General features: G+C 36.3%; 18 protein-coding genes across 31 annotated transcripts; 9 read left to right on the plus strand and 9 right to left on the minus strand.

Moving 5' to 3' along the window:
• Positions 1-3,188: 3,188 nt before the first annotated feature.
• On the minus strand, positions 3,189-6,457 carry LOC110769239 (UDP-galactose/UDP-glucose transporter 2). Its single transcript, XM_021973175.2, has 7 exons — positions 5,940-6,457; positions 5,325-5,353; positions 5,037-5,238; positions 4,421-4,663; positions 4,200-4,301; positions 3,981-4,088; positions 3,189-3,715 (listed from the first exon to the last, which is right to left on the minus strand). The coding sequence occupies exons 1-7, from the start codon at positions 6,063-6,065 to the stop codon at positions 3,458-3,460; spliced, it is 1,068 nt and encodes a 355-aa protein (XP_021828867.1). The 5' UTR covers positions 6,066-6,457; the 3' UTR covers positions 3,189-3,457.
• Positions 6,458-14,374: 7,917 nt separating this feature from the next.
• On the minus strand, positions 14,375-17,228 carry LOC110769242 (uncharacterized). 2 transcript variants are annotated; one of them, XM_021973179.2, is made up of 2 exons: positions 15,980-17,228; positions 14,375-15,299 (listed from the first exon to the last, which is right to left on the minus strand). In XM_021973179.2, the coding sequence occupies exons 1-2, from the start codon at positions 16,745-16,747 to the stop codon at positions 14,808-14,810; spliced, it is 1,260 nt and encodes a 419-aa protein (XP_021828871.2). In that variant the 5' UTR covers positions 16,748-17,228; the 3' UTR covers positions 14,375-14,807. The 2 variants fall into 2 exon arrangements, with proteins under 2 accessions (XP_021828871.2, XP_021828870.2); XM_021973178.2 differs by having other exon boundaries at positions 14,375-15,302; positions 15,980-17,227.
• Positions 17,229-20,872: 3,644 nt separating this feature from the next.
• LOC110769248 (5'-3' exonuclease family protein) lies at positions 20,873-24,815 on the plus strand. 2 transcript variants are annotated; one of them, XM_021973184.2, is made up of 8 exons: positions 20,873-21,190; positions 21,581-21,757; positions 22,351-22,521; positions 22,681-22,862; positions 22,993-23,239; positions 23,399-23,534; positions 23,722-24,197; positions 24,327-24,815. In XM_021973184.2, exons 1-8 carry the CDS (start codon positions 20,996-20,998, stop codon positions 24,576-24,578), a joined length of 1,836 nt encoding a protein of 611 aa, XP_021828876.1. In that variant the 5' UTR covers positions 20,873-20,995; the 3' UTR covers positions 24,579-24,815. The 2 variants fall into 2 exon arrangements, with proteins under 2 accessions (XP_021828876.1, XP_088103920.1); XM_088247794.1 differs by lacking the exons at positions 20,873-21,190; positions 21,581-21,757 and adding an exon at positions 21,764-21,923.
• Positions 24,816-25,406: 591 nt separating this feature from the next.
• LOC110769253 (uncharacterized) lies at positions 25,407-27,946 on the plus strand. The gene is made up of 5 exons (XM_021973189.2): positions 25,407-25,548; positions 25,864-26,016; positions 26,143-26,535; positions 26,629-26,705; positions 26,894-27,946. Exons 1-5 carry the CDS (start codon positions 25,407-25,409, stop codon positions 27,863-27,865), a joined length of 1,737 nt encoding a protein of 578 aa, XP_021828881.1. The 3' UTR covers positions 27,866-27,946.
• Positions 27,947-31,441: 3,495 nt separating this feature from the next.
• On the plus strand, positions 31,442-35,010 carry LOC110769257 (ribosomal RNA small subunit methyltransferase, chloroplastic). The gene is made up of 10 exons (XM_021973194.2): positions 31,442-31,813; positions 32,124-32,273; positions 32,422-32,478; positions 32,712-32,810; positions 32,965-33,060; positions 33,351-33,435; positions 33,662-33,714; positions 33,877-33,960; positions 34,356-34,466; positions 34,577-35,010. Exons 1-10 carry the CDS (start codon positions 31,523-31,525, stop codon positions 34,640-34,642), a joined length of 1,092 nt encoding a protein of 363 aa, XP_021828886.1. The 5' UTR covers positions 31,442-31,522; the 3' UTR covers positions 34,643-35,010.
• A 271-nt stretch (positions 35,011-35,281) lies between these two features.
• On the minus strand, positions 35,282-40,248 carry LOC110769271 (uncharacterized). 5 transcript variants are annotated; one of them, XR_015834038.1, is made up of 5 exons: positions 39,377-40,248; positions 37,993-38,086; positions 37,754-37,822; positions 37,494-37,615; positions 36,770-36,976 (listed from the first exon to the last, which is right to left on the minus strand). XR_015834038.1 is itself a non-coding variant. In XM_088249459.1 (4 exons), the coding sequence occupies exons 1-4, from the start codon at positions 39,398-39,400 to the stop codon at positions 36,028-36,030; spliced, it is 288 nt and encodes a 95-aa protein (XP_088105585.1). In that variant the 5' UTR covers positions 39,401-39,474; the 3' UTR covers positions 35,282-36,027. The 5 variants fall into 5 exon arrangements, 1 of the variants encoding a protein (XP_088105585.1); XR_015834039.1 differs by having other exon boundaries at positions 37,993-38,146; XM_088249459.1 differs by lacking the exons at positions 36,770-36,976; positions 37,754-37,822 and adding an exon at positions 35,282-36,075 and having other exon boundaries at positions 39,377-39,474.
• LOC110769251 (putative protein phosphatase 2C 62) lies at positions 35,290-35,868 on the minus strand. The gene has a single exon (XM_021973187.1). The coding sequence runs from the start codon at positions 35,866-35,868 to the stop codon at positions 35,290-35,292; it is 579 nt and encodes a 192-aa protein (XP_021828879.1).
• A 1,517-nt stretch (positions 40,249-41,765) lies between the features above and the next one.
• Positions 41,766-45,046, minus strand: LOC110769247 (Protein kinase superfamily protein). Its single transcript, XM_021973183.2, has 9 exons — positions 44,852-45,046; positions 44,238-44,391; positions 44,019-44,109; positions 43,838-43,912; positions 43,668-43,756; positions 43,449-43,567; positions 42,710-42,850; positions 42,282-42,358; positions 41,766-42,024 (listed from the first exon to the last, which is right to left on the minus strand). Exons 1-9 carry the CDS (start codon positions 44,949-44,951, stop codon positions 41,878-41,880), a joined length of 993 nt encoding a protein of 330 aa, XP_021828875.1. The 5' UTR covers positions 44,952-45,046; the 3' UTR covers positions 41,766-41,877.
• A 1,226-nt stretch (positions 45,047-46,272) lies between these two features.
• LOC110769249 (RING-H2 finger protein ATL5-like) lies at positions 46,273-48,737 on the minus strand. Its single transcript, XM_021973185.2, has 3 exons — positions 47,867-48,737; positions 47,168-47,265; positions 46,273-46,946 (listed from the first exon to the last, which is right to left on the minus strand). Exons 1-3 carry the CDS (start codon positions 48,020-48,022, stop codon positions 46,589-46,591), a joined length of 612 nt encoding a protein of 203 aa, XP_021828877.1. The 5' UTR covers positions 48,023-48,737; the 3' UTR covers positions 46,273-46,588.
• Positions 48,738-53,977: 5,240 nt separating this feature from the next.
• On the minus strand, positions 53,978-55,029 carry LOC110769258 (putative xyloglucan endotransglucosylase/hydrolase protein 27). Its single transcript, XM_021973195.2, has one exon. The coding sequence runs from the start codon at positions 54,946-54,948 to the stop codon at positions 54,301-54,303; it is 648 nt and encodes a 215-aa protein (XP_021828887.1). The 5' UTR covers positions 54,949-55,029; the 3' UTR covers positions 53,978-54,300.
• A 2,775-nt stretch (positions 55,030-57,804) lies between these two features.
• Positions 57,805-62,153, plus strand: LOC110769262 (serine/arginine-rich splicing factor RS40-like). Of its 2 annotated transcripts, none has more exons than XM_088249195.1 (6): positions 57,805-57,973; positions 58,330-58,462; positions 59,931-60,043; positions 60,445-60,680; positions 61,164-61,652; positions 61,917-62,153. In XM_088249195.1, exons 2-6 carry the CDS (start codon positions 58,357-58,359, stop codon positions 61,951-61,953), a joined length of 981 nt encoding a protein of 326 aa, XP_088105321.1. In that variant the 5' UTR covers positions 57,805-57,973; positions 58,330-58,356; the 3' UTR covers positions 61,954-62,153. The 2 variants fall into 2 exon arrangements, with proteins under 2 accessions (XP_088105321.1, XP_088105322.1); XM_088249196.1 differs by lacking the exon at positions 57,805-57,973 and adding an exon at positions 59,457-59,698 and having other exon boundaries at positions 58,325-58,462.
• A 3,751-nt stretch (positions 62,154-65,904) lies between these two features.
• On the plus strand, positions 65,905-69,418 carry LOC110769264 (uncharacterized). Of its 3 annotated transcripts, XM_021973200.2 has the most exons (3): positions 65,905-66,450; positions 66,636-66,751; positions 67,544-69,418. In XM_021973200.2, the coding sequence occupies exon 3, from the start codon at positions 67,591-67,593 to the stop codon at positions 69,271-69,273; it is 1,683 nt and encodes a 560-aa protein (XP_021828892.2). In that variant the 5' UTR covers positions 65,905-66,450; positions 66,636-66,751; positions 67,544-67,590; the 3' UTR covers positions 69,274-69,418. The 3 variants fall into 3 exon arrangements, with proteins under 3 accessions (XP_021828892.2, XP_088105540.1, XP_021828893.2); XM_088249414.1 differs by lacking the exons at positions 65,905-66,450; positions 66,636-66,751 and adding an exon at positions 66,871-67,024; XM_021973201.2 differs by lacking the exons at positions 65,905-66,450; positions 66,636-66,751 and adding an exon at positions 67,130-67,286.
• Positions 69,419-70,080: 662 nt separating this feature from the next.
• Positions 70,081-71,372, minus strand: LOC110769250 (uncharacterized). The gene has a single exon (XM_021973186.2). It carries the CDS (start codon positions 71,315-71,317, stop codon positions 70,151-70,153), a length of 1,167 nt encoding a protein of 388 aa, XP_021828878.2. The 5' UTR covers positions 71,318-71,372; the 3' UTR covers positions 70,081-70,150.
• A 2,022-nt stretch (positions 71,373-73,394) lies between these two features.
• LOC110769265 (receptor-like protein EIX2) lies at positions 73,395-76,760 on the plus strand. Its single transcript, XM_021973202.2, has 2 exons — positions 73,395-76,349; positions 76,510-76,760. The coding sequence occupies exon 1, from the start codon at positions 73,474-73,476 to the stop codon at positions 76,234-76,236; it is 2,763 nt and encodes a 920-aa protein (XP_021828894.2). The 5' UTR covers positions 73,395-73,473; the 3' UTR covers positions 76,237-76,349; positions 76,510-76,760.
• Positions 76,761-101,157: 24,397 nt separating this feature from the next.
• On the plus strand, positions 101,158-103,710 carry LOC110772130 (receptor-like protein EIX2). The gene is made up of 2 exons (XM_021976537.2): positions 101,158-101,754; positions 102,058-103,710. Exons 1-2 carry the CDS (start codon positions 101,158-101,160, stop codon positions 103,708-103,710), a joined length of 2,250 nt encoding a protein of 749 aa, XP_021832229.2.
• Positions 103,711-116,239: 12,529 nt separating this feature from the next.
• LOC110772131 (uncharacterized) lies at positions 116,240-118,494 on the plus strand. The gene has a single exon (XM_021976538.2). The coding sequence runs from the start codon at positions 116,354-116,356 to the stop codon at positions 118,157-118,159; it is 1,806 nt and encodes a 601-aa protein (XP_021832230.1). The 5' UTR covers positions 116,240-116,353; the 3' UTR covers positions 118,160-118,494.
• Positions 118,495-118,768: 274 nt separating this feature from the next.
• LOC110772133 (uncharacterized) lies at positions 118,769-125,641 on the minus strand. Of its 5 annotated transcripts, XR_002529003.2 has the most exons (10): positions 125,212-125,641; positions 125,028-125,121; positions 124,040-124,406; positions 123,153-123,179; positions 121,835-122,675; positions 121,583-121,683; positions 120,525-120,611; positions 120,318-120,421; positions 119,860-120,228; positions 118,769-118,943 (listed from the first exon to the last, which is right to left on the minus strand). XR_002529003.2 is itself a non-coding variant. In XM_088247728.1 (9 exons), exons 3-7 carry the CDS (start codon positions 124,363-124,365, stop codon positions 120,545-120,547), a joined length of 441 nt encoding a protein of 146 aa, XP_088103854.1. In that variant the 5' UTR covers positions 124,366-124,406; positions 125,028-125,121; positions 125,212-125,641; the 3' UTR covers positions 120,006-120,228; positions 120,318-120,426; positions 120,525-120,544. The 5 variants fall into 5 exon arrangements, 4 of the variants coding, with proteins under 4 accessions (XP_088103854.1, XP_088103855.1, XP_088103856.1 ...); XM_088247728.1 differs by lacking the exons at positions 118,769-118,943; positions 123,153-123,179 and having other exon boundaries at positions 120,006-120,228; positions 120,318-120,426; positions 121,619-121,683; ... (1 more) ...; positions 124,040-124,145; positions 124,292-124,406; XM_088247729.1 differs by lacking the exons at positions 118,769-118,943; positions 123,153-123,179 and having other exon boundaries at positions 120,006-120,228; positions 120,318-120,426; positions 121,619-121,683; ... (1 more) ...; positions 124,040-124,145; positions 124,228-124,406.
• A 5,902-nt stretch (positions 125,642-131,543) lies between these two features.
• Positions 131,544-134,234, plus strand: LOC110772132 (receptor-like protein EIX2). The gene is made up of 2 exons (XM_088247727.1): positions 131,544-132,942; positions 133,006-134,234. The coding sequence occupies exons 1-2, from the start codon at positions 131,544-131,546 to the stop codon at positions 134,232-134,234; spliced, it is 2,628 nt and encodes an 875-aa protein (XP_088103853.1).
• The last annotated feature ends 5,554 nt before the right edge of the window (positions 134,235-139,788 follow it).

A 139,788-nucleotide genomic window follows, 5' to 3' on the forward strand; every position in this document is an offset into this window, starting at 1 on the left:
GAGTTTTATTTAATGGTCACCTATTGATTTGTATAACGATGTTCTTAATGCGTTAGCAGAAGGGGAAGGTGAAATCGTGATCATTAATTCCTCCCTGAGCATCACATTCCCATTAGATTCAAAATTCCACAACTGTTTTTTTTTCCCTCTATTGCATAGGCTTTTCAAAATTTGTTCAAACATTTCTTTAAGTTCTAGAGGAAGATCTAGTGTACCGTCATAGTCGCGTCGTTAACATCCATCCCAAGTGCTTGATATCACCGAAGCAACTCCACCAGCTCCTCAGGGCCACTGTGAGGCGACATCCCATTCGGTCACCGCCCGTTCTTTGGCGGTGACATCCTTTGCCACCAGGTTTGCAAATCCAAGCACCAATACATCCACTACACAAGGTTGTAGATGCTAATTATTATAGTCACCTTGGGTGTCTACATTCATAACAGCTCTACCACACTAAAAATATGTTGATTATTTTCACCTGGGTTTGTTTTCTGTGTCCTTCTTTTGGGTTGTAAGACTTACATATAGAACCAATACAACTTCAAAGTTTATTCACCAAAAAAATTCCCAAATGACTTGGATCTCAACTAACATGTTAGCTGGTGGTGTTCTGTTTATGCATTATTTACTTTGTACCAGTTTCTTGCTTCAATAAATTACATTGAGCCATAATATGCAAATGTGCTAACATTAATTGCCCTTTCAGCACAAATGTGGATTATGCCAGTTGATCAGGGCACACTGCTCGCCCCCTTGCACCTAAGTTCTAGTCCCCATCTAGGTAGATTAGATTAATTTAGAGTAATTTTGATTATCGCTTCTATTTTTAAAATAAAATAAAATTGCTCTCAGCATTATCAAACACAATGACAATTCAAACCGATCAAGATCAATGGCAATACAAAAAGCAAATTCTTCAGGTCATGAGAAATACATAAACCCAATACACATTTTCATTTTCAAGAAAACTTTTAAGACAAAGAGGAAACAAAGAAAACTATGATTTCTTACCAGAGGAAATACGACTAGCAGAGATAGAGGAAATGAGAGAGAAGCAAGTGACAATGGCATCAAGACCGGCATACAAAATGCTCTTAGCATACTCTCCTTTCCATGGCTCTTTTGGTCTCTCACTCTTCCTGCTAATATAACCTCCATTAATATTGTTGCTAATTTCTTCAGCTCCTATAATAATCTCCTCTCCTTCGACTAGCCTGCTATAAGCTGCATCAGCCATTTTGTTTTTTCAAATTCTTTTTGGGAGCCAATTTTCTACTATTTTACTGTTCCAAATATTTTTCACAGTTTAATGCATCAGCAGATGAAGATGAAGTCAGCCAAAAAAACCCAAAACAAAAGAAGAAAATGAAAAAGCAAAGAGGGCGTGCCTTGTGCTTTGTCGTTGTGCATGCAATGCAAGTGGCTTGCCACTTTGCCACTTGTATTACTTGATTGGTAGAGTGCCTCATTCATGGCTAGGCCTCGGCTATCTTGTCTGCCTTAAAAAAATTAAGAACAGATTATTTGGCTTTAGAGAGTGCAAAATTGGACTAGAATGGAAACTTTGGCATGTCTACTTATCAAATGGGTATTAGAAGTTTAGAATTATTCCAATTCTTTCTTTCTATGTGTTTACTAACATGTGGGTATTAGAATGATTCCAATTCCTTACTTCCTCTGCGTTTACTTACATATATGGAATACAAAATTATGGGAGTTCTGTGATAAAATTTGTAATCAAATACCCTTCAAAACTAGGAATCATATCAACTAGGGGAGTACTTGATCTGATTCCAATTCCTTATTCTCAAATTCTTAAGTACCTCGATTCATGACTTCTCTCATTCCTTATAAATAAACATGCCAATTGAAAATGGTCTTAGAGATTTTAAATTTTGAAAGTTAAATAAATTAATATTTAATGCAAAATCTAAAAAGGCAAATAATTGAACTGGAATCGTAAAATATCTGAGATTTCTATAAGTTGATTCAATCGTTAAAGAAGAAGAAAACGAGTTTGATATTTTAATTTTAATTTTCAACAAACGTTTCATTGGATTATAAAGAAAAATAAAATACTATGGAAGAGGCAGAAAAAGAGACCAATTCTCTTCTCTTCCTCTTCTTCACCACGCAACCCAAACTGGGACCTGATGATGACCCAATTGACGGGGCAGCGAACTTGCAGTCAATACAATACAACAAGAAGAAAAAAAACAAATATTATTTACTTTATTTTATTTTATTAATTTCCTTATTTGTCGTTTCAGTCACATGCTGAGCAATAGTAACAGCTAATTTGTCGAGTTGGATACTTATGTATAACAATCTAAACTAAATCAATGGGATTATCTCAATTTACAACTATTTTCTCTATCAATAATTATCTTCATTAACATCATCAGCATCAGCCTAAATTAAATATGTATTCATTTCTTAGACATGAACTTTTATTTCCTTGCATTTAATAATTTATTGTTTCATGTATTTGTCTTCTAGAAATTAAGTAGTTGTGTTTTCAAAAAAAAATAAAAATGAAAGTAATTCTGAATTATTTAAAAATTTAATCATAAGATATTTATGATGATATTAATCATAAGAAATACGCAAATACGGGTTAGGCCAGTTTGTTAAAGCAATGTGCCCGTCCCTTGCACCGAGCTCAAACTCCCTTCCCATACATTAGAATAGTTTAGAATATGATAAGACATGCTAATATGCTATGCTTCAACCTACATATTGGCAGCGACGTGCCGTTTAACCTATTGGTATTGGGCTCAGTCTACGTGGTCAGTTAAGTGGTCATTTTCTTAGGGGTTATTATATAACAATTTGTACTTTAAAATATTTTTAATTGTACCAGATTCATGCGAGCAAGAAATTATAAATTAGAAGAGGCAAAGGGTCAACCCATTGACCCAGATATTTTCATGAATGTCGATCAATCTAGAATGAACATCTTTTTATATATATATATATATATATATATATATATATATATATATATATATCTGATATTCCAATTGGGTTTTGCCCTTTTTAGACTTTATCCCTTCCTTTACCATTGAGCAAGCTACAGTTAGATTTTCTTTTACTAACAAAATACACTTTTTGGGTTCATTAGCCTTTTGTGTGTGTAATTATAAGATTAAGCATCATTAAGGATATCTAAAACTGAAACCAGGATCTGAATAATGGTAATTTCTTGTCAGAATTGTGAAATACAGCTTCATAGTTCAAAACATTCACAAGAAGATTATAAAAATAAGGGACGGAGGGGGTAATTGTTGGGTTACTAACACTGGACAAAAATACAAAGAATTAGAAAGAAGGGACGAAAGGTAAAAGAATCAAAATGGAGGTAAAAAAAACAAAATCCTAGAGTTGTTATTTAGCATAATTAACATTTACTGAACAGCTAATGATAAATATGGAACCAATTGAAGAAGCTTATTTCTTAGACCAATTGACTCTTTTCTTCATCTTCTCCACCATTTTCGAGTCGAATCCTTTCATGTTCAGTTGAAGCTGGTTTTGAAATCTTGGGCTGGGCAGATGAGTTTGAAACCCTCTGGTTTGCTTTGTTTTCGGGCAAGAGCTTCAATGTGATCCCCATACCTATGAGCAGAAGTCCAGTCCCGTGCTCTTCAGTTAATGGCTTTGTGAATATCAAGTATGATAGAAGTAATGTGACTGCCTTTCTAGCCGTTGTGATCTGTGATTTAAAAAATAAAATAAAGTTCAATGAAAATAAGTAAAAGAATTTATATAACTCACATTGTACAATATGCTTGTTCATCAATGTGCATGATATTTAATGTTACCTAGAACCAAGAAACAGGGCTCTTGCTTTCAGAAAATGCCAGTTGAAAATAAAGACTACATCTATACCATTAAATGTGATTTCAAGATATTTAATAACAGGTTTTGGTACCACATTGACATATCTAGGCCAAAATAGACCGGTGAGAAGAATGTACCATGGCTGTGGTGGCAGCACCAAAAAGCGCAATGAGGGAAAGGACGGAGACTTGGCCAATGAATGTGGCCATGGCTTCGAAGATTAACACGCCGTAGACATATGGATGCTGCATAATACCAAAAGATTTTGTTAGAAAGTGTAAGGCTTGCGAGGCATGTGAGGCATGTGAGGCATGTAACATGGTGGAATATTAAGGAGGTTTCCAATTGTAAGTTACCAGCCAACATGAATTCCATGCTTTGAATAATTCTCCTGTCAAAAGCATGGGTGGAATCAAGAAAGGCAGGCCAACTACTGTAGAGCAAAACAGCATCTCCATCTGTGGATGATGATAATAGAAAGCACAAAATTGTATGTGAAGTCACAATTTTCCATGAACAATTTTCGAATTCACGTTTAAAAACACACACAAAAGAGAATTTGGGAAATGGTTATCACCTGAGTGGTTTCAGGATTCATGGTAAATATTGCTTCTTGCAAGTTACCCAAAAAGGAATCCATGACTAGAGCACCCGATACCATCAAAACACCAATCACACTGAAGTTGGGAGATGTTTGTGCATCCGCTAAGGTGAATAGGATCAAACCCACCACCAACAGGACTGCAGAAACGTACTCGTGAGGCGGATACTTCCGTCTCAGACCTGGTATGAAGGCTCCCATTACCATTACAGGCAGAACCTGAGATACCAAATCATGAAGCTAACATCAGAAGAGCAGAGAAACTGTAAATGGCACTAGGAAATGCAGTCAATTCCGGTTTACAGTTTTAAGCAACAAATACAGAGCAAGTTCAATATTGTGTTACTCGAAAACAGTCAACTAGCTTTAAAGATGGCATTATTTACTTAGTTACTGAGATAGAAACTCAAATCAAACTCTTTAACTCTGCATATCTCATTCCCCCAAAAAGAAGAAGAAACTCAAACTGGTCACTCTAAACAAGCAAGTACTTGTTGAAGCCTCTTTATGTACACTCAATTTGTATTCTAAAATGGCTGCTTGAGCTGTAAAAAAGAATTACCATATTACTTTCAAGGGATTTGCTGTTTACCTTTGTTGATTTGAACATGAGCTGTGCAGGATAGTTGAGAAAAGCCAGGGAGCCTTTGGTAAGACCATGGGAACCCATAAGCACAGCAGATAGCTTCACATAAGTCTTCCATGGGTTCACCATTTGCTTGGTGGTGAAGCCTTGGAGGTAAATCAGAAAAAGATACACAAATCCTTGTACAAATGTGAAGTACCAACCATAGCTGGAACAAGGAATTTACAAAACAAATAAACAAACAGGTACCAATCGAATGCCAAAATAAAAACAATACCAATATAATTCCCTTACCTGAATTGTAGCCTATTATACACATATTCCTGAAAATAAGGCAAAAATTAAGATCACTTAGCAATCTTAAAAATAAAATTTCCAATTATCGATTGCTTTTGAGATACATTGTTTCAAAATTTAATTCATTCCTGAACGTGCAATGAACTGTTCACATTTTTTTTTTAAACGCGGACTAAAACTAATTCCAAAATGATACTTTTGATTCCTCAAAAAGTAAACGCATAAAAAAATAAAACCCATTGGTCCCATAACCCAACAGAGGATTAAAGTTTCATTAGATATTTATTTGCTAAACTTTCTCAGCAACCAAACAGAGTTTAAAACAGAGGAAATATTATCAAACCAAAATCATGAATCTGCTAAGGAAAATAAAAAAGTTTCTTTGCTCAAGAGATAACGCTTGAAACTTTGCTTGGTAGCTACGACACTATACAGAAAAGGGGATAACCAAAGACAAAGAAATGACTCATTCAATCAATTTTCCCAAGAACCAAACAGAACAAAGCTTTAAACCGCCGATTTTCCTTCATTTTCCAGGCGTCAATTTGCTCGGCAACCAAACAGGCGCGGATTGCAAAAAACAATAAACAAAAAGCAGAGTGAAATAAATACCTCGCAGACACCATTAACAAGGTAGCCAAAGAAGAACCCAGAAGAGCAAAAGAGAAATTGTTGCCATTTGGGTCTGTCAGAGAGCGAAATCCCAAAAAGAAACCGAGCTTGCTCTTCGTTCTTCATCGCTTTCAATCGTTTTCTCAGAGACCCAACTGAGAACTGGGTTTATTGGGTATTGGGTACCCAACACAGAAACTCAAAATCAATGAGAAGGGGCCTTGAAAAATGGTGTATTTTGATCAAAAACCAATGCGAGAAGAATATATGAAATTCATTACAGTTGGTGAACTTGCATGTTGACCTTCCCAACACAGAGAAAACGATGATTTTGTGTGTGTATATATATAAGGAAAATGGTATCGGGTTGATCACGGTGACTATTTATTTTTTACTTATAAAGCATGATGCCATATAAGGAAAAATCTAGAGAGAGAGAGAGGGAGAGAAGAGGGAGAGTCTTTTATGGACTCAGAGTAGGAGCTCTTTTATCAATTTATCGCACTCATTTTACCTCTTTGAGTTGGCAACTTGCCAGAATAAAGAGAGAGGTTTTACCCTGCTGCATATTACAGAGCTTTATTAGAGGAAGGCTGGTTGGGCTGTAATCTGCTGCGGATGAGCTCATTGGTTCTTTCTGTGTGCCTTTTTTTTAATTAATCAAAAATCAAAATGCATTTACTTTTAGTTTTATTTGAAATAGATTCTCATAATATTATAGCTTTAATGGTAAAGCACTTAGCATTAAATTTCAATTGTATACGAACTTTATATTAGATTGGATTTTACATTCCTTAATTGACTAATGCCCTCTTAATTACTAATAATTAATGTTTTTTTTTAAGAGAACCTTGACGGAACAAGCGAAATTTTATTTATAAAACGAAGGGGTACAACACGTCTGACCCCAACTATGTTTATTATATGTTCAAATATTGCATTTCACGTGTCTTTCTTTTATGAAGTTACATTTTCCTATAGACATATTCATCCAGATTATGTTGCATCATGATTATGTACATGATTTACTTTTAAAACAAACATTAATGATCCTCTCCATTCTTCATGTAGATACTACTATAGTGAAACACATTTTTTTGGCTCATCTTTCTTATCAGATGATAATAAAACCTTCTTGTCGCCATCATTAACTGTATAATGACTGAGTAGTTATGATTTGAAAAACAACCCTTTTTTTATCCCCAAAAAAATAAAATTATATATGTATCATATTTCTTACACGATAACTTTTTTTTTATTATTTATAGAAGCAATCATTCAAATAATTATAATTTACAAAAATGATAATTGAACTCAGATGTAAAGAAATGGTCACGCTCCCTTGATAAATTGACATAATTCATATTTACCTTACTTTGAATTCAATACTTAAAAAAGGCCAATATCATGTGTAAAATCTTGCTTTTTCGTGGCATCCCGGATTGTAATTAATCTTATAAGATGATTATAATACGCAAATCAAAATACATTGTACATAATTATTATTTTTTATCTACAATTATTGATAATTGAAGAAAGCTTATGAGCAGGCCAACTTTTGGGATTTTGAAGAAACCCTGTATAACCTAAAAGAAATTAAAAATACGAATTTATGAAGCCATCCATGTACTTGAACCATCATGTTCATGAAGATCAAAGTCAATAAGTTTCGTGATACGCACAGTTCCATGACTTAAGACTTTGAACAATTGGATCAGATCCATATATAACGTTCAGTTTTTCCAACTACATGTGAGGGGTTCAGAATTGTTGTACGTTAAATATGTGTTCAACAATCCATGTGATATACTTAGGGCAAAAGATATGCCCACAACAAAAACATGAGGCAAACAATTATGAAAATGACATATATCTATACTATCAGTCTTCTCCCATTCAGACGTTTAGACGTTATTGCCATGTGGACGCCATTATAAATATGATGACAAACAAGAAGGGATAGTACAAAATACATGACGTTTGCATGGTAATAACGTATGGACGTTCGTACAAGAGAAAATATATCTATACTATTATTATTGTTTGGTAAATGAAAATTAATTTAACTAACATAAAATAAATTCATACGTGTTCCTCTCCTTTTCCACTACTTATTTTTCCTCTTCTTTTCTCATATTTATTCCACAATAGACCACATCCATGTAATTTGGCATTGAACAATTATGAAAATGACATACGTACCTAGCCTCGATTTGACCTGTTATCATCCCTAAAAGATATACAACTATATGAGAAATTGACATTACCCCCTCATATTTGATAATGTTCGTTTTAACCAAAAAAAAAGGGGCTCAATTTAAATGGAGTAATTTCAAAATTATTAATTCAGATGACATTATAAGGTAAAAAAATTTGTATGAACTATTACAATTCATGTATGAGAAGATTTGGAAGAAATAGATTTCAAAGTATTCCTTACCTGTAGTTATTTCAATTACATACATTAAATCTCATATAATTCTAATTTTTGTAGCAAATTTAATCTTGTTGTCAAATCTAATAATGTGTTTACTAATTAGGAATTAGAATTCTCATAAGGAATTGAATTCCACCTGTGGAGGATTCCTGCGTTTACTTCATATTAAGGAATTAAAAAGTAAGTGGGGCCCACACAAAATCAGGAATTCAATTCTTGGGCAAGAGGTGATATTCTAATTTCTAGAGAACTAATCCATTAGGGATTCTTATGACCAAAAAAAAAATCCATTAGGGATTAATCTTTCTTACTCATTATATCCTCACACAGTTTTAAAAATTCCAAATTTGTCATCTACTTGAACCCAACAACGAGGACGTTTTAGTAATTAGCACCACTCATACCCCAATTCCATAAAGTTAGGTAAACAACTTCAATAGGAATTCGGAATTTAACTCTCTTCAATCCATATAGTTTAGTAAACAACTTCAATAGGAATTCGAAATCTAATTCTCCTCAATTCAACTCCAAAATTCAATTTCTCCTAATCCAATTACGAATTATTAAACATATCATAAATTCTTTCTTTCAAATTCCAAAAAAAAAAAAAAAAGGGTGCATCCTCAAATGAAAAGCTGCGTGAGGGTCACGATTATCTGAGGCTCTCTCGCTCCTCCTTCCTCTCCCAGCCAGCTCCTAAATTTTAACGTCCACTTCTCTTCTCTCACACTTCTCAAGCTTCCAATGACACGTTTTCCAGACGTAACCAGATGTCGTTTTAATATCTCCTAGATTGGATTTTATGCCACTTAGGACCTCTTCCTCCACCCATTCATTTAGCGCCACACGGCGAACTATATAACAAGCTTCAGCGTGAGCGTACGTATAACGGGACAATAAACCGGGGTCCGGGACTCATCATATACGACATACCACCGCATGTCGGTGGAGACTCGTCCACCAGACACGTCAAGTCCCTCACGTCAAATTAGCCGACTAGTCTTAAATTAATCCCCAGCTCCTAGTCCATACCATAGTCCATGGTGCACGTCACAATATGACTTAGGGGTACTTTAGTTTTTTGTTTTATTGGCTTTTTCCTTTAAGTATTTATTGGCTTTTTAGCACCAAACCTTTTTGTAATAAAGTAAACAAATAAAAATACATATCCAAATATATATATATATTGATGGGGTATATTTTTTTCTTGTAGCATCTAAATGCGAAGGCATATTTTATGGTCTTTGTTCTTCGTTAAGTTTCTTTATGTGTCTTATTTTTTTGGCTTATTATCACAAAAGGTCCCTAAGGTTTACGAAACTATCAGATTGCATCCTTAATATTTTTTTGTGTCACTTATGGTCCTCAAGGTTAATATGTGTGATCACAAATGGTCCATGCCGTTAGGTTCCGTCAAAAACTCCGTTAGTTTGCTGACGTGACATATATACATATCACAAAACATCCCTGAGGTTAACACATCTATCACAAATGGTCCCTGCAAATTTTTTTAATTTTTTAATTTAAAAATCATAAAATTTTGTTTTTGTTTTTTATAATATTTAAAAATATATATTGTATTTTAAATACATATGATACTATATTTTTGAAGATGAGGGCTCCACATATATGCCACACCAACAAACTAATGAAGTTTTTTAAAAAAAATAATCTAAAATTCAAAAAATTTAAAAATGAAAAAACCATTTATATAAGGATTTTAACCTTGAGGACCATTTATAAACCCTAAACCCTTGATTTTTTTCATTTTTAAATTTTATGAATTTTAAATTAATTTTTAAAAACTCCATTAGTTTGTTGATGTGACATATATGTGGAGCCCACATCTAAAATAATATAGTGTCATGTGTATTTAAAATACAATGTATATTTTAAAATAATTTAAAATTCATAAGATTTAAAAAAGAAAACCAAAATTTTATGAATTTTAAATGAAAAAAATTAAAAAAATTTGCAAGGACCATTTGTGATAGATGTGTAAACCTAAGGATGTTTTGTGATATATATATATGCCACATCAGCAAACTAACGGAGTTTTTGACGGAACCTAACGGCAGGGACCATTTGTGATTACACATACTAACCTTGAGGACCACCAATGACACAAAAAAACATTAAGGATGCAATCTGATAGTTTCCTAAACCTTAGGGACCTTTTGTGATAATAAGCCTATTTTTTTTGGTTTACGTCGGGCGCCCAATTTGGAGGTCAATCAACACTGTAATTATTAACGATTACAATTTAACCCAGCTACATTCCTAAAATTCAAATACAACGAACTAACATTTATATACTACACATGACGGTACGAAGGAAACTTTATTAATCATCAAATGAAAATTATGGAGTACTTAAAGCTTTACTGCTATTACAAGCATAAAAAAGAAGATAATCGTGAATAATATCCGGTGGTCTCTCGAACCATTCTACTCTTGAATCATAAGATAGTGCACTCCCTGCAAGGTGGTGTGCTACCTCATTAGCTTGACGCCTAGCGGAAAAAAAAAAGGGGAGGATATTGCTTGCCTCCTTTCTTGGGAGGAGATACTCCTCATTCCAGCAAATCACGATTTGACATATGTGCAAAAATAATTCATCAAAAGCATAAAAACAAAAACTTGTGCACACTATTATACTGTTATTGATAGAAATATAGGAGTTCCTACTTACAGGAAACGAGGGAGGTATTTTCCAAATATGAATGGTCTTCATCTGTACGTGCAATAGCTGAGATAACTTGCAGACAATCCCCTTGGAAAATCACTCTTGACAAGCCAAGAGATAGCGCAAACATCACAGCCTCTCTTGCCACATAAGCTTCAGCGATGTCAGCCACCAAAACCTGCGGAATACGGACTAAAGTAGCAGCCACAAAACTGCCCATCTATATACTACAATCTTTCACTTATTTGATTTCTTTGCTTAAAATGATAAATTAGCGACGAAGAACAAATAGAATTTGCTAAAAAAGCCGGCTAATGGGATTATAATACAATGTAATTTTCCGTTTTCTAGTTTATGCACAAGTACTCAATAATTAATTATAGTACTCTCTAAAGTTAGTTTTTTTTTTTTTTAAAAGCATAACAAAAGAAAAGAAAAGGGTATGTGCATGTTTTCTTCTAGATAAGGAGACAAATACAATTAGGAACTAGACAAAGACATAAAGGAATATAATAGTCAAAGTAGAACAATGTGCATTATTAACTTCTATGACCCCATTTTATGTGACATCTTTGTATTATTATGTGGTCGACTGTGGGGTAATTTTCTTATCATTAATAACGGGTTTTTTTTATAAATAAATAAAAAATTATAAACATCTACAATAATAATGATATTTTTTTCATTCTTTTCGTTGTATTATGTTGGTTGGTTATTGAATGAAATCCAATTGTCTCGGAAAAAAAAATGGTATTCTAGTGTTAAACACGAAAGAGGCCAAAGGCCAAATACCACACACCACTCAAAATAAGGCACAAATGTGAAGGATTCAATCAAACAAAACCTCACAATCAACAGAGCACAACTTGCAGAGCAATCTTAACATTTCCCCATTGAATGTCGAAGAATCACTTATATATGAGGCAAATTAAGGTCAGGTCATGGGGCCAAAGGGGACCTTAAGTTTTGGATCATCCACATTCCACTCCAACCATATGAAGAATGGGATATGTTAAAGCCGCCGCAAGAGCCAAAAGTGGTCCATTTGTTACATTTTTCAAATCTTACCTTGAAATGACCTATGCTTAAGGATGAGCATTTTTGGTACCCCATATAAATTGAACTGCCAAAACGAGAAGAATTGTCGGTGAGGCGGGGCATGTGAGGCCCCCTCCTTGTGTGAATGTGAGTGAAACATGAGGCTTTACTAATAGTTTTGGAGGAAGCTCAAGAAATGGGAGTTTATTTAGGGTTCTTGGTAAGACACTTTTACCTTGAGTTAGGGCAGTGTTGATTGGCTTACATTTTTCAAAAAAAAATTAGCATCTCTTTTATTTCTTCATTTTGTGATCCAAAACATAAAATAAATAACAAATCTTATTCTTTTGTATGCATAAAATCAATACATTACAAACAGAAACTTCTTGGTTAAGTCGGTCTAAAGAGATCCAAATAGAAAGGAAATGAGTAAGACATAGGCAGCTCATGCTCAATTTGGATGGATAAAGCGCGTGTCTCTCTAAACACATGTTTAAAATTCACTTCCTCACATAAGGAGCTTAACAAACTATTACGTGTTCTTCTTATTATAGGTTATATTTATAGGTAAGTCTGTGTGGTTATCTGTATTTGTACTTGCTCTTGTTGTTGACAGCCTTCATTCTCGAATTATAAATACTATCTATCATCTTTATCTATAAAAAAAAAACCAAACAATTTTAATTAGGGTCCGTGTACCGAAGTTATGCTAATTAATTGAAATGGTTAGATTAAAAAATTATTCTAATTATGCAAATACTTGAGAAGGTGTCTCTGAGGCTGAACACAAATATCTGAATTGACTACAAAATGTTGGATGAAAGCTTAGCACTAGGCGTCCTTACGTTCTTGAATCATGGGGACGTTGAATGGCACATTTACCACAAACACATGGGAAATTCATGCCCTCTCCACCACCATACATATTGGATTTTTCATTCAAATAATTTAATTTATTTTTAATTCAATAATAAGTAAATAAAACCCTTCAAATTCAGAATATCTTCCAAGTTTGACATTTATATATATATGGAGCCTTTGGTTGTACATAAAGGAGAACTAGTAGACTTTATAAACAAGCAAGATTTTTCTATCTTGCATAACTCTCGGGCATATCTTTTTGCTGCACTCATCTTTCTTCTTTTTATCAAAACCAATTGGATCTCAAATTTTCAATTTACCGCATTTGCCTTTCACTTTCTCTATTTAGGAAAAGATAAAAAGAACTCTTCTGTTTCAAGCATTTCTTATGCTTGTAGCATGATATCCCCTAACATATGCCCTTCACTATGCTTGATGATGCAGCTATAATTAAGGAACGATTAAGTCTTACGTAGTAGAGTCGAGTCGATCAAGAATGCTTAATAAACGTAAAGTTTAATTTTATTTTTTGCGGTCAAATTTAACATGTTATATTGTGAAACTTTCAATCGATGAGATGATATAAAGTTAGATTGGATTTTTGGCATGGATAAATATTTAATGAGAACTTGGGGTGGGAAGGGATGGGACCCAAGTACCTTTCACACGTCAATTTGCTTTTCTATGTGCCGAGCATACTTGGAATTGGTTTGACAAAAATGCACATGTAGATGGCTATTTTTGGATAATGACTGTTGTGGTAGGGTTTGGGCTTTATTAAATGTGATGCACTAAATAAACCACAAGGGAAAAGTAAAGTAAAATATCTAAGAAGAATTAGAATGAATGTTTCAACTATGCCATGTGCCTTTGAAAATGACCTTAATAAAAGTGTTTTGAGTCGATGACTGTGGAAATTAATATCTAAATTTGGGCTTAATTTTTGGCTCAACTTCACCATGAAGATTGTAATCCAAAGAGAAAAAAAAATACTTGTAACCCAATTTAAGTATTGCTTTGACAATTGCATTCAAATCAAGGAAGCCTATAAGTGGAAAAAATAATTTACAAAGTTAGCTCAAAATCCGGCCTGGCTCGATGTTTAGCCCCGATTGGCTCAGTCTGCTCTATAAGATTGAGTAGGACTTGAGCAAAGGGTTTGAAATCTTGAATTAAGTTAATTTTTTTAATATTGTATAAAAATTTGTTAAAAAAAGATATAAAAAAAACTTAGGAAAAAAGAAAAAAGGCCCGGCCCGTCTAGGCCTATGGGCGGCCTGGTTCGGCCCAGCCCACAAAGCCCATTTAGACCCAACGCAATAAACAGGCACGAGTTTTGACCTTTGAAACCTTGACCCGGCCTGAAAAATGAAAAAAGCCCGAAAGGCCCGGCCTCAAATTTTTGTTGTCGCTATTGTTCGTGTTGAAATTTCCTTCTTATTATATATGTTTATTTATTTTCACAAATGTTTAACATCAGACCTTACAAAAATGGGCACAAGTTATGCCTCTCACTCTCAAATTCTTGTTCATCCTATCTTTACAAGCCAAAAGATGAAATTCTCAGAGATACAAACAGATGCTCACTTTAAACCCATATATCCACATCTTTAGCCAAAGGCCACTATTAGATACTGCTCCTATCTATATATCATCATAACACATGTCTCATTCATGGCTTTATTTTGGGCCATTTCACAGACTACTTCACTAAAGCAATGTTCTGCCTTCAGAGACCCAAATTTCCACTATGCCAATGGGGACCCAAATTGAGTGAGAAGGTTGAGACTTGAGAGCCATTTGATGGGAAATATATATATATATATATATATATATATATATATATTTATCTTGATAAGAGATCAACCAGAAGCTCCTCCATCAAGAAATCTGACATGGCAGTCTCAATTTCTAAAGCCAGCTCCTCTTGCTCATACTCAAACTTGTTCCACCTCCCTCCTTTATGCATATCTCTAACACAAGCTTCCTTCTTGTGGTCTAGCCCCCACTCAAGTTCATTGTGTTCTCCACTCACCCAAGCTTTTGCTTTGCTCACCATCTCCCATTTAAATCCATCATCAGTTTGATTTCTTTGGACACTCATTTCTTCTCTAAAGAAATCCAACAGCAGTTTATCTTCCAAATGGCCTTCCTCACAGCTAGTTGCTTTGACATAATTCAACAGCTCCATGGCCATTTCTTCATCTTCATCACCCACATTTTCAAGGCTTTGATCAAAAGTACTTGAAAATGACTCTTCTTCATCTTCCCCAAATTGACAATCAAGCACTGAAACTGGACTGTGCTGTTCATCTTCATCACCCAGCAGCACCTCAACCTGCTAATGTTCACACACCAATCAAATTCAGCACAGTGTACAATTCCCATGAACAAAATTTATAAGTCAACATTTTTAAATTATGTGAACTAATTAGGCATAAAGATAATAAATAAATAAATAATAAAATCCTCTTTTATTTCAGCATTTGCCAAAGTGACAGAAATTGTTGTTACCCAAAAAAAGTGACAAAAACTGTTGCTTTGGACATACTTAAATTTGTATTTAGGTATATATTAAAATATCAGATCAAAGTACTTTGGGATCTAAACTTAAATGTCTTTTAGGTTAGTGGTAAACTTCTATTTTGTCTGACATGCATGATAAACTCTGTGATATATGCTTAGCCAAAGGTAAGATCAAAATAACCAGGAGATTTACCATGGTTCATGGTTAAAGATTTTTTTTTGGGTCAAAGTTTAGAAGGGGTAGGGGGAGGTGTCGGATTCGAACACGAGAGTGAGACCACTCATTTGCAGATAAATGCTCTTACCACTGATCTATGAACCCGTTGGCGGTTCATGATTAAAGATGACTAGTAAAAATTGTTCTCCTATGGCCCACCAAGTACCATAAAGTACAACCAAGGGCAGGTCAACCAAATTAATAGCATCAAAAGGACCCTCAACAGCAGACACACAATATAAATATAGATGCGGTGCACTAAATAATTGCTCTACCTGGGGTCCCAAAGCAATATTGCAACTTCCTGTCCCTGTTGTTGATGCCTCCATGAAATCCTTGCCGACACATGGTAAATATTTTTTACCACCCTCCTCATCAGCGTGAGGGTCAGAGTTACTACAAACCCAAGACGGTAAAAACTCTGCGGTAAAATCACTGTCACACCAGCTTGACCCATTGCTGCTGCTGCTACAAGTTGTACAAGTAGTAGTTGTGGACCTTGTTATGGTGGTGCTTGTGGTACAATGGAGAGGTGAAGAAGCATAATCCAACGGTGGAGGTGGAGGTAACATTTCATCACGGAACGATGTCCACCGCATGATGTCCTTGACTCTCACAGTAATTTGGACTTGGTTTTGACTCTGCTTCCTTGATGAGCTCTGAAATTTTGACTGCAGCAGCCTCCTTGAGAGGCTTCGAGGTAAAAAAGAGGGAGGTTTTACCGTGGTAAATGGGATGTTTTTAACTGCATTCATGAGGGACTGGAAGGCTGAGATTGTGGTGGAGGCTGCCTTTGATCTGCTTCTGAGTAATTTGCTGGTAATGGTGGGGTTATTTTTTGAATTTGAACTTGTTGGTTTTGGATCAAATTCAATGAGGTTCTTCTGGGGACTGCTGGGATTGAATGGTGATTGTTTTCTGGGAAATGATTTGAACCCACTTGAAGAACATGAGCTAGAAGAATTCTCATTGAGGAAATCTTTGAGGAGCATTGTAGGCCTGCGCTCTATTGGACAAGGCTTTCTTTGAGGCTGCTGCAACATTTTTTTGTGAGATGAAAAAGTAAAGAGATTAAGAAAATAATTATTACCCAACAAGCAATTTTTGTGGTTTGAGAGCTTCAAGCCTTCAAATTGGATGATCCATAGATTATAGCCAGACTTCAAAGGTGAAATTATCAGAAGAGAATTGTGGGAGAAAAGGGTTGGTCTGAAATTAAAGAGTGAAGTGGGAGACAGTGAGGAGATAGAGTGAAAGAGGAGAGGAAGGAGGGGCTTATATTTAAAAGGGTTTGGTGAGCATTGCAATAAGAAGATGAAGAAAGGGAGAGGTAGCTTCTAGGTGGGGATCTCCAGGTAGTTCATGAGGTTGAATTTCAGAAAGAAAAAAAGAAGCAATAAAAATGGGGAAAATGACAAACAAGTGTAGGAGGGTGGATGCTTCTATTTTGCAGTTATTTTAAGAGGGGAAGAAAGGACTGAGTGAGTGTGATTTTGTGAGATCTCTTGGTCTTTTGGACTCAGAAGCATGTTTTTTGAGAGAAAGTGAGTTGACCTTAAATCAACTTGGGCATACTTAATATCTGTACTTATTAGTTTGATCACATTGTCACATGTAGGAAAAAAAAGGATCTTGTAACGGAATCCCGATCAATAACACAATGGTACGTAGGAGGAATTGTTGTATGAGAGTTTCTCTCTACATGTAGGATTGAATTTGTATTTTGTACTAGCACATTGATTGATGGCACGCTGCCCATAGTGTCCTTAGGACTGATCTTATTGCCAAAAATAATTTTTGTAGATGATATATTGGGATGAAGCATGACAACTTCTTGTATAGAGAAACCTGTTTCTAGGGTATGAAATAACTCTATGTCTTGGTATTTTTGGCACTAGCACAAAACTCTGTCGAAAGTCATTCTTTTTTATCTATAAATTACAGTGTGATATGTTGAAGAATACACTAGTTCCACATCGGAAACTTAACAAAATAGAAAGTCTCATATAATAAATGGTTTTACTCATAATAACATCGAGGCTTTTTGTATAAAACCACGTACTTGCTAAACATGTGGTTAAGTTAGGAATAATGTCGATGTTGTTATTAGTGGGCTAAGAATCCGTCCGTCTGAAATCTTAATATGATATAGATGCATAAAAATAACTATTTAATAATATAAAAAACAAAATTCAAGTACATGTATCAAACTGTAATTTTTTGCTGTTGAAAAAATAACTCGTTACAAAATAAAATAAAGAGTTTGAGTATTTTCCATTAGTGTAACCACAAAATCATGGTGGGTTGCAAGCATGGCCCCTTTGGCCATTGACAATTACATTGTTGGTATGATCAGTCCAAATTGGTGCAAGATCTTTAAAAATTTGGAACTTGTCCACTAGCTCACCGCCAGGTCGTTTATGTGATCACATGTGGCTGATCCTTATAAGCCTATATAGCTGTGGGCCCCAACCATCAGAAGGAGGATCCGATGTTGTGTATCTGATTCCGATCACAAGTGGTGGACTCCGCGCCGGTATCGGCTCCTCTAGTCCACATCACACCCACACGCACAAAATTTTCATAGCCGGATTTGCCTAAGGTTGATACGGTAATTTCACCACTTGATCATCAATATCAAATATTGAATGCCATGAATGGGTTTTATGTTTCTCAACCAAACATTCACATTGTCTGCCTCAACTCAACTATCACATAATCAATGGAGAAATATTCCGATGGGCACGGTGATGCATCCATCTCTTACGTAACTAGGGCAAAAACAATTAACTTCTCACCGCAAGCTAAAATTCATAGACGTGACATCAGTCTTAAATTTCACACTAGAAATAAATTGACCATTTGGTTTCATGATTTTCACTTCAAATACTGGACTAGATGGAATGCGATACGGACAAAGATACATGTATAAATACATAATAAGATAAGAAGGGATATAATAATTCGATAAGTTAATAATATTATCCGTTTAATTATAGTGTACATTTCTTTGTAGCCTTTTTAAATTAGTTTAATCATGAATTGTCCATGAATTATGTTGAGTTTAACTCATGACTTTGTCATTTTCAATGCCTCATCACTCATCATCACTTTGTGTTCTTGTCTAATCCCTATTACAAGGACACAAGTCCCATTCATCCTCACCATTTTCTTTTTGGGTTTTTTCTCTAGAATTATCTCTTCATATTCATGAAAGTATTATATCCAAAACTTGACCGTACATAATATTTTATTATTCTCTCTGTTTAAGCTTATTTTTCAGGAAACCTCCTAGGCTTTAACAATTTTACAAACAAGCATATTCTGAGCAAACAGGTAACCTCTCTTCTGCCACTCCTCTATGTTTCTTTCTCTTTCTGTATACTAGCCCCTTGCCACACACTCACGCATGTGCCAATTGGTTTTCTTTTTTTAGTTTTTAGAATTAAGAAAATAAAAAATGAGTAGTTATTTTCCACAAAAATAGGATCTATTATCTGATTTTGTTTTTAATTGTGAATTTACCATATTATCCTCATTTAATTAAGAATTTCAATTCTTAATATTGGTTTTCTTTTTCTGCCACTCCTCTATGTTTCTTTCTCTTTCTGTATACTAGCCCCTTGCCACACACTCACGCATGTGCCAATTGGTTTTCTTTTTTTAGTTTTTAGAATTAAGAAAATAAAAAATGAGTAGTTATTTTCCACAAAAATAGGATCTATTATCTGATTTTGTTTTTAATTGTGAATTTACCATATTATCCTCATTTAATTAAGAATTTCAATTCTTAATATTTAAATTAACCAAGGGCATTTTCTGGTATTTTGAATATTTCACCATTCTCTGCCTTTTGCTTTATATATATAGATAATATAATATCTATTTAGTTCCATGTCATCCTGTTTTTTTGTACCTTCCATTACTATCTAAGAAGATGTCTTGTGATAATATATACTAAAAGGATCATGCACGTATACACAAAATCATGGGAGTTGTAAAAGAGAGAAATTGAGATATGTAGAATGAAAGTAATTGGTAACAAGTGCACATTTCTTTTCCCACTCATTACGATTAACCAATCTTCAACATACACGTGTCATAATTAGAACCATTGATGTTCTAAATCACAATTTAAAGATCATTCTTGTAAACCAATTAGCATTTGGTTTACTTGTATTTGTCAACAAATAATGTGTGTAGAAACATAATTTAGTAGCACTCGAGGAAAAGAGGTTGACCAAAGGCAAACATTCCCACAAAAAAAAAAATAAATTGAACTCTCAAATTGATTTACTATGAAATTTATCTCTTCAATATTTGTTTTCAAGATGTCGAAACTAGCAAATTAATATCTATAAAGTATAAACGAATGCAAATAGAAGGGTCCTTTTCTTATAAATTTTTTAAATAAATTTTATAGCCGTGCGGCTATATTGTTTTTAGACACGTAGCACTGATTCGCTTGGCAGGCGCTAGGAGGGCTTTTTTTTATTAAAAAAAATAGTACAGCCGTGCGGCTATACGTGGGAATTTTTTTTAAAAAATGAATATAGCCGATCGGCTTTATTGGGATATTTTTAATTTTTTTTTTAATAAATAGTACACGTGGCGCCGAATCGCTAGGCGGCCGCTAGGCGCTAGGCTGTCCTTTTTTAATGTATAGTGTAGCCGCGCGGCTATACTCGGGATTTTTTCAAAAAATGATTATAGCCGCGCGGCTTTACTCGGGTCATTTTTTTTTTTTTTTGTAGAGTTTTTTTAATATATAAACAGTATAGCCAAGCGGCTATATTTTTTTGACACCAAATCTAGGAGCAACATATTATGCATTATGGTAAAGTCATCCTTTAAGGGTCCTCCGTGAAAAACATCATTCGGATCGAAACAATATAATCATTAAATGGTTTTTTATTTAGCCAGATTTTTTGCATACATGATCTTTGAAAGAAAACGTAAAAACTAACAATTTCAGAGGTCCCTGTACCCGAACTCTCCTCACGTTACTATCGGAGGCCCCATTTTACAGGGATTTTTTGGCCAGCCCAAATTCATAAAATATTTTACGGGCTAGACTTTAGTTCATGTTTTCAACCCAACTGTATCCAAACCCAAATTATGTTGAACGGAGAAGCCCTACCCATTACTAACAAGAGGACAACCCAACGGCACAAAACCGAACGACACAGAACCGTCTTGTCGTCTTCTTCCTCCTTCACCTTCTCGGTTAGTACGATGAATGTGTAAGCCGTCTTTTTACTGCCAGACCCATATTTGCAAATTCCAGAGTGATGGGTGTTGGTGGTAAATTCTGGGACTTGCTTAAACCCTACGCCCGGCATGAGGGTTTTGATTTCTTGAGGAACAAGCGGGTTGCTGTCGACCTCTCCTTCTGGATCGTACAGCATGAAACCGCTATCAAGGACCGTGCACGAAGCCCCCACCTCAGGGTCACCTTCTTCCGTACCATCAATCTCTTCTCCAAGGTTCAGTTTTCTCTCTGTTTTTGTGTTTTCTGCTTGTTTTCCGAGAAAATGTGAGAAATTCAAAGAGAAAAAAAAGTTGGGTTTGTGGCTTTTCCGTTATACACATTTTGGGTTTTGGGAATATGAAAGTTGATTCAAGTTGTTTGACAGTGTGAGCTCATTTTAAATTTACTTATATAAACTTCAATGTATAAAGTATGGGGAAAAAAATGGAAATTTGATTGAGCTTTTGTGTTTTAAATTAAAAAAAATTACCTTAACTTGGCCAACTATTTCTTAAGCTCTCTAATTTTTGTTGTTTTATGTAATGCTGTTTTATTTGCTTGACTGAGATAAAGTTACAGCCCTTGAATTGAGAGTGAGCTTAACTATTGGTCAGTGTTTATGCAGTTTGGAGCATTTCCAGTCTTTGTAGTTGATGGAAGTCCGTCACCTCTAAAGTCAGAGGCGAGGATTGCAAGATTCTTTCGTTCTTCTGGTATTGATTCATCAAGTTTGCCTGTGGCTGGCGATGGTGCTTCAGTTGAGAGAAACAGCACATTTACAAAGTATATTCAAGAATGTGTTGTGAGTTGTTTCTGATGTTATGGTTTGTTATCAATTTAATAACTGCATTTTGTGTTTGTGCATTGACAAGTACTGTTTTCGAACTTTGGTGCAAACTCATCTTTCGGTTGCTTTGAAAGTTCTTTTTGTATGGCAAGAAAAAGTTTCCATATTTCCCACAAAGTTTGTAAGTTCATTCCACTTGAACCCTTATCATCCAAGATTCAAGATTTTAATTCTTCGGCTTTTCAAATTGTGGTGGTGATTATATGGAGCAGTCTTACCTTTGACATATTTTCAGCACTTGTTGGCTAAACCCTGTATGAATGAGATTGTTTGTAGCGAATTGCAGTCCTTTTATTTGCTCATGATTTAGTAGCAGACTGAGTGTTCATGCTTATCCATATGCTTCATTATTTTCCTTTGCAACATGTACATCTGGATGAAAATTTTGTGACCAGTTTTTTTCTTTTTTTCCTGGTCTGAAAAGTCTATGATCAGTTTAATTCTGTTAGAATCTGTATTATATCTTTGTGAATAATAGATATTTTCTTTTGGTTTGTTGCCGAGGCATTTGCATGCTTACCAGTTATTTACTAAAGGTGGTTTAATAGGAACTGCTTGAACTGCTTGGGATGCCTGTAGTAAAAGCAAAAGGAGAGGCTGAAGCACTGTGTGCCCAGTTAGACGCCGAAGGTCATGTAGATGCTTGCATCACATCTGACAGTGATGTGTTCCTCTTTGGGGCTAAGTGTGTGATAAAAACCTTTCAATCCAATTCCAGAGTAAGTAGTAATGTCTTTGTAAGTTTAACTATGCGCCGGTTGGGCAATTGATTCCGCTCTTTCATATTAATTTTTTATTCTGTGAACTTGTATCTCTTCTCTTGCCATTTCTGTTGCCACCATCTTTTTAGGCCATTCAGAGATTCTCATTCTGTGCAGGAACCATTTGAATGTTACTATATGTCAGATATCGAAGCTGGTCTTGGTTTGAAGAGGAAACACTTGATTGCCATCTCTCTTTTGGTCGGAAATGACTATGATTTAAATGGGGTGCAAGGCGTTGGGCTTGATACAGCTCTTCGTTTTGCCCAAACTTTTAGTGAAGATGTGATATTGAATAGGTTAGATACTAAATGGATTCATTCATATATGGCGTTTTTGGTTTTCTGTTACAAAAGTTATTTTAATTGAAATATAATTTTGTGCTCAAACTTTTAAATTAGTTAAGTTTGTATTATAAATTTCGCACAGGTTGCGTGAAATAGGAAATGGTGATGCTTCTCTCTTGCAAGGTGAAATAAGATCTGTGGATGATAGTGTACCCAGTCCAGATGAGAGCTCATTAAAAAGAAAATTCTCTCATTGTTCCTTTTGTGGGCATCCTGGCAGCAAAAGAACTCATTTCAAGTCTTCCTGTGAATATTGTAGTTCCACAATGGGTGAGGGTTGCATGAAAAAATCAGAGGGTTTCAAATGCAGTTGCTCTTCTTGTGATATGGTACATTTATTTTCCCTTCTGATACCTATCCTTTATAGTGCATTTTTTGCGTCAACATATCGGGCCCCATCATAAGTTGAATTCAAATAGTGTCTGTTACAATTCGGCAATGTGCTCCATATTGCGTCCTTAAGTATAAGCTTTTAATGGTAATGGCAGGATCGTAAAGAAAAGGAGCAGAAGAAGCAAGATAATTGGCGATTGAAAGTTCTCAGCAAGATTGCACTGGAGCCGAATTTTCCGAATGATGCAATTATTGAAATGTATTTGTGCAACAGCCATGGTTACTTCACTGGTATGTTTTAACATTCCTCCTAAAACTGGTACAACTAGTATAAATTCTTTTTCAATAGCATGGACTGAATATGACTTAAGAAAATTATGTCTTCTTCAGAAAAGGAGCTTCTTTCTGGCATATGGTGTTTTGTGAATGTATCTTGTCAATTTCAGTGCACCATAATGTTTTAAAATTTTGTGCACAGAAAATGATGGACTCCACATATCATGGGGAAGTCCAAAAACTGAAATGGTGGTTGATTTCTTGGCTTATCATCAGCTGTGGGAACCATCTTATATTCGCCAGAGGATGCTTCCGATGTTATCAACTATTTTTTTAAGGGAAATGGCTAAAGATCCTGTAAAAAGTTTGTTATATGGGCAGTATGAGTTCGATTCCATAGACCGCTTGAAAATAAGATATGGGCATCAATTTTATGTGGTCAAGTGGAAAAAATCTGCACCTTCTTTGGGTTGTGTCAGTTGCACAGTCCCTCCGGAGGAGTCAGATATGCAGCAGGATGATGTTATGGAAGTTGATGAATCCATTAATCCATTCGATGAGTCTGATGTTCCTACGATTGATATCAATAATGGTTGTTGCCTTTTGTTGACCGATGAAAATATGGACCTTGTCCATGCTGCTTTTCCGGAGGAAGTTGACAGATTTTTGCAGGAGAAGGTGTAATTTCTTTCCCTTTTCATTTCTATGTGTTTTTTGTTTCTTTCTTATTTGTGGTTTCCTTTTCCATCTTGCGTACCTGTTGAAATTAAGGAAAATCTTGTAAGCTTTTGTGCCTAAATCTTGCAGGAACTGAAAGAATTGAAAAGAAGAAAAACTGGGAAGCCAGAAACAGCAGGATCAAGAGGCGTCCAGCTAAATATCACAGAATTCTACCGTTCGGCCAAAGTGTATGAGACAGAACCTGGAGAAATTCTAACCAAGAAGACAGAACCTGGAGAAATTCTATCAAGTCAGAGAGCTGAAACTAGCAAAGAAAAGAGAAAACCATCAAGCTCAAATCTCCCCAAGTCTGTAAGACGCCGTCTTTTGTTTGACTAAGGCATTTTCAGAATTTGGGCCTCTTGCTGTGGTTTAGTAGGAAAATTAGAAGATGTAAAGTTACCCCTTACTGAGCTTAGCCTGGTGTAATTTCTGTAATTAAATTCTAGGTTTACATAGGGTAGGTGCTGAGCAAAAGTTGCAGGGTTTTGAATCTTCCTTGAGTGCTATGCAAGATTTCTGTTGCGTTTGTTGTTTGTAACATTTTGTATAAAGGTAAATTTGTCATTTTGAGAATTTTTTTTTTAATGAATTCAGCAATTTATAGACGGAATTTTAACGTAATGAGTTATGTAAAAACAATTTGAAACTTCAAAGGGCGTTAGTGTAATTTTCAAAACCTCTTAGATTTTATGAAAACATATAAAACCTCAACAGTTTTACAAATAACTCAAAGGTGGGGAGGGGGGGTGTGTAACGGAAGGTATTAAATAAACAAACATTTTACATGTGAAAGAATTTACAATCTTCTAAACATGGGAAATTCATTAGTGCCCTTGACCTTTTCATTCTATAATTGGCAGTCGTTCGTCAAGATAATTGTCATGCTATATATGCTTTTGACTTTCTCTTGTAGAAATTATTTGAAAAGCTATGGATGCTCAAAGCTATTGCCAACTTATCTGATTTGTTGATATTGTGAGCTTGTGCCTATGTAACAATTGCTCTAATATTTCTGTCATCAAAAGCCAAATTGTAAGAATAAACACAACTCTTTCTTCTGGTAAGTCACAACACATTGAGCATTTCAAAACACTACACAGATGATGGGTTATTTTTTTCTTTAAATTTTATTATTTTTGAAGCCTATAACCCCGGCGTGACGCCATGAGCTATGAGAAGGCCATCTCAATTGAATCTGTGAACAGTTCTAGTCCAAGACTGGAACCTGTCAGTGTTTTGGTTGTTGATGGTGATTCTGCATGTCTTGCAATACTATCAAGAATGCTCTGTAACTTGGGGTATAAGGGTAAACATTTTTTTCTTTTTCTTTTTGTTTGAATTATTTGGTTTCATTATGGAGTCTTAATTGTTTTTCTTTTCCTGCAAACGCAGTCAAAACCCATTTCATTTTTATATTAACATGTAATTAATTAACCATGTAATTCTAATTTCCTTCAGGATTATTATGCTTACCTTGTTTGCCAAGGTAGTTTTAACCATTTGCCACATATGCTATGAGCCTATGACTTCCAAAATTTATCTCTCTCTAACTGTGTTTATTTTTTTGCAAATACAGTTTTTTTTCTAACAGTTTATTTTCCTGCTTTACTCTTGCTAGCAGTTATGACAGCCAAAAGAGCCTATGATGCACTATCCATAGCTCAGAAGAAGGAAGATGAGCTTCATCTTGTGCTGACAGAGTCTCACTTGCCTGACATGGATAAATATGAGCTCTTAGAGAAAATGAAAGCAGTTTCCAAAGTACCAGTTGTTAGTAAGTTCTCAGTTTCAAAAACCCATTCATGTTATTACTTTGCACTCACCAGAAAACATTTTATTCATGGAGTTAGGCCTCTCTGATAGCATATGCTGCTGACTTGGTTTTTATTTATTTATGCAGTTATGTCTGATGATGACGACGAGAATGCTATGTTGGGTGGGCTGTTTAAAGGAGCTGTATTTTATTTTGTTAAACCACTCACAATCAACAGCCTAAAAAACCTATGGCAGTTTGCAATCATCAAGAACAGAAATCATGTGGTGATAGATCTCACTGAAGAGGAAAGTAGTGTTTATGGTGAATCCCAGCAGGAGAATACATCAAATGAGGGCTTGGAGAGTGAATCGTTCATGACGAGAGACCGATGGTTGAGAAGAAAAAACCCTGAAGGGACATACAAAGATGAGGAGACAGAGAATTCTGATTCAACTTCCCAAAAGAAGCCGAAGCTAGTTTGGACCAATGAGCTACATAAGAGTTTCTTGCAAGCTGTCAGATTGCTAGGAGTTGATAGTAAGAGCCCCTCTTGATATTGGTTTTGTGATGAACTTTTTATTTTAGTTGGTGCCATTGAAACTAAGACATCTAATTTATTTCTTGATTTAGGTGCTCATCCAAAGAATATACTTCAGCATATGAATGTCCCTGGACTCAGGAAAGAAAATGTTTCAAGCCATTTACAGGTTTACTTCTTTGTTGTATAGGATTCAGTACCTTTAATGCAGGATTTTCAACTTTATATAAGGATAAATAACTTCTTTTTTCGGTCAGTGATTTCTGCAACAATCTTGGTTATCCATTTTTCTTTTTTGAGAGAGAAACATCAACACATTCTTGGCTCTGCACTCCTTTATAAATGTTATTTTTGCAGAAATATCGCCTCTCGTTGAAGCGGGAACAAGAAGCAATCATGAAGGCCAGGGCCAGAGGTCCCAAAAAATCAAATTTCCCATCACACCAATCTTCATCAACATTAAATTTTCGAGGAGGCTGTTCTCAAACCCCGAACCGATACTCGACCTCAACAGCATATCAACCAAAACGCAGAAGCCATGTTCAGGACCTCAGTAGTCACATGTCTAGACCTTCCCCTGCAGGTTCTGTATGTTTTCCAAGTCAAGTTTACTCAAGTGGGCATCCAACTCTAAGCAATGAGTCAAGTTTTCCATCAATGCCATACCATTCAAATTATAAAAATGGGCAACCAACTCTAAGCAACCAGCTATATTATACTAATTATCACAATCCTAATCACATTGGAAATAGGATCACCAGCAACAAGGAATTGGCTGGCTTTAGACAGGTGGGGAGCTTTGTCAGATACAGTAATTTTGATGGGAACAAGAACTTCTCTAGTTTTGGTGATCATGGTCATTCAAATTTAGTAGATTTCCCAATATTGCTGCATAATTCTACACAACAAGAAGTGCAACAGCAGCAGCAACTTCAACCACAGGTTCTGTTTTCACCACCATTGCAAATGCCTTCTCCGCCGCCGCAGCCACAGGAGCAACAAGAAAACGACATTCTTGGGCAGGAAAGGCAACTTCAACCACAGTTTCTGCCATCATCACCATTGCAAATGCCTTCACCATCACCTCTGCCAGCAGCAGCAGAGCAGCAAGGAGAACAAGATGACATTTTTGGGCTTGAAAAGCAACTTATGCAGTCACCACAATGGCATATGCCTTCAATGCCTTCAATGCCAGCAGCACCAACAGCACATGAGCAAGAGAAAGATGACATGTTTGGGATTGAAAGTGAAGAAACTGATGACTTATTTGACATTGCCAAAGGCACCACTCAACATTTCAATGATGTTGATTTTGATGATTTATGGTGAGTGGCTGGTGATCAAGCATCTGACTTATGTTTATGCTCTTGTAAAAGTAAGCTTCAATTAAAAGGGTACATCTCCATACATTATGAGACAGAAACTATACAGTATACTCGCTTGTAAGCTCTTTCTCTCATCTCAATGATAAGGGAAGAGGATAAAAAAGGAATATTTATGAGAAATGTAAGTGGACAAGTTGGACTAGAAGTAATATACAGCTTTAGTTTTTAGATTTATTATTATGATTAACTTACAATATTATATCTTTGTTTTCTTTAATATAAAAAATTAGCGAGAATCGAACCATAAGCTTATTCTAATCCTAACCCATTACTCCACCCTCTCTCACCACTTAAGCTAAACCCAGAGACCTTTATGTCTTTTAATTGTGAATGTATTCGAACTTACTAAATAAATTTTATATGCTATATATATTTGTCAGTAATTAAATTGTCCTATATGTTACTACTCCTAAATAAAAAAATTGTTATTTGCATTAAAAATTGATTCGTTATTTGAGTATCTTCAGAATATTTTTTAATTTTATTTATTATATATTCTTCTATTTACTCGATTATAATTTAATGTCTATTTGATTGTTGGTTTAATTAATATTTCAAGGATAATCTTTAACGAGGGCACTAAATAATTGTAAGGTGCGACTAAAAAAATACTGTGGGTCATGTTTATGTTTTTTCTATAAATAAATTTCAGTTTTTGATGAATTAAAAAGAAACTCGGATAACTTGGGAAGTTTTATTCACGGTTGCCATATTATTATTGGGATGACTCCCTTTACCGTTTGAGTCCTTTGTACTCCTTATTCTTATTGATTTAATAAAATTCTATCTCATTTTTATTAAAATAAAAAAAAAAATCAAATTGTCAAAGAAAAATGGGTTTACCGCATCCAAAAAAAAATTGCCCCTACAAACTTTTTTGAAATGAGAAAGGGAAAAACAATATCAAACCCAATTTGTTGCCTGGGGGATTGGAATCAAGGACAATATTTAGAATAATCTGGGCTATGTATCGGTATATGTAACTTGCCCAAAACAAAATCGGTAAATGTTAAAATACATTCTAAAATAGGCAACTAAAAAAAAGCAAGAAATTATTGGACTTGGTCACCAATTTTTATTGGGTAGATTACTTGAGGACCAATTAAGATTTTCTCTCTCCGTGTTACATTTTCACTCATACTTTCCTAATCACATATGTCAATCTGATTTCCTTTGGTTACAGAGATTAATTTGGTTTCCTCAAACCGTTTGGATTGGAATTAAAACTTAGTTCATTCCATTATTTAGGGTTGGCATTAACTTGAAGCCCAAACTTTCCTGTTTCCAACTCACACTAGGATTAAGCAACTATATAACATTAACCATTTTCACTTGTCTCTTAATTTGTTAACGGGTTAGCGCTTTCTTCGTCGATAACATTGATGAGCAAGATTAGAGAAGAAAAGATGAATTTGGTGAGTAAGGTAGGTTTTGGTGATGGCTTGTCCCCTCTCGAGATTTTGTCGGAGACGGTTTGTAGTATATTCAAGGCGCATCAAGAGAAACAAGAGCATTCTTCAGAATCTCCAAAGAAAGGAAGCTCCTTGTACTTCAATTTCTTGAATGATACGGCCAGCCCTAGCAATACTACTCCTGTAAGTATTATTTTCTCTGATTAGCTTTCACATAATCAGTTACTTTTCATTCTTCTCTTTAGTTTTTTTTTCTAAGCTATGCAATTATTTTGTAACATTTAATTTAATTTGTCACAGAAAAAAGGCAACGGGCCAGTGATGATCATGAGAAAAGAGGCGATATTGGAGAGTCCTAGCAGCCATGACGAGGATGATGATGGCCGCCAAGTCCTACTCGTTGATCATGAAGAAGAAAAGTCAGAACTGACTTTTCAATTACAAATTCCAAAGTATGTACTCTCTCTCTCTCTCTCTCTCTCTAACTTTCCCTACCTTATTTATAAATGTTAATGATTAATTATGCACTGTGCATGCCAATTACTTAATTTGCTGCAAGTTTAATTTCTCACTATGCCTACTTTAAGTGTAGGCAAATAACAGTTGTAGCGGTTGAAACCAATCAACCAAACTAATTTGAATGGTTTTTACAGCTAAAACATGTAATCTCGACCCAAATAAAACCAAGTCGTGCACAATAAAATTTGGTTTGACCTATTTAGAAACTAAACTAAACTGCATATATTAAGCTTATTGTGTTTTTCTACACTTTACATTTTTTTTTATGGGTTAATTAACTAACTACGTGTTGTAATTTCTGTCACAGTTTAGTTAAGGAATGTTTTCCACACCCTAAGAAACGAAGGTCTTCATCACCAACTAATATTAATAGCATCATCCTATTTGGACAAAAGATAACAATGAGCACGACTGGACATGCTAGTACTAGTGGTAGTAGTATTGAATTTGATCAAATTCATCAAGAGCAGGCAATGACTGTTAAGAATGCTTCTTTGAAAAGAAAACATATTTTTGACGAGGATGATAAAGATTGGGTTGCTGCTCCTGATAAGAAGAAGAAAAAGGTCAAGTTTTCGGTCAACATGAATTCAAGCAAAGGCAAAGGCAAGGGGAAGAACAAGAGCGTACCCGAACCTATTCATGAGTTGCCTGAAGAATTCAAGCAAGTGATATTGGGCAAAATGAATGGGACAAAGCTCCAATTATTGGCACAGAAGAGTTTGTTCGAGGCTGACATAAAGTCAGGCCAAGGTAGGTTGTTGCTGCCTCGAGAGCAAACCACATCCAAGAACCCCAAGAAGTTCCTCAAACGCAAAGAGAAGGCCAGACTTGACAAATATAAAATGCAGGTTTCATTGATAGATCCCGTGCTTCAGCAAGAAGATATTACCTTGGCGTGGTGGAAGCTATCAAAGAAACCCAAAAAGCGATCCTTTGTGTTGACACATACCTGGAATCACATTGTTAATAAGCATCATCTAGATACAGATGATTTGGTTCAAGTTTGGTCATTTCGGGCTATTAACCCTAATTTTAAGCATGACGGTCTCGATTGTGATCGTGATAATAATTGTCGTGATGTTCAGGATTATGACAATGTTGATGATGATCTAAATGACGATGATGGTCAGCTTCATTTGGCTCTTGTTTTGGTTAGGAGAGGTGATCATGTTCTCAAGGAAGAAGGCAACGAAGAAAGTAGTGGAGGACGAAAAGTTGTAGGTGGCAGCATCAGTGGAAGTTGCAGCCCTGAAAATTATGAGAGCAGCAGCCCTGAAAAAATTGATAGCAGCAATCCCAAAGTTGGTGAAAAAAGACCAAGAGACTTTTAATCAAGACTCTTTTATATAATAGATTTTTGTAAATTTGTTTAGTGGCTACAACTAGCTAAATTTGGTATTTGCAATATAATTAAGAAGTTAGCTAACTAGCTTTGTATGTGACAGTGATGAGTTAATGAATGGATCCATATACTATTAGTACAATTTGTAGAATTAGCAATTGACAATGGGAAATGTTTCATTAAAAAAAGCCCCAAAGAAGGCACCAGAGAACTTACTAAAAGCCCCAGGCTCAAAAGATCTCCTACAAACTAGGAAGAAAAATAAGAATTATAAATATATAAATAATTTACAAGCAACCCCAACAGTGAACACTGAACAACAGATATGAACTCACCACCTCTTCTTCTTCTTCAGCAATCTCTCCCGCCAATATCCCCCACTGAAAATCTAATTCAACTGAAAACTCCACTCCCTGTACACAATAGCATACCCGGCACACGAACACCTGTATCATCATCATCATCATCATCATCATCACTTTCTTATATAAGAGCTTGCGCTGGTAAAACAACAAGAAGAGTAGGAGGAGGAAGAAGAGGAAACCCAGATGACTACCATGCCACTCTCACTGCTCTCAACTCCAAAGGCCGCTTCCCTAGAAAATCCCTCGGCCAGGTTTTTCACTTCCTCTCTCTCTCTCTCTCTCTCTCTCTCTCTCTCTCTCTCTCTCTCTCGTTTCCTCTCCCACTTAATAAATTTTCCCTTTTTTCTTTTTCTTTTTTTATTTTTCAAATTCTGTGTTCTTGTGTAGGTTCTTAGACAATGTGTGGAAGATAGTATGTGGGTTTGGTTCCAATTATGTTTCTTTAAAGTTTGTTTTCCAAAATTTAGTTTGTATGATAGAAATGGTAAGCAGCCTCGGGTTCATTTTCTGAATGATTTGGTTTTGAAATTTCTTAGTTTGTTTAATTTGTGTGTATTTCAGCATTATATGTTGGACTCTGAGATCAACGAACAGCTCACTGCTGCGGCTAATGTTGGAGAAGGTGATGTGGTGCTAGAAATTGGGCCAGGAACAGGTTCTTTGACTAATGTTCTTATTAGTGCCGGTGCATTTGTGCTTGCAATCGAAAAGGTTTCTGTGTGTGTTTCTTCTTGGTTATCCAATTAGAATCCTGGGTCTTTGAATTTGAAGCCCTGCAAGAAGGGTGGTATTTGTTGCAAATTTGACAAATTGCTTTTAGTATTGTACACTGATTTGTAGAATGTTTTATGTGCTTTAGGATCCACACATGGCTACTCTTGTGAGTGAAAGATTTTCAGAGACTGAACGGTTCAAGGTAAAGCACATTTTGGTCATACATTTTGCTCTGTCTTATGCTACCAAGAAATGAGCTCTTCCTTAGCATTCTGGCAAACTTGGTAGTGATATCACTGATATGTTTCTAAAAGTGCTTTGCCTTTGGAGCAACATCTTTGGATTCTGAACAGGCTGGAATTGAAGTTTTCATGCACTTTATGTTTTTATTTCTTTTTCCATTGTGATTAATTTTGCAAGTTTTTTACTCTGTAGGTTTTGAAAGAGGACTTTGTCAAATGTCACATTCACTCTCATATGTCATCATTGTTGGCAAGTATAGAGCCATCCAGCGCAGATTCAAGATATGCGAAAGTAAGTACCCTTCTTGGTTGATTAAAATGAATTTGACTTCCTAATGAGATGCATGCTAATTTCGCAACAATCCGTGCTCAATTGGAAACACTAGGTCTTTTCTCCGTGTTTACAAATATCCTAAAATATAACCTATTTGAGTTTCTGATTGCAGGTAGTCGCTAATATACCCTTTAATATAAGTACAGATGTTGTCAAACAACTTCTTCCAATGGGTGACATCTTTTCTGAAGTAGTACTCTTACTCCAGGTTGGCATTATTCTATTGATCTATGATTCTAATTGTTTCAAGTTATGTAATTACATTATGTAGCCCTGTATTAATAATCCTTTCATGATTGGTAATGTTATCTGGTTTGTCTATCTCATTCAAGCATAGCCTGAAGCTAACACCTTAATAGGATAGGGAAAGGGATAGAGAGAGTATGAATTTGAATCTTTAATGAGTAGAGCAAATCAAACTAGATCACTAGTAATTTATGGATCTGATATGATTCATAATTTGATTCCTTCATCACGATAATGGTAAAATTATTTCAGGAGGAGACAGCTTTGCGGCTGGTGGAATCATCTTTGCGAACATCTGAGTACCGGCCCATCAATATCTTCGTCAATTTCTATTCAGGTATCTCTATGTTTGGAATTAATTTGGTTTTTATCATCTAATTAAATTATTGAAGCTCTTTATACAAACCAGAACCTATGAGAAAAGGGTGATAACTTTTATACGGTGAAAGACTGAGATGAGTTGCAGTCTGATAAACTTTTATGCCAGTGAGATGCAAGTGTATATACTTCTGTTTCTTTTTTGTTTTTCTGACCTGGGTTCTGTTTTTCATTTTCCTTTTCAGATCCTCAATTCATATGTAAGGTTCCAAGGACAAAATTCTTTCCTCAGCCTAACGTAAGAATTTGTAATCCCATTTAGGAAAATATATGCCTTCTAACACTGTCAATATTACTTGTTTGAATGAGTTGAAAAAATAGCAGTACAGTTTATTGGAAGTTCAACCAAAATAGTAACTAGCCACAAATTCAGATTGACCTGATATTGTGTGTGTTGCAGGTTGATGCTGCTGTGGTTAAATTTAAGCTGAAGCAACCTGTACACTACCCCTCAGTTTCCTCCACTAAAAGCTTCTTCTCAATGGTTGTTCCAATTTCCATAATCAATATCAATCATTTTAGATTATCATTAGTATTACAGATTTTCATTGCAAAAAATATATTGTCCCTGTAAATGGAGGCAAGCAGCAGATGCTGCATTTTCAACCTGATTAATATCTGACACACGGTAGTGGGGATATTACGGCTGAATACTCATTGTATAGGGCGTGGTGTCTTTACTTGAGATAAAAAAAATTTGGTCAATCTTCTTGTTATTCTGACTCAATTCTTCCATTAGTACATCTCTCCAGACATACATAAGTTATGATTTGAGAACTCTCCAAAGTGTAGATGATTTCATTGCCAGCAAGATCAATTAGGACACTGCCTTTCCTTTGGGCCGTCATTATAAGATGCCTTGTTTGTATTTTGATACAGGTAAATTCTGCTTTTAACGGGAAACGTAAGATGTTGAGGAGATCACTTCAGCACATATGCACGCCCATGGAGATTGAAAATGCTTTGGGAAACGTTGGTCGTCCTGCCACGGTATTGATTGCTATTTCTCTGCTTACCAATTATGTTGGAAAAAGTTTTATAAGCTCCTGCCTCTGGAAATCCATTCTACTAACTTTTTTGTTCTTATTATTCTTTTGCAGTCAAGACCAGAAGAGCTATCCATGGATGATTTTGTGAAGTTGCATAATTTGATTGTGAAAGTATGACATTTGTGGTTTCTCTAGAAGGCCGATACTTTTCACACACATGCAAGCCGGTTCTACCGTACTAGTTGCAGCAAATCTCATTCAAACAGCGACCGCAACAATTTCTAGAGAAGGCTGGACAAAATTCCATAAAAGTGTTTCCTGCAAGAGCAAATTGGAATGGAAATGGATCATTGGCGGACTTGTTCTTCAAAAAATGGTTTTTAGGGCCCTTAGCAGTATGATACAAGCAGAAGCAACAGCATTTTTTGCCTACAAAACAATGGATTTGTGCCTACATTTGTATTCCATTAATATTTCGAAATTGTAACGCAGTAACGTAAGTAAAGAAAAAAGAAAATAAAAGAAAATTGAGTTGCTAGTTATTATGTGTTGAGTAATTTCTTTGTTTCCTGGTGCTTGAATTTGAGGTTGAAAGGCTAAGAAATTATTTATACTTTTCTAAGGCCTCGGAGGTCCTCGACATACCATAACACAAACGAGAGTGCAAGTTTAACTAATTTTTGACACCAATGCAAATTTTGGTAGGTGAACAAACTTTTGGCATTAGTGAACTTTGAAGGTTGAATTAAACTTTTGGCATTAGGTGAAGGAATTCTATTCGGAACTATTATATGTCCAAGGTCCAACCCAATATTGAAATAATTTCAGAGGTTTTCCTTGATCTTGTCCGTGTCAACAAACAATTCGAAATGCCTCGTTATCAGCAAATATGAAACTCTCTGTTTACGTGCTCCTCTTTCCATTTTATTAAGAAGATCATGATTTACAGATAGTTGCTTAGCCACACCATTCTTACAACATATAATAGCACGAGAATTGCCGACATTGGCTACCACCAGCATCCACTCGTCATGGTGGTTCATCAATATTGCCGTAACAGCACTTGAAGCCGATATGGACCTCAAATCAATTCTCTCCACAAGGTTATTGTTGGTTATAAGATATCCTCTCCTCACTGCATATGCAGTGGATAACCAGAATTCAGGCTCCGCTATGATATTCTTGAAGGGATAAGACTGCAAGTACGCAGGAGTTTGATAGTTCGTTATGCCATCAAATATGCCAAATAGTCCTACATCATGGTCACCATCACCAATCTGTCTAAGCTCTACAACAACATAGCTTGCTGTAGGAATATTGTTTGTTCCATTTAGCAAGCGGAAGCCATATGTCACGTTTACATTGTATGAGCTATTTGAAACCTTGTTTTTTTTCTTCTCCATAATCAGGAACATCTATTCTTGATGATGCACCATTTTCTTTGGTACGAGTATGTGATGATGAATCTTTACTTAATTCAACTTTATGTTTTGGATTGGGACCACCACCTAACCCAACTTTTTCCTTCATCTCGTGGAGAATTTTATCGACTTTCTTGAATGTTATTGTAGGGAAAATGCTGTCTTCACTAGAACAAGTGAAGAGAAAATCTGGGGAGGATGTAGAGAGAAATGAAGAGGGTCATGATCATCATCTTCCACAGATACTGATAGAGTAAGCACAATGATAGTCATAGACATTATCCATGCAAGTCTACCAATAGCAATTATTTCCATAGCTCAAATCTTAGTTCAGATTTCCAAGTAATTAGAAAAAACACAATCTATATGGTATTTAAAAGGAAAATCTGTTTTATATTTAAAAAAACAAAAGAAAAATCTTTTTGTTCAATTAATTCTTTCTCAACTAATTAGGAGGAACTTTAAGTCTTCGGTGCCAATAGCAGTACTGATTGGATAAACCAGTAAATTAAATTGAGATCATTTTCTATATAAATTGGAACTAATCTTAGCAGCTTTTAGCTAAGGCCAGCGGCTGTATGTGTATATTTTGTTGGATGTAAAGAGCCATTTTCAACAATGACATTATGGTAATAAATGTGTACTTCACACTCAAGTGACTTTTTACAAGTGTAAGAAAGAAAAAAAATGTCAAGTAACTTCTGGTTTTTCATTTTGGCTATGGTATGTTTCATTCAGATCAAGTATCCTACGGATAGGCCGGCCAAGGCCATATGATCTATATATAAACGTAAAGTAATCATTAAACATCTTCATCACCTCAAATCCTGGACCAATAATTCATACTGACAATCCAAAATCTTGAGGTTTTCCCCCTTCCAAATGTTAAAAGGTCAAATTCATACAATTATACCTCAGCAATGCGACAGTCAGCAAGAAAATACAGAGAAAATCATAAGAAAATGCAAATCACTACCATACGGAAAACCAAAGAGAATCATCATGAGCTGTTTTTCAAATTGGTGTTTTACTTTGCAACGTCCTATACAACTATGAACGAGGCACGGCCGGCCTTGACTTTTAAGTGGCCCTGCGTCAGAAATTAAAATGAGGAACTTTTCCCTTTTTCTTGTTAAATCACAATTTAACAAGAAAAAAAACTATGCACACATACTTTCCTTTTGGCTTAAATATGGTAGTTGCATTAAACTAAACAAACAATAGTACATGAATCATAAAGATAAGCCACGGTGTAGATTATATCCGACTTCATTTCAGCTGCTCGGGCCAAGGATGAGACTTCTCAATTAACAACTAGATTTTCTGTTATGAAGATAAGCAAGTGTAGCAAGAAAAAACTAAGGAAGTTGAAGTTATAATATGCAGCACATTTATCTTGTATAACTTTTGAAGCTTCTGTTATGATGAACTACTAATCATGCAACAATGAATACCAAATTCATATTTCCATATGACTAATTTACTTTAATGATCATGTAAGAACAAAGAATCGTAACACATGAAAATGCATATTCCGAAAGAATCTGATTACTGTAGCCGACTCAAGCAAGAACGATATAACACTAAGAGCCAAAAAATTTATTCACCTTCCTCAAATCGCTACGACTAGAAACCCCTTGAACCTGTAGTTCATCAACAGGTGCACCTGTTCCATGTGCTGTACTTTCAAGTCTAAAGGCTTGAATTTCATACCTTGACTGAAAGAGACCTATATATAGCAGAAGCGAAAACACAATCAGTCTTTTAACCAAACAATTTTCCTACATGATGTAATATTGGCCGCTAACTTCCTTTCTTCATTGAAAGAAAATACAAAATTAAAAGAAGCAAACTTATAAATGGTAACCTGGCTTTGCAAAAACTTTACAGCGTCCTTATTACAGGAAAACTACTCCCCTATTTATCTTGCTTGACACTGCAGCATTGAAAACAGACACTATTTTCATGTGCTACTACATGCATGAATTCAAGAGATAAATGATCAAGGAACACTAGTTTTTGTGATGTTATCGTAAAAGAGTACTGTATCTAGTCATATTAGTTCATGGAAGAAGGTCACACATATAGTAAGGTTGGGATCATTACCTTGCTCGATAATGATATCAATCACCAGGGAAAGGGGAGCATCCTTCTCAATTGTAGTGATGCCCCAGAGGGGAAGAGAGGACTTGAAACATTTCTGGAGAGGGAGAGAAAGAAGAAGAAGCATTACCTTTATCTTTATGTATGCTTTTTCTCTCTTGTAACACAAAAAGAGAGGGATCTAATTCAGTTAAAAAACAAGGGAAGAAAGTCTAACAAAATTTTTGTTTGAATTAGTTGAGAACATAACAGAACAAATTCTATCACAACTTTAACCAAATACTGGTTAACCACAAATGATTGAAATTGAGCTGATATTTCTTGTGCTGCGGGTTGATGCTGCTTAAACTAAGCTGAAGCAACCTGGACACTACCCCCAGTTTCCTCCACTAAAAGCTTATTCTCAATCAGTATTTAAATTTTGATATTCAAGATCACGCTCCTTGGAATATATTACGGAATTTCATGCATGAACCAAAAAAGAAATTCCTGTCATGAAGCAAGCAACACAACTACTGCTGTCTCAACTGCATTAACATCTAAAACACAGCAGTGGGGATTTTACCAGTCATTCTCCAACAATACATCAGTTCTGATTTCATTACTAGCGAGATCAATAAGGAAACTCCCTTTTTACCGTCAGTCATAATAGCATGCCAGGGTTGTATATTGACACAATACATACTGCTTTTAATGGGTAACATAAGATGTTGCATATGCACTCCAATGGAGAATGAAAATGGTATGGGAAATGCTGGCCAAGTATGTTCTGCTAACTTTCTTGCAATGTTTTTGCAGTGAAGGCTAGAAGAGCTATCCAGGGATGATTTTTTCAATTGCATAATTTGATTGTTAAAAGTATAACGAAATATAGAGCAAGCCTGTTCTACCACATGAGTTGTAGCATATTTCATTCAAACGCGAACTCGATAATATATAGAGCAAGCTGGAAAATTTCCATTATACTGCTCCTAGGATAAGAACTTATCATTAGTGGACTAGTTCCTGACAGGATCATTGAAGCAGAAGCAGCATATTTGAACCATAAACCATGTTTTTTAGCTCAGACAATGATTATGACTTGTGCATTGCATAATGCAGCAAACAAAGTCATCCAATTTTATCACTTGTGTCTCTCTGTGTGTCATAAGAACCCAATAAGAAAGTTACACGAATTGAAGTTTATGCACTGATATTGAAAACTAGAACAATTTGTCTCATTGAACATGATGCTAATATTTTTCTATAAATCAACAAAAGTCCATAATAATCAAATCCACAATGTATGCATCTCTGAAATACTATTCTTTTCCATGTCACACACCACAACATAAATAAAACCCTAAGCCAAACCATAAGGAAACAAACAATACCAATAAAAACTCACTGTGTCCATTTCTTGCAAACCCATCCATCATCACAGTGCAAATGCAAAACAGAACTCCTCTGTTTTCCCCTGCTTTCCCCTGTGTCACCCAACTCACCCATGAAACTGGTACACAAGCTCCAAAGCCCTCAGCTTAGACTCATGAGGGTCAAAACCCTTTACACTCCCAACAAACCCATCACCATTCAGCCGCCTCTCCTCCACCACGGCTGCGGCAGAAGGCGAAAGCCGCCTTTTCGGCCGCTTGTTCTTAATGAAGCAATCCCTCATCTGCTCCTCAACCAGGTCAATTGTTGCGGCCCTGGAATTCCCCTCTCCAATGCCATCATCAAAATCATCATCTTCCCCGTCCCCGACTTGCATCGGCTCGTTGCCGGTGGCGGAGGAGAGAGAGTTCTGCGGTTGGAGTTGGGGGAATTGGGGTGTGGAGAGAAAATTTGAGAGGTGGTGGTGGGCTTGGTGGAGAGAAGAGTAGATATGGAGAAGGTATGTGGGGTCAGAGATGGTGGGGAGCTGTTTGGCCATGTGGGTTGCTTGTTCTAGGGAGAGAATAAGGTCTGATAATGGTGGTGGTGGTGGTTGAGGCTCTGGTTCTGCCTCTACCATGGATTCCATTGAAGAAGTCTCAATCTTTTGAATGATTTAATATCAGTAGAAATCAATCTGTTGGCTTTTTTTTTTTATGAAAACAATGCAATCTGTTGGCTTTAACTGGAAGTGATGACTGCTGTTTCTGCTTCTCTCAAAAGTTGTTTGCTTTTCTGGAGCGCGTTGGCTTCTTGGCTTATTTGCTTATTGGGCTTCAGCCTTCAGAGGGGTAAGATTCTTATTAGAATCAGAGACTGCGTTTGAGTCTGTTCTTCTTCCATGACTGGTTGGTTCTGTTTTTGAGACCTTTTGTTACTTTTCACTTCGCAGTCATTGTCGTCCAGAGTTTTATTTTAGAGATTTTCTATTTAAACCTCACACTTCTCTTTGTTCACCCCAATACTTAAATTATTAAGTTGTAAGTTTTATTATTGTGTAAAAAGACAAAAAAGATTATCCAACTTAATAATTAACACTAGTACATCTATACCCACACCCCACACCCCACACACCCCCACACTTTTCATATCAAGTTTTAGAAAAATATAAACTCCTCTATATCCTATAGCCAGATTACTCTTCTCTTTTAAAGACATAGAAAATTAACGAGCCTACCTCTTTAAATATGCGTGGGAGTTGATGGAAAGGCTTGTTGAAATTCAACAATACCCAAGTGTTGGAATTCCAATTATAGTTCTTGGAGAGAGGTAAAGTTGTTCTATTTCTCTAGAAAGTATTAAATTTCGGGCTTAGGGTTCTATTTGTTTGTGTTTTTTTTGCTTGGAACAAAGAAAATTGTGGAGTTTAAATAGAAAATCTCTTTTATTTCTTATTTTTTCAGTTTGGGGTGTATTTAAGGGTAGTTTGGGAAGATAGTGGGGTTTTCTTAAAAATTGTGAAAATTTAAATTAAAAGATGGGGTAAACTTAGAACATGGGGTGAACTAAGAGAAGTGTGGGGTTTAAATAGAAAATCTTTTATTTTATTATTATTATTTTCCAATATTTTATTGGGAGTTTCACTAAAATACCTAAAATGGGGGCTGAAATTATAAAAATATCCAACACCCAAAACACTTTATAAACATACTCAAAACTCATCATTACACACACTCAAAACCCATTTATAAACATACCAAAAACCCATCATTACACACATACCCAAAACCCATTTTGGGTATGTTTCTATGTTTAAATAGTGCTTGGGTATTTTTATAAATATCTATATTTTATTTTAGTTTGAGACAACTTCTTAAACAATTTTGCTCCTAATTGCAACCAAACGTTTCTTCCTAAAAATGTATTCACTTTTCTTTTTGCGACACCAAAATTTGAACTTTATATATTAGTACAATATAGCACTTACTGTTTAGGCCAACCTTCAGCTATTTACCCTTTGATTAGAGCCCAACTAAGCTAATGTACCTGCAATTATAACCTAAGAGCCCATGAAGGTATAATTGCAATTCAATCTTCTTCCATTCTTCAATTTCAAGTTCACAAAAAACCCCAGCATAAGTTTAGGCAAGTTGGCTAGAGCAAGTGTGCTCCTCACTTTGCACCCGAATTCGAATCTCGTCCCCATTCTTTAGATTATATTAAAGTAGAATATCGCTTGTATAAAAAAAAATTAAAAAAAACCCAGCATAAGCTTATGTTTTATCCACATGACTAGTATAAAGCATGCATAAAATGTTATTCTTTTTAAAAGGCTTCAAGTTCAAATACCAAGTGTTGCTAGAGGAAAGGGGGGTGGATCTAAATCTGCACAACTCAAATAACATAATTGTTTGCGGAGGATGTTAAAAGAAGAAAAACAAAATGGTGATCATAAAAGTGGAAACAGTACTGCCAAAGACATATACGGATGAGCTTTTCTACAATGACGACTAAAAGTAATTCTTTACACAATGTCTAAGCTTTTAACATTCTAAGATAGTCATCTATTATAGACATTGCAGATGAACGATATCCCGAACCGAAGAGGTTATAGTGATTCAAGTAATGATACAACAGATAAAGATCTTTCCTCTTCTCAAACCCTGGTTGTTTGGGCATCACCTGGAGACACAATAAACCATTAATGAAGACATGGAGAATTAAAACGGCCTGAAAGGCATTAAACTTTACTTTTAAATGTGAGTTGATAATAGAAAGCAACTTCAGTTGGTTTGGTTGGATTTATCTTTTCTTTTGACAGTTAAGTGCTACTGCCACTCACTCAAACACCTTTGCATGAACATTGGGAGCCTGGGTAGGTAGACGAAAAAACAGAGCATAGATTATTTTGAGAAAGAGGAGATAAAGAAAGGACCTACCTCGAAATAGGAACTGTAGAAAGATCCTCCAAAACCAGCACACCATGACATTCCAAATTCTGCCTCACTATGTCCATCTATAAAAAATGCAAATGATAAGAACAACAGTGCACTTAGTGCTTTAAACAGCAGTTGCCACACTATATTTCACAATACAAGATATATGAAACATGTTACGTTAATCATTTTATAATCAGAGACAATCAAAATTCGTGTCTGCGTGTTTTGGAGTGATTTGAGAGCCTCAGACTTTCAACTGGTCCTCTCCCAGAAGATACCCGAGATCAAGGGTGGAAATAATGTATGTACCAGTACCATATTTTCTTGTATACTACAAACATAGGTTAGGCTTCAACAATTAGCAACACAGTTCGATTTCAAGTGATCTATCCGACAGCAAACTGATATCTGAACTAACTTTAACTTACAGTAACATGCTGGGTCAAGTATAACAGGCTCGCCATTCTTGTCAGAGCTGATATTTCCGCTCCATAAGTCCCCATGTAACAAGCATGGCTCAATCACTACATTATCAAAGAGAGGTCCCATACTTTTCACCAATCTTTGTCCTGTTAAACATGATAATCCAACAGCAAACATAACTTTTATTTATAATGATTTGAGTGGTTACAAATGAATCTTCAGAGTATTTTCGTATGATAATATTGGAAGAAAAGGCATCTCAAATTTTGAAAGTTTCATTGAACTAAAGGTTGAGTGAAAAAAGAGAAACAAGTTTCCAACTTACATGCAAAAACATGTCAGTGCTTGCTCATACTTTTCTTCGGAGATACTTTTTCTTTGAAAAAAATAAACGAGATGCCAGAAACTAAAATTATACTTAAGAGTTCACAAACTAAAGTTGAATATCACATCTTCTGTGATTGAGGAAGCACTTCTCCAAATAAAACTCTTATTTTTTCTCATTTTCCATACAAATTATTTGAAAGTTGAGACCTGGACTCCCCATTGAAACTTGTGTGCAGTTGAATTACTAAGAAGTAGGTACAAAAATTGGAAGCAAACTTCAGATCCTAATAAAGGTTGGATTGCACTATGATTTCTTTTCAGTCGACTTATCCAATTATATCATCTTCCTAAAGGGTAAGCAGAACTAGGCATGATTTGGGATTGACCATCGACATCAAGAAAATAGACAATATTTACCTTTTTCATAAATGGTACCATCACCATACTGGTCCAGTGCCAGCTGCAACTGATAACCCAGTCTATGCTCCCCATAAAACTGAATCCAATCTGATGACCAAGTGTTTATCTGCGGAGTACTGCAAGGGAAAGTGTGTCGGTTCCATATGCCTTGAGTAATTTTCCTTGAATTTCGATAGTTGTGTGTGTGCAGACATGCACATGATCCAGAAAGACTACCTGCCTACAGTGTTGTTAACTTCAAAACCAAAACCTTTTTCAGATTTTCCAGCTTTATGCATTTCAGCAAGCTTCCTGCCTAGCACAGACTGAGTACCAATATACCATTAAAATTCGATTACAAGTTGTTATCACCGATATAAAAACATGAAAATTTTCCCCATCCTTACCTGATTATTTCTACGTGAACCAAATTCAATAAATTCCATAATGATGTAAGAACCACCAGTAGGTAGGGGCCCAAACTACAACACATAAGAAGAGGTTATCTAAGCTTTAAGCATTGTCATGGACTTCATGTTCACATTCCACTTTGGCTTGATAATTTAACAAATTTTAAAACTTCCACACCTTGAATGGCTTAGGGACACGAATTGTTCCAGTTTCAAACATGGCACCTAAACCAAGAGCCTCTCCCTCAAACATCGATGGCCCAATGCTCCTGATTCAATGCTTTAACTAAACATATTTATGACTTCGAAATGGAAATAAGGATTCAAACAGCATATGAAACCGAAATTTCCAAAACAAATTAGAAGCAACTTTTGTGATCATTTTGATAGCAAAAACCTGTTTGTTTTGACAAAGAAAGAACCCGCATCAGTGTCATAGTGACTTGCACGATTGATGCAACCTCCTCCTACTGGACTAATTCTTGTTATCTGTGTTGCATTTCCTTCTGAGAGAATCCATTCACGAACCGGATCCTCACTCACCACCGCCACTGCCAAATAACTATGACTGGTGAATTTAATCAAACACAACTCAGCTTGACAGAGGATCAGCTAATACATAGAGGCATGACAACACAGCTTAAAAGCTGTCGTTTCAGTGAAAATCAGCTTCATCAAAGTTGCAATCAACAATAGCCCCAAATTCAAATGACTACTTATTGAATTGAAAACAAAACAATTATTGAAGACAACCCACATATAACAGAGAGACTTCATCAAATCTACCATAAAAATATACCCGGGAACTCATTACAAAAAGGATAATTTTTCTTAAACCCCACGAAATGACTGACATTTAGCTCAACTACATAAGAATACACCAATACAATAGGCACAAAAAGGCTCATACTGCATCAACTAAGTCATGGTTGTTCTTGAAAAAACTCAAACAAGGACCCCATTAGAGCTCGAATTAGCTAAAATGAAATATGGGATTTTGTTTATACTCACTGGCAAAAGTTCTGTGCTTGGTGGAGGACAGTCGAGGAAGGCGAGGCAGAGAAGGTAAGCAAGAGGAAGAGAGCGGTAAGAGCCCAACGTGTACCACCATTATCACCCTCTATGTAAAATTCTATACGCTTCTTTTACTAGTGGTTCGGTTGGATTTGTCCATGTGGTCTCTAGCTTCTTTTGGTTTCTGGAGTTTTTTGTGTCTGTCGTGGGAGTAAGAGCAAGTCCAGCAGCCTGGACTCGGGCTGGGGGGGTTTTGGGCGAAAAACAGGTTCCAGCAGTGCAGGCTAGCCCTGGCTGCATGTAGGGGCCACGAAGATGGGCTGGCCCAAGGGCAAGTCCAGCCCCAAGTCCAAAACTCGGGCGGGCTGACATCAGCAACAATTTTTTTTTTTTTAAATCTAAAAAAATATTAAAAAATTCGGATTTAAAAAAAAATAAATACTTAGTCATATTTTTCACTTCCCACACCAAAAATCTTATCCGAAAATATTATCCAAATTAATTATTTAGGTAAACAAATTTGTGAAAAAAACATAAAAATAAATAGTATTTGCCCTTTGCCATGGCAACTGCTGAAAACCAACATTGCTTTTTGCAAGGGCAGCCATTATTCACGTGAATAGTGGCTGCCCTAGCGGCCCCCCCTGCCATGGCAAGGGGCAACTGCTGGAAGTGCTCTAAGGGGAAGACAACGATGTGTTCGCTATGGTCACTTGAGGTTTCATGGAATTTGGTACAGCTTTCATGTATGTGCTCCACATGTATACTTCATTTTGCTTATTTTATTTTATTTTTTTGTATTTTTTTTTTAGAGACATTTTGCTAATTTTATTAAGGAAACTCATTTGAGATTCATCATTCATTAAAAAGGACGGCAACTCAAACTTGGGATAACTCTAACCTAACCCTAGGAGGAGAAGTCTTACTAGACCTGTTCCAAAGTCATGTAATTTGGTAGAGCATTTCCACATTCCATGCCATGTTTAATAGGTCATGTATTGACCTAACATGGCTACTTGTAGTTGTGTACCCATACCACATTTATTGGGATCGGACTAACTTTTACATTCAAGGTCCTGTGGTTAAATTTATAAGGGATTTATAACTTAAATGGTTTAGAACAGTTATCTATGCACTTGAGATTATGTGTTAAATCTCGCTCCACTAATATCGCTTGTATAAAAATAATTTTTTTTCTGTACTCATACCAACCCAACCCGTTTTACAATTCTAGGATACCATATGAGACCTTTCATTAAAGTTTACAAACCATCTGTGGTTGCAACCTCTAAAATAATTGGTGTTTGGTCCTCACAAGATCCTGCAACATCACCAGTTACTTGAAACCAATTTTCCCTGAGGGCCAGTTAATTATCAGACTTGCAACACCAACAAAAATTGAATTCAGGAAGTTGGTATGTTCAATTATGGAATTCTTAGAAAAGATGTACTCTCATAGTGAGTAGAATGAATGGCTCAAAACACAGAGTATGAACATTCTACTTCCGTGAATAAACTTTATATATATAGAAATCAGATTATATTTGTAAGCTCCATTTTCCAACTTTCTACGCAAAAATTCAGAGTTTTGTCACAGTGGTTTAGCACAACCTCCGCCGTTCGTACCATCTACAACGGATAGTAACATTCTGTGCAAGGTATGAGAATCTCCAACCAAACCTACCCGGCTTACCATGTGGTTTTCACTGGTTCTCTGGATCAAACTCTTTCATTTTATCGTGGCGTTGTTTCTGGTTCTCTAGATGGAGTTGGTTCGGAGGGGTTTCCAGGAGCAGATTCTGAATGCCCTTGGTTGCTAATGTTACCTGCTGAACGCTCAGAGCCAGGTAATAGCCACAGTTGTGAATGTTCAGTTGAAACCTCAGAATCATCAAACGATCGAGGCATGCTAAACGTTGCTGATCTCACATGTTTTATTCCAAGGGATTCTTTTAATGGCAAACGGCAAACTGGACAGGTAGACTGTTTCCTCAGCCACGTATCAATGCAAGAGAGATGAAAACTGTGGCCACATTTGGGCATGATTCGCAATACTTCTTTCTCTTGGTACTCTCCCAAGCATATTGAGCACCTGCAGGACCATAAAGATTAAACTTCAATCTAGCAAGCGTCCAAAAGGAATGAAATGACTACCAAAACTCAAGGACATTCCATAAAAAGAGCGGCAAACTAACGTTCTGTAAGCTATAATAAATGTAAGATCTTTTCAATCAACTAATTCAGATTTTAAGGTTAGGTGGGAAACAAAGGAGATTCCTTAGGCACTAGAAGAAAATAAATTGCAGAGCTTACTGAGCATCTTCCAAGGAACTGAAAGATTTATGATCAAACTTCATGGTCGGGATTGCAGAAACCACAACTTGTTCAAGGCCACTGGCCTGATGCTCTGGCTGCCAGCAAACAATGAAAACTTAAAATCCATTGCTTAAAACTAAAGTTACAATGACAACACGAAAAACTCTCAAGTTTTGGTGGAATGACATCAGTAGCAGTCAACACAAATGCAAAAGGGCATGAAGGAAACCAATTCAGTCTCTTGTGTTATCAAAACTAAAAACCATGAAGACTTAGGAGTTCTTTGTATGATTCAACATAGAACAATCAAATATCAAAGCTATAGTTCAAGGCCACGCCATTTTTTCTGTATCCTTTCTTTTCAGTAATTTGTATTGTCCGCACACTAGGGAAAACTAGTACATTGCAACATATAGCAGAGTTGACTCTCTCAACTACAGCAGAGTTCATATCAAAACAAGAACATAACAAGCCATCAAAACATATGAAAATCATGAAACACAAACCAGCCTACCCAAATAAGCTACTGAGAAGCTAACTCACATATTGATCCCAGTTACAAAACAATCATTCAAGCATAATCAACTGAAAACAAAAATACATACAGATATAAGAGGTATTCATAATTGAGAAAACTACCTCAAACCAGATTTCCTAGCTGAGAAAAGAAATATAGGACAGCCAATTCAGACATACCTGCTCAACATCAATCCTTGATTCAATCTCGAACATAGGCCGTGATTCGCCACCTCTTAGCCTGCCACAAATGATTCTTGTGCAAACAAATACAATAAATGTTGCACTCATACCAAAACCAATAACAGTAGTGATCAAGTTCATACCCGAACCCATATCTGCAAATTCCTACTTCTCTCACCCAAAAGTCCCAAAACCAAAACAAAGACTCACAAGCCCCAATAACTAAAGGAAGCTGGAAAAAAAAAAAAAAAAAAAACCCACTAAAACAATGAAAACCTACAACTTAAAACAACAGAAGAATGGTGAAAACAGATCAAAAATGAAGAGTGACAAAGACCCAGATCAGAATCACTGAAGAAATGGCTAGTTTTGAAAGCAAGATTCAGGAAGACCAATCACAAACAAAGCTACCCATTTGGAATCTCTATCGCTTTGGGTAGACTCAAAGCTTAAAACAAAGTCATGGAGGCTTTCAATAGATGTTGAAGATGAGAAAAGGGAGTTGTGGAAGGAAAGGAGGCAGTTCATTGTCTTGCTCTTTGGAATCGCATTATTATGAGGTCCATTTCAATGGGACCCAACAACAAAATATTAACAGGGGTTATATATCTGACGGTTAAAACAAAAAAGAGAGGATTTTGTAACGATTCCCATGTTTGTTTAAGGTAGAGAGAAGAAGAGAATCTGTGTGTGTCCTTGCTCCTCTGCTCCTCTTACCTTTGCATCTTCTGTGCTTTCTCAACCATACTACTTCTGGATAAGGCCTTAGAATTGGGTCCAAAAAGTATCTTCACGTGTCTGTTCCTGCAATTTTGCAAATATTGAAGGGCCAATATTTTATTTCAATGTGTGGAACGCTTTTCTTTGCTGCCATTGGTTATGAGCTGGCAAGAATAAGATGGATTCTTATAGTTATTACATTAATATTTTTCTTCCCAATCATTGTCTTTGTTGTGGTTCAACGGCTGGGAAGAAGTGTTGGTTGCTTGCTACTTGCTCAAGTCTAAGAGGCCAAAGTAGATAAACTAATGCAGAAAAACTTGGAGCTCTGTCAAAGGTACTTGTTCTATGGACTTGGATTCTCATATGAGCATCCAACTTTGTGTTTCTTCTTTTGGCCTTTTTTATCTTAACATATGTGCTTTATTGTTTGTTTGTTTTGATTTCTGAAAGACCAACACTTGTCACCTTAAAGAAACATCATTTTTTTCCCTTTATGTCTTCATCTTGGGTTTGATTGGAAGGGAGCCGACGTGAGAATGAATCTTTTGAGAAAAAGCTATCTTCTTCATAGTGTAATATCTTTGGGATGGAACACATGATTCCATCCTATTATATAGTACTAGTCATCTGATGTTGGTACAACTATGCAATATGTGTACTTTTTGGCACATAAAAAAAGGGGGAAAAAATAGGGTGGTACGCTCCATGAGGAGAAAAGTCTTTGGGTGCCGATGCTCGGCAACACACTCACATGGTGGTGGGATCCAATGAGATTCTTATACATGGATTTATATAATGAGTAAGTGAATTAATAACATTACGTGATGTGTGTTGCATTTACCTACAAATTATTTTATGCTCTAATAACAATATATTATTTGCATTCTAACACAGGATTGTGACATTGTTGCACTAACAATGTTATTTGCACTCTAAGAAAAGTGCAGTTCCCAAAAGAATATAAAACAAAGACTTTATTTTAAAGGAAAAAAAAAACAAAGACTTAGTTAAGTTGGCTAGAGTATGTGCTCCTCACTTTGCACCCAAATTCAAATACCCCACTCGTAATTTAGTTTAGATTATATTAAAATATAATATCATTTGTATAAAATAAAAAAAATTGCACCACTCATGCCTACCAAAATTGACTTCATCTCACTTTGGCAATTTCTCTTTCCTCTCAATTTTTCTCACCTCATGCTCTCAATAGTTTTTCCAATCTCTCAAGTCTTAACCTCTGTTTCAGGTCCACTGTTGAAGGGCATTTGCGGTAAATTTCCATATGTACGGTTAATGGGTTTTCATAGAAGAAACTATATAAGGCCATCTCCAACCATGGGCTATATCCCAAATATAGCCCTAAAATTATGCAAAACTCATCTACATCCATGGGCTAAACAAAATTTTGGCCAAATTTGGAGGGCCACATTTGGTCCTTTAGCTCTCCAATCGAGCCACATGTAGCCTAGCTTTGGCCTAGGCATTTTTTGTGGGCCCCATGCATGTGCTTTTGAAGAAGATAAATTATCAAGTGTAGGCAAGAGCACGAATCATCTCGTGCAAATGCATATCCAACAACCAACATTTAAATATATATATATATATATATACAGTTATTCTCTTATCCGGATGTCCGGACGTTATTATCGTACGGATCCTATTGTAAACAGACAGGAAAACAGAGAGGGGTAGTACAAAATACACGGCGTCCGGATGTCCGCATAAGAGAATTTATGTATATATATAAATATTTAAAAGCCTTTTTAAATGTTTTCAATTCGTATTATTTAAGAAAAATTTATAAAAAAATTATTGGTCATGACCGTTGGAGATCAGACCATTAAAACCCATCCAATATTTTTTTTATATAAATGTGGTCACCTTTTTAAATGTTTTCAATTCGTAAAAAAATTATAAAAAATTACTGGTCATAACCGTTGGAGGTCAGAACATTGAAACCCATCCTTTTTTTCTTTTTCTTTTCTTTTTTTAAAATATGGTCACCTTTTTAAATGTTTTCAAGTGTTGTTTTAAAAAAAATTATAAAAAATTCTTGGTCATGGAATATTGTCTCTGAATAGTAGTTTAATTAAATTAAACAATACATAGTTATGGAATGTATGAGTGTTGTACCATAGTTTTTCTCAAAATAATAAAATATGAAGGACCCTAAAATATAGCCTTGCATGGATGGAGATCGAAAAATTTAGCCCTGCACTATTCTTTAAAAAAATTAATACTTTCGAGGGCTAAATTTTTAGCCATATACTACATTTAGCCCTATGATTGGAGATGGCCTAAGTTTTCATCCTAAATTCCTAAACAAGTTGAAGTGACAGAAAAAAGACATGTAGGATTAAGTTTTGCTCAAAATAGAACAAAGGGAAATGTTCTCTATGTCAGTAATTACTTTGCTTAGTTATTTTCCTCAGGCCTGCAAAGGATGACTTAGAAGGCACAAAAAGAAAAATAATTGGGAAAACTTGTATGCAGCTTCTTTGCACATTCATCTGCTTAAGCTTAAGCCAGGCTAATGAAATGAAAAAGGCTCATGCCTTCAGCTGCTACGGTTATTATTCTTCTATGTGGGTTTCCAAAATATTTGGAATTATACCAATTCCATTCTTATAGGTTACTCAAGCAATCATTCTTTGTTGTTAGTGATTTCTGCACTAAAGAAATGGCCATTTCCAAAGAGAAACAGCCAAACTAAAGTGCACCAACCAATCTCTGCACCTTCTTCCATACAAAATTCAAGGCTCCTTGTGAGTCACCATAAACAGAAGGACAAAAAAAGTGCACAGAACACAAATGCTCTCAAATTCATGTCACAATTGCAAAAATTCAAAAGCAACTACATGAGACACTGAATGAATCGAAGGGAAAGCTTTTCAAAATTTAAATTTAAACTACCTGTCATTACAGTAAAACTTTCAATAGAAAAGTTCCCAAAATGAAACTGTCATCAGAAAGCAGACAACAACATAAGCAATCAAAATATCCAAACTTTCAATAGAGAAATAAAAAAAAATAGTAAAATTTCACATGAAAAAATCAAATCCTTCTTCTGAAGTTACATTTTTGAAGGTGGCCTTCCCATTAGCAGCATTAAAAGTATGTGGTGTGCAAGTGGGATGAGGATAAACTTATTGTCAAGCAAATCAAACATGGTCCCATGAATAGACAACAGGGCTAAAACATATGCGTGGGTACAAAATCAATCAGAAACATACCACTTTTGAAGTCAACTATGATATGAATAAATCTCATCTTACATCACTATTTTGCGTGGCCTCATCAATGTCAAAACAGCCAGCCAAATCCTATCGGATATTTCATATTTTTCCACACCACACCAACTACACAAGTGACCATTTTACTACTTAAGAGTCAGCATATGTACTTCGTATCACTCTTGGGATCAAGACACACAACAAACTGCAACTAATTCATCCCATCTATATCTGTTTCTCAGCTAAATAAAAACTCATCCAACTTTTCCAACCCCACTGATTTGTCACCATCCATTCATATACATGTATTTTAATTTCCTTCTCTGTCCCAAGCAAAATCCAAATATATATAGCTGTGACCACTTCTATCCCGATATATGCTATGCAAACTACAAAATTACCTGGTAGTACTTGTGAAAAACTGGATAAAATAAATAGAGACTTCTTTTGGGGTGACCAAGACCTGTAAAAAAAAAAAAAAAAATATTCATCTCTGTCAATGGGACTTGGTTTGCCGGCCTAAAGTGAAAGGTGGACTAGGCTTTAAATCTTCTACTGCTATGAACCAGAGCATGCTTGCTAAACTTGGCTGGAGAATGTTAACTAAGGATGGTGGCTTATGGGCCCGAATTTATGAAGCTAAGTACCTCAAAGGGAAGACTATTTTGGATTCTGAGCTACTGAACAAGGCTACGTGGAAAGGTGTTCTCTATGGTGTTAAGCTTCTTAATAAAAGGCATTGTTTGGAGAGTTGGCAAAGGCGATCAGGTAAATTTTTGGCAGGATATCTGCCATACTGAGAGTCCCTTGATTCATCATGCTGAAGATAGAACTCGTTGTGACTTGGACTGTGTTATCTCCAGCTTCTACAAAAATGGCTGGTGGGATTTAGAAAAACTGAGGAGTGTTTTAGTTGAGGAAATTATTCAAAAAATTATCAATACCCCTATGGACTCTACTGGTCAGCTGCCTGATACTCAAATTTGGGGTCCTACCTCAAATAGTATATTCTCTGTTAAGTGTGCTTATCAATTACAGTTCAAAGGTCCAGATTGGCCTGACTCGAAATGGAATTTCTTGTGGGCTTTGAAGATACCCTCCAAGATACATTATTTTTTCTGGCTCGTTGCTCAAGGGAAAATCCTTTCTAATGAGCAGCGTGGTAGGAGGCATCTAACGGATGATCCATCATGTGGGAGCTGTGGTTGGCCCATTGAATCTGTCATCCACATCCTAAGAGATTGTCCTAAGGCACGTACTGTATGGGCTACTGTCCTTCCCTCTAGCCGTGTTTCACCTTTTTGGCAGATGGACTTTCTGGCCTGGTTGAGTATGAACCTGTTGTCAAAGCAAAAATGGTGTAGTGAGGCACCATGGTACATGGTTTTTATGTTTACTTGCTGGTTTATCTGGAAGTGGCGAAACCAAAGAGTTCTTGGTGCCGAGTTAGAGATGCCTTCTAACCCAAAGCATGTCATCTTCCTTGCTGTTTATGAATGGTACAGCTCTGTCCAAAGTGCAATTAAAACCCAGATTATGATAGCTTGGAACCCTCCTGAGACTGGGCAATTTAAGCTTAATGTGGATGGGACTCGAAAAACTGCCTCTGGTGCGATTGGGGCTGGAGGTCTGATCAGGGACTCTTCCGGGGACTGGATCAGATGATTTGCTGTTAATCTTGGGAAAGGGCAGATCTTGGATGCTGAAATTTGGCGTTTGTTCTTTGGGTTAAGGCTTGCTGTGAGCATGAATATCAACAACCTCCTCATCGAGATGGATTCCGCCAATGCCATCAATTTAATTCAGAAGCCCACTCTCCTTGACTTTCATCCTCTTAATGCCTTAGTTAGGAGCTGTAGCAAACTCATGAAGCTGATTGGAAGTTGCTCCATCCACCATATATACAGAGAAAAAAATTATGCTGCAGATGCTCTAGCTAACTGGAGTTACAATTTAGCCATGGGAGACTGCATTCTTGATGAGTCTCCTAGCTGGCTGGGAAATATTCTTCTTGATGACGATTTGGGGATCCTAGACCCCGCATAATTCATGTTACTTAGTGTGTTTGCTGTCTAGGGGACGCCCCCCTTCTTCACCCAAAAAAAAATCCAAATATATATATGCATTAAAGTAAAAGGCATCCTCAAGAAACTTAAAGGAAAAAAAGTTGCCATTAAGAAATATTTGAGTACAATAAAAAGGGCATTCCCCCAGGTCAAACAAGCCAGCATCCAATTCGACACCAGAAAACACCATTTCCTCTGTCCACCATATCAGGCAGAACAAAAACAAAAGCATAACCTCCAACACACTTGCACAAAATCAACAACAAACCCATTTTCCCAATCTGGCGAACAAACATGCCCATAACATCAATTCCTTCCTTCCATCATCCATACCAATCAAAAAATAAAACCACAACCCACCATTATATTCAGATTCAAAGCACCCAACTTTGCCAAACCCAAACAAACCTTAACCCTCCACAGCACTTCCAACAGGCACATGAATGTCCTTATAGAGGCAAACATAAGGCGCATCACACCCAATGTACTTGCCAGTCCACCTCCCCTCCTCAATATAACTAGCATCCCAAATAGAAGCATACAAATACATAGGTTTGTGAGGAAAAGCCTCACCCTTTTTACTCTCTACCCTCCTCACCAATTTCCCATCAACCAACCACTCAATCAAATCCTGACCCCATTTGATCATATACAAATGAAATTCATCAGAACAATCAAAACCCAGATCATGAAACTCCTCTTTGTTACCTGTGCCGCCAGTGTAATAGTTAGTCTGCACAATTGTCCTGTCCTTGCCCAAAAACTCGAAGTCAATCTCGTCCTGTGACTTGTCACCTTCCAGGGACGAGAGGTAGATGTTGAAGTTGAGGCCGCTGGTGTTGCCACGTGGGCACTGAATGAGGGAGCTGAAGGTGCCGTAGAGGAACCTTGTGGTGGTGCGCCACCGTGCGCCGCCGCGGTGGTCGTAGGTGAGGGTGATGGTGTTGGCGTCTGGGCAGTGTGTGCAGGCCTCCGGGGTGTAGTCTATGGCGATTTGCTTGAGGGGTTGGGTTTGGTGGTGGGTTGGGGTCTCTGAGTGTAGCGCTGGGTCTGCCATTGAAGATGCGAATAGAGAATGAGAGAGCTTGAGAGTGATGACTATGGCGGGAGCGTTAGATCTTAATATATGTGAGTTTTTGTGTCCATTTTTTTCTGTTATTTATTTATTTATTTTAATATGCAGAAAGATTTACAAAACTATTTTTGTTAAGGATATATTTATCATTATTTCCAGCCAAAGAGAAAATAGAAAACTATTGAAATTATGATTATGATCCTGCAATTTCACCAAGAGTGGACAAAATAACTAGTTTACCAAGTCCTTGACCCAAAAAAAAACAAAAACAAAAACTATTTTACCAACTGTTGCGATTTAAGGATAATGTCTTAATTTTTTTTTATTTTTTTTTGTTTTTATTTATACAAGTGATATTGGAAGAAAGGAAAATCAAACATAGAACATCAGATACATAGCTATAAGTCTCTTGCTTGTCAAAATTTTCAATAGAATTAGAATGCAAGTAGCATATGTAAGGCTAAGATGGACTTTCTAGAAGCGTAAAACACCTCCCACACTGCCTTCACATGCTAATTTTGTCGAATTTTTTATAAAAAGAATTAAGTAATTGCGCTTAAATTGCAATAGATAATAAAAAGAATTAAGTTAAATCACGACAATTAAAACTACATAGAATAAAATGGAATATCGCCAAAAGCTACATAGACCAAACTTATAGTTTGATCCCTTTTTTAATAACTTAGGCCCTATTTGGTCTCCTACTCAATAAAGTAAATTCTAAAATTATGATTCTTTTTTTAAAATATGAGTTTTCAAATAGTGATTTTAAGATTTAAAAACTTATTTGAGGTATTGAACTCCAAACTATTTTTAAGATCTAAAAAAATTGAAATTAACAAAGAAAAAGTAGAGAGAGAGAGAGAGAGAGAGAGAGAGAGAGAGAGAGAGAGAGAGAGAGTGGAGAGAGAGAGGAGAGAGAGAAAAAATATTATCCAACCGATGTGTCAAAAGTGCCACATAAACATTTAACGGCTAAAAATAACATCTCACATCACTCCAACCGATGTGTCAAAGTTGATGTGGAATGAAGACTAGAGGTTGAGATGTTATTTTTGACATCCCAAAAGAAAGATGTCAAATGAATATTTTATTATTTTTTCTTTTCTTTTTCTTTTTAATTAAAAATAAACCAACACTAAAATATAATAAAATAATAATTTAATTTGACATATCAGGTGGAGTGTAAAGTCGTGTAAGAGCATCTCCAAGGGAGATGTCAAATACCAAACATCAAATTTAAATTTGATGGCTGATGTGGCAATTTGACATTTTACACAGCTTTACACTCCACCCGATATGTTAAATTAAATTATTATTTTATTACATTTTAGTGTTGATTTATTTTTAATTAAAAAGAAAAAATAATAAAATATTCATTTGACATCTTGCTTTTGGGATGTCAAAAATAACATCTCAATCTTCAGCCTTCATTCCACATCAGCTTTGACACATCGGTTGGAGTGTGTGAGATGTTATTTCTAGCTGTTAAATGTCTATGTGGCACTTTTGACATATCGGTTGGAGATGCTCTAAGATGTCAAATTGCCACATCAGCCATCAAATTTAAATTTGATGTTTGGTATTTGACATCTCCCTCAAAGATGCTCAAAACCTCACTTTTTGGTTTTTAATAATGGGGTGATTTTTGAGTTTTTCTTGAGTTTGAGTTTTTAAAAATGGGCCTACCAAACTGGTTTTTGTGGTTTTAAACTTTAAATATGTTTTTGAGTTTATAAAATTAGATCCAATTAGGATACCAAACAACCCTTAACTTCTTAAAAAGTAAACACCAAATTTTATTATAAAGAGAATCTTACTTCTTTTTTTGAAAGTAGACATTATTACTTTCACGTTAATACGATTTACATATGTGTTGAACTGTAATTTACAAAAAGGATGAATATCTCCTTTCAAATAGTAACATATGGTCAACACCCTTTTGCAAGACTGCAACTACCCAAGGCCATCCATTTAATGGGAAACGACCATCCATTCTAAATATCTTGAGAAAATAAATGCAAATTGTGATTTACAGACAGAAAATGTTACGGAAACCATCTATAGAGACCAACTTGTGTACCATCTCTCTAATAGGAGAAATTCTCATGTTACGGGGATATCACTTTTTGTTATCCTCGGCCAATAAAATAATGGCACATAGGATAACATTTTCACGTGTTATTGTTTTATTGATCGGGAATAGCAAAATAGTGCTACCTTAATTACATGTAAGTTTTTTTTTGCTCTAATAAAGTCTAATAGAGGTGGGATCCATTATATTGGTGGGCTCTACCTCTATTAGAGAGTTAATACACACGTTAGTCTCCCTAGCAATAGACACGTGTCAAATGTTGAAAATAATGATGAAGGTACACATTGGGATAAAGTTGTGAGCAAAAATACTCCCCAAAAAAGATGAATATCTCCTTCCAACTAGTAACATCCAATCAACACCCTTTTGCAAGACTGCAACAACCCCGGGCCATCCATTCAACGGGAAACGACCATCCATTCTAAATATTTTGAAAGAAATAAATACAAATCGTGATGTACAGAAATAATGAAGATCTCTTTCCAACTAACTAGTAACATCCGGTCAACACCTTTCAACCCACTCAAGAACGAAATATTTAGTGAGAATTGTCGGGATCAACCCACTCACGTCAAAAATACAAGGAAAAAGGGCAAAAATAAAACAAAAACAAAACTCTACCAACTTCAAATCATACAAGGGTAAAATGGGAATTTTGAAAATATTGACCTAGGGTGTAGTGAGCAAATAGTGAATATTCTAATAATTGTTCCGTTTTATTATTACTCTTTTCTTTCGGCCTAATTTGCTAAAAACTAATAGGGCTTCACATCATACGTCGCCGTTCGACTGACTTTGCCTCTGTTTACGCCTACTGTCCGAATTGTGCAGGAGCTCCCCAAAGCGATTCCAGAGCCTTTCGTCCAATTATTCCTAGGGTTTCTCTGAGCTCTCTCTCCGAAAGACTCTAAGGTATGAAAGCTCGGATCTTTTTCGTCAAATATGTTCAGCAGATCTAGCTTTTTTCCATTTTTGAACCCTTATTATTATTACTTGATTGTGCCTGTTTGCTTTAGGATGTAACTATTATGATCCCCACTTTGACTTCTTGTACTAACTCTTTTTGTGTAATTAAGCTTCATAATCATACGCCTACTTGATCAAGTCAAAAATATATTCCTTTCTGAAATTTCCCATTGTGTTTTTTCGGTGTGGTGCATTTGCTTGTGTTTTTGTGTTGCGTAAGAGTTGGACAGCTCACGAAGTGTTTGTATAAATGCCACTGACACAAGGTATTTACCTAATTGTCCTGTTATTGCATCTGGAAGGGCTTGAAAACTTTGAAGCTTGAAGAAATGAGGCCAATATTTTGCGGCAACTTGGATTTTGATGCACGGCAAGGGGATGTTGAGCGGCTTTTCAGGAGATATGGGAAAGTTGAGAGGGTGGATGTTAAGTCTGGTAAATAAGTTTTCTGATTAAATAACTTATTTTCTGCTGTGTTTTCATCATGGTCTGTTTTAGTTCTCGATCAAAAGTACTAGTTTCGTTGGCTGTTGGTAGCATACTTGTAGTACTGGGTTGTTTGGTTTACTTCGAATTTTATGTTGTGTTTGTTGGGTATGCATTTGGTGGCCAAGATAAAGGCCTTAAAGCTTTTTCAAGCTGTTGTTTTTTGTGGTGAACTCTGAAGTGGGGCATGGCTGAATCTTCCTACTGGTATATGGTCTGTATGAATTAGTGGAGATTGAGGTTTGGGCACCATATATTTATCTCTATGAGATGATACAGATTCGGGTAGATAAATAGAATACATATGGTTTAACAGCAATGGAGTAGTTGAACAGTGGAATTCTGTCATCATTCAGATGTGTCAGCTGCTAACAAGGATTTTCTGCTGTGTGTCTGAAAAACTATTCCGACCTTATTTGTGAATAACAAGAGTTTCCTCTTGTATCGAGACAGTGGGGTTCCTGGATATGTTTTAGAAAGGAAAATATGGTGTACAACCTGAAAAAGGTTCATTTCAAGATTTGGCTCATTGACCCTTTTTGTATATAAGCGAACACGTCCAGAAATATGAAGTCTGGTTGTATTCCTCGGCCTTTTTTCTATTTTTCTTCACAACATATTGACATGTAGAAATTCCCTTCCTCCTGTAAATTGAAAATCAATGAGAGATATGTCTTTAAGGAGAACTGTAGGGGTGGGAATGCAGTGGACAGTACATATCCTTCATTTTAAGAAACATGAGCTCTTTCTCTGGGCTGTTAGATTGGAGTAAATTCAATAGAGGGCATGTTTACTAAGAAAATTAGCTGTTATTCAAAAGGGTCAATATGTTATTCCTTAACTTATTATTTAGATGGGTGTACACACTATTTTCCCTTCAGAGAAGCAGGTTACTTTTTTATTGCAGTGTAAACCCGCATACTCAAGAATTTCTTTGGCGCAGGGTTTACTTGGAATGTCCATGCTCTTCTTGGATGGGTCTGCTTATCTGCATTTCTTTTGTAGCATGTGCCCAAGGTTCACTTATTGTATTTTTCCAGAAGAATTAAACTGATCTGCCCTAGTCCTGCCATCCTACTTTACCTCAGACACCATTGCTTTTTCATTCCTCATGAATTTTGCTCCGTGTTCAATTTCCGACATGTTCCAACATAGATTCCATGATGATATCGCAGCCACTGGCAGGTTTTGTGTTACTCTCTAGCAGATGATTTTGTATGCACATAATTTTATTAGTGTTTGAGAAGTCAACATTTCCTCATAGATTCCATGGTGATTCTTTTCCTATATTAAAAAAAAAACATGTATGCCTAATAAACTTGCATAGAAGATTGTTTTGGTGACTTTGTTTTACGTGCTTTGGTTACTTACCAAGCTGGTTTTAATAAGACTTATTCAATCTATATTGGTTAAATAGGATTTGCTTTTGTCTATATGGATGATGAACGAGATGCTGAGTATGCAATTCGGAGACTTGACAGGACAGAATTTGGTAGGAAGGGACGCCGACTACGTATTGAGTGGACCAAGGTAAAAACAAAATGATTTATCACTTTATGGTCTGTTTCATAGCATAGTTGCGGAGCATTATTTTCATCACTCAGAGCACGATCCTAAACATACAAGTATAATACTAGATCCCGACTTTTCTGTCTGGCATGCAAATTTTTGCTTAATCTATTCCTTTACATAATTTTAATATTGTGAGTGTGTTGGTCAAAACCATATTCCCTATACCTCCTTGCTATATTTTCTGAACTTATGCATGCAAAGGGTACATATGTTTGTAACTGCTTCATGTTGCTCGACTCCTCTCATTTATATAAGTTGGTATTACACAAGATCAAATGGATAAACAAAGTCACAGGATTTACTTGATTATTTTGTCGGAATTATGCACTCATTTAATCACATTTTATTCTGTATTGAAGCATGAAAGAGGGATTAGGAAACCTGTTGATTCAAAAAGACCTTCAGCGAACACGAAGCCCTCGAAAACCTTGTTTGTTATCAATTTTGATCCAATCCATACCAGGACAAGGGATCTGGAGAGGCACTTTGATCCATACGGCAAAATAGTGAACATAAGGATTAGAAGGAATTTTGCATTCATTCAATATGAATCACAGGAAGATGCTACCAAAGCATTGGAAGCAACAAATTCAAGGTTTTATTTTCTTCGATAACTTCTAGAATGATGTTTGCTTGATTTACAAATTCCAAGGTTTTTGCCTTTGGACAACCATATCAGCATATGATTGTTTGGAAGTGACTTCAAAGGGAGAATGGCTCTAACTTCTGAAGGAAATTCAATTTTGATTGAGCGAAAAGCCATGCCATTTGTAGGCATTTCATTGCAGCAGCTTAGTGTAAACATTATTTACAACAAATTTTTACCAAAATAAGCTGGTATATGTGCTTGCAAAGAAAATGAAATGAGCTTTTTGGGATTGTCGGAAAAAAGTCTTATAAATTTGTTCTTGAGCTTTAACTTTTACCCGTTTGAATTAACATTTTAAAAGAAGAGACAACTACTTTTAGATAATATTCTCAATGGTTTTATTTAGCAAAAGATACGCTGTATGAATCCATCTCAACAATTTGCAACTTGCTTCATATTAACTTTAATTAACTTCTTTTTGAGGTACAGCAAGTTCATGGATAGGGTTATTTCCGTGGAATATGCTGTTCGTGATGATGATGATAGAAGAAATGGACACAGTCCTGATAGAAGGGGCCGTGACATGTCTCCTGATAGAAGAAGCAATGATCGTGGGCGATCTCCAAGTCCATACCGCAGAGATAGGGCTAGCCCTGATTATGGCCATGGCTCCCGTATAAGTTCTAGATCTGATCCAAGAAGAAGTCCTGATTATGAGAGAGCTGAAAGCCCAATCAATGACAGATCCCGTCCTAGTTCTAGACCTGAACCAAGGAGGAGTCCCAGTTATGAGAGGGCTGCTAGCCCAGTCAATGATAGATCCCGTCCAAGTTCTAGACGTGAACCAAGAAGAAGTCCCAGTTATGAGAGAGCTGCAAGCCCAGTCAATGATAGATCCCGTCCAAGTTCTAAACCTGAACCAAGAAGAAGTCTCAGTTATGAGAGAGCTGCAAGCCCAGTCAATGATAGATACCGCAGGTTTGAGCTTTTAGATCCCGAAATTATGAATTTTTTTTTTTTTGGGTGTGGTGAGTGGGGGGGGGGGGGGGGTTTGCAATGCATTAATAAAATCACGTTCAACTATGTGTTTAATTACTAGAGGGCACCAATAGTATTCATCTCTTTTAACATGATTGATTTCCGTTTGCATTTCCTTCTGATTTGTCAATGTTGTATTTATATGTGAATATATTACATATGGTAGCCCCATTTTGAGTAACCTTTTTATTGTTGATAATGCAGCCGTTCTCCCCCACCGCGGGAAAGATCCCGTTCCTGAAAACCAGCAGGATGGAGCCTTGTTGTAGTGGTTAGCTGGTCTTCTCTTTCATTCGTAGTTGACAACTGAAGTTTGGTTTTTCCTTTGTTGTTAGTATTCAGAGATATGATGAGTTTGAACTTTAAAATGTTTTCAAAGTGATAAATTCGGAAGTTTATTAAGTAGCCAATCATGGTTTATGAGACTTTGTGTTTGATTTCTATTTGTTTTTTTAGTTTATTTTCTATAAATTTAAACTTGGAAGTTCTCAGTTGTACGGTAGCTAGTGAGGGTAAGGTCTGTATCATTGTTATTTCGTAAGCCTAGTTTGGCATGAATGTTGGAGGTTGCACCTCAGTTTAAAAATATATCTATGTTTTTTCCTTGGAAAGAAGGCTCTCTTTATATATTTGAGAGGAGATAGAACAGTCTTTTTTGGCACTTTGCACAGGGAGTGATTCTTGGGTTTTGTATCCTGGAATTAGATGGGTTTAAATTTTTTGAAGTTAGAATTTGTACCATCTTCGGGCATAATTTAATAAACTTGCTAGTTGCTAGTTGTTTATACGTATGGTTTGGGGTATCAAATAACACGCAATCTTCGACTTTTTTAAGGCTACCTAGGTCCAGCCTGAAACCACCACTCTTGGGTTTTGTATGTTTGGTATTTTATTCAAATTCTCTGTTGGATTCGAATGTTTATGCCTCGTTTTACTCTCTTTTTACGTACAACATAATTTGAAAATTGCATCTACCTACTACTCTCTCATCTCAATGTTACTTAAGAGTTCTGCATTGACATCAGTCTATGACAGGAGGTGTAACTCAAAAGTAAAAAGATCCATTTGAAAGTGGGTGGCGGATGTAGGTGGCTCTCACAATACTCAACGGTGTACAGCTGAGGCAACCACTTAGCGCCTTACAGCTAAACCAACCTCTTAGACTTAGGTGACTGTCGTTATCATAACTCATAGGGTTTAGAGCATCCACAATGAGCTCTCTAAATCACCTCCTTAGACAAATTTTAGGGAGGATTTGAAAAAATACAACTCCAACCATGCTCCTTATCCACCTCCTAAAATAGGAAGATCTTTAGGAACTCCTAAATATGAGGAGAGAGAAAGAACTCATAGTGGTTCCCTATAATTTAATGCTGCTTTATTTAATGAGTATTTTATACTTTTAATTATTGTTAGTTATTTTTTATATTATTTTTTAATAGAGATGAACCAATTAAAAAAGAGTTCTAACATTTATGACTCTCTAAATTAAAGAGCATGATTGAAGTTTAAGTTTTTATAGAGAGCTCCTAAAATAATTTTTATATGTTCGAATTAAAATTTAACTAAAAAATAGAGAGCATGATTGTGGATGCTATTAAGGTTTGGAAGTGCCATCAGCATATTAGTGCCATAGCCAAATGTTGATATGGGAAGTCTAGTTGTAGGCTTGTAGCCCATAGGGAGGAAATGGTGGAGAAAAGTGGAGCGCGAAAAGGACAAGAGAACGTGTGAACGATACACAGCCGACAGCCGACAGCGTCACGTCCCCGGCCACGCAAGGCCAAAGCCCAAGGCGTTTGTCTAGATCCACTCGCTCAAACCCTAATTTCAATTTAGGCTCCTCCTCTAATCAGTAGGCCCCATTTATCAATTCCCAAAAGCTGGGTGCTTTGCTTTGTTTCCTGCAGCCATTTTGAAATTGAAAGCCGACAAAATAACAAGGACAGTTTACCACCTTAACCAACGACTAGTTGATTACTTTATTATTAGCCAAAGCAATTTACTACTTGATTAATTTAACTCAAAATCAGCAAAAATCCCAGCCATAACCGAAAAAGTCAGAGAGAAATAATACCACGAACTGTTTTTTTTTCCTTTTGAGCAATGATCAGCCCTCATAGTCAACTGGGTGCCATCATTTGGCAAATGTCAAATGTAAAATGGTAAATTTGAAGTTGATGGGTTAAGTGTCCATTTGACAGTCCATCAGAAATGTCAATAAAAATAATTTTATTATTTTTTAAGCCGGTACATATAATATATTATTAAGAAAATAGAGAAAATTTTAGTGATGCACCCTAGATTATAAACCTTGTTCGACTTTGCCTTTTGAACAATTCCTCTAATCTTTCAAATGTGCCCCCTTTCGTCGTCAAACTCAAGGGCTTTTTTATCCATTCAAGTTAGGATTTATTTTGATCCACTTAAACCCTAATTAACTCGGCCCATTCTTCCTTTCAAATCTCATTTTCATTTTTTTTAGTCCATTAAAAATACAATTTGAAGATAGAATGGGCTGAGTCAATTAGGGTTTAAGTGGGGTAAACCAAATCCTAACTTGAAGGGACAGAAATACTCCTGAATTTAACGAAGGAACAACCTAAATTGAAATATTAAGGGGGCTCAAAACCAAATTAAAAGTTGTGAGGGCAAAGTAGAATAGAGTCTATGTATAGTTGAGGGGACATTGCTAAAAAACCCCGAAAAAAATATAATCCCCACACCCCAAAAAAAAAAAAAGAACTGAAAGACAACTGCATACATAAACTATTTACAACAAAGTTTAGAATATAAAAGTAACTATGCTAAATAAAATAAAATTAAAGGAACACATATCCAAATTCTCAAGCCATCATGATTCGCCATACATGAGTATATCATATGTTTTATAGTTTACTAAATTAATCTAGCTTTATTGTCAATTAAATTATTCCTTTAAAATCCTTCCACCTAAATGAATTCGGAATTTGTTAAATAGTAACTTTAAACCATCGTGAGATGGATTTGGAAGACTTATTTTATGGTGAATCAGGTAAAACTCATGTAATTTTTCTTCTTCTTATAATACACACATAACAATTTAATGTTAGCCTAAATGACTTTGGACTAATCTTCTTGTCTTATGGTGTATCATGTAAAACTGGTGTATTTTTGCTTCTTTTTATAGTAAAAATACAACCATTTATGTCTATACCTCAGTGACTGAACCAATCTCCTTGTCTTGTCTATTCTTATTTTTTGTTGCATGTTTTTGGCATTGTAATCATTTTGATTCCTAACTTCCACTATGTTTTTGGAATTATAATTATTTTGATTATTGATTTCTCATGTGTTTACTAGCACAAACGGAATAAAATATCAAATTAGTTCCAAGATTAAAATTCATAATTCAATGCATGAAAATCAGGAATTAGATTAATTAGAGAACAATTCATCTCATGAGTCATACCTATTCATTCTTTCCTTTATTCCAAACTTTCCCGATTCATGATTGAATTCCTAAAAGACATTTATTATAGTCATATCAACCACTTTAGTTAGAAAAATAGAATAAATTTGAAATTTATTAGTTAGGCCAGTTGGTCAGGGCAATTTACCCACTCCTTTTCAACCAAAGTTTGATTTTTCTTCTTGTAAATTAGAGTAGTCTAGATGGCTCATTAAAAGAAATTTTGATTTGTAATAATGTTTGTAAATAAGCCTTGAGCTTGTAGGTTTATTTTTGCATATCATTAAGGTTTTTTCTTTTGTTTCCCCCGGATATATATCAGTAATCTTCTTAATTGAAAGAAGTTGAGATGATGCCACATCCATCTTCCACACCACATTCAAAAGATCTTCAACCTTTCTGTGATCCATATCAAAGGTTATATAGGTAACTTCACTGACATGTCATTTCCCAACGAACTATCCCTCTCACGGAAGCGACCATCTTGAAAAGTCACAAGCCGTCCCCACCTCACACGTGGCTACAATTCCACGTAATCACATCGGTAACGTAACAATTCGAATAATTAAAAGAACATTCAAAATTTACACTATAGGCAACGGTCGGATTTTCTGTCCCACTCGTAGTCACAGCCGTCCGATCCTGCATCATGTTCGACATTTAAAGCCTGTTGCCTGAAGGCTGAAGCATGAGCACACATTTCTCTCTCCACAATACACAGTGAAAAGATACTTCCTTTTCTTAATTATTTTCTTCCATTTAGAGAGAGAGGGACAGAGACATTTTGTCATTTTCATTTAGAGAGAGAGAAATTTGAATGTGAAGGGGATTTTATACGTGTATATATTTCTATGTTGTCTGGTTGTGTTAAAAAAAAAGCTCGAAAATTTGAAGTGGGTTCAGTTTGAAATTGAGCATCCTCAAGGTGTCGAAGATTCGTCTTCTATTTATCAGTCTGTGCCTGTTTTTTAATGGATTTTGACCGTTTCGTCCTGTTTCTCTAATAGCACACAGAAATCGTTTCTGGGTAGTTTCTGAGTGAGAAAGAGAGAGATTAAGATCCAGCTGCTCTTTGATTGCTGATTTTGGAAGCATTGCTGAGTTGGGCTGCAATTCGTAAAGAGAGGGGAAGAGGGTTTTAGAGAAAGGGAGGGGTTTGAAGGTCAATTTGATCTGGGTTGCTGACACTTGGTCACAGAAAAAACAGAGAGGTTTGAAGGGCAAGCTATAGTGGGTTGCTTTTTAAAGAAAAAAGAAGACACGTTTCTGTCTTTCTGAGTCTTAAAGGTTGGTTCTTGGGCTTGTTTTTTCATGCTTTCTTTAACCCCTCCACTTCAGAATGTGAAAAAGCTCATTTCTTTTTCATTTTCTCTGGATTTTGTGATAATCAGTTTTCACTGATACTTCATAGCTAGATATTTATCCCATTAATTTCAGTTCTGGGTATCATTGTTTCCCATTTGTGCTTGCAGGAACAGAAGGGACTGACAGCGAGAGAGAGAGAAAGAGAAGGGGGCATTGTCTCATTGCTTGTGGCTGTCAATGGTGGAACCATTTGAATTTTTAAGAAAAGTCAAATCAACTTGAGGTATTGTTTCAGAATTTTTTCTTTGAATTTTCCTTGAAAATAATTTGTGGGGTTTGGTCCATCTTGCTGAAGTTAAACACACTCTAGTTATACAACTTGGGATAGAGACTGGAACCTTCTCTTCAAAGTAAAGTCTAACTTCCTCTCTCTCTACCCACCTAGCTTCATTTATGAGGAAAAATGGCAACAAAGCTAAGAATCCCAACTTTCCCAGTCTCTTTCCAAGAAATCTTGACCCTTGGATGTCGATCAAAATCAAGTTAGTGAAATCCAGTAAGTTAATATGATATCACAGTCACCATGGTCATGGTTCAAAAAGTAAATTTGTAACAAAAGAAACATGTGCCGACTACGGCTTCTTAATTGGACGGCACTGCTTAGCCTTTAAAAGCACCTTCTTTTATTGTCATCAACAATTTCATATTATAAAGTTCAATGATCATTATAAATCATATTTTTTTAGGATTTTAATTTTCGTTTGGGCATTTAATGATCACTTGCCAACAGTAAGATGGACTCCTTGGGCATCTTTTAGGTATTTCCATATGGTTGGTCGGATATGGTTTTCAGCAAAGCAAGCTTGCTGTGATCATACAAGATTCTCGAAGCTCTTGATGTTGGCCCAATTGTTTTATTATAGCTGATATTATTTTATTGCAGCCCTGATGCATAATTTATGTTTTTATGATTGCAACTGCTCCACTGCCTTCTTAGTTTTATATGCACATATCTTTACTTTGCATTTTCTTTTCCGTTTAATCCTTACAAGGCTTTGTTTCCTTCAAATTTCAGTTGGTAGAGCTCTGGTCGCCAATTTGATCTATACCCTTATTGAAATCATGATGGAGAATGGTGGCAATGAGGTTTTGACCGGTACCCGGTCGGCTGAAGAATGGTTATCACATGCACGGGAGCTTGTTCCATTGGCACTGAATAAGGCAAGAGAGGTTAAGGGATTTCCAGGTCGGTGGAAGATGATCATTTCAAAGTTGGAGCAGATCCCGTCACGTTTATCAGACCTGTCTAGCCATCCATGCTTTTCCAAGAATGCTCTTTGTAAGGAGCAATTGCAGTCAGTATCTAAGACACTGAAGGAGGTTATTGAATTGGCTGAGTTTTGTGTGGGGGAGAAATATGAAGGAAAACTTAGGATGCAGAGTAATCTTGATGCGTTGTCTGGGAAATTGGATTTGAATTTGCGAGATTGTGGGCTTTTGATCAAGACTGGGGTGCTTGGTGAGGCTACTTTGCCTTTAGCCATGGCTGGTTCTTCAACTGAACCTGAGGCTGCTGCTCATGGTAACATAAGGGAACTGCTTGCACGGCTTCAGATTGGGCACTTGGAGGCAAAACATAAAGCTCTTGACAGTCTTGTTGAGGGCATGAAAGAGGATGAAAAGAATGTATTGTCAGTTATGGGTCGTAGCAATATTGCTGCTTTAGTCCAATTGCTCACTGCAACATCTCCTCGTATCCGTGAGAAGACTGTAACTGTAATCTGCTCGCTTGCTGAATCTGGAAGTTGCGAAAATTGGCTTGTTTCTGAAGGGGTTTTGCCACCTCTAATAAGGCTTGTTGAGTCTGGCAGTGCAGTGGGTAAAGAGAAGGCTACAATTTCGCTTCAAAGATTGTCAATGTCAGAAGAAGCAGCCCGTGCAATTGTTGGGCATGGTGGGGTTAGGCCACTGATTGAGATATGTCAGACTGGTGATTCTGTTTCTCAGGCTGCTTCTGCTAGCACTTTGAAGAACATATCAGCTGTCCCAGAAGTTCGGCAAACTCTAGCTGAGGAAGGGATTGTAAAAGTTATGATTAATCTCCTTGATTGTGGAATTTTATTGGGTTCCAAAGAATATGCAGCAGAGTGCTTGCAGAATCTCACTGCATGCAATGACAATCTAAGGAGGTCTGTAATTTCAGAAGGTGGAATTCGGAGCCTGTTGGCTTATCTTGCTGGTCCATTGCCACAAGAATCTGCAGTCGGGGCATTGAGGAATTTGGTTGGCTCAGTTTCTATGGAGGTTTTGGTTTCTCTTGGTTTCCTCCCATGCGTGGTTCACGTGCTTAAGTCCGGTTCACTAGGTGCACAGCAGGCTGCTGCATCCGCAATTTGCCGGGTTTGCAGCTCAACAGAGATGAAAAAACTGATCGGTGAAGCCGGGTGCATTCCTCTCCTTGTGAAGATGCTTGAAGCTAAATCAAACAGTGCCAGAGAGGTTGCCGCACAGGCAATTTCAAGTTTGATGACCCTTTCACACAATTGCAGAGAAGTGAAAAGGGATGACAAAAGTGTGCCAAATCTGGTCCAACTGCTTGATCCCAGTCCACAAAACACAGCGAAAAAGTATGCAGTTTGTTGCCTTGGATTGCTCTGCTCAAGCAAGAAATGTAAGAAGCTGATGGTCTCATATGGAGCAATTGGGTACCTCAAGAAGCTCACAGAGATGGACATTCCTGGAACCAAGAAGCTACTTGAGAGATTGGAGAGAGGGAAGCTGAGAAGTTTCTTCACAAGAAAATAGAGGGAAGAAATGCAAATGTACCTCTTGTAAGCCCTTTTTTTAAAATCTCTTTCTGCATATGTAGTTGTTTCATGGTCTATATGAAACGTAGTTTATCGTATTGAACTGGAATGCGCAAGCCTGGTAATATATTTTATGTTGTCTATGTTCTATTATTTAAAGTAGAAAAATTTATGAAAATATAATCTCTACAAGTCTATTATGCTTTTCAAATTTGGAGCTTTCTGCCATTAATTTGTAAATGTTTCTGGGATGCCTTTGTAAATGTTTCTGGGATGCCATAACAGCTTATCCATCTCATCCAGTTCTTGAAATTAATCAATTCCAAACAACCCAACAGCTAACTAATTATGATCTTATGAATCATAAGATCAAATCAGATCAGATCATCAATTCCTTCAATCCAAATATCCAATGGATGATCTGTAGTGGATCTATGCAGATCAACGATAAGTTGAAAAGGTGATCAAAGAATATTGAATTTGTGGTATAAAGAAAGAAAAACAATTCGAGTGCGAAGTAGGAAATAAAAAGAAAACCCTTGTTGCCCAAGCAAGCAGGCAGCGAATCTATAATTACGTCTATAATCCACCCTTCTTTTCCACCAACCGCCCTCCCTCCCTCCCTCCCTAACAAAAGAGAAGAAGAAAAGAAAAGAAACAGAGAGAGAAACAAAGGGTATCCATTTCTAAAAATCGAGAGAGTGTTGAATTTGAATTAGAGGAATATTAGAGATGATGAATCAAAGCAAATTAAATTAGAGGTTACTAAACTAATTAATTAAGATTCTACATACGAGATGATGAATCATCTGATGGATTCATCAATCCCTCCAAATATCTAATGCACTGATCTTCATCTTCATCTCAGTTTAAATTCAGTCGACCACACACAGGTTCTGATACTCTTTGTCAGCTATGGCTGCTTCCATGAGATGGCGCAGGCCAATTTCCCCACCATTGTCCAAGAAGGACTTAATCAATGTGTCGGAGATGCCAGCCAACAGTGTCACCCCTGGATGAGGTTCTTCTATACGGCACATCCACCCCCCTAAGTCGTAAATCTGCCAAAGCAAAATGTGTGGCATCGCATCATCCCCATACCCTTGCTCCTTAAATTTGCTCCGCGTTTCCTCATACAGAGTCTTCCAGGATGTGCTGCAGCCACCAAATCTTACGTGGTCTGTGAACACAAACACCTTCTTGATCATCTGCTCTGCCTTCAAGTTCTCATTCACAGCCACTTCCAGAATCAAATCACACACCTTCTGAAAATCAACACCCTGGTTGTGCTTGCTGATGCATGTCCTCGTCATGAACTCGTACTTGGACTTGAGATCACCGCCTCGTAAGGAATGCAGCAGCGGCAGCTCATCGGGTAATGGACCAAGACTGATCACCTTTTGTTTCCATGCCAGCTCTTCAGTCAGTTCAGACACCAAAATTCCCAAGCTCGCCGCCAATTCTATGATTGGTACGCCCATGAAATCGGTGATGTTACAAACTGCCAAGCAGTTTTTAAATTTGCCCGAACCCTCCTTCCCCTGCTTTTGCTTTAGGTACATGTCCTCCACCATTGCCTTCCACTGAAGCTCAGCTGCTTCGCCGACATCCTTATCTTTTACATATCTTATGATATCATTTGGAAGCAATGCATTCGGCTTTATGATGCTGCTGCCGCCTGCTTTCACCTCCTCCAAATACTTCTTAACCACACAGGGCTTCCGAAAGAAATACATGCGTCGATGATGCTCGTCCAAGGGCTCCAAAAACTCCTTTCTAAGGAGTTCCCACTCTTCTGATTGATCCGACTCTGGAGGGAAAAGTCTACTCCCAAGGCTTTCAAACAGCAAAACGGCGAGTCTGGTGTGGTCGTCTTCGCTGTTGTTGGGAGTGCAACAGGCTGCAGCCCCGGTAACAAAAAGAGTAGTACAATCTTCTTTATCATCATCTTCGGATGGCGGTTTCAATTCCAATTCCATCCTTAGCCTGTGCTGCTTCAATTTGTCAATATCAGACTTCAATTGCTCCGCCAAGAGATCCATAACGCGGTCATGTAATAACTTATAGCCCCGGTCATGTTGGAGCCTCTGCGCTGCAGTGTCTTGGCCTTGTTGTAGAAGAAGTCCATAGAGAATCTCGACAAGGTCCCACAAACGAGCTAACGAGCCAGAGCTGGCAAAGGAGGGAACATTGCATAATAGCGTCTTGGGGTGATTGTGGTGGAGCCAAAATGCGGCCATGTAGAAGGCCTCCGGATAATGTTTTCCGGTTTGAACAGAGGCAGAATTGAGATTGAAGATGAGTTTGAGGGTGGTTAGGGGATTGTGGGACCAGGCCACAGGCAGCAATTGCTTCAGATAGATGATGGAGGCCTGCTTCTTCTGCAGCTTTTGCATGGTTTCTTCATAGGTTGGCTCTGGTGGTGTCACGTGGAAAAGCCAATCCGTGCTGCACCAGTCTGGCGACGTCACATGGAAATACAGATCATGGCAGGGATCACCGTAGGAAGAGAAGGAGATGGAGGAGATGTTCTTGGCCATGGCCATGTCAGCGTTGGAGTTGGAAGCCATTAATCTTCGAGTTGTTGAAGTTGGAAGTGCAGGAGCAGGAGGAGCCAATACTTTGAGAAGCCTGGTGAAAGTCGAACATACTTGCAAGGGCACTGGTTTCTTCATCTCTTAATTGATCTGGTTCAAATTCAACACTCTCTGTGTTTGGCGTTAAATTTTCACACACAAAAAAGAAAAAAAATTAAATAAAATTGATTGCATCCCAAAGATAGATTTGGTGGCCATTAAGAGTAGATTGCAATCAAAATTAATTGATTGAAATATAGAAGACAAGTATCAGGAGAAGGCTTGCAAGCAAAGAAAAAAGATGTCAAGTAATTAATTCTCTGTGCTCGTTTAATTTGCATGCAACATTGTCTAAACTTTTATGTGACAAATATAATTCTTTCTTTTTGTAAGTAGGAAGACAATCGTTTTAAAACCAAAATTTCTAGTCGATCTTTGAAGCATAGTTACCACCACCTCAGACATAGATTTTGTTGATCTATTGTGAGTCTGAAAATTAAAAAGCATAGGAGACATATCGATCACTGTCAACGTTTTTAAAAACATGGAGAGAGATAGGAGCTGATAGCCCCTATATTTATTGCCAAACTAGGAGTCTTGTTTGTGCGATCGTAGGTTGTCTTTTCATTCATGTATCTTTTCTTTTCTTCAAAATACCTACCTACTCTACCACTATATAGACCATAGTCTATCGTCTATTTTAACAGTGTGGGTCATTTTAAGGTCCCATTAGTGAGATTGGGCCATGGACTTACCCATTTTCAATTTGCTAATGGCATGACCTAATTTGTTATTTTGATGCACCCATTCACATGGGCCTGCAAGACTGTATTAACTTCTTGATTAGCCATAATTCTACAATTTTACTCTTTTGTCAACCACCGTACAGGGGAAATATTAGTCTTATGTGGAGCTCAGGTCAAGTCAATACCTACAATAATTTTTGGCGTGGAACTCGGGATTCTCAAGTCTGTGAAGTTAAAGTCTTATGTGGAGCCACACACACTCATTCATTCTTCCAACGAATACCAAATTTCCACAAGTAATTTCCCCAATTCATTGAAATACATATGGAAAGACTACCTAATTAACTTTATGGAAAGACTATAATTCAATAGATATATATATTCTTTGTTCCAAATTAATAATTCCATGCTTCATTCAATTACTAGCAGACGCAGATCATGGATGTGGTCCTGTTTTGCGTGTTTATCTTGTATAAATATGTGGCTTCATTAGTCTCCAACTCAATGAACTTCCTGCTCAGACCCAACAAATAAGAAAAAGGAAAAAGAAAAGTCTAAGTCAATAAGTATGTCGTTTGGAGTTTTATGCATACTATTCAAGCTCGTAAAGATTTTCTTTTTTTATAAATATGTGGCTTCATTATTTGTTGTGGCTCAGACCCAACAAATAAGAAAAAAGAAAAAGAAAAGTCTAAGTCAATAATTATGTCCCTAGGCCTGTATGTCGTTTGGAGTTTTATGCGTACTATTCAAGCTCGTAAAGATTTTCTTTTTTTTCCTCCTATATATTGTGATACAAGCTCGGAGATAACCATATATCAATAATTAAACCCTAAACAATTGGTTCCTGTTGATCTTGCATTTCAATCTTTTAACATGCAGGGCCACGGAAGGTGCTTGAAACTCTTTCTTGCATTTGCGCTGCTTTTGCTACAGTACGCCCAAGGAGGAGAGGTGGACCACAGTCAGAGGAATACTAACGCGACCAGGAGGTGCATCGAGAAGGAAAGGCAAGCACTCCTTGCATTCAAACGTGGCCTCCTGGTGGATGAGGACCATTACCTCTCTTCATGGGGTTCAGAAGCCCAGAAACAAGATTGTTGCAGATGGATAGGCGTCTCTTGTAGCAACCAAACAGGTCATGTTATTGGACTTGATCTTTCATATTCTTTATTGGAAGGTAAGATGATTAGTCCTAAACTGTTTGAGTTGCAGCATTTACAACATTTGGACCTTACTGAGATTGATTTCAATGGGAGCCAATTTCCAAATTTCTTTGGTTCTCTAACCAATTTAAGATACCTTGCTCTGTCTTCGACTAATTTTGGAGGCAAGTTTCCAAGTCAGGTCGGAAATCTTACGAACTTGGTGTATTTGGACTTGAGTGATAATTCCTTTACAAATGTAGAAAATCTCAACTGGCTTCCTCCTCTTTTGTCATTAAGATATTTGGACTTGAGTTCCGTGAATCTCAGCAATGCTTTCGATTGGCCGGAAGCCGTTAATAAGCTTCCTGAACTAACAAACTTGACACTACGCTACTGTGATCTTCCTCCTCCAATTCTTTCCACTCTTTATTACATAAACTTTTCTCAATCTCTTGTTAGCGTTGAACTTTCGGGCAACGATTTGAGTACTTCTTCAATATTTCTATGGTTGTCCAACTATAATGCCAGCCTTGTTTATCTTGGCCTCGCTGATAACCTTCTAACTGGTTCAATTCCTGATGTTCTTGGAAACATGAGCTCTCTGGCACATCTTGATCTCCAAAATAACCAACTTGAAGGAGGGGACCCACATTCTTTTGCCAGGTTATGTAGTTTGCAAACATTGTTTCTCTTAAACAATGATCTCAGTGGACAACTTTCTAAGTTTGTTCAAATATTATTCCCTACATGCGCTCAAAACTCATTGGAGCAGTTGTATCTCTCTGGGAATAATCTTGCTGGGTCAGTACCTGATCTTACAAACCTTTCATCTTTGGAAGACTTGGAGCTTGGTTTCAATCAATTAAGCGGAGGAATATCTGAAAGTATAGGGCTAATGTCTAAGCTCCAATATATTGATTTTGGGATGAATTCTTTGGAAGGAGTGATTTCAGAAACTCATTTCTCAAAACTCTCCAAATTACAGTATTTGGATTTATCTTCTAACTCGCTAGTCTTAGACATCCATGCTGATTGGATTCCTCCTTTCCAATTGGGGGAAATATATTTGAGGTCTTGCAAGATGGGCCCGGATTTCCCAAAGTGGCTTCAAACTCAAAAAGAATTCTCATCCCTTGATATTTCTGATGCTGGAATTTCTGACATCTTTCCAAGTTGGTTTTGGAGTTTATGTCGCAATGTGACATTTATGAATCTCACAAGCAACCAAATTAGAGGTACATTTGCAAATTTGACATTGGAATTTTCAGATTTCCCTACCCTACTACTGAGTTCGAACAAGTTGGAAGGTCCAATCCCCTCATTTCTATCAAAAGCCTTACATCTGGATCTCTCTTATAATAAACATTCAGGGTCAATTTCATTCTTGTGTTCAAGTGCAGCTATTAATTTAGGCTTTCTTGACCTCTCAAGCAACAATGTTTCTGGACACGTTCCAGATTGCTTGACACATTTGGAGAATCTAGTCATGCTTGATTTGAGTAACAATGCTTTGTCCGGAAAAATTCCTACAGCAATAGGCTCTGTATTTCGGATTGAAACACTCAAATTAAGAAGCAATAGATTTGTGGGACAATTGCCTTCCTCGTTGAAGAATTGCACAAGTTTAGTAGTCATTGATGTTGGGGATAATAAATTATCTGGACCAATACCTGAATGGTTAGGGGTTAGCTTAAAGAAATTGGTTATCCTGATGCTTTCGTCTAATCACTTCAATGGAAGCCTGCCCTCACAATTATGCCATCTAACACACATTCAAATTTTGGATTTCTCCATGAACATCATCTCTGGAAGTATACCCAAATGCCTCACCAATTTAACTACTCTGGCTCAGAAAGGAAATCCAAGTTTGAACATCTCACATGATTACGAGAACTCTAATATCAATTATGCAGATTTTTATTACGATGATGCAACCTTCATGTGGAAAGGAGAAATGCAGGCATACAAAAGTACTTTGGGGCTCGTGAAGAGAATTGATCTGTCAAGCAATAAATTAATAGGGGAGATTCCAAGTGAAATCACTCATCTAGTTGGGTTGGTTTCTTTAAACCTATCGAGAAACCAATTAATAGGTCAAATAACTCCAGAGATCGGAAACTTGCAGTTATTGGATTCTCTTAATTTGTCACGAAACCACATAGATGGAAGAATTCCAACAAGCCTTGCTCGGATAGATCGTCTTGGTTTCTTGGACTTGTCATATAACAACTTGTCTGGCAAAATTCCAGTCGGGACTCAGCTCCAAGGCTTTGATCCCTCTTTTTATGTTGGGAATCTACAACTCTGTGGACCTCCACTTAAAAAGATGTGTGCTGATGAAGTGGAAAAAAGTCCAAGTGAGCAAACTGACTTCATCTACCAAGAGGACAAGGATGAGCTAATAACATTGGGATTCTACATTAGTACGGGGATTGGATTTGCTGTTGGATTTTGGGGAGTTTGCGGCACCTTGATATTTTCAAGGTCATGACTCATGGAGATACGCAAACTTCAAGTTCTTGAATGGTTTAAATGATTGACTTTTTGTGAGGATAGCTGTGTTGAAGCGGCAATTGAAGGATGCTTAACTACTAAAGATGAACGGTAAGTAATCTCTCTTTCTCTCTCATAGACTCAATAGTTTATTATTACTTTATTGACTTAATCAACATGCATGCATGATTAATTTGGTTTTTCTAATTTGTTATATTCAAGCAAACTAACCGGTCTTTTTTTTTTCTCTCCATTTTATCGTTTTATCCAGCATCTTCGGAGACATCTTCTCTTCAGTCAAATGGCTCTGTAATGGTAGTTGTATTGTAGTAGCAGGAAATTGATTTTTATAGCAGGAGAGCATGAGAAATGCATGCCAACAATTAATAATAAAATCCACATATTCTCAGTCTGCACATATGATGGATTTTTGTATATTCTTTTTTTTGGTTCAAACTCAAATCTCATCACATATTTCTTGCGGTAGAATAAGGCAGGAAAAAAGAAGAAGACAAGTTCAACTTCTTCTTCTTTTTCTTTTTCTTTTTTCAAAAAAGAAAAAAAGACAAGTTGAACTTCTTCAAAGAGTTTACAATAAGTTAAAGTTATTTATGTTTATGTTGAATCTATATAACTGAAATTATTAATTAAATGAGGATAATATGATTTCATACTTTTTCATATTAAAAAATTTAAAATTAAATAAGATAATAGGTCTTATTTTTATGGAATACAACTACCTTTTTTTTTTAAATTCTAAAATAAAACCACTTGGCTCACGCGTGTGCCAAGGGACTAGTAATAATAAGTTATCAATGTTATCCTCTCATTGATTTTTGAAAAATTAAAATAAAATCCATCATATGGGTAATTATATTCAAGGGCTAACAACATTTTAACCTCTGAAGGTTTAGGGTTATTCGCACTCCTTTCATCCTTCCTTTTCATCCTTCATTTTGCATACTATCAAATTTCCTACGTTCTTTTCATCATTCCTTTTGCATGCCAATATGTAGATGTCACAAATGCTATCCGAAAATATTAGGGTCTGATTAGTACTTTAATTGAATTAACCAATATATTTAAAGAATATACTAAAAATTAATTAAATATTGAGAGATCTATGATTTATGGAGACGGTAAAACTATAATCCAACACTAATTTTTTAAATTAAAAAAACTATAAATTGTGGATTAAATTTTATGAGTGGGCTATGTTTAGCCCTCCACTACTGGCCTAAATATAATTTTGTGCTCTAGAATCACTTTTTCTATTTATTTATTAAAATTTATAACAAAAAAGGTACCTCCGATGTAAAGTATGAATAAGCATTGACATTCCAACTTGTTTCTCTTTTTAAGAGAGAGAATTTGGGTTATGTTTTGGGATTGAATCCAACCCAACCAGTAATAACATCAGTCTCATTGATTGTTTCGTCCAAAAAAAAAAAATCAATCTCATTGATTGGACGACAGGCCTGTCTTTAAATTTGGGCTGTGGAGTTTTGTCCCGAATTCAAATCTGGGCAGACCCAAACAATTGGATTTGGAGTTAGGAGCCCAAATTCAAATTAACTCCTACACAAACAAACGGCCCAAAAATTATTTAAATTCTCAAATTTTCTTCCGCAAAAAAATTAAAGACTTGCAACTAAACATAATCAAATAGAAATATTGTGCTCCAAACGACAAATATCATATAAATCATACGCAACCGAAACATATCAAATACCTCTGAAGTTCTTTTTCTCTTTTTTAATAAAATACAAATCGCAACCTCTCATTGATTTATGAAAATTTGAAATAGAATACAACCTATGTAAATTCGTAATTATGTTCAATCTTAATCAGTTTGAATGGTTACAAGAATTATTACTATACCTTTATACTTCAAAAATATTATTTGGTGGACCAAAATGATACTAGGGCAATAGTTGGATGACTATTTCTGTCAAAAATCCTTTGATTTTTTAAAATGAAAATAAAAGGAAGAATGCTTTTATGATTATATATTTCATAAAATGACATGTAGTTCACTTCAGAATAAACTCTAAACAAGCATCTCTGTCAATGTCTTCGAATGATCCGTGGTTCAAGGTAATCGATTGTATTTCAAGGGGATGATGTTATTATGCATCATTCGCTTTCTTTACTTCCATAGCATCCCTCATGTTGGATTTAGTCATGTCTTATGTTTAGTGGAGTGCTAGACTAAAGACTGGCTTGGATTGGATTGATCAAGTCATGTCCTATGTTTAGTGGAGTGCTAGACTAAGGGGGACTAGAGGCAAAATAGTGCTATTTTGCACTATTCTATGTTTGGTGCAATCCAGGGCGGACTATATTTCTAAATTATAAAATAATTACTTTGCTACTTGCTTATATATATATATATATATATATATATATATATATATATATATATATATATATATATATATATATATATGGGACGTTTGGTACGCATGACTAGATTGAATATACTAAATTCAAAGACTGGCTTGGATTGAATTGACTTGAATTTAGTTATGTCCTATGCTTGGAGGAGTGTTGGACTAAGAGAGACTAGAGGCAAAAATAGTGCTATTTAGCACTATCCTATGTTTGGTGCAATCCAGAACGGACTATATTTCTAAACTTTGAACATTAAACCCTTTTTTTTTTTTATGTTCTTAAATGTGGATTATAAAAAATTACAAACTTATAATTACAAAAATTATAACTAAGAAACAATTCCAAAACTAATTTAACTATTATCAAATTCTTCAACCAATATAAATTCAAAAGTCATCAAGTACCAATAACATATAAACTGGATGCAAGGAGATCTCTGCCTTCACTTTAATCCTTCAAAAGATGCACAACCACAATTCTTCCAAAACAGAGATAGAATTTGCACATCGTCGTGCTTCCAGACACCTAATACTAATACAACCAGAGCACAAAGTTCAAAATTTGGATTCCTCCATGGATTGGTAGAGAGAGAGAACATGTCGACTTGTTGGAAAAACTTTGTGGCCAAGGGCAAGCTGAATCTCGAGTGGGGATTAATCTCACACATCGATTGTGAGGACACCTCGTGGTATTTATATAATAAAAAAAAATCTATAGAAAATATGCAGAATTTTTTTACTTATCATTAGAACCATTATAATAATCAATTAATGCAAATATAATAACGGAAAACATTTTGCAATAATATATGAACTTTGCCTAGTTACATGTAGTTTTATTATATTATTGCTTTTAAAAAAAATTATTTTTAAAAAAAAAGAAGGAAAAAAAAGAAGAAAAAAAAGAATGGAAAAATTAATACAATAACGGCAAAGTGGAGGCTTCGGAATAAAAGTAATTCGATGATAGAAAAGAATTATTCCAATTTTTGGTTGTATCCAAACAGTCGATATTCAGATGTAATGCCTGCCACTAACGTCCAATTTTTGCTCCATCTATATCACCACGAACGATAACAGAAAATTGGATAAGTCATTAAAAAAAAATTAAACTAACAAATAACAAATAAGTTCGGCCAAGAAAAAATAAAAAACCAACAGGGTACCCTTATCTTATTCATTTTCTTCCTTTTTTTTCCTTTTTTTTCCTTTTTTTTTTTCGGCGATGGATAACTTTCAGTGTACTGTGTACCGAAATTAATACAACCAAGCTCATCCAAAAATAAAATAAACTAAAATACAACCAAAGTTACAAAGTAGAGGTGAACCATCTTGTAATTTCTAATATTAGTGTATAGCAGCAAACAAGATGCAATCTTGTTTGCTTTTATAACACGGATGGTGAGAAAATAAAAACATTTGATGATGCATTGAACATTTTATTTTTCGTTAACTCAAAGTCAAAGGGGTTAATATCTGATGAACGAGTTTTGCAGAAATATATATATATATATATATATATATATATATATATATATATATTTTGAGCTTCAGATGGTTAATGGAGGCCTGCTTCTTCTGCAGCTTTTGCTCGGTTTCTTCATAGGTTGGCTCTGGTATTTTTATATTAAAACAAAAAAAAAGAAAAAATTATATCTTTAAAATAACAATAAATGAAAATCAAATAAAAAACCAATAAAATAAAAATAAAAATAAGTTTGGGGGAGTAGAAATCGGGATAGAGGGGAGAGAGAGAGAGTTTAATTTTAATTTTTTATTCATATTTTAATCAATTTAATATAAAAATACCATTTTGCACCTGCATTTAACAGAAAATTTAACAAAATTGATAGCATGACCATTTGTCCTAACAAAACTGAAGTTGAAGGACCACGGGAATGATTTTGGAAATTGAGGGACTCAAATATAAAGCGGGTCTAAATTTAGGGACCAAATAAATAACATTATAGATTAGTAAACTAATTAATTAACATTTTAGGTAAGCATAATCCAATTCTAGTAGCTGATCATATCATATCATCAATTCATACCAAATTTCAGAGATTTACAGTGGTTTGATTTTGATGACCTTTAGATTTCCTATCAAGGAGAGAATTATTTGGAGTAACTTATTTTTTCTTATTTTTGGTCCTGGAAAGTTCCATAAAAAAGCCCAAATACATGGCTGAGAAACAAGACAGCCCGAAGTTGGAAGAACCAAGCACAAACAAGCAAACAGAGTCCAAGGCTCCAAGCCCACGAAACGAAAATCACACAAGACAAGAGTGACAAATTGCCAAAATTATAGGGCTTAAATTATACAAGTAATTGATCTGAATGATATTGCCCGCGTGATACTCTCAAAGAAATGAACTTGCAAAACAATTCCCATCAACAAGGGAGTTTTAGATGAGAGGTTTATTCATGAGGTTAATTGTATAGACCAAAGAAGATCTCTATCACTAAATTAAATGGCATCCCTTTCTTAGGTCATTTTCTTTGTTTTCTAGTCTATGTGCACTACTGCATATGGAAATGAAAGGGAAATTTCTTCTTCACTTTCCCTTTTTTACACAAGGAAGAAAGAAAAAGCAAGCAAATTAAGTCAATGATGTGTAATTTTATTCTATGAAATTAAATCAATGAGACGCATTTAGCTACATTTGTATAGAGTTACTAATCGTCCCTATCCAATAAGACATCAAGCATGATGATGTGTCTCTTTTGGCCCTATTATACCAGACGAAAAATACAAAATATAGTATGTGTCTATAAAGAAAAAGGAAATATATATTGGATTTGTCTAAGGCTTGCTAGACTAAGAGTCTGAAATATCGATTAATTATGTTAATTCTTGTTTCTAAATATATCATTTCATAAGTTAACAAGATAATGCAAAGACTTCATACACATTTAGAGTCCGTTTGATTCAAAATTTAAGAATTTGAGAATGCGTATGTACCACGTGTATAGGTATTATATTCTTTTTTGTATAATCTCACTTAATAAATTGGAAAACTTTTATTAGCAGTATGCCCACGAACTCCAATAGCACGAACAATACAAAGTTGCCACAAAACCTTGTCCACGAAACTTTTATTAAGAGCATCACTTTGTCGTTTGTTTTTCTTTATTCTGGATGACACAAAACCTTGTCCACATATCACACATTCATTCTTCCAATACAAATTTTCCACCAATCTTCTCATCCATTAGTCCTCAACTCAATCAACTTCCCATTCAGACCCTACAAATTAGAAAAAGAAAGAGTGATTATCTGATTTGTATGCTCTTTAGAAATTTATAATAAAACTCATTCCTTGCCTTTTATATATAAAACCCATACATGTAATATGAGAAAGGAAGTTTTAATATAATAGGAAGGAAGGAAGTATATTCAGTGCTGAGGAATGAGTTTTATATAAAAATTAATATACTTCCTTGCTTCCTACTCATAAAATTTCTCATATTATAATTTATAGGATGAGGATGAGAAGTTTATTGTATTATAAAAGGCAAGGAAGTATATTAATTTTATATAAAATATTACATGTAGTGTTACAATAAACTTCCTTGCCTTTTATAATACATGTAGTGTTACAATAAACTTCTCATCCTCATCCTATAAATTATAATATGAGAAATTTTATGAATAATTGTAACACTACATGTAATATTAATTTATCTTAGTTTTAATATGTGATTGGTGGAAGATTTATGCTTTACTATATAAGTATCAATAAATATATAGACATATGTTTAAGTTAAGTCAAGGTCTATATTTGCAAGAAGATAATTGTAGCTTGTGCCCCGCCTTGAATGGGAGGCAAATTTAAAAGGTTAAGTGGACACAAAAATGCACCGTTACCAACTTACCATGTCAAGTCAAGTAAAGCCCAATCAATAACTGCAAGATAATAGTGAGAAAGAGTGCGTTGGAAGGTAAATCACCATCCCAATTCTCAAGTCTAGTCTAAGTTAATGGTTGGTGGGAAGAAAATTAGGAGGAAACTTGTTTGTGCGGATGGTCCTACTAAGCAAGCATTGATATTTTGTCGGTAGACATACCTTTCACAAAGGCTGGTCCAATTAATTTATTAGTGGCAGGCTGCCAGTGTCCACGCTGATGAAAAAGTCCTACGCCTTTTGTCCACAGCTTCTCAAGGAGACATGATATTTTGGAATATACATTATTTTCCACCCTCAGTTAATTATCATTGTATACACAACAATATCTACCCTAAACCCTTGCTATGACCAAGTTTTTCCTTTTGACCAATCAACAAGAAGACAGCATACGGCACTTAAAAAGATATAGGCAGTCCATAGCTCTTAAGAAAAGCGAAATGCTTAGATCTTTATCTAGATAATAACCAGATTGAAGGAGGAAACTTGAAATCTTTTGCTGGGCTATGTAGTTTGCAATCGTTGTGGCTTCAAAGCAATCATCTGAGTGGACAACTATCCAAGTTTTGTGTACAACTATTGCCTATGTGTGCTCAAAACTCATTAGAGTTTTTGGATCTCTCCTTGAATGGCTTTGCGGGGTCATTACCTAATCTTACGAGCTTTTCATCTCTGAAATTCTTGTATCTTAATACTAATCGATTAAGCAGAAGAATACCTGAAAGTCTTGGCCAAATGTCCCAACTGATACAAATCGATTTTGGCATGAACTCTTTGAAAGGGGTGGTTTCAAAAACCCACTTCTCAAAAATCTCCAAATTACAGTATCTGAATTTATCATCTAACTCATTAGTTTTAATAGTAAATTGAGCTTAGACCCATAAAATTCATTTGTAATCACCTACAACCCTTTCCTTTATTTTTCTATTTAAAATACCCAATTTTTTCAAGTAAAACCCGCTGACTAGGATCCAAGTAAGCAAGTTACCTAATCTAGCTTAAAATCTGATTTATTCTATTTTTCAGATTCCAAAACTATCCCTATTTACAAGTTAACGTGTTATGTGGAGGTGTAACTAATGACACACGTTGAATTTGGAAAGATCTTCAAATGGTTTTTAATGGATGAAGGAATTATTTTAGAAACTTATTTGAAATTAAATATTAAATTCAACATTAACATATTAGCAACGTTTTGGTTTATTTTATGACCAAAAAAAAAACGTTTTGGTTTATTTAATAATTTTTTTTTGTTGTTTTCCTTTTATGAATTATACTACTAGTAATCTATTTTATTATAGTTTTATGAATAATAGTGTACATTCTAATTATGTTGAAAAATATTTTGATAATCTATTTATTGTTTGTTTTATGAAAAACATTTTTTTTTAAATGAACCTATTTTTTCTCTAAATAATGTACCTATTTTTTTCTCTAAATTATGTACCCTTTTTTCTATGAATAAAGTACCTATTATTTGTTTTATGAAAAACCATTTTTTTAAATGAACCTATTTTCTCTCTCCAAATAATGTACGTATTTTTTTCCTGTAATAATATACCTAGTAAAATAATGTACGTATTTTTTTAAATGAACCTATTTTTCCTCTCCAAATAATGTACCTATACACATTTATAGGTATATTGTAAAATAATTTACCTATGGGTAAATAATGTACCTATATTTTCTATAAATTATTGTGTACCTATTTTAAATTTATGAAAAATGTACCGAAATTTCAATTACAAAGTAACTGACTTAGTTTTTTTTATTTAATTTTTTTGTTAAATAATATACCTATATTTTATTTAAATACTATATTTATATTTTATACGTATATATTTTTATTTTTATTTTTTATAGGTACATTATTGGATATGTAATTTACAGATATTTTTTTTTGGTTTGCAATTTTAGGGGGTGGTATGTGAGAGGGAATGACAACCAAAAGAAATGGGGTGATTGATATGCTATTAATAGGGAGTGTTAATTACAATTATGACAGTTAATGAAATGCTTGAAATAAATTATAAATAAAATATAAAGTTTGGTGGCAACGATGTAAAAATATAGGAATACTACGACTTCTTATATCCTACTGGTCATTTAAATTTGAAATTGGGTTTTACACATAGATTTGTAGAGTGATGGGTATATGTCTAGGAAATAGAAAATGTAGGGATCTATATTGAACAAGCCCTAGTTTTAAACATGGATTTTAATGACAAATCCAATGGAAAGACTAAAATACCCTTAAAAATGGATGGAAAAATTAGATGGTGTTAAGGTTTGATGACAAATCATGGATGTTGATTAATTAAGATGACATTTCTCTTAAATTTTTCTTTAAGGTGACAAATTGAAACTAAGGTATAACTTCATACAGTGGCGGAGCCAGAAAATTTTCACAGAGGGGGCACCTCATATTTTGAAATATATTTTTTAAGAGTGACAACCAAACTAATTACAAAATCCCTAGTTTTAATTTATATACTTCATTATTTTACATGTTATATTAACTATCTACTCAATATCGATCCTAGGAAAAAAATCAAATGAAATGTATTTTATAAAAAATACTCACAAAGAAAATTTGAACGATAATTTATCACTATAAAACCAAGAGTCGAAGTAATAAGAGATATTGAAAGGGTAGCAATGATAGTGAGAAAGGAAAATAAAAGAAAATTACAAAGAGAGAAATAAAATTTGGTTAAGAAAAGTATGATTGTATTAAGAAGATAATAGCCTCAATGAAGATTTGAGAGGGGGGCACATACCCACCTTGGGACTTAGCTCCCTCTGCCACTGACTTCAGATGACATTTCTACAAAAATTCATTTATAAAGAGATCCACGTAATTTTGTCGAAGGGCACGTATGTACCACGTGTACATGTATTATATTATTTTTTGGTACAATCTCACTTAATAAATTGGAAAAATGTTAGCACAAGCCATGGGACATGATTTTGCGGCAAACTTAGAGATATGCAGCCCAAAATTCCGGGTTTACTTAGAGGGGTAGTTAGCGTTATTCCAATTGACTGGTGAAATTCAATAAGAAAAGGCTATAACGTTAATGCACATGATATACATGTGGATGCTAAATTACACAAATTGACAAAATTGATTGTCTCTAACCAAAATTGGTAAAGGGAGTAAAATGCATGAGTAAAATTAACAAAATTACAAACTTTGCTTATTATTATTATTTTTTTACAAAATCATCCTTTTCAGTTAATTCAAGTCAATATTTGCAAGAAGATATTTGTGCATGCCGAAGTCAAGCCAAGCCAAGCTGAGTCAATACGTACAAGTCAGGTCGAGTATAATTAAATAGTTTGGTGCATGTAGGAAGACAAATCACCATATTAAGTCTAAGTCAATAGTTGCGTGGGGAGAAAAAGAGCAAACATTGGGCCAACGTTCTAGTAGGCACTATCTAATAAGGATTGAAACTTATTTGTCAAGTATTTAGAGCATCCGCAATGGGCTCCCTAAACCACCTCCTTAGACAAATTTTAGGGAGGAATTGTAAAAATGCAACTCCAACCATGCTCCCTATCCACCTCCTAAAATAGGGAGTCCTCTAGGAGCTCCTAAATCTGAGGAGAGAGAAAGGACTCCTAGTGGCTCCCTATAATTTAATGCTGCCTTATTTAATGAGTATTTCAAACCTTTATTTAATGCTAACTATTTTTTTTTTTAATAGAGATGGACCAATCAAAAAAGAGTTATAGCATTTATGACTCTCCAAATTAAGGAGTATGGTTGGAGTTGAAATTTTTTAGAGAGCTCCTAAAATAGCTTTCTTATATTTTTAGCTAAATTTTAACTAAGAAATAAAGAGCATCATTGCGGATGCTCTTACTCCGATGCATTTAGAAAAAGAAAAAAAAAAGTTGAGTTCCATTTAGCACACCCTCAAACTTTTCTCCATTTTCCATATAAAAATAGAAGTGATTGAAATATATTATCTAGCAACATTTTCTACAATAATTTCTTTGTAATTATCTCCTACGCATGCAATCTCGGAAAAAGCACCATCTATGCTCACTTTAATCCCAAAAAACCACTGGAGGATGCATGAGCACCTTAACAATACTGGGAGTTTTAGCAGGATACCCACGAACTCCAATAGCACGTACAATACAAAGTTGCCACAATTATTAAGAGCATCACTTTCTCTTTTGTTTTTCTTTATTCTGGATGACACAAAACCTTGTCCATATATCATTAGGGACCATATTCCCCATTGGGAATCTATTTCCATCCCTATTCAGAAAGAGTTGGCTAAAAGCAACAAATAATCCATGTAGTTTTGCCTTGATTGCTAGTGAGACCATCTTTATGGACCAACTTGTATACCATCTCTCTAATAGAGGTGGAGCTGGATACAAAATGAAGGACACTTTGACTTACTTGCTCTGAATTTTTAGCGATAAAATTCAGAACTAAATATACTCCTTCCTACTTAAGAATTTCGTGATCATCACTATAAATTGTAATATGATAAATTTGTATAAATAATCATAACACTACATGTAATATTAATTTATCTTAGTTTTAATATGTGATTGGTGGAAGATTTATGCTTTACTATATAAGTATCTCACACATTTTCTTATCAAAGTAATAAAATATTTTTATATCCATGTATATATTATAGGCTTATTATCACAAAACGTCCCTGACGTTTGCGAAACTATCACATTGCATCCTTAAAGTTTTTTTGTATCACTCATGGTCTCTAACGTTAATATAGGTGCTCTTAAATAGTCCTTCTGTCAAAAAACTGTTAAATCCAAGGATATAATCGTCAAATCGATCCAAAATTATAAAATATTTTTTTTTTCCTTCCCTTCTCTCTTTCTTTTCTTCTTCTTCTTTCTCTCCACCCCGTTCTTTTCTTCTCTCTCTCTGTTTCTCTTCTTTTTCTTTCTTTTTTTCTTCTTTTTCTCCTTCTCTGTTTCCTCCTCTCTGTCCCTAATTATCCTTTTAAGATTATTCTTTTGAGCTATGTGTTCGGTTCATTTTTACACATGATTTTTCATGTTATTCACCCACTATTTTGAGTTAGTTCTTGACATTTTATAGCTTTTTATAGCTTGTCATGGTGAAGTTGAACCACTAGGTAATTGCATTTCACAACATTCAATTTGCCAACAGAAACTAGGTAGTTGCACACACAACATGCAATTGCATTCACAGTTTGCGAAAACCAACTTTCTGTTGTCAATTATGTTCGATTCCAATTCACCCACTATTTTGAGTTAGTTTTAACATTTTATAGCTTTTTACTTCCTTTTTGTGTTTTCTTAGATTTTACCTTGGTTGGGATGAAAATGAGCTAAAAGTGCATTATTAGTCATAAATTCTGTTTTTGTTCATTTTCGTAGGTCAACTTCTTGGCCTGGGATCAACATGCTCTGGTGCTCGGATGAGGTCATGATCTTCATGAGACTTGTTCCAATTGATGTTAACTACAACATATCCAAATTTGAGCTCCATTGGACAAGTATTGCCTATCCAACCAATCCAGCATGTTACCACAGCTCTGGAAATCCGGATTTGGCCAGCTTTTACCTCCTTTGTGTCATCTTAATTTCTTGTTACCATAACTCTTGGTAACAAGGAATTACCTTTGTAAAAGAGATATTTTCTGAAGTATTTGGCATCTTTGTGAGTCAATGCTTCATAATGGCAAGGGGACAATGGGCAAAAGCTTTAGAGAAAGAATGAGTTTTATATTAAAAGTGTGAGTAGGAAAAGATGGGAAAAGGAGCAAAAGCAATTGGCAATCAGATATGGAGGGAGCCTTTGAACGTGGGAAGCCAATTCAATTCTTAATTCTACACATTGAGAGCAGATTTTGGAGAGTTTTTGGAGCTTGGAGAAAGCCAAGGTGCAGCCAAGAAAAGTGGAGAAGAAGACTTCCACCATTGATGATCTTGAAGCTTTCATCATTTTCTGAAAATCTGTAAACTCTTTCTAATTTCATTTTGAGTTTGTATTTGAAATAAGTATGAGCAACTAAACTCTATAGCTAGGGCTTAGGTTGAAGCCCTAAACATGATTACCTTATTGTTTTGATACTTGAGTGTATGAATTTCTAGATATTGTTGATGAATTCCAATTCACCAAATTAATCTATCCTTGATGTGTGTTTTTCCTTGGTTGGCCATCTTTGAAAGCATGCTTCTTGAGATTGTTGGGATTATGTGTATCTTCATGTTATCCTAAGCAATAAATGGATGAAGTAAGAATCATCCATGTGAATTGGTTTCTTGAATACCTAATGTAAACACCATGCTATTAGGATTCTTGTGATGTTCATATTCTCTTTGAACTTAATGGGTTCTCCTTGTAATTGAATCAAAGTACGAACCATACCTAGGTTCAGTTATGGGGAGGGCACAAGTATTGTAGCACGAACCATGCACTTTACGTATATTAGAGAGAATCAATGCGTCTTGAGCCACGACCCATGGCCTTGATTGCGAACATTTTCATCAACACGTTTAGAGTTCATCACTTGAGTATTCATGAACTTGGGTAGAATTGTTTAGGGTGGATTCCGAAACCCTAGTGTTTGTTACTTTTTAATTCCACTCTTTGATATTTCATCTCTGAAATTCTCATTTAAATTCAAAGTCCATTTACTTTCTTGCAATAGAAATAGGTCACTTGAAACAAATCAAAACCCCCCCCAATGTGTGTGTGAGTTGTGTGTTCGACACGTGGTGTGTCTTTGTTACTGAATTTTATTTGTTTCCGTAATTGTTTTGGACTTTTGGTCCGCGCTGTGTTCTTCCATTTTCTGTGCTGAATCCAACCGTATAAAGAACGTGAATTTTGGACGTACGGTTGGAAAGTTTTAGGTCAAACACTGGACAGAGGTCGAAACTGGAAAAATAGAGAAACGAATCTGTCCAAATGGTGATAAAAGGGTGATAGAAAGTGCTGTTTGTGTTGTTCTCTAGTTTTCTTGTGTTGTTCCATTTCTTTTACACTTCTTTACTCATTTCTAGTTTCCCTCTTTCATTTGTGCATTTGTGGTGTGTTAAATAAGTGTTCTTTATGTACTCAAATTAGAACTTATAGGAAGCCGACAAGTTCTTCGTGGGATCGACCCTGTACTTACATAATCTATACTTCGATAGATTCGTGCACTTGCGGGTATTTTTAATTGGTTGTTTGCACATTAATTTGTGTCCTCTTAGGAATGCAACAAATGTTTGGCGCCGTTTCAGGGGAACTGGCACGGTTGCTTATCTGTTTTGTTTGAGTATGTTTAGAGTACTTAGTTTTATTTTTGTTTATTGATTGTTGTTTCATTTTATCTTGATTTGTTTTTGTTTCTTTTTCTTATAGGAACATCCGAGGAGTCACCTCTACCATCACCAATGGCAGCCGCAACTGAAATTGTGGAACTTACTATGCAAGAATACTCCAATAAATTTGTGATGGAGGAAGCAAATGTTTTTGGCTCATTTCATAATGAATTGCCTATGAATGAATATTTCCGACAAACATACAATCCGGAGTGGAGAAATCATTCAAACTTCTGGTGGACCGACAATCCAAATTTTCAACAAGGGTCATATCAACCATATCAAGGCCAACATAATACTTGTCCACCTTATGGTCAACCCCAATATTATAATCCGCCACCACTTAGTCAATCTCACCAACCACCTCAAGGACCAACTTTAGAAGAAATTGTTGCTTCAATGGTTAGAAACACGGATAATTTCATCATGCAGAGGAATGACACCCACATGCAGAGGAATGATACCCACATGCAGAAAATGGATAAGGCCATTGCCAATCTAGAAAATCAAGTGGGGCAAATTGCTACAGCTTTGAGTCAAAGGGAACCTGGTATGATGCCTAGCCAACCAGTGATTAATCCAAATGGGCGTGAGCAAGTTCGAGCAGTTACCTTGAGAACTGGTAAGGTAATTTGTGAGGTTAATAGTTCTGAAAGTCTAATTCAAAATAATGATGAGATGCAGGTTGAGCAAGTGATTGGGCCTAAGGAAAAGGATGAAATCAACAAGGGGGAAGATAAACAAGCAGCATCTTCACCTGAGTGGATCCCAAAGCATGAACTTGCGAGAAGGGCAAGAAAGGAGAAGGTATGTCGTGAACCTACTGATGAAGATATCTTACATGCTCCTTTTCCTCACAGGTTGATGAGTTCTAGGAAAAATCAACATGCCAAGGACATATTGGAAACTTGTAGGAAGGTGCAAGTCAACATTCCTCTCTTGGAGGATCTTTGTACCAACAAGAGGAACTTCAAAGATGATGAAACAGTTGCACTAACGGAAGAGGTTTCTGTTGTTTTGCAAAGGAAGCTTCCTCCCAAGTTGGAAGATCCAGGAAGTTTCACAATTCCATGTGTAATTGGTGATAAATTGTTTGAGAAATCTTTAATTGATTTAGGTGCTTCAATTAATCTAATGCCTTATTCTGTTTTTGAAGTACTAGAGGAAGACAAGCTGAACATCCATGTTCCAAGTACCAACCATATGTTCAATGTCATTCCTTCTACTCAAGTGAAAAGGCTACCTAATCCTGAATATGTGCCTCATCCATCCAATCCACGTATTGAAGAGCGCTTACAATTGCTTTTGAAATCTACTCATGCGCATAAAAAGAAAAGAATACGAAATGGGTTGATTAGATGGCAAAGAGATTTGAAGAAACTTCATGTTCGGCACAAGGAAGCGATTGAGCCAAAACCCCCTAAGTGACCATGGTATGTTGGAAGTCCGGCAAAAGACTTTAAACTTAGCGCTTCTTGGGAGGCAACCCAAGGTGAATAGAAGAAGTTTGTTGTCGTCCTAATCGCTTCAAAGTGGAGTTTCTCTAGACTCAAACTTTCTTTTATTTAATTTTATTTATTTTATTTTTGTGTTAGGGTTACAATTTTCCAACCAAGGTAATTTCGAATTTCTTGTTGTTTCTCTTTGTTTTTCTTACTCTTTCTTTCTTTTATTTGTTTGTGTTTCTATTTTGTTAGTAAGTTTGGGAAGTAGATTGCTTCATGATTGCACACTCTGAACTTTGGCTCAAATGCTTATTCCATTTCATAACATGTGATTACATTTATAAACTTGAAAATGCATACATAAAATTCCTAATCACACGTTCATTGTTGCATTCTGCGCCACCTGAGGCTTCTGCTAATTGCCTCTATCTGTTCTTGCTTGTAGAATCTGCAGCAGCTCTACATGATCATCATTCCTTTTTTGCAGCATCTCTACATGCTGGTTGGCACTGTAGAGCCGCTTCTGCAAGTCCGCCACCAGAGCTTTCAGGGCCGCCACCTCCTCACTCAGTGCCCCGCACTCTCGTGTTCTTGCCAGTAGGCGCATGCCCAAATTTGTGGCCGAGACCGCGTTGAGCACAGTTAGATTGTGGGACTCGTCCACTGCCATCTGGTCAGACCTCTGCGCCACATGCAGATGATCTGCAACTGTCAGTCTGCTGACAGTCATGCCCTCCGGCATTACTGCCCTACGCGGCACCACCTCAGAGAAGTTCGAGGCCGAACCATGATGGTATGAGGAGTTTGGGAAGATAAGGTTTGGAGGAGCCCGTATCTGGGCATTTGGTGGTGCAAGCGACAACTCAAGGTTAAGGTCATCGATAAGCATATCTGGGGATGCCATTGATTTTTCTGTCTGGACTTTTTGATGGTTTTTCTTGAATTTGCAGGATGAATGCAGGGTACTCCTTCTTTCAACCGAGAAGTGGTTTAAATAGACATATGCTCATAAGGGAGCCGACACCACTTTGCATTTCCTGCGCAATTTGCGGTTGCGTCCAGTTAAAAGGGGAAGCATTTCTACTTTCGCTTTGCTTTCTTTTCCTCCCTGTTTTCTGGTGTATTATGTTTTGATTTCTTTTCAGTTTGTCGTTTTTGTTTTATTTCAGTTGGGGACGTGTGATTTGTGTCTTTTTCGTTTGTCGCATTCCTTTTATTCCGGTTTGGGGAAGTGCGTTTTGTTTTTCTTCTTTGTCTTTTGCAACTTTCTTTTCTTTTTATTTCCGGAAACAATAAATTTAAATTTTAAAATTATATATAAAAAAAAAAATACACGGAAAGGGCAAAGACAACCAGGCACACCACTAATACATTAGCAATTATTCTTTCACAGTGCTCGGTGTCTCGGCCATTGGACCTTTGAGTTTAACCCTATGGCTATCCTCTTCCGGGGCTTCACGCACAGCCTCTTGGGGCTCATCACTCGAGCTCCCAAAGATCGCACTCTTAGCTTGAGCGTACCTACTCTCGCGATCTGTTTTCTTGCGTTTACCCGGTTGGTCCAGGTCCTCCAGCTGCTTTCTCATGTCATGGGCGTAAACACTTACCATCTTTGAGAGATTTTTGTTCTCTTCTCGCAACGCCTCCAGCTGGTGTCGATTCACCTCCACTATCCTTGCCCTTTCCCTTTTTAAGCTTTTAATAATACTCTGGCATTCTTCCACCATACTTCGCTCCGCCGCCAACTGACCTCTCAGCACCTCTACCTCATGGGACTTCGCAAGTAGGCGATGACCCACACTTGCGACTGTTGCGGTGCTTTGCACGCTTAGTGCCAGAGCATCGCTCACGACCCGGTTGTCATCCCTTGATCCCAGCACCCGTATATCCTTGGGAGTTACTAGATTTCTAGCAACTCCAAGGGCAACATCGTTGTCCAGCAGTATCGAGTCATTCACTGTCACGTGCCCCCGTGCAGAGGCAAAGTAGGGCATCCACACTGGTGCCACTGCTTGGCCCCGAGTCTGAGTCGGTGGAGCTAGGTTGAGATCTAGCGAGAATGAGTAGGAAGAGGCCATTTGATTTCTTGCTTTGGTTTCTTTCTTTTCTCTTTTGTGTGCTTCTGAGTTTGTGTGTTTTTCCCCAACTCTTTCTCTTCTTCTTTTATAGAGTTCGTTTCTACGTAACCCTAGCCGCTGCGCTTCTGCGTTTTGCGCGACCCTTACGGACTATCCCCTTAGGTCGCCTCACCTGTCCCCCAACCCCTTTAATTGCATTTCTGCCTTTCAGCGCTTTCGAGAAACAAAAGTCGTCACGCCTTCCTATGAAGCCAATAATTCTGGCTTGGGGACGTGAGAGAGACCTCTGCTTGTCGACACGTCTCTCACTTTGTATCCCGTGACTCACAGGTGCCGAGACATCAGGGCCCTTTTTTTCTATTTTTCTGAGTCCTCGCTCTTTGTGCTTCTGACTTGGTTTCTTTGTCTTATTACTTTCTTCGCTTTTGGGCTTTCGTTTGGGTTGGGCTTTCATTTTGGTTTGTGCGTTTCTTTGGGTTGGATTTCTGCGTGCGTAGGGCTATTGTTAGGGCTTACTGTTTGGTTTTGTTTGGTGTTATTTTGTTTTGTTTTGTTTTGCAACTGTGTTGTAATTGTTTTTCTTGTTTGTTCTTGTATTTACTTGATTTATTCCCTTTATTTCTTGTTATAACATTGTTGATGCCTAAATTCTTTAACATTGAGGACAATGTTTATTTCTAAGTTTGGGAAGGGATAGCAAATCTTTTTCGTTTCACTTAAATTCTTACTTTCTTTTATTTTGTTTTCTTTTCTGTTTTGAGTCTTTTTGTTTTCAAGTCACTTTCCGGACATATATGATGAGATTGTGATGAATGTTTACATGACTTGATTGAAAATTTTGTATAAAAAAAAAAATATTTAAAAATAAAAATTTGTTATTCACTAAATGGCATCGTTCTAGCATGATATGTTTGAAACCCTCTACGCACTTGCCATTTGTTTCATAATTCTCTAGTTGAGGGACTTGCATGATCCAAAGAATTGTATCAAGCATGAATTAGACTTGTATAACCATATAATGTGAGCTTTGAGCCTTGTGCTTCAATTCATGAGTGTTATACACATATTCTTACTTTTCTTGTCATCTGAGTTGTTGTTTGATCTCATTATTCATTGATTTGGTTGAGCACTTAAAAGTCACTCACTCTTGTGCAATTTGATTACATGACATTTGAGAAATGATATTAAGGCCCTCTTTGGACCGTTTGTGCCTTTCAAGCTAACCTTATGCATGCTTAAGCATGATTTTCCATTGTAACCACTTTGAGCCTACATGTATGCCTTTTCTTTCAAGTAACCAATTATTACTTCTAGCCTTAGCCTGAAAAAAAAGAATTTACCTTTCTAAGGAACTCGTGAGCTTTAATTTAGATGTGTTTTTCATGCTAAGTTTGGGAAGGGTTATTACACCAAATTGAAAAAAAAAAAAAAAAAAAAAAAAAAAGAGTACTTCACTAAAAGGGTGAAAGAAAAGAGAAAAGTTGTGGTTAAGTGGCAATGGTTTCAAATTTAAATTCCATGTTTCTTGGTTGGCCTCAAAATAAATAAATTGATGGTTGTTCAAATGGAAGGAAGGAGTGTGAATCATAATTAGTGGAGGTATAAGGCTTTGTGGTCTATTTGATCACCCAAAAAATAATAAAAGAATGAAAATTTCAAGCGTGATGTTTCAAAGTCTTTTAGTCACCGATTATATGCTCTTACATTGTGAGTTCCTTGGACTTTGTTGTATCCTTATCCTTCATTTCTTACTCACCTTACACCCTTAGCCCCATTACAACCTATAATAAAGACCTAATTGATCCTAAATGTCATGTGGTTGAATTGTACACATTCTGCTTTTAAGTGTTTGGCATCCTTCTTGAGATCATATTCATGCATGTTTTTCATCTTGCCAATTGTGAGTTAAGTCCCGTATGGTTTAACTCTATTCTCATATTTACTATTGAGTGATGCATTGTACCCCTCTTCCGAGTGATTCATTTGTGAGAGGACAACTTTGGTGAGATTTGAAGTTACATTTGTGCTTGGTATGATTTTCGAAGTTGTGTGAAAACTGAAATTGGAGAATGAGTTGAATTTGGCCATCACACTACTACACTTTGAGCATGTTGTGTTTTGAACTTTGCTGCCTTGTGAATGATGTCTAAACTGAGTTTTTGTTGTGAAAACTTTTGAGTCGTTTGCATGAGTCGCTCTCTCTTTGGAAAGTGTTCGGAAAGTTTGTTTCGAGTCTTGTTTTAGTTTCTGTTTTGCTCGAGGACTAGCAAAAGATAAGTTTGGGAAGTTTGTTCGGTTCATTTTTACACATGATTTTTCATGTTATTCACCCACTATTTTGAGTTAGTTCTTGACATTTTATAGCTTTTTATAGCTTGTCATGGTGAAGTTGAACCACTAGGTAATTGCATTTCACAACATTCAATTTGCCAACAGAAACTAGGTAGTTGCACACACAACATGCAATTGCATTCACAGTTTGCGAAAACCAACTTTCTGTTGTCAATTATGTTCGATTCCAATTCACCCACTATTTTGAGTTAGTTTTAACATTTTATAGCTTTTTACTTCCTTTTTGTGTTTTCTTAGATTTTACCTTGGTTGGGATGAAAATGAGCTAAAAATGCATTATTAGTCATAAATTCTGTTTTTGTTCATTTTCGTAGGTCAACTTCTTGGCCTGGGATCAACATGCTCTGGTGCTCGGATGAGGTCATGATCTTCATGAGACTTGTTCCAATTGATGTTAACTACAACATATCCAAATTTGAGCTCCATTGGACAAGTATTGCCTATCCAACCAATCCAGCATGTTACCACAGCTCTGGAAATCCGGATTTGGCCAGCTTTTACCTCCTTTGTGTCATCTTAATTTCTTGTTACCATAACTCTTGGTAACAAGGAATTACCTTTGTAAAAGAGATATTTTCTGAAGTATTTGGCATCTTTGTGAGTCAATGCTTCATAATGGCAAGGGGACAATGGGCAAAAGCTTTAGAGAAAGAATGAGTTTTATATTAAAAGTGTGAGTAGGAAAAGATGGGAAAAGGAGCAAAAGCAATTGGCAATCAGATATGGAGGGAGCCTTTGAACGTGGGAAGCCAATTCAATTCTTAATTCTACACATTGAGAGCAGATTTTGGAGAGTTTTTGGAGCTTGGAGAAAGCCAAGGTGCAGCCAAGAAAAGTGGAGAAGAAGACTTCCACCATTGATGATCTTGAAGCTTTCATCATTTTCTGAAAATCTGTAAACTCTTTCTAATTTCATTTTGAGTTTGTATTTGAAATAAGTATGAGCAACTAAACTCTATAGATAGGGCTTAGGTTGAAGCCCTAAACATGATTACCTTATTGTTTTGATACTTGAGTGTATGAATTTCTAGATATTGTTGATGAATTCCAATTCACCAAATTAATCTATCCTTGATGTGTGTTTTTCCTTGGTTGGCCATCTTTGAAAGCATGCTTCTTGAGATTGTTGGGATTATGTGTATCTTCATGTTATCCTAAGCAATAAATGGATGAAGTAAGAATCATCCATGTGAATTGGTTTCTTGAATACCTAATGTAAACACCATGCTATTAGGATTCTTGTGATGTTCATATTCTCTTTGAACTTAATGGGTTCTCCTTGTAATTGAATCAAAGTACGAACCATACCTAGGTTCAGTTATGGGGAGGGCACAAGTATTGTAGCACGAACCATGCACTTTACGTATATTAGAGAGAATCAATGCGTCTTGAGCCACGACCCATGGCCTTGATTGCGAACATTTTCATCAACACGTTTAGAGTTCATCACTTGAGTATTCATGAACTTGGGTAGAATTGTTTAGGGTGGATTCCGAAACCCTAGTGTTTGTTACTTTTTAATTCCACTCTTTGATATTTCATCTCTGAAATTCTCATTTAAATTCAAAGTCCATTTACTTTCTTGCAATAGAAATAGGTCACTTGAAACAAATCAAAACCCCCCCCAATGTGTGTGTGAGTTGTGTGTTCGACACGTGGTGTGTCTTTGTTACTGAATTTTATTTGTTTCCGTAATTGTTTTGGACTTTTGGTCCGCGCTGTGTTCTTCCATTTTCTGTGCTGAATCCAACCGTATAAAGAACGTGAATTTTGGACGTACGGTTGGAAAGTTTTAGGTCGAACACTGGACAGAGGTCGAAACTGGAAAAATAGAGAAACGAATCTGTCCAAATGGTGATAAAAGGGTGATAGAAAGTGCTGTTTGTGTTTTTCTCTAGTTTTCTTGTGTTGTTCCATTTCTTTTACACTTCTTTACTCATTTCTAGTTTCCCTCTTTCATTTGTGCATTTGTGGTGTGTTAAATAAGTGTTCTTTATGTACTCAAATTAGAACTTATAGGAAGCCGACAAGTTCTTCGTGGGATCGACCCCGTACTTACATAATCTATACTTCGATAGATTCGTGCACTTGCGGGTATTTTTAATTGGTTGTTTGCACATTAATTTGTGTCCTCTTAGGAATGCAACACTATGTCCATCACACGAGGCAAGTACTCATCTGCTTTCGCATTAATCTCCTTTGAAGACCACAAAAACTCAACTTTTCCATTGTCCAAATTCATCCAAGCAGCCCTCCATATCTCTATCATGTAGTGCCCAACAGTCTCTTATCTTTTTCAAATCACCCCCCATCTTATTGTTTAGCATTGCAAACCAATCTGCAATCCATATTTTCACTCTGCAGCCAGCAGAGGTCATCTTGTTCGCATTTATCGTCTTCATAACTCCCTACACAACAACACATTTGAACCACAATGATATAATGAAACCATGCCCTTAAGTTTCTTACTACAATTATTCTTTCAAAACACAAGAAAGTCCGTTGCAATCCAAATAACCAATACACGAGAATAACACACTGCAGAATCTCAATTTGAGTATCTTCTCTCCACACAAAAATATCAAATCTTGTTCAAAATCAACTATTGAAATTTACAAATATATAATCAACATCAATTATGTGTTATGAATTTTATGATTGTTAAAGAAAATTTGAAAAAACACATGAGCAATATGCATTCGACTGGAGGGTTCAAACCCATCATTCGAACTTATGAGCCAGCAAATTCCGAAGCTCGTCCTCTTGAATACATTCCTCTGCCACGCTCCTCAACATCTGGTACTTCTCCTCCAAACTCATTCTTCACCAAATCACACCCACAAGTTTGAAGTAAGTTCAGATCAACGGAAAAAATTGGAAACGATAAGAAAATGATAAGAAAAGCGAGAGAAGCTTACTGGATGGTTGGATTTGAAGAGCTGGATGGTGAAGCCTCGGAAATTGAAAGAGATTGGACTCCATCGGCTTGGGGGGCTTGCTCTGGTGCTTCAGTCGCCATTGGAGACGTTAAGGGTGAAGCTTTCCCAAAGAAGGAAAGGGGAAGAAAAAGAGAAAAAAAAAACAGTGAAGGAAAAGAAGAAGAAAATAGGAGGAAAGAGAGAAAAAGAGAAAAAGAAGAACAAAAGAAAAAAAAAAAAAGAGAAACAGAGAGAGAAGAAGAGAAGAAAAGAACGGGGCCGAAGGGAAAGAAGAAGAAGAAAAGAAAGAGAGAAGGGAAGGAAAAAAAAAATATATATATTTAATAATTTTGGATTCATTTGACGATTATATCCTTGAATTTAACAGTTTTTTTGACAGAGAGACTATTTAAGAGCACCTATATTAACGTTAGAGACCATGAGTGATACAAAAAAACTTTAAGGATGCAATGTGATAGTTTCGCAAACGTCAGGGACGTTTTGTGATAATAAGCCTATATTATAATCAGACAGAGACGTGCGAACTAAAGCCTAACTAAGCACAACCAATGGCAACCACATTTATTATTAATACCAATATTCTGCATAGACTATAACTCAATCAATATTCTGTATTCCAAATGAATATTTCCATGGTTCATTCGATTACTAAATGAATTAGAACATTGTTGTGGACCCACAATTGACGGACTCCTTATGGTTTTGTCTTGTATGAACATGTTGCTCTGTTTTAGCTTACACCGTACTTTTCAACTAATTACAAATGCATACTTTTCATTGTGAAGGCTTTCCTTTTGTTTCTCTATATATATGGAGAAGCACGGAGACAACCATATATCAATATACTTTCAGTGTTTGCATGTGCAAGTGCTTTGGTTGTGCTCCATCTTCGACATTATATTATATTCCATTTTTGATGAGCACATAAATTATCATGTTTATTATCCCTAAATATATTTGTTAGTAGTTTATTTTCTTACAATTTTAGTTAATTAGGAATGTTTTTCACTTATTTACTTGCTTACATACCCATTACATAATTGATGATGATTTCATTATTTTATCTTAAGGTTGAAGAATTATCAAAGGGAGATTTGGTGGCATTAAACAATTTGTAGTTGGGAATGACCAAATGAATGATGAAGATTAGTGCCACACCAAGGCATAAAAGAAAAGAAGCAATGGATGGAGCAACCAATGAAACAAAAAGATGAAGAATTTGGAGAATGGAGTCATCAACACTATGAAATAAGTAAAGGAAGCAAATTGGCAATTGGTTTGATGGCAAGTGGAATACATATTAAATTCATGAATGGAGGGATTTGATGAATTTAGAATTGCTCCCATTTTCCTATAAATAGGAGGAGCTATGGCATTGTAAAAACACACTAAGCTCCACAACTCTTGAGCTTTCTCTCTTCCCTCCATCTTTCTAAGTTTTAATTTCTGTTTTTAGTTTTATTTTATTATGGGGAACTAACTTCCTAGCTAAGGCTAGGGAGAAAGCTTTTAATATAAGTGTGTAATTTTTATTAGTTTGATCCAAACTTAAGCTTTAATGTGAATTTGTAGTTTTTGTTCAAATGGAATTTGTAGTTTTCTTTTTAATTAATTGATGAATGTTTGATAATCTATTTCATGGGTTCAATCATGTTTTTCCCATTGTGTAGTAAAAACTTTCATGCTTTTAAAAGAGAAGAGAATTACCAAAGATTAATAGAATTTTGATGAAGATTATTTTTTGATAGTTTGTTGCCAATGGTACAAGTTATGCTTAGAATACTTCTAAAGGAAATTAAAAAGAACTTTAATTATTTTGAACAACTACAATGGAAAATATTTTGTTGATCAAATTATTAAGAGTTGCATGCTTATGTTAAAAGTGGAAACCCAATGCCTTAGTGTTTTAATCAATTGAATTTTCTTGAAATCAAATCTTGCATAAATCTACTTTTCAATCATAATTGTTCTTTTTCAGCTCTGTTATCTTTACACCGCTCTCTGTGGATACGACACTCGGACTTCCGAGCTACACTGCTATACGACACCTCCCTTGGGTTTTGCAAAAGTGGTAGTAACAATTTTCATAAACACTAAACAGTTGTGCCTATTCGACATATCTTCCATTGGCATTTGAATCTATAAACATGCAGGGTCACAGAAGGTGCTTGAAACTCTTTCTTGCATTTGCGCTGCTTTTGCTACAGTACGCTCAAGGAGGAGAGGTGGACCACAGTCAGAGGGATACTAACGTGACCAGAAGGTGCATAGAGAGGGAGAGGCAAGCACTCCTTGCATTCAAACGTGGCCTGGTGGATGAGGACAATAGCCTCTCTTCATGGGGTTCCGAAGCCCAGAAACAAGATTGTTGCAGATGGATAGGAGTCTATTGCAGCAACCAAACAGGTCATGTTATTGGACTTGACCTTTCATACAAAGTTATAAGCATATATCATTATTTGCAAGGTAGGATGATTAGTCCTCAAGTGGTTGAGTTGCAGCATTTACAACATTTGGACCTTCATGGGATTAATTTCAATGGGAGCCAAATTCCAGATATCATTGGTTCTCTATCCAATTTAAGATACCTTGATCTGTCTTGGACTTATTTTCGAGGGAAGTTTCCAAGTCAGGTCGGAAATCTTACGAACTTGGTGTATCTGGACTTAAGTGCTAATCGCTTTACAAATTTAGAAAATCTGGATTGGCTTCCTCTTCTTTCGTCATTAAGATATTTGGACTTGAGTTTTGCAAATCTCAGCAATGTTTTTGATTGGCCGGAAGCCGTTAATAAGCTTCCTGAATTAACAAACTTGACACTACTGGACTGTGATCTTCCTTCTCCAATACTATCCACTCTTTCTTACATAAACTCTTCTAAATCTCTTGTTAGTGTTTGGCTCCCTTTCAACCATTTGAATACTTCTTCAATATTTCTATGGTTGTCCAACTATAATACCAGCCTTGTTGATCTTGTCCTCTCTTTTAACCAACTAGCCGGTTCAATTCCTAATGTTTTAGGAAACATGAGCTCTCTGTCACCTCTTGATCTCACTTTAAACCAATTTGTAGGAGGGGACCCGCATTCTTTTGCCGGGTTATGTAGTTTGCAATAATTAGATCTCAGAAGGAATCATCTGAGTGGACAACTTTCTAAGTTTGTTCAAATATTATTCTCTACATATGCTCAAAACGCATTGGAGATTTTGGATCTCTCCGAGAATGATCTTGCAGGGTCATTACCCGATCTTACACACCTTTCATCTTTGGACCTCTTGACTATTAGTAACAATCAATTAAGCAGAGGAATACCTGAAAGCATAGGGCTAATGTCGAAGCTCCAAACTATGGATTTTGGTGGGAATTCTTTGGAAGGAGTGATTTCAGGAACTCATTTCTCAAAACTCTCCAAATTACAGAATTTGGATCTATCTTCTAACTTGCTAGTTTTAGACATCCATCCTGATTGGATTCCTCCTTTCCAACTGGTCTCCATAGCCTTGGGGTCTTGCAAGATGGGTCCGGATTTCCCAAAGTGGCTTCAAACTCAAAAAAAATTATATTCCCTTGATATTTCTGATGCTGGAATTTCCGACATCTTTCCAAGTTGGTTTTGGAGTTTATGTCGTAATGTGACATTTATGAATCTCGCAAGCAACCAAATTGGAGGTACATTTGCAAATTTGACATTGGAATTTTCATATTTCCCTGAACTACATCTAAGTTCGAACAAGTTGGAAGGTCCAATCCCCTCAATTCTATCAAAAGCCTCATATCTGGATCTCTCTTATAATAAACTTTCAGGGTCAATTTCGTTCTTGGGTTCAAGTGCAGCTTTTGGTTTAAGCTTTCTTGACCTCTCAAACAACAATGTTTCTGGACAAGTTCCAGATTGCTTGACACACTTGGAGAATCTAGTCATGCTTGATTTGAGTTACAATGCTTTGTCTGGGAAAATTCCTACAACAATGGGCTCCGTATTTCGGATTCAAACACTCAAATTAAGAAGCAATAAATTTGTGGGACAATTGCCATCGTCGTTGAAGAATTGCACAAGTTTAGTAGTTGTTGATGTTGTGGATAATAAATTATCCGGACCGATACCTAAATGGTTAGAGGTTAGCTTAAAGAATTTGGTTATCCTGATGCTATCGTCTAATCACTTCAGTGGAGGCTTGCCCTCACAAATATGCCATCTAACACACATTCAAAATTTGGATTTCTCCATGAACATCATCTCTGGAAGCATACCCAAATGCCTCACCAATTTAACTACTCTGGCTCAGAAAGGAAATTCAAGTATGAAAATCTCACATTTTTTTGAAATTTCTACTGATCAACATGAATTTACTAGAAATGACTATGAGGATGATGCAACATTCATATGGAAAGGAGGAATGAAGACATACAAAAATACTTTGGGGCTTGTGAAGAGAATTGATCCATCAAGCAATAAATTAACAAGGGAGATTCCAAGTGAAATCACTCATCTTGTTGGGTTGGTTTCTTTAAATCTATCGAGAAACCAATTAACAAGTCAAATAACTCCAGAGATCGGAAACTTGCAGTCACTGGATTCTCTTGATTTGTCAAGAAACCATATAGACGGAAGAATTCCAACAAGCCTTGCTAGGATAGATCGTCTAGGTTTCTTGGACTTGTCATATAACAACTTGTCTGGCAAAATTCCAGTCGGGACTCAGCTCCAAGGCTTTGATCCCTCTGTTTATGGTGGGAATCTTCAACTCTGTGGACCTCCACTTAAAAAGATGTGTGCTGATGAAGAGGAAAGAGGTCCAAGTGAGCAAACTGACTTCATCAACCAAGAGGACAAGGATGAGCTAATAACACTGGGATTCTACATTAGTATGGGGCTTGGATTTGTTGCTGGATTTTGGGGAGTTTGCGGCACCTTGATATTTTCTAGTTCATGGAGATATGCATATTTGAAGTTCTTGAATGGCTTAAATGATTGGCTTTTTGTGAGGATAGCTTTGTTGAAGCGGCAATTGAAAGATGCTTAATTACAAAAGATCAACGGTAAGTAATCTCTCTTTCTCTCTCTCATAATTTATTATTACTTTATTGACTAAATCAACATGCATGATTAATTTAGTTTTTCTAATTTGTTATGTTCGTACAAACTAACTGGTCTTTTTTTATTATTTTTTTTTTCTTGTGTGCATTTTCGGAGACATGTCTTCCCTTCGATCAAAATGGTGCTGTAATACCCCGAAAAATTCAAGGTGGATTTTCATATTTTAATGAAAAATAATATAATGGTGGAGAATGATTATGGGTATTTTATCAAGTGATTTTGGATTGAGATTATTAAATTAAGTGTGTTTAATTTCAAGTTGGACAAACATGACCAAAACACCCATATGTATGATAGATTACCAAAATACCCTTGTAGGCAAAGAAAAGAAGAGAAAGCAACCTGTAAGCCAAGCATTTCTTCCCTCCTTCATTCTTTCCCCCTTCCCACTTACATTCTCTTCAAAACTCTGATTTTGGGATGAGTTGTAAACCTATAGTGAATGAGTCACCTAGTCTAGCCTAAGATTCTTCTTATCCTCTTCTTCCCATTCATTGTATTATCACCCTCTTCTAAATGGATGACTCACCTATTCTAATTAAGGCTCTTCAATCATAAATTCAATCTTATCCTCATCATTCATTGTATCATCCTTTCTTCCTCATTCACTTATCTTCATCCTCATTTTTCTTTTGTTCCTCTTCAAAATCCAAAATTCGTCACTTCCTTGGAGTAGCCGAGAACTCAAATTTCAGAAGCTCAAACGAGAAAACTTTCTCCATAAAAGTTGTTCATTTACGTAATTCCTATAACATACTCAAATTTTAGCTCAATCAGACTAGTATAGGCTCTAAAACATTGGTATGATCACAATGAGTTTACCATTTCCTGATTTCACAGCAGTATGCTCGGTTTCAGTTTGTTTCTGTGATTTCCTGTACTCAATTGACTTTGGTTCCTTCATCAAAGTTGTTGGAAATGCTGTCTATTATAACATATCAAATTTCAGATTGATCGGACTTCTCTAGCCACCTTGGGAATGTTTAGAGTGGAACTTGTTTATAGTCTTCAACCTTAGGTCCTTCCCTCGTTTTCAGTCCAAAACACTCATTTCAAAAGCTCAAAACACTATGGTTTCTTCATGATAGTTACTCCAAATTCTCCCCTTTATAACATATCCAAAGATCATCCAAACGCAATCATTATAACTCTCTAAAAATTGGTATGAACAAAACTTGTTCAATTGATTATGTTGAATCTCTTGTTATAGATATGTGTACTTTCTCTCAAATGGCTTGTTCCTTATCATTCAATTGCTCAAATTAGCCACTATCATCTCAAGCAAATGGTTCTTTGAAGGCTTGAAGCTCATCTTTTTATTGTCTCTTTGAGTACTAGTTTTAAACTAAGTGTTGGTTAGAATGCATCAAGTATATATATCTTTCAAAGTGTGTTTTTGTGAAGTTCTAGATTATTTCGATGTGATTTTTGTTCCAAATTTCATTTTGGGATTTTGGTACATCAAAATGAATATTGTGGGAACCTAATTAATTCACAAACCTAGGTCAAATAATTCCTTCCATTTGGGGATTATTTGACCTAATCAGGAATTATTCAATTTAATTGGGGGTTACTCAATTAAATAGAATGATTCCTAATTAGGTTGAGGATTGATTTAAATTCCTACGAATATTCTCAATTAATGGAGGAGTTACCTAATTAAATTAGGTATTGATCTGATTGCTATCCTGATTAGGGATTTGATTTAAATCAATAAATCAAATCCCTAATTAAGTAAAATCTTGCCAAATTGGGGAGGAATAATTCCCTTCCATCTACGGAATTATTCCTCTGAAACCCTAGCTCCCGAGACTCCTATAAATACCTAGCTACACACAAGGGTTGAGGTACGTCAAAACTCCTACTGAAACTCTGCAGAAATTATCTCTCAGAAACCCTAGCCACCTCCTTTCTCTCCCTCTTTTACATAAGGCTCCGGCCGCCCGGTTTACCCCATAAACACATATAACTCCGTACCCTATTTTAGCTATCGTTTCTCTTCAGATCGATTGAACTGACTTAGGCATCGGAGGGCCTTTGGCCAACACCCCCCGGGTGTGGTCCTCTTATTGTTATTCGTTTTGCAGGGAGAAAGAGAGGCGGAGAAGACGAAGGAATCTTTAGGCGAATATTCCCGTGGGAGGAAATTGGCTCCCACAAATATCTCAAGGGTTAGTTCAAAGTTGGTTTTGTGCCATTTGAATTTAAATTGATTTTTTTGTGAAATTTCAAAGTAGAGACTATCCTGCTGAAATTGTGTTGATTCTGCTGCATAACATGTTTTGAAGTAAGTGTTTGAAAACTTCATAAACTTGGATTTTCATGAAATTTTAGTATATTTTACTTTCTCGTATTTTCTTCAGATATGGAAATTTTTATCCAGTTTGGTTGTAAATTGTAATTTTGGTGATTTTTCAAAATAAAGTGTACAAACCTGAAAAAAAGAACGTTATGCAGCCTAGTCTATTTTGGTTTCTATTTTGACATGCTTCCTTAACTCTAATTTTTATCAAATTTTGAAATCTTTAATGTTTCCATGTCTAGTTGTGATCTGGAAAGTTTTACATTATTTTGATTTGAACTCAATATTTGGTGAATTTTCAAAGTTAATGTGTTCCAACCCAAATATTTAGCAAAACTGAAATTTTAGTTTTAAATTGATGTTTTAAATTTTCTTTATGAGTCTAAAGCCGAACCACCTGATTTTAAACATCCCAAAGAGTAGAACTATTATAGGAGGGGAATAGATTAGTTTTTCCTTAACGCTTGGTTCTACGCTTGCTTGGATGTGAGGTTAAGAGAGTAACAATCGGGTCAAACAACTTGTCAAGTGTATTTTGGGGTTTTAGGTCTACGTGCGCTAGTAGGACACTCAAATTTGTTTCCTTATTTCCAATGAATTTTAATCAGTAAATTATCTTAAATAGGTGTTCTACTCTGCGTACTTTCGAGGACAAAACCGCACAAGATTAAGCTAGCTGGACTTGAGGTAGGGTTTCTTGATTTCCCGATGATTGGGCTATGTCACTTTTAATCTTGGTGGTTATATGTAGTACTATAAATGTGAATATTATTGTTGCTTTGCTCGATGATTATTATTTGATGTTATGTGAATATTATTATTGATGTTTTCCCATGAATATTATTTGATGTTGTGTGAATATTATTATTGATGTTTTTCCGTGGATATTATTTGATATTGGGTGAATATTATTATTCATGTGATTAAGCCTGATATATTATTGTTATTATCTGTGGCATTATTCAGCAGAAATAAATGATGTTTGTGCTGCACTACATATGCATCAGAAATACAGTGGTGTTTGGAGTGTGTGTGTGTGTCATTTGAGATATATCTAAGGGGTGGGAGAAGGCTTTAGATATATCTGAATAAAATATGGAATATATTCAGGTGACGGGAGCAGAGCTTGAATATATTGAGGTGATGGGAGCATGGCCTGTAATGATAAGTGAAAGTTGAGAAATTCGTAAGCAAAAGAAAATTGGGTTAAGGGACGGATGGGCGCTAGTTCATATTTTAGGGTATTCGGAGCCACAGTGGTAAAACGCATGGTATGGGACATACAGGCTTGTTGCCCTAGGATATGAATTAGTGGGATTAGAAGGGAGTGAGTTCATGGCATCACCGCATTGCAAATTTATTTATCTGGTATGATTGCATAATTTATATATCTTGTGTTGTTTTATGCATGACACTTTGATTAACTGTGATAGCTGACTTTGAGGGGTTTGAAGGTACTCTACTGGGCATTAGAATGCTCATACCCTAATAGATTGTGCAGGATTTAAGAAGAAGTTTGAGGAAGCGGGTTCAACTGAGCTGCTGGGCTTTTATTGTTGATTTATGTAATTAATATTTGTAAGACCGTTTGTTAAAGATCTTAGTGTGTAGTTAACTACAAGCTACTGCGACTCTGATTTTGTGATGTTAAGTAAATTTGTATTTTTTTGTGGCTCTATTTCTCATCATATCATGGTTGTAGGATTTTATTCTTATGACTATGGTATGACTCATGCCATGATTCGGGAATATTCTTTATTTTTGAATCGGGTCGTGACAGGTGCAAAGTTGCCATGGACAGCTGGAGTGTCTTAACTCCATAATAAGAAGATTAGTGGGTGGGTTGGCTCGGAACTGTTTTTTTTGGTTTGTTGTCGTAATTATTCCCTGTTTTGTTTGGATGTTGTTGTTTCCTTTCTTTTGTAATATATGGGCGTCCTCTTTGTTTTGAGTAGAAAATTGAAGCTCCCAGAGCATTACTTGGCCTGCTAGCGGCCTTCGCCTTATTAATATGAAACTTATTGCTCAAGAATTTGTTCCCATTGCCAACGGGATTCAGTCTAGTAAAAACCCACCTTTTTTAGTATTGCTTGTACTAAAAAAACCCATAAAATTAATTTGTATTTTCAAAATTTGAGGATGCGTCTGATAGCTTAATCAGAAATAGTTTTAGAAAACAAAAACAGTGAAACCATTTTTGTTAGTTTTAATAAACAAATCGTTCCAAAAATAATTGCCCAAATCAAGCACATTAATATAGTTATAATGTAAATGGATTTTTATAGCCGGAGAGCTTGAGAAATGCATGCCAACAATTAATAATAAAATCCACATATTCTCAGTCCGCACATATGATGGATCTTTTTATATTTTTTTTTTTTTTTTTTTGGGTCAAACTCAAATCTCATCACATATTTCATGGGGAGAATAAGGCGAAAAAAAGAGAGGTTCAACTTCTTTTTTCTTTTTTTTTCTTTTTTTGGTCAAAAAAAGACAAGTTGAACTTCTTCAAAGAGTTTACAATAAGTTATTTATGTTTAGGTTGAATCTATATAACTGAAATTATTAATTAAATGAGGATAGTATGATAAATTTACACTTCTTCATATTAAAAATTTTAAAATTAAATAAGATAATGGGTCCTATTTTTATGAAACACAACTACCTATTATCTTTTTTAATTCTAAAATTAAAAATTAAAAAAAGAAAACCAATTGGCACACGCGTGAGCATGTGCCAAGGGACTAGTAATAATAAGTTATCAATGTTATCCTCTCATTGATTTTTTTAAAATTAAAATAAAATCCATCATACGGGTAATTATATTCAAGGGCTAACGACATTTTAACCTCTGAAGGTTTGGGGTTATTCACATTCCCTTCATCCTTCCTTTTCATCATTCCTTTTACATACTATCAAATTTCCTACATTCTTTTCATCCTCCCTTTCACATGTCGACACGTGGATGTCACAATTGCTATACGAAAATATTAGGGTCTAGTAGTACTTTAATTGAATTAACCAATATATTTAAAGAATATACTAAAAATTAAAAAATATTGAGAGAGCTATGATTTATGGAGACGGTAAAACTATAATCCAACACTTTTTTTTTAAAAAAAAAAACTATAAATTGTCAATTAAATTTTAGGATTTTCAGCCATTTTACCCCTTGAACTATGACACTTGTTGAAATTAACTCCCTGAATTAAAAAATCAGTCAATTAATTCCTTGAAGAAAAACAAATAGCCAATTTCAACCACTTTTCTGTCTACCACCATATAGACCATAGTCTATTGTGTAATTTAACCGTAGGGGTCATTTTAAGGTCCCATTAGTGAGATTGGGCCATGGACTTACCCATCTTTCAATTTGCTAATGGCATGTCCTTTGTGAAGCTGCATTTTTATTTTGATGCATCCATTCACATGGGTATGCAAGACTGTTCTTGATTAGCCATAATTCTGCAATTTTACTTTTTTGTCAACCATGGTACAAGGGAAAGATATATTAGTAAGATGAAACTATTATTGCTCCATAACGTGGTATTTTCTCACTGTAATTTCAACTAAAATGAATTTAGTTAGCATTATTTGCTCAGAATAGTGTATATATATATATATATATAATTAATTACCTGTAAATGAGGAAAGAAGAAGAAAAATCGTCCTAATCCCAAAACTTTTAGGTAAGCAGAATCCAATTCTAGTAGCTGAGCAGAAGCTAGGCTAAGGCAGACAGACAATCGAATATCAATCAGTGCAAAAGTGCAAAGCAAATAACATTATAGATTACTAAACTAATTAATTAACATTTTAGGTAAGCATAATCCAATTCCAGTAGCTGATCATATCATATCATCAATTCATACCAAATTTCAGAGATCTACATTGGTTTGATTTTGATGACCTTTAGATTTCCTATCAAGGAGAGAATTATTTGGAGTAGCTTTAATGAAGAAACCATATTGATTTGAGCTTTCGAAATCAGAGTTATGTTCAGACCAGTGTTTTCAAAGGCATGCCTTCGCCATGCGCGCGCGTCAGAACGAGGCAGCAGGGAATCGCCCGAGGCGGTCGGCTGTTTCACGAGTTGTACGTTTAGCGCTGTGAAGGCGTGAGGAGGCGTTGCAAGGCGTGGCCAGGCGGAGCAAGGAATCGCCATATCTGGAGCCTTATGAACCGGAAGAGATTTTGCGAGTTGCAGACTGGCTGTGAGGAAGACGATGGCGTGTTTCCTTTTTAGGGTTAATGAATTCAATTTCAGTGTTTAAAACTTTAAATGAAACGTCGTCGTTTCATTTGGAGTGTTACGGAAAAAATAAACCACAAGTTTCTGTTTTTTTTTCCCCTTACCTTTATTCTAATAAACTTTAAGGTAAGAAGATATTAAAATCTTTCTTGCCATTTCTGAGTGGACAACTTTCTAAGTTTGTTCAAATATTATTCTCTACATGTGCTCAAAACTCATTTGCAAATTTGACATTGGAGTCTTCATATTTCCCTCAACTACATCTGAGTTCGAACCAATTGGAAGGTCCAATGGCCTCAGTTCTATCAAAAGCAAATTATCTGGATCTCTCTAATAATAAAGTTTCAGGGTCAATTTCGTTCTTGTGTTCAAGTGCAACTATTTGTTTAGGCTTTCTTAACCTCTCAAGCAACAATGTTTCTGGACAAGTTCCAGATTGCTTGACACATTTGGAGAATCTAGTCATGCTTGATTTGAGTTACAATGCTTTGTCAGGGAAAATTCCTACAACAATAGGCTCTGTATTTCGATTTAAACACTCAAATTAAGAAGCAATAGATTTGTGGGACAATTGCCTTCATCGTTGAAGAATTGCACAAGGTTAGAAGTCGTTGATGTTGGGGATTATAAATTACCCGGACCAATATCTGAATGGTTAGGGGTTAGCTTAAAGAATTTTGTTATCCTTATGCTTTCGTCTAATCACTTCAATGGAAGCCTGCCCTCACAATTATGCCATCTAAAACAAATTTAAAATTTGGATTTCTCTATGAACTCTGCAGATTCCAAGTGAAATCACTCATCTTGTTGGGTTGGTTTCTTTAAACCTATCGAGAAACCAATTAACAGGCAAATAACTCCAGAGATCAGAAACTTGCAGTTATTGGATTCTCTTGATTTGTCAAGAAACCATATAGATGGAAGAATTCCAACAAGCCTTGCTCGGATAGATCTGTTGACATGTGGTGCGACCTATGTGAAAATTAGTCTTCTAGTGTTCCTTGAGTTTTTCAAAGACACCAATTAATTTATGGTTTAACATGTATAGAGGAAAACCTCTTATTTTGTTATAAAAGCAGGCACATGTAAGAATTGTAATGTGTGCCCTTCTGAGAGAAATCTTTCTCTTTGTGCTTCGTAACCTCACTAATAAAAAGCATTTTCTGTTTTTATTCCTTTTATATGTTTCCATTTGGTGCTCTAAGCACAATTGGTATCAGAGCATTAGTACTATAATTTATATTAAAGCCTGTACTAATTTGGCTGTTGAAGATGGGTGACGAATAGGGATCAGAAAGCGGGCATCCTTTGCCGGAAAGCGCGCATGTTTCTAGAATGCAAAGTTCGAAGTAGAAAAATTTGATGGAACAAATAATTTTGGTATGTGGCAGTGTGAGGTCAGAGATGTGTTGGCTCAACAAGATCTAGACATGACATTGGAAGACAAACTGGAGACTGTGGAAGAAGCTGAGTGGCTGAAGTTAAATCGATGCGCATGCTTGACAATTCGTTTGTGATTCTAAGTCTGCTGTGGTTCTATTACAGAATCCTACTAGTCCTACTCATCCTCTTTTTAGCATTATCAATTGCTGCCATTTGCTGATTCAGGAGTGGTGCTGTTCTATCAAGCATATTTTTCTAGAGCAGAATTTTGTTGCTGATTTTTTTGGCTTCTATGAGCCATGATCTTCCCTTGGGTTTGCATGTTTTGGATTCTGCACCTGGTGTGGTTGTTGAGCTTCTTGCTGCTGATGCCAGAAGCTTGGCTCGTCCAAGGATGGTTGTTGTGTAGTTCTTTTTGTGTTTTAGGCTTCAGCCCCCTTTTTACCAAAAATAAAAACAATAAAAAGAGGAACCTCAATAAAGGCCAAGTGGAAAATGAAACCTTTGCTTTAATAGTTAAATAATCCCAAATCTTTTTGTTGGATTGTTAGGGGAAACAAAGTGATTTTATTAGATTTGGAGGAGAATAGTACATAGGTGAGGTATAGGCTAATTGGCCTTCTTCATAGCTTATTGGCTTATTGGCCATCACACTTGATTTAGAATAGTTTGAGCTTTTTGGCCCTTCACTTAGATTGGTGAGCTTATTGGCTCTCAACATAGCTTCCTTTGGGTAGCTCATGGCTCCCTTATAGTTTGGGAGTCTTCTTGTTACACTCCGCATAGATTGGGAGTTGATTGGTTCACTCCACTTTTCATTGTGGTTGCATGCCTATTTATAGGCATTCTTTTGTTCTAGAAAGTTCTTCCAACTTCAACCCTCTTTTGATCCTTTTTCCAACCACAAGTGTGTGGCTTCATCTAGAATATTCTACCATATTCATTTTGCTTTGTTGCCTTGCAACTTCTTTATTGTGAACTCTTGACTTTTCTAGAATAATCTTCAAGGTTTGCATATGGCTGCTACCTTTCCATCAAGCTATAGAACTTTCTTCAAGCTTCTAGATTTCTCCACACATTTCTTTAGCACAAATGTGCATTAATTTCAACACTCCTCCTTAATGCATATTTGTGTTTCCCCACGCATGCTTTGTATCCTTAGTCATGGAAGAGCCTTGTTCACTTTATGCTCCTCCTGAAGATAGCATTTGATGAAGCTCTAGTTGATGATGCATCTTCGTGCTCTTGTGGCACATTCTTTGCTCATAGTTACCTTGATAGTTCTTTGCAGGCAATATTTTTCCCTTCTCAACGCCCAATTTTTAGTTTCAACATTTGGGCTTCCTTTTTTTTGCACACCCCACACGGAGGAAAGTTTTTCCTCTCATGTCATCTCTCTTTTATTTTCACTATCTCCTCCTCTAGAACTTTCTCTAGATATCCTTCCCCTTCTCTGGATTTCTTGAAACTTTGAATTAAGTATTGATAGCACGTACCTTGCTTCCTTTGCTTCCTTAGAATTGGGCCATGCGCCCGTAGTTGATAGAACACAGCTTTGATAGAGTCTTGAGTCGGCCCTTACGCCCAAAGCGATTGAACCAGCTCTGACGCCCAATGCGATCGAACCAGCTCTGATACCACTGTTAGAATTTAGGAGGTGTGATGTGAGTTGCTCTGATACCACTGTCGGATTGTTAGGGGAAACAAAGTGATTTTATTAGATTTGGAGGAGAATAGTACATAGGTGAGGTATAGGCTAATTGGCCTTCTTCATAGCTTATTGGCTTATTGGCCATCACACTTGATTTAGAATAGTTTGGGCTATTTGGCCCTTCACTTAGATTGGTGAGCTTATTGGCTCTCAACATAGCTTCCTTTGGGTAGCTCATGGCTCCCTTATAGTTTGGGAGTCTTCTTGTTACACTCCGCATAGATTGGGAGTTGATTGGTTCACTCCACTTTTCATTGTGGTTGTATGCCTATTTATAGGCATTCTTTTGTTCTAGAAAGTTCTTCCAATTTCAACCCTCTTTTGATCCTTTTTCCAACCACAAGTGTGTGGCTTCATCTAGAATATTCTACCATATTCATTTGCTTTGTTGCCTTGCAACTTCTTTATTGTGAACTCTTGACTTTTCTAGAATAATCTTCAAGGTTTGCATATGGCTGCTACCTTTCCATCAAGCTATAGAACTTTCTTCAAGCTTCTAGATTTCTCCACACATTTCTTTAGCACAAATGTGCATTGATTTCAACACTTTTCATCTAATCTCATCTCGTCTCTTAATAATTCATGAAACTTATTATCAATTTCGTCCACATTTTTTTTCAGACAGACAATAGTATATGAGTGCAAAAGTGCAAAGCTTAAGTCTACCTAGGAGATGATGAATCATAAGATCAAATCAGATCAGATCATCAATCCCTTCAATCCAAATATCCAATGGATCGATGATCTTGATCTCAGAGTTTAAGTTCAGTCGACTACAGAGAGAGTTTGATACTCTTTGTCCAAGAAGGACCTGATCAAATTGTCCTAGAAGGTAGAAGAAGGCACTCAACAACGTCACTGCTGGATTAGTCTCTTCAATTATAATAAGTCATCAAAATCGTGCTTCTGAAAAATGTAAAGATGTTGCTAACATGTTCTAGTTCAGTGGCAAATGGTATAGCCTTCATGAGTGATAAATTCTTGTAGCATCTATGTGATAAATCCTCCTACACCTTCCTAACTTTGGCCCAAAAAAAAGGGGGGAGGAGCCTAACCTTTGTTTTTTGGGGTCAATAGAGGAGCCTAACCTTAGATATCAAGGGAATGATGCATTTCTAAATCTAAAAAATCTATCTCACCTAATCGTGAGTAACTTAGAGGACATGAACCATTCATTATCCCTCCTTCATATCCTCTAGGTTACTAACCATAGGTGGGTAGGATTTTTAAGTTTTGTAACGCATTATATAGGTAAGCCATTTTGTTCTTTTTATGTAGGACAAAACATGGGTTTATTGAAATTTAGAAAATGGAAAAATTTCCAAATAAGATAATTGGTCTTCAAATATGGAAAATCATGTTTGAGTATTAATTATGGCGATAGGAAAAGAAGGAAGGCGTATCGTTGAGATTTTCGGATTGATTGAGAAGTTTGAAGCAATTATGGATATTCTGTCAAGATCTATATTTAGTTTAATATTTTATTTTATATTTTTAGAATACGTTATCTATTAGGGTATTATTTTCCTAATATGAGTTTAACTAGAATTTTTATTATTTTCTTGTTAGTTAAGTTTAGGATTATTCTAGATTCTAGGGTTTCTTTGTTTTCTATTTTAGCCAACTCATGACATTGTATTTAACAGTTTATTCATATTATTAATCAAATTTAGAGATTTCCTCTGGATTCCAACTTTTTTTACCTTAAAGTTATCGTTCGATTTCCCTTTACAAGATTATTCTGTCAGAATAACGAAACCCTAATGATAAACCCTACGTTGACATGATGTTGATGGAAGTCTAGAGTTGGAACATGTTATAATGATGAAGTTGGGCACTTCAGTTCTCAAAGTGATGTGGAATTGAGGGACTACAGCATTCATTTTTTGAATTTAAGAACGAAAATGCGAATCTGGCACAAATTATGTCTTCCATAATAAGTAAAAACTAAAAAGAGTGGTAAAAGTCTTAAACTCCAAAGTACAAACACTCCAAAGAAAATTCACAGAGATTTTATGTTATATGATTCGAACGCTTGATCTTTTTCAACGATTTTAATTTTTCAAAAATCAATGAGAGGTTGCCATTTATATTAAAAACGGAAAAAGAAATTCAGATGCATTAGATGTGTTTCGGTTGTCCACAGAGTTTGATACAATATTTTCAAGTGCATTAACTATGTCATGTGTTTAATAAAACATCTCTTCCAACCCAAAAAAAAAAAAACCATGTCTGTGTTTGGTATGGTTGTATTTTTTTTTTTTTTTGGTGAAAACCAAGGTATCCCCCGCGCGATTGCGGGGACTAACCCTCGAGGTACTGTCGGGCGCAAAGCGGGGACCTCTCCCAACAAAGTCTGCTCTATTCGCAAGCGCCTGGGATCAAACCCAGGATCTCTTGTTTAAAGGATCCAAGCCCCTTCCACTTGGACCAACTCCTGTTGGTTTGTATGGTTGTATTGGTTATTAGTAGAAGGACAATATTTTGTTTTTTATTATGTTTAGTTGTAAGTCTTTCGACCTCAAAAAACGAAAAAATAAAATAAAAGAAAAAGGAAAATCTTTATCTTTTATTAGTATTTTTTTGGTGAAGAAAATTTGAGAATGTAAATCCTTTTTTAGATCCAACAAAAAAATATAAATCATTTTTTAGAGTATTACTCCACTGACAATTGTTTGTGTTATAATTATCTCGTGTATTTGATACGTCTTATAATTCCTTTACTTCCAAGTAGGAAAGAAAAAATAAAATCCTTGGTGGCAGCGAATCTATAATTACGTCTATAAAAGAGAGAGAGAGAGAGAGAGAGAGAGAGAGAGAGAGAGAGAGAGAGAGAGAGAGAGAGAAACAAGGGTGTTCTTTTCATTGGAACCCTAAAAATCAAGAGAGAGTGTTGAATTTGAATTAGAGAAATATTAGAGATGAAGAAACCAGTACCAGTGCAAGCATGTTTCACTTTCACAAGGGTTCTGAAACTCTTGGCTCCTCCTCCACTTCCACTGCTCACGAGAAGATTAATGGCTTCTAACTCCAAGGGTGACATGGCCAAGATCTCCTCCATCTCCCCTATTTCCTCCTCCTTCTCTTCTTACGGTGATCCCTGCCATGATCTATATTTCCACATGACATCACCAGACCACCGCCCTGATTGGTGTTTCCATGTGACACCACCAGAGTTATCCTATGAAGAAAACAAGCAGACGCTGCAGAAGAAGCATGTCTCCCTTAACTATCTGAAGCAACTGCTGCCGGTGGCCTGGTCTCACAATCCCCTAACCACCCTCAAGCTCATCTTCAATCTCAATTCTATCTCTGCTCCTGAAGGAAAATGTTATCCGGAGGCCTTCTCCACGGCCGCATTTTGGGTCCACCACAACCACCCCAAGACGCTATTATGCAACCTCCCCTCCTTTGCCGGCTCCGGCAATTTCGCTTCTATGTGGGACCTTGTCGAGATTCTCTACGGCCTTCTTCTACAACAAGGCCAAGATGCTGATGCTGCCGCGCAGAGGCTCCACTGTGACCCTGACTATAAGTTGTTACACAACCGGGTTATGGATTTCTTTGCGGAGCAGTTGAAGTCTGATATCTGCAAATTTAAGCAGCACAAGCTGCGGATGGAATTGGACCCGTCATCCGAAGATGATGATAAAGAAGATGGTACTAGTCTTTTTGTTACCAGGGCTGCAGCCTGTTGCACTCCCAACAGCCCGGAAGGAGACCAAGCCACCCGCGCCATTTTGCTGTTTGAAAGCCTTGGGAGTAGACTTTTCCCGCCAGAGTCAGATCAATCGGAAGAGTGGGAACGGCTTAGGAAGGAGTTTTTGGAGCCCTTGACCGAGTATGAGCGACTCTTGTATTTCATTCGAGAGCGCTCTCGCCGCTCGCTCTGTGTGGTTAAGAAGTATTTAGAGGAGGTGAAAGCAGGCGGCAGCAGCAGCATAAAGCCGGATGCATTGCTTCCAAATGATATCATAAGATATGTAAAGGATAAGAATGTCGGCGAAGCAGCTGAGCTTCAGTGGAAGGCAATGCTGGAGGACATGTACCTAAAGCAGCAAAAGCATGGGGAGGAGGGTTTGGGCAAATTTAAAAACTGCTTGGCAGTGTGTAACATCACCACCAATTTCATGGGCGAACGAGTCATAGAATTGGCGGCGAGCTTGGGCATTTTGGTGTGTGAACTTAGTGAAGAGCCGGCATGGAAACGAAAGGTGATGGGTCTCGGTCCATTACCCGATCAGCTGCCGCAGCTGCATTCGATACAAGGCGGTGATCTCAAGTCCAAGTGCGAGTTTGTGATGAGGACATGTAGCAAGAAGTGCAGCGAGGGTGTTGATTTTCAGAAGGTGTGCGATTTGCTTCTGGAAGTGGCTGTGAATGAGAACTTGAAGGCAGAGCAGATGATGAAGAAGGTGTTTGTGTTCACTGACAACGTAAGATTTGGTGGCTGCACCTCATCTTGGAAGGCCCTGTATGATGAAACACAGAGCAAGTTTAAGCAGCAAGGGTACGCGATGCCACACATTTTGCTTTGGAATATTTATGACTTAGGGGGCCGGATGCCCCGTATAGAAGAACCTCATCCAGGGGTGACGCTGTTGTGTGGCACTTCCGACGCATTGATTAAGTCTTTCTTGGACAATGGTGGAGAAATTGGCCGGCGCCATCTCATGGAAGCAGCCATATCTGGCAAAGAGTATCAAAATCTTTGTGTGGTCGACTGAACTTAAACTGAGATCAAGATCGAGATCAATGAATAAGATATTTGGAGGGGTTGATGAATCGATCAGATGGTTCATCATCTCGTTGGTAGATCTTAATTAGTTAGTTTAGTAAGATTTAGTTTAATTTGGTTGAAGCTGTTTTCAATTTTTGTGTGGGTCTTTTCTCGTTTCTATGTTACAAATTCAGTAGTCATGAATTCAAAATTTGGACTGTTGCTCTCAGTAAAATCGATTGTCTTCCTACTTACAAAAAGAATGAATTATTTGTCACATAAAAGTTCAGACAATGTTGCATGCGAGCAGAGACACTATATTGTCTTTCAATTTTGTGCATGTCGAGTTTCGGTTGCTTGATTTCGTGCTCTCTGGTACTTCCTTGAAATTTTCAAACATCTCACATACTGTTCTGGTTTGCCAGATTTGTACAATACCATCTTTTCAATTTCATTTATTAAGATCTTCAGATCTTCTACCCGATTGCCATTGGTGGCTCAACTTTAACTGTGCATATATTGCCAGTGGAAATGTTTCGTTTAAAGAAGAGTCTATGTTGCAGCTTTCTTCTTATGCCACAAAATTTACTGGAAAAGATATATACCAGTATTAGACGACTTTTGCTATAAACATTGAAGCCATGGTTAAAGCAATTGATTACAACAACTTACTGAAATCCCAATGCCAATCCCCAAAACCTTGCTATAGATCTCTCTATCGCTCTTTGACTCTCTACCCTTGTGTATCTTCTCTGTTTTGCTGTTGTTGCAGAAAAGAACTCCCAGCAAGCCTATTTATAATACATAGGTTGTTAAATCTCTTGTTAGAATAGGATTTCTAAAACCTATTGGAATTAGGAAGATAACTTTTTCGACCAAAAAAAAAAGAGGAAAGATAACTTTTCCACCCAAAAAAAAAAGGAAAGACAACTTTTTCCACCCAAAAATAAAAAAGGAAAGATAACTTTTTCCACCCAAAAATAAAAAAGGAAAGATAACTTATTTCCTAATCTTAAACCTATAGGCAAATAAATACATTACGAAATTATTCAATACAAAGTACACGCCTTGTAGGCCTTTAAATCATACAAGAGACGCCATATCAGGTTTAAATATGAGCAATAGTCTAATTTAGCATTCCTTACAATTTCACACCATTTTTTGGGACAACACACCCCATTCCATTACACAACAGTATACTAAAACAAAACCAACCCCCTGGACCAGACAAAAATTCGCAATGCTGTCTTAAGCTTGCATTTTTTTGCCACAGAAAATTCTCTTCATGCACCAGCAGTAATTACACGTACTGTGACAATATAAATGACTCAACAAAAAATTTGAAAGGGGGAGAGAGAGAGAGAGAGAGAGAGAGAGAGAGAAATTTGGGCATAATGAATCAGCTTAAGTACTAGTGAGCTATATTGTGTGTGTCCGTGTGGGAGTAAAAACCCTGGAACAATTAATTGCAAATATTGCCTCAAAATTACATTTATAGCCAACACTGCCAGCAGAATGTTAAATTCTGTAAGATACACAAAAACCTACACTGTGCATGCGTTTGTCAGTGCATGTTTGTTTGTATGAATAACCTTGTGATTTTACAGAAATCACATGTACAGTGAAGGACAAAATAAATGGCCTAAAAATTATTTGATAGCCAACACCACAGCAGACATTCAAATTCAGCAAGGAAAAGATATATACCAGTATTAGACGATTTTTGTGATAAACATTGAAGCTATGGATACAGACACGAGGTGCTTCTTTTAGAAATTCAATAGTCATAATAACTTGACCCTGCATGGTTAAGCCACTGCATCGTTAAAGCAGAGAGTAAAGAGATAGCAGTGTAGTTCAAATAAGAACAACTTAAGTTCATCTGCCTGCAATGGGAAACAACTGTTTCAAAATTTGGTACAACCTCCACAAAACCTCCAGTTTGTGGTTTATACTAGATAAATTAAGGAAATTTTAGATCATTGGCAATGTTAATGATGATCAACAACTCGCACACGAAGTAAGTACTATCTGACAGGTTTCGGGTATCCGCAAGTACAAGATGGACAAGTATACCTGTGGAGCATACAGAACTATCAAAATCCACTCAGACAACTCAAATTCTTATATATTAATCAAGTGTACATATGCTATAGGAGGATTACCCGGAGAGGATAATGGAAATGGTTAGCAATGTGCTCTTCATTTACTGTCTTCCATTGGGGTCTAGCGTTAACTTTTTGGTATCCCCACTAATTCTTCGAATATCCTGCACTACCAAGTCACAAAAAGCAACCTCATCGGATGAGGACGCGTTACATTTCAAAATAAAATAAAAGAGAAGAACATGGAAGATGAAAGAAATTGTCAACCTCAGGATCAGTATCAAAGTCTAGCTCCACATTGGACCATAAACTATAGATAATAACCTTTGCGCCATGAGCTCTGATGTCATTAAACTGTCATCTCAAGAGAAAAATGGAAATATATCAAACAAAATTCCTATCAGCGGCATATCTTAACCATGAAAGCAATAGAAATACCATGACACACAAATTGAAGTTCATAGCAATATAGGCTTTAGAGTAGGTGAAAGTGCTCATATCAGTTTATTTCAAATTAGAGTAACCTAAACTTACACACTAATTAGCGTATTCAGATGTATGTTGCACAGGTACAAATACATGATACAAAATACGACACATGATATGGAAAATCTCCAAAAACTAATATAGAAATACAATAGTACAAATTATGGTATATATAAATAGGTTAAATAACAATCATATCTATTATCTATTCATTTCTTGTTCATGCATCAAGTTCATCCTTGTTCATGGTCTGCTGCTGTACAGGCGAGTTCTTTGTGTTGAGTTTTTTTTACCCTTCTCTTTCTTCTACCCTTATTCTCCTTCTCTTCTACAGATGTAATCAGAAATAGTATAAAATCCAAGCCCCTCTTTTAGCTCTTTTAAATCAGCATCTAATATAGGAGGAAAGGAATGGATTCTCTTGTGAAGCCTTAACAACCAAATCACAAACTGGCCTATAAGTTTTTAAAAACAACAATCACACCCACCTATTCCCTGTCCCAACTTTTCAAAAAATAATTGCAACATGATGTATGTCATATCCTGACAGGTTTTTATTTATAGGAATACCAGATCGTACAGTAACCAAATCTTGGCCACATCCACCACGTACTGGTCGGGGTGTATGGGGATCATATTGGTATCTGATACCCCATACCGACAATATTTGAAGAATCAGTACTTTATAGATTCAGAGCATACCCATCCAATTTAACAGACAAGGAAAGAATGTTCTCAAGGTGCAATTTCCCTTCTCAAACTACAAAGATATGACGGAGCAGCACCAATGTTTAGAGTACAGAAAAATCCATACAAATTTAAATAGATAGAAAAATTACTGTCCAAAAAGTTGTGAACCATGGTTTTTGAATTACGTGGCATTGTTATAGAGGAACTGGTGTGCATCTCTAGCGTTCATGATGATCAATTCAATGGGTTCCTGAGAGTTTACCAAACAAACCAAATACATACGATCAATATTTGAATGGTGCGGTGAATATAAAAAAATAGAAAAAGCTCTCTCTCTCTCTCTCTCTCTCTCTCTCTCTCTCTCTCCCCATGTATATAAAGAAAATATTGTAGAAACTTACCTTCTTCAGAAAATCAGCCTCGGTTGAATATGGGGACCACCGCAACAGCAGGGAAAGATTAGACATGAAATGTTCCGTCCCATGCATTAATTCTAACGCCTCATTTGATGTGTTGAATTCACAATCCACCTGCAATGGACATGAGCTGTTAATACTAGATATAAATGTACGAGTAACATCAAGTAATTGAGAATGAGGATAATTAAAAAAGCAGCATTTCAACTGCCCATGGAAACAAAAACCAAAAATAAATAAAAAAATAACATTAAGATCTCCAAACATAGTGCATATGCTCCTCCATCAAGATCTTGAAAGTTCAGGTTTCAGCCTTCCTTTAAACCCAAAGGTCATAACCTCAAGCTAGTATAAATATGGCATTGCAATGGCACATCAAATATCCTGGTCATCCATTTTTATTATTATTATTTTTAATCCCATAACTCCAATTTGTCAGCTTTGCTGACTCAACTTCCAAACTGGGGCCCACTGCCGAACCCTACAATCTTCTGGGCAGGAAACTCTAGCAATAAATTTCTAGATAGGTACCTCACTGAGTGTAGAACCCCTGACCTCAAGGAGGGAGCCCAACTAGTCCCCCAACCGCTGGACTACAACCTCATGGGTAATATCCTGGTCATCCATTTACTAGCACATACAACAATAAGCCACATTTTGCATACTGTTTCACGTCTATCACACAGAAAAGAAAACAGGAAAGAAAGGAATACACACACAACCAGAAGCTTGCGTAACAAAGCTCACTATCGGTACTACTATTCTGTCATGGCCTGTCCATGCCAAGAATGTATAAGAGAGAAGACCAATGCTTTGAGTCAACGCCCTGGTCAAAAAAATAAATGAGTAAAGAAACAACAGCATCAATTTAACGCACAAAATATTAACACTAAAGTAGGATGGCATTAATTTGCATCACAAATGTAGGACGTCCTTCACACACACACACAAAGGGAAAGAGGTCCCTAAGGACAAAGATTGTGAACAAATCCAAATGTCACAGAGATCTCGCATACGACATTCATGACTCTGACTATGGTTTTTACTTGCACAATAACATATTCAAACAGAGAGCTCGGGTAGAGGGAAGGAAAAGTTCATAAGAATTATTCTTCAGAGAATCAAATGGCACCCAAGGGCCCACAAAGATTTATAGATCTTAAATAATTGAGTTTTGAATGTTTCAACAGTCAATTTATAGATCCTCCTATTGCCGTCCACTCATAAGGAACAAAGGTGCAGACCCCATGAACAGACATAATTAGGAAGAGAATTCAATGATTATTCACAACATGGTACCTACCAAAGGAAATCTTCAAAGCAAACATCTCTGAAAAAGAAACAACAGGTATTGGATATTATCAGTAACTAATCACAGTAAAATTAAAAATGCATATAACTATCTATAATGTCTATCGATCTGAATGTTGTTCCACATGTAATTTTAGATAGCATCTTTCAAGATTACATGGCGGACTATCCATAAAAAAAAAACAAAAAACAAAAAACAAAAAATTGGACAGTCTGCCATCAAATACCAGACATCAAGAGTTAGGACCATTAAATTTAAAGAGAATGTCAATTCATATAAAAAGCAGCATGAGCTTAGTAGAGTCACATGATGACTCAATGACGAAACCGCATAGGTCCACCAGCTGGATAAGAAAATATATGGTAATTATATGATCAAAATGACTGGATAAGACCTACGAATTTCATTCTCTTATGACAATAATAGAGGGGAAAATCCTATTTCTGACACAGCTTTCTAAATCTCTGTTCAGAGTTAACAGTTTCTCCATCAGAGTCATCAGTTTATCATCAAATAAAGACAGCAACCTGTCTTCGGTCAAATATACTACACAAAGAAGATAAACTACTTAAAACCATATTTGACAGAACCAAATATTAATCTAGATACTTTGTAACATAAAACAAACAAAGCTTCGGTATGTTGGCAAGCCAAATGAGCCTGGCGTGTCATAAGAAATTAAAAGCACTTTCGGGCATGTCTTAAGATAAATTTTCATAAACGTATTGTGCATATTATTATATATACCCTTCATCCTCTTAGAAGGACCATAATAAATCATCATAGCATGGACTTTTCCACATTAGACGGCACGTATATGTACACAATCTACACGTGAGTGTTTAAATGTCATGGCCAGATGCCCTAAGATCTTTTACCTGTAATTCAGTTGCTCGACACAATGTTGTCCCTTCTAGCTCCAAAAGCTCATCATTCGTACACCAAAATGGATTGCCAAAAGTAGTTGGAAGCATATCAGGATACCTGATGTTATCCCAAGTGAAGCTCAGCCAAAAGATATACGAGAAAATTTGTAATTGATCATTCAACAAAGTGCATTCTATACATAAGGCTTCCAAGAAGAATTCTTGCAGACACACTCCACTATCAGAAACAAAAACATCAACAACCTATCATCTACATCTCCTTCTTCAAACATTGCTCTACACTCTGGTCCAAGAAGAGGATCTTGCAACACTCTCATAGGAGTTCTTGCTAAATCCAGAGGAACAACCAATAAAACCCCTGAAATTTAGTTCCAAAAACAAATCAAAATTATGGTCTAATTATTGGAGTGTTGCAACCTAGAATGTTGCACACTAAAACAAAAAATAAAAGAACATCTTAAACTAGTATGTGAAATTTTTGGGACCCTTCACTTACAATGTGGTTTTTATTGGGACACATTTACCCATGGATTCTTAACTAGGAGGGGTGGACATGAGTGGGTTGGCTGAATTAGGGCTTGCCCAAGGAAATAGAAGAAACCAAGGAGTTCCTGGGGGGTTTGCATATGTTTTCCCAAGTAAGTTTCTCGGCTTGCCCAAATCAAATTATCTTGACAGATTGCACAAAAAAGTTCAAAGAAAAATCTTCAATAACTTATGTCCATGTTTACTTCAATTATCAAAGGACCAAATTGCTAAAGTTGAGTTGAAGTACTAGTTAATAAGGTTTGTCCAGCCGAATACCCATAGAATTCGAATGCTGTGGTATATTTTTCCATATGATTCTTAAAGAAGTTAGTATCTGACACTCAAATTCGAATTATTTACCTGTCGCACATGTTCTCAGATAACAAAATGAGTAAAAGCATAGATAAACAAAAACCCAATAACTTATGCGTAAATGAAAGAGCTGGATTACCATCATCAGAAACTTCACTAGACGAAAAAATGTCAAACCCTTTGCTGGAATTAGAGTACTTGATCTTGCAGCCATGTAGCTCCGGTCCATTAACCTCAATTCGAAAACCCAAATGATCAAAATCACAGTTTGCGGTATTTGGTTAGTGATGAAAATTTAGAGGAGAATGCAAACATATGGGCACCTGTAACCACTGGAGGAACCTCTCGAGCTTGGCCTCAAGGGGTTTTAGCAGGTAGCAGCTTCAAGTGTTTCTTCTATCCTATGCTCTCAAAAAGAAAGCACCAAAGCCGCTGCCTAAACTTTTCTTTGCATACCGGATGTTAAGGTTGGTAATGGAAGAAAATGGGGCAATCGAGAAAGAAATGAATTACACCTTTTTCACTTCGAACCATCCACAGCCCTCATCATCTACCGCTCAAATCCCAGTTACATTCACCCCAAATAAATAAATAAATAATACGAAAACAGATTGAATATACAAACAAATTTGGTTGATTTTATTTTATATAACAATTTGGGAAAGTGTTTTGACAGCTCAGTCGGAACAAAGATCCAGGTGAGAGAGAGAGTTCACGCGAAGACGAAGAGGGGGTTATGTTTCGGGTTGAATCCAACCGTCCAATAATAACATTCTCATTGATTGAACGACTATTAAGGAAGGAGGGGCTGTCCTTAAATTTGGGCTCTGGAGTTTTGGCCCGAATTCAAATATGGGCTATTAATGCAGGAGTGACCCAAAGAAATGGATTTGGAGTTAGGAGCCCAAATTCGAATTCACTCCTACCCAAACGGCAAAACAATTATTTTAAATTCTCAATTTTCTTCTGCGAAAAAAAATTAGGGTTAATCGCAGCAATGGTCCCTCAACTATACCTGTAGTTACACTTTGGTCCATCAATTCAATTATTAGTTGCCGGGGTCACTCAACTAGGTGCTTTGTTGCACCAGTACTCCTTCCGTCAAGTCTGTTAAATTTTCTGTCAAAAGTGAGGGTAAATTCGGAAATTCATCCACAAGAATCAAATAATAAATAACTAAAAACCCAAATTCGTCTATTAAACCCAAATAATGGTATAGCCGCGCGGCTATACTATTTATGAAAAATGAAAGAGGCCCGCCTGGCATCTAGCGCCCGCCTCAATTCCTCCATACTCGCATAATTCCTTGCCATCAACCCTCCGCCATTGTTGTACTTCCAAACCCAAATCACCTACCTCCCAAGCCCCCCCTCATCCCAGCCACCACACCGTATCTCCAAACCTTCTCCACCCCATGCCTAGCCACAAACCCATCCTCATTGGAACTATCTGTCTCTCAGCTCCCTGGCATAGACGATGGCGAATACAAACAAAATTGAAACTTGTAAACGGTACGATTCTTACATGGTGGAAAGCGAGGTCGGAGATGGAGCGAGGGTGACGGGGTAGGCGAAGCCACTCGGGGTTGCTGTGGGGGTGATGGCTGGGTTCGTCGTCGTCGGAGAGTGGGTATGGTGGTCCGATTGCGTGGGTTGTATGCTTGTCTCTAAATTCAATTCCAAATGGTGTGAATTCGAATTCAAAAGTTTGGGGGGGCAGAAAAGGGGAGGGGAGAAGAAAACTGCGGGGGAGTAGGGGGAGGATGGGTTTGGATCTATGATGGAGGAGGGGGGTTGGGTCTGTGGGTTCTGGGTTCGTTTGGGGGTTGGAGCTTGCAGGTTCTGGTTATGGAGGAATTGGGGGAGAAGAGGGGAGAAAAAAACGGCGGGGGAGTAGGGGGAGGATGGGTTTGGATCTGTGATGGGGGAGGTGAAGGAATTTCATAATATTTTTCCAAAGTTCATTTGAATATTAAACATGCATTTAATCAAATTAATCGCAGCGGAAGTCTAAGGTGGTTGTTTAAATTCAAAAACAAAACTTCTTCCAAGTATCTTAAGCCATGAACATTGATATGTTTTTCATAAATGAAAATTCAAGAGAAAGGATAAGATCTAATTACCCTTGAAGCAATTATATGAACCAATTTGTGTGTTGGTCTTCTCTTGATGATTTCCTCTTTGTTGATCTCCTCTTTGATCTTTGATCTTTGCTCCTTGATCTTTCTCCTCCATGTGAGCCACAAAAGTATATGGCCTCCAAGTCTCCACACCAATGGAACCTTGAGATGAGAAGAAGTATCTTGAGAATACTTGGATGCTAGTGCAAGATTCTCAAGATTGGTTTCAATCTAAACCACTTTGAAAGATGAAAGTGTTTCACTCTTGAAAACTCTCTTTTTCTCTCTTTGATCTCCCAAACCCATTTGGTTGATGTTGGATTGTGTTTGTGTGTTAATGAGCTTATAGAAACAATTCTCATACACATTCACTTAAGCATTTTCGGCCAAACCCCATTGGGCTTCCAAAATTGGGCCTTATGACACTTAAACCATAATATTTAGGTGTCTTAAGCCCTTGGGCTTGATACCCAACCATTTGGGCTTCCCTCTAACTATTATCGAGGCCCAAATACGTTTTTACACGTAGTAAATCATCCACATCAAATCAATCAAATTGATTTCCTCATTCTCATTTGTATTACTCAAAGTTAACCATTTAAGGTGTGCGATCCGTTAGGTTCTAATTAGCAAGGCAGTGGGAAAATATTAGAACTCTTTCTAACCAACTGGAATTAAAACCCCTTTTTAATTCTTCCTTTATTTGGATCGATCACAATCAATCCTAGGACTTCCACAAGCCAAGAGTGACATCTAGCAATATATCAAGGCTACCCAAGCTAACCAGAATAGATGAAGAACCTATTCAGTTGGAATTGCAATGCAATACGGTCCTTCTCTTATACAATGTTTCAAATCATATTATTAGGGTACGGATTGATTACGTCAAACCCCTAATATGATTTATAACCTCATGTGATTCAAAAGAACGTGATTAAGAACAACTTTCTAAATCAAGCTCAAAATACTTTGGCCAAAGATTTACTGAATCACATCTTGAAACATTCTCCTTCTTTATCGAAAGTAGAGATTCCTTATTGTACATTCACATGCCCCTATGATGAATTAAGAGATCCCAACAACACTTAAGACAAATCTTTTACGGCTTGCCTTTAAGAGCTATCAAAGATCAATAACGCATCACAGGACAACCATGATGCCTCAGGTCTAAGGACTAATTTGCATTATTGCAACTATGAGTTCTCATTTGACATGTAGCCAAATACTCCATATGAGAACTACAGTTGATCGCGTTCAGTGTACTCATTCACTAATGAGCACCCACATACTTGTATTAGTGTCAACTACACAAATGGTTTGAGACTAACCATCCTCCTAATTGAGCATACATAATATGCGCTAATCTTGACGGTTTATCAATGCCCATTTGATAACCTATGATTAGGAACATTTTGGGATGCTACAGTTAGAGATTAAAGGTCTCCCGTATCTAATCTTCTTTAGATTACTTTATCTCTTATTTAGCATACCCTGGACATTTGTTTCTTTACACGATGTAAAAGATAACAAATTAAGTTTGCCCTTTATATATCATATATGAAATGTATTCTAAGGAGATCACATCAAATGTATTGGCTCTTAGGGCACATTTCTAACAATCTCCCACTTGCACTAGAGCCATATAGCCATGTATCTCATACCCATTATCTCTGTATGTCTATCCAGTTGTGACTGTGACATAGGCTTAGTGCGTGGATCTGTTACGTTGTTTGCAGATGCCCCATCTAATGGTAATATTTTTCAATGTGTTTGGATCTATGATGAGACCTAGGTTCCTTGGCTTGTTTTCATCCATACGCGTGAATACTTTGTCGATCTATTGTGAGTCTGAAAATTAAGAAGTACAAGAGACATATCGATCACTCTCAATGTTTTTAAAAACATGGAGAGAGATAGGAGCTGATAGCCCCCATATTTATTGGCAAACTAGTCTAGGAGTCTTGTGTGTGCGATCGTAGGTTATATTTTCATTGATGTATCTTTTCTTTTCTTCCAAACACCTACCTACTCTACCACTATATACCATAGTCTATTGTCTATTTTAACAGTATGGGTCATTTTAAGGTCCCATTAGTGAGATTGGGCCATGGACTTACCTATCTTTCAATTTGCTAATGGCATATGCTAATTTGTAATGCTGCATTTTTATTTTGATGCGTCCATTCAGATGGGCCTGCAAGACTGTATTAACTTCTTGATTAGCCATAATTCTGCAATTTTACTTTTTTGTCAACCATGGTACAAGGGAAATATTAGTAAGATGAAACTATTATTGCTCCATAACGTGGTATTTTCTCACTGTAATTTCAACTAAAATGAATTTAGTTAGCATCATTTGCTCAAAATAGTGTATATAATATATATATATATATATAATTAATTAATTACTTGTAAATGAGGAAAGAAGAAGAAAAATCGTCCTAATCCCAAAACTTTTAGGTAAGCAGAATCCAATTCTGGTAGCTGAGCATAAGCTAGGCTAAGACAGACAGACAATCAAATATCAATAAGTGCAAAAGTGCAAAGCAAATAACATTATAGATTACTAAACTAATTAATTAACATTTTAGGTAATCCAATTCCAGTAGCTGATCATGTCATATCATCAATTCATACCAAATTTCAGAGATTTACAGTGGTTTGATTTTGATGACCTTTAGATATCCTATCAAGGAGAGAATTATTTGGAGTAACCTTTCATGAAGAAACCATATTGATACAAACAATAGATCCAAACCCAGCCGAGCACGAACGAATTATTGGGATTGATTGAGATAATCTGTTTGTGTTTTTTGAATTTGGATGTGTGTGAACTGAAAAAACAACTCCACCAAAAAAAAAAAAAAACACATTGCTTCGCTCCTTACTTGAAAGGAGTTATTCTTACAAATCAAAGTTTGAAACATATGCAAAAATAATTCATATAAAATACAAAAAGAAGAATCTCAACGAGTTTTTATCAAAAATAGCCAAAATTTACCCCATACTTTCATAAATGTCAATTTTTAAAAAAACTTTCAAAAATAGCCAAAAACTAAACTTAAATAGACTCAAATGCCTTCAAAATTTAAAAACAAATAAAAGAAGGAATGAAGCCTGATTTTGATGACCTTTAGATATCCTATCAAGGAGAGAATTATTTGGAGTAACTTTCATGAAGAAACCATATTGATTTGAGCTTTCGAAATCAGAGTTTTGTGGACTGAAACCAAGAGGACGAATCATAACATTTGCAGAAAGCAATTAAATTTCTTTGTTTTCTGTTCTCCACCATCTCATTCTCATAGTTTTGCAGCCTTATGCAAATCCCGTCAAACTATCTTAAACATTTTCTTATCAAAGTAATAAAATATTTATATCCATGTATACATTATAATCAGACAGAGACGTGCGAACTAAAGCCTAACTAAGCACAACCAATGGCAACCACATTTATTATTAATACCAATAAGAAACCATGAATAAGGCTAGCTAGGAATCTACCTTTATGCCGAAACTAAGTAAATTAATATGGTGGCCAACTGCCAGATAAATAATTCCAAGATCGATTCAATTACTGAGTGAAGTTAATTGAGGATGGCAACGGGATCGGTCGGATTTCCCCCCCACATCTCTATCCTGATAATTTCAATGAAGCAAAGCCGAGTCAATACTTTGCAAGTCAGTTCGAGTTATTAAAAATGTAAGTCAATAGAGAAAAATAGCAAACTTATTTGTTAAGAATTGGCCGGCATTCTAGTAGTACTATCTAATAATTTGAAACGTATTTGTCAAGAACTTGCTCCAATATAAAATAAAACAAAGTTGGGTTCCATTTACCGCACCTTCAAAACTTCTCTCCAATATAAAACAAAAATGATATTGAAATAGGTGGTGTTAGAGGCACCAACTTTGGGCACCACCTTGGGTACCAACTCTCTAATAGAGGTGGAGCCCGCCAATACAACGGGTCCCATGCTCTATTAGAGAGTTGGTGCCCAAGGTAGTGCCCAAAGTTGGTGCCTCTAGCATTTTCCTATTGAAATATAGGGGCTTGTCTAATGATATTGAAACAAAGGGTAGCCTTTAGTCCCACCCGCCAACTCATCACTTTCTCGGAACTTCCTTAATTTTACCTAACTTTATGCATAGACTATAACTCAATCAATATTCTGTATTCCAAATGAATAATTCCATGAGTCATTCGATTACTAAATGAATTAGATCATTGTTGTGGAGCCACAATTGACGGACTCCTTCTTATGGTTTTCTCGGAACATGTTGCTCTGTTTAGCTTACACCGTGCTTTTCAACTAATTACATATGCATACTTTTCATTTGTGAAGGCTTTCCTTTTGTTTCTCATATATATGGAGAAGCACGGAGACAACCATATATCAATGTACTTTCAGTGTTTGCATGTGCAAGTGCTTTGGTTGTGCTCCATCTTCGACATTATATTATATTCCATTTTCATAAACCCTAAACAGTTGTGCCTATTCGACATATATTCCATTGGCATTTGAATCTATTAACATGCAGGGTCACGAAAGGTGCCTGAAACTCTTTCTTGCATTTGCGCTGCTTTTGCTACAATACGCCCAAGGAGGAGAGGTGGACCACAGTCAGAGGGATACTAACGTGACCAGAAGGTGCATAGAGAGGGAAAGGCAAGCACTCCTTGCATTCAAACGTGGCCTGGTGGATAAGTCTGATTCCCTCTCTTCATGGGGTTCAGAAGCCCAGAAACAAGATTGTTGTAGATGGATTGGAGTCTATTGCAGCAACCAAACAGGTCATGTTATTCAACTTGATCTTTCATACAATAGCGAGTTCTATAATTTGCAAGGTAAGATGATTAGTCCTAAACTGATTGAGTTGCAGCATTTACAACATTTGGACCTTACTGAGATTGATTTCAATGGGAGCCAATTTCCAAAATTATTTGGTTCTCTAACCAATTTAAGATACCTTGCTCTGTCTTCGACTAATTTTGGAGGCAAGTTTCCAAGTCAGGTCGGAAATCTTACAAACTTGGTGTATCTGGACTTAAGTGGTAATGACTTTACAAATGTTGAAAATCTCGATTGCCTTCCTCTTCTTTCGTTGTTAAGATATTTGGACTTGAGTTCCGCGAATCTCAGCAATGTTTTCGATTGGCTGGAAGCCGTTAATAAGCTTCCTGAACTAACAAACTTGGCACTAAAGGGATGTGATCTTCCTTCTCCAATTCTTTCCACTCTTTCTTACATAAACTCTTCTAAATCTCTTGTTAGCGTTGATCTTTCTCTCAACCATTTGAGTACTTCCTCAATATTTCTATGGTTGTCCAACTATACCAGCCTTGTTTATCTTGACCTCTCTTTTAACCTTTTAGCCGGTTCAATTCCTGATGTTTTTGGAAACATGGGCTCTTTGGCACATCTTTATCTCCTTCATAACCAACTTGCAGGGTCATTACCTAATCTTACAAACCTTTCATCTTTGGGATTCTTGTTTCTTAGTAACAATCAATTAAGTGGAGTAATTTCAGGAATTCATTTCTCAAAACTCTCCAAATTACATGTTATGGATCTATCTTCTAACTCGCTAGTTTTAGACATCCATGCTGATTGGATTCCTCCTTTCCAACTGGACAGTATAATGTTGAGGTCTTGCAAGATGGGTCCAGATTTCCCAAAATGGCTTCAAACTCAAATTTCTTTATCATACCTTGATATTTCTGATGCTGGAATTTCCGACATCCTTCCTAGTTGGTTTTGGAGTTCATGTCGTAATGTGAAATTTATGAATCTCACAAACAACCATATTAGAGGTACATTTGCAAATTTGACATTGGAATTTTCAAATTCCCCTGCACTAGATCTGAGTTCGAACCAATTGGAAGGTCCAATCCCCTCATTTCTATCAAAAGCCTCATATCTGGATCTGAGTTCGAACAAGTTGGAAGGTCCAATCCCCTCAGTTCTATTAAAAGCCTCATATCTGGATCTCTCTAATAATAAAATTTCCGGGTCAATTTCGTTCTTGTGTTCAGGTGCAGCTATTCGTTTAGGCTTTCTTAACCTCTCAACAAACAATGTTTCTGGACTAGTTCCAGATTGCTTGACACATTTAGAGAGTCTAGTCATGCTTGATTTGAGTTACAATGCTTTGTCCGGGAAAATTCCTACAACAATAGGCTCTGTATTTCAGATTGAAACACTCAAATTAAGAAGCAATAGATTTGTGGGACAATTGCCTTCATCGTTGAAAAATTGCACAAGTTTAAGAGTCGTTGATGTTGGGGATAATAAATTATCCGGACCAATACCCGAATGGTTAGGGGTTAGCTTAAAGAATTTGGTTATCCTGATGCTTTGGTCTAATCACTTTAACGGAAGCCTGCCCTCACAATTATGCCATCTAATACGAATTCAAAATTTGGATTTCTCAATGAACAACATCTCTGGAAGCATACCTCCATGCCTCAACAATTTGACAGCTCTGTCTCAGAAAGTACATTCAAGTCTAACCAGCGTGCATACTTTTCCTTTCATATATGTTAAGAAGAAACGTTATTATCTATATGAGGATGATGCCACCTTCATATGGAAAGGAAGAATGCAGATGTACAAAAGTATTTTGGGATTTGTGAAGAGAATTGATCTGTCAAGCAATAGATTAACAGGGGAGATTCCAAGTGAAATCACTCATCTTGTTGAGTTGGTTTCTTTAAACCTATCGGGAAACCAATTAACAGGTCAAATCACTCCAGAGATTGGAAACTTGCAGTCACTGGATGCCCTTGATTTGTCAAGAAACCAGATAGAAGGAAGAATTCCAACAAGCCTTTCGCGGATCGATCGTCTTAGTTTCTTGGACTTGTCATTTAACAACTTATTTGGCGAAATTCCAATCGGGACTCAGCTCCAAGGCTTTGATCCCTCTGTTTATGCTGGAAATCCTCAACTCTGTGGACCTCCACTTAAAAAGATGTGTGCTGATCAAAATGTGCAAACTGACTTAAGCAATCAAGATAAGGATAAGGATGAGCTTATAACACTGGGATTTTACATCAGTATGGGGCTTGGGTTTGCTGCTGGATTTTGGGGAGTTTGCGGCACTTTGATATTCAAGAGGTCATGGAGATACGCATACTTCAAGTTCCTGAATGGTTTAAATGATTGGCTTTATGTGCGAGTAGCTATGATCAAGCGGCAACTAAAGGATATGTTTAATAGATAAGTTGTAAGTACATGAATTCTTCTGTTTTTACATCATAATTAAGTTATTAACTGTCCTTTCAAAACTTGCGGAGGCAAGTTATGAATTCTTCTTGTTTACTTGCAGCTTTAGTTGACTTGAAGAGTGCATATAGTTGCCATGGAAGCAATTATGTATCTGCAGAAGTTTCAAGTTTTAGATTATGTAGTGGGAATTTCCTTAATAAAGATTTTTTACTGTGTCTTTGTTTGTAAGCAATTATGTAGTGGTAAATGATTTGTAAGAACTTGAAACAATTGTTTGCCATGAAAGCCAATTAATTTTCTCTTTTATTTTCTCCCATCCCAAAGTTTTGTTGTCAAACTTGAGCTTTTTTTAATTTTATTTTTAATCATAATAATGATTTGTTACTGTGTCTTGCACAAATATCTACAGAAGATTATGAGTTAATTTCGAGTGCTTAGTAGGAATAAATATGATTTTGTATTATTTTTAACTACTTTTAAGAACAATTTATTCAGACTTCTCCCATTGATATATAAATTCCAACTATAGTAATTTAATCAACAAAGCAAAAGCCGCAAATATATACATCGATCTCATTCATGCAGTGTGAATGAAAAAAAAAATTCAATTCAAAATACACTTACCAAACCAACAGTATGAATGCATTAGATAGGGCCCGCCCAACCATGAAAATTCACAAAAGTTGGCATTTAGGGTACAAGTAACAATTGTGCCTGATATTAACTTGATCTAGCTTTTTTTGTTTTTTGTTTTAATTAATTTTTAGTTTTGTTTATCTGTTCCATCCTTTTGGGTGAGTTTTTCGTAATGAAATTTCATCATTTGACCCCCCAAAAAAAAAGACAACTTGAATCTTCAGCTAGTGGGTCACTTTTTCTCATTTTTATGACTCAAAATCTTGTCTACTAATCACACATTCATTCTTTCTGTGCTTCATTCAATTCCATGTTTTGTGTGTTTATCTTGTATAAATATGTGGCTTCATTATTTGTTGTGGCTCAGACACAACAAATAAGAAAAAAGAAAAAGAAAAGTCTAAGTCAATAATTATGTCCCTAGGGCCTGTATGTTGTTTGGAGTTTTATGCATACTATTCAAGCTCGTAAAGATTTCCCCTATATATTGTGATACAAGCTCAGAGATAACCATATATCAATAATTAAACCCTAAACAATTGGTTCCTGTTGATCTTGCATTTCAATCTTTTAACATGGAGGGCCACGGAAGATGCTTGAAACTCTTTCTTGCATTTGTGCTGCTTTTGCTACAGTACGCCCAAGGAGGAGAGGTGGACCACAGTCAGAGGATTACTAACGCGACCAGGAGGTGCATCGAGAAGGAAAGGCAAGCACTCCTTGCATTCAAACGTGGACTGGTGGATGAAATTGATAATTCAAGAATGAAGTGGAAGAATCAGATATAGACGTCGACTTCCATGAAGTTCTAGAAAAGAATGTCAGGGCATAGAAAGCGGAAGCAGAAGAACACAGGATTGATCCATGGCTCGTGATACCATGTTAACAAAAGAGAAGTAGAGAGAGAATTAAGAAGAAAATGAACAAATCTGTATTATTTTCTCAAAGAACCATACAATACAGAGAGTTAAGCTTTATAAGGCTCCAACTGATTACAACAACTTACTAACTAACTCTAACATCAATCAATGACTAAGTGACACTTGTCACAATCCTAGCTCTACATACTCTAACAATTAGTGTATAGCAGCAAACAAGATGCAGTCTTGCTTTTATAACATTTGATGATGCATTGAACACTTTATTTTTTGTTAACTCAAAGTCAAAGGGGTTAATATCTGATGAACGAGTTCAGCGGCTTTTGCTTGGTTTCTTCATAGGTTGGCTCTGGTGGTGTCATGTGGAAATCAGATCACGGCAGGGATCTGTTGTGTAGATTTAGCTCCACCAAAATGGATTTAGCTGCATCCTCAACTTGTGATACTCGCAAGTGCACGAACCGTTGGTAGTATAGCATATGTAAGTGCGAGGTCGATTCCACAGGGATTGGTGATTGAATGATCCAATTTAGTTTCCCTACACAAAATAGAAACAAAAACAAAGAACATAAAACAAGGAAGAAAGAAATAAGTAACTCAAGCAAATAAGTTCCCAAGTTCAATTTAGATTAATGGATTGATTCTAGCTAAAGTATGATTAAGCCATGGTGTGTGGTCATAACCTTGTGTTCCTAATTCCCTAATTTGATCATTTGTTGTCTAACCTAAAATTAAGCATTAGGAACCCATTAAGCATAGAAGAACATTTTAAACAACCAAGTATGTATCTAATCCCTGTTGTCGAATGTCCATACATACTCTTCCTATTCATAGTTCAATTCGAATTAAAGCATGGTGTATACTCTTAATTCAAACCAAGATAGCTAACATGCAAGCCTAAATGGTGATCAATCATTCAAACTAGCATATTAACTTATAAGCATAATGAATAAGAACAAAAACCATAATTGAAACTTGGAAACTAATTCAACTTGAAAACTTAAGAAAAGAATTTACATAACAAAGAAAAATAAATTACAACTAAGAAAACATTAAGGAAACTAAGAGAACTTTGAGGAAGAAAGGAAGTGTTTGAGAACTTTGAGGAGGGAGAAGAAAGTGTTTGGGAACTTTAGAGAATTTTGGAAGAACATGTGTTTTGAGAGCTTTGTGGATTTTGGAAGAGAGTGTTTAGGAACTTTGAGAATTTGGAAGAGAGTGGTTGAGAACTTGGAGGATGTTTGTGAACTTGGAGAATTTGAGAACTTAGGGAAGGAAGAGAAATGTGTTTGTGAAGTGTTTGAGACATGGAGACTTTTGGAAGAGAAGGGAAGTAGAGAGATGTTTGAGAACTTTGAGGATTTTGGAAGAACATGTGTTTGAAAGCTTTAGAGAATTAGAAGAAGAGAAAGGAAAAGTGTTTGATATTTAGTACAAAGAAAATTTAATAGAATGATCTTATTACAACAATTGAGAACTACAAAGGGAAACTAAGAGAATTTGAGGGAGAGAAGGGAAGGGAGCTCTAGAGAAGTGCTTGAGAGCTCCCCCCCTTGGGGTGTTATTACAAGCTTAGAGAACTTCCCTATTTATAGGCCTAGGGGAAGTGAAAATCAGAATTCAATAAGACTAATGCATACAACACTTGAATTATAAAATCTGAAATGGTTGATGCACTTGTATTAGAAAATCTGAAATGGGTGATGCACTTGTATTAGAAAATCTTGAATTGGTTGATGCACTTCACCACTAAATCCCACCAGCAGCCCTAGCTCATCTTCATGTCACCATGACCAAGCTTCCAACCAGAAATGATAGCTCATACCTAGCTCACCATGACCAAGCATCCAACCAGCACATGCTGAGGTCAGCATGACCAGCAACTTCAAGGGCTTACAACTTGGGCTTCTCTTAATCAAATTAGGACTTTAAGCACTCTAAATTGAAGTTCAGAATGTCTTCTTTCCAGCCATATGTTATTTGGGCCAATCCAAGGTCGGAGGAAGAAGTTAAGGCCGAAACAAATTGCTAACTCATTTTCCGCGCTGATAAGATCCATCCTGAGCATGGTTCTGTGTTTGCTAGGTAACGGACTCCAGATTTATCCAATGGGGCTGAATTTTGGATATGTTATAGTACACACCAATTGGAGCAACTTTCATGAAAAATGTGGCCTCATCCGAGCTATGTAGGTTGCTGAAACAAAGCTTGCATTATGACCTACGGAACTGGACTGGCAGGGGGCTGTAGCCATAATGAATTTGTCTTTAAGCTCTTCATCAATTCATCCAAATTAGGCCTTAACATGCTTGAATTGCATGAATTATGTTCTCCAAAGCCATCATTGTTACCTAAAGCTCAATTAACTGAAAGATAAACACAAAAAGGATTAAAAGCACAAGTTTAACTCAAAAACATAACCAAATCATAAGCTAGAAGGGTAAGAAATAATATACAATTATGAACCGATCAGGATCACCGTAGGAAGAGAAGGATATGGAGGAGATGTTCTTGGCCTTGGCCATGTCAGCGTTGGAGTTGGAAGCCATTAATCTTCGAGCTGTTGAAGTTGGAAGTGCAGGAGCAGGAGGAGCCAATACTTTGAGAAGCCTGGTGAAAGTTGAACATACTTGCAAAGGCACTGGTTTCTTCATCTCTTAATTGCTCTGGTTCAAATTCAACAGTCTCTCTGTGTTTGGCGTTAAATTTTCACACACCAAAAAGAAAAATAATTAAATAAAATTGATTGCATGCCAAAGAGAGATTTGGTGGCCATTAAGAGTAGATTGCAATCAAAATTAATTGATTGAAATCAAAGAAGACAAGTATCAAGAGAAGGCTTGCAAGAAAAGAAAAAAGATGTCAAGGAATTGTCTACCGCGCAAATCTCACGGCCTGGAGTTCCGGGCCGAGGGGATATGCGTTGACACGCGGCTTCCTGCTTTTGGATGCGGTGCGGTTGTGCGCGGGCGTGCCAGCACGGTCTACCGTGCGTCGAGATGTGGTTTGGATGGAAGTGGTGAAATGGTGCGCCTGTTTGGACTTGACTTCTAATCAAACGATTGTGGCCGAGAGAGGAACTAATCTCGGCCATCAGGTTCACGGCCTGAGCTACAAGGCCGTTTAGTAGTGATGTTGATGGTGGGTTTAGGGCGGTGCTCCGGCGCGTTGCTCAGTGAGCGACGGTCGTATGATATATGGGGTGAATGAGCGAATAACAGGGATGGTGCTCCGGCGCCTTGAAAATCAAGGCTCGTATGATATATTGATGAACGGATTTTCCTTACAGACTAACACTACTCCTAGGAAAGCAAGTAAAATATTGAAAGTGCATTACAGGAAAATATAAGTTGCTCCGTGGGAGGCTTTGGTTTGGTGTTTGAACCCTTTGAACGTAGTCTTGAGCCTTGTATTTATAGGAAGAGTTCCTGGAGGAGTAATCGAGGCTGACAATCTGCATGGTGGAGCCTGATTTGAGTAAGTAGGGAGTCCAATCGACATTTGGGATCGTGAATTATGGTGGTGTGACCCCATAAATCCCGGTGAATCTCAGCCGTCGCCCTGATCGTGGGTTCTGTGCTTCTGGCCGTGGAGACGCATTTATTGCTCTGATAGCTGGTCACCTAATCTCTCAAGCTGTAAGAATTCTTGTGAGAATGTCTGCGTCTAATCCTTCTGATTCTTATCACCAAATCCTGACTCCAGTCACTTCCCACCTTCCCTCGCGCATTAAATGCTTATTCGTGGCCAGTGGGTTTGCTGCAATAAACAGAGGCATTACTTCATTAAATGAAGCATGGGACCCTGTTGTCACGTGATGACTTGACTCCAATACCTTTGGCCGTGATTTTGTTCGGCCTCGGCCTCGGCCCATAATCGAGGCCGAGATGATCATGCCTTAGCAATTTTCTTCTTTTGTTTTCAGGAAGGCCAAACATCTTGGCGAAACGCCGCGTTTTAGTTTCTCGAGCAAGTGCTAGGGCCGAGAAAGAGGGGCTCCTTCGGTCAGTTCATGGCCGTGATTTATTAGGCACA

Source organism: Prunus avium, chromosome 2, assembly GCF_965620075.1.
Source record: "Prunus avium chromosome 2, drPruAviu1.hap1.1, whole genome shotgun sequence".
NCBI lineage: Eukaryota > Viridiplantae > Streptophyta > Magnoliopsida > Rosales > Rosaceae > Prunus > Prunus avium.

Bases quoted from the DNA above. Each gene is read 5' to 3' on its own strand.
- LOC110769239 (XM_021973175.2), bottom strand. From the start codon at position 6,065: ATGAAGAACGAAGAGCAAGCTCGGTTTCTTTTTGGGATTTCGCTCTCT. The intron at 5,354-5,939 runs GTATTTATTTCA...CCTTATTTTCAG, and splicing joins TTGTTAATGGTGTCTGCGAG to GAATATGTGTATAATAGGCT. The intron at 4,664-5,036 runs GTAAACAGCAAA...TTGGTATCTCAG, and splicing joins TCATGTTCAAATCAACAAAG to GTTCTGCCTGTAATGGTAAT.
- LOC110769242 (XM_021973178.2), bottom strand. From the start codon at position 16,747: ATGTTGCAGCAGCCTCAAAGAAAGCCTTGTCCAATAGAGCGCAGGCCT. The intron at 15,303-15,979 runs GTAGAGCAATTA...TGTGAACATTAG, and splicing joins ATATTGCTTTGGGACCCCAG to CAGGTTGAGGTGCTGCTGGG.
- LOC110769248 (XM_021973184.2), top strand. From the start codon at position 20,996: ATGGGTGTTGGTGGTAAATTCTGGGACTTGCTTAAACCCTACGCCCGG. The intron at 23,535-23,721 runs GTATGTTTTAAC...TTTTGTGCACAG, and splicing joins CAGCCATGGTTACTTCACTG to AAAATGATGGACTCCACATA. The intron at 24,198-24,326 runs GTGTAATTTCTT...TAAATCTTGCAG, and splicing joins ACAGATTTTTGCAGGAGAAG to GAACTGAAAGAATTGAAAAG.
- LOC110769253 (XM_021973189.2), top strand. From the start codon at position 25,407: ATGAGCTATGAGAAGGCCATCTCAATTGAATCTGTGAACAGTTCTAGT. The intron at 26,536-26,628 runs GTAAGAGCCCCT...TTCTTGATTTAG, and splicing joins CAGATTGCTAGGAGTTGATA to GTGCTCATCCAAAGAATATA. The intron at 26,706-26,893 runs GTTTACTTCTTT...TTATTTTTGCAG, and splicing joins ATGTTTCAAGCCATTTACAG to AAATATCGCCTCTCGTTGAA.
- LOC110769257 (XM_021973194.2), top strand. From the start codon at position 31,523: ATGAACTCACCACCTCTTCTTCTTCTTCAGCAATCTCTCCCGCCAATA. The intron at 32,274-32,421 runs GTTTCTGTGTGT...TATGTGCTTTAG, and splicing joins TTGTGCTTGCAATCGAAAAG to GATCCACACATGGCTACTCT. The intron at 33,436-33,661 runs GTATCTCTATGT...TTTCCTTTTCAG, and splicing joins CTTCGTCAATTTCTATTCAG to ATCCTCAATTCATATGTAAG.
- LOC110769251 (XM_021973187.1), bottom strand. From the start codon at position 35,868: ATGGAGAAGAAAAAAAACAAGGTTTCAAATAGCTCATACAATGTAAAC.
- LOC110769271 (XM_088249459.1), bottom strand. From the start codon at position 39,400: ATGGGTTTGCAAGAAATGGACACA. The intron at 38,087-39,376 runs GTGAGTTTTTAT...CTCCCTCTCCAG, and splicing joins GTTTGCAAGAAATGGACACA to AAATGTTTCAAGTCCTCTCT. The intron at 37,616-37,992 runs GTAATGATCCCA...TGCTATATATAG, and splicing joins TGATATCATTATCGAGCAAG to GTCTCTTTCAGTCAAGGTAT.
- LOC110769247 (XM_021973183.2), bottom strand. From the start codon at position 44,951: ATGGTGGTACACGTTGGGCTCTTACCGCTCTCTTCCTCTTGCTTACCT. The intron at 44,392-44,851 runs GTGAGTATAAAC...GTTATTTGGCAG, and splicing joins CAAGCACAGAACTTTTGCCA to TGGCGGTGGTGAGTGAGGAT. The intron at 43,568-43,667 runs GTAGTCTTTCTG...TTTCCCTTGCAG, and splicing joins GTTAACAACACTGTAGGCAG to TACTCCGCAGATAAACACTT.
- LOC110769249 (XM_021973185.2), bottom strand. From the start codon at position 48,022: ATGGGTTCGGGTATGAACTTGATCACTACTGTTATTGGTTTTGGTATG. The intron at 47,266-47,866 runs GTATGTCTGAAT...GTTTGCTGGCAG, and splicing joins CAAGGATTGATGTTGAGCAG to CCAGAGCATCAGGCCAGTGG. The intron at 46,947-47,167 runs GTAAGCTCTGCA...ATGGTCCTGCAG, and splicing joins AGTTCCTTGGAAGATGCTCA to GTGCTCAATATGCTTGGGAG.
- LOC110769258 (XM_021973195.2), bottom strand. From the start codon at position 54,948: ATGGCAGACCCAGCGCTACACTCAGAGACCCCAACCCACCACCAAACC.
- LOC110769262 (XM_088249195.1), top strand. From the start codon at position 58,357: ATGAGGCCAATATTTTGCGGCAACTTGGATTTTGATGCACGGCAAGGG. The intron at 60,044-60,444 runs GTAAAAACAAAA...TCTGTATTGAAG, and splicing joins TACGTATTGAGTGGACCAAG to CATGAAAGAGGGATTAGGAA. The intron at 60,681-61,163 runs GTTTTATTTTCT...TTTGAGGTACAG, and splicing joins TTGGAAGCAACAAATTCAAG to CAAGTTCATGGATAGGGTTA.
- LOC110769264 (XM_088249414.1), top strand. From the start codon at position 66,922: ATGAGGAAAAATGGCAACAAAGCTAAGAATCCCAACTTTCCCAGTCTC. The intron at 67,025-67,543 runs GTAAGTTAATAT...TTCAAATTTCAG, and splicing joins AATCAAGTTAGTGAAATCCA to TTGGTAGAGCTCTGGTCGCC.
- LOC110769250 (XM_021973186.2), bottom strand. From the start codon at position 71,317: ATGGATCTCTTGGCGGAGCAATTGAAGTCTGATATTGACAAATTGAAG.
- LOC110769265 (XM_021973202.2), top strand. From the start codon at position 73,474: ATGCAGGGCCACGGAAGGTGCTTGAAACTCTTTCTTGCATTTGCGCTG.
- LOC110772130 (XM_021976537.2), top strand. From the start codon at position 101,158: ATGATTAGTCCTCAAGTGGTTGAGTTGCAGCATTTACAACATTTGGAC. The intron at 101,755-102,057 runs GTAGGAGGGGAC...GGGAATTCTTTG, and splicing joins ATCTCACTTTAAACCAATTT to GAAGGAGTGATTTCAGGAAC.
- LOC110772131 (XM_021976538.2), top strand. From the start codon at position 116,354: ATGAAGAAACCAGTACCAGTGCAAGCATGTTTCACTTTCACAAGGGTT.
- LOC110772133 (XM_088247728.1), bottom strand. From the start codon at position 124,365: ATGAGAGTGTTGCAAGATCCTCTTCTTGGACCAGAGTGTAGAGCAATG. The intron at 121,964-124,039 runs GTAAAAGATCTT...TGTCCATTGCAG, and splicing joins GTCGAGCAACTGAATTACAG to GTGGATTGTGAATTCAACAC. The intron at 121,684-121,834 runs GTAAGTTTCTAC...GTAAACTCTCAG, and splicing joins AGGCTGATTTTCTGAAGAAG to GAACCCATTGAATTGATCAT.
- LOC110772132 (XM_088247727.1), top strand. From the start codon at position 131,544: ATGCAGGGTCACGAAAGGTGCCTGAAACTCTTTCTTGCATTTGCGCTG. The intron at 132,943-133,005 runs CGAACAAGTTGG...TGGATCTCTCTA, and splicing joins CTCATATCTGGATCTGAGTT to ATAATAAAATTTCCGGGTCA.